Raw genomic sequence first — 133,170 nt, 5'->3', positions numbered from 1 at the left:
TTTGGGATCATTCAACCCAGTATCTCCAAAGAAAAGAGCTGAAGCTGCAGTTAAAGTGTCAAGTATAAATTATTTGGACTCCAGTGTTACAGACTTTGCCAGGATGTTTGTAAAGGGGTGTGTGTGGCAGTAAATACGACACCCCTTCATGACAAAGGATGAAGGGGAATATTCTGATACCCCTCTTCCCCCAAACCTCTGAAAGCAAGAAAATTAAGGTGAAGGTTATAATGAAGGAAACTTGAGCTTCCACTGCACACCAATAATCAGCTTTTATATAGTATCGCTGCTGCCGCCCTATGCAATATAAGGCATATCACAAAGGGATAAACTTTCAGAGATTCATCAATCTACTCCTTTCCTGTGTTGCTGCTTCTAGTTTACCCTACTGGTCCACAGAGAAGTGGCTGGTCACATGATGTTGGCCTACCTCACTGGAGAAAAATAGACCAGATGGAAGTGGGGGAGGAAATGAACGCAAGTAGAGCATATGATGTCATTTCTCACCAACAAGACAAAACTGTTTGCAAAGCAAATAGCCCAAAAACACTGTCTCAGCATTGCTCTGTTGTCTGTGCAGCTGGTGAACTTGTTTCCAGATTCCAGGGGAGCTAATTCATCTGAATGTAATCTCCTGATGAAGCCACAAACCACACTACAGAAAACGGTTGAACTCCGGGATTACCCATTACTAATTTAAATCTCATCCATTAGCTTTAGTTTTGTGCAGCTGAAAAACACAACCTGTAGTAGGTCTAAACTTGACTTCATTCACTTAGGGGAAAAAGTAAGAGAGCTGTGTTTAATTTTTATTCTATCAAAACAAAACATCAGTTACATAGAACTTTAAAGACTAACAAAATAATTTGAGGTGATGAGCTTCCATGGGTCTGTCCCATGGAAGCTCATCACCGAATTATTTTGTTAGCCTTTAAAGAGCTACATGACTGCTGTGTTGTTAAGGGAAAAAGTCAGATTCACGTACTATTGGTTATAAATGGAGACACGTATCTCTCGACTAGCAAGTCAGTCATTTGACTTCCAGCTGAAATTGCCCCTTGTGCTTTTGATCCATAGTTGGGCTTTGCAGACCTCAGCTTTTAAAAAGGTGGGCTTGGGTTAGCAATGGGTTCAGTTGTTAACTACCATTTTGCATCGATTTAAAACAATCTGAACCTACTTCTGATCTCAGGTTTGGCAGTATTTGTTATCCAATCTTTGAAAACCCTTCTCAGGCTGCCATATGCTGATTGGCCTTTTCAGAATGGTATGTTTCAGTCTACTTGAAATGCAGCTTCTGGCTTGACAGTGTTTTTACAATTCCTAAAAACACACTTGGTAGGCTTCCTAAATCGACTGCGTTCTTTCTACGGAACAGTTTGTACTTTGTTACAGACCATAGAGAGACTAATCTTGTTCTGTGTCCCATTCAGGTTGGAATTCTGTGTAAGAAGCAAAACTCTGTGCTGTCAGTAGCCTCTTACAGTTGTAGAATTATCAGAGAATTCAAATTGCCAAAATTCATAATGACTAAATGCCATTGTTTGTTAGCAAGCCTCCAACCCTCAGAAACCATGAAGCTAACAAGAATGTCTTCAACATGATCCTAAATCAATGTACAAGTAAGCACTACTTGTTTTGCTTCAGCCCAAAGCACTGGGAATTTTTAAGGGGAAAGGGTACTAGTTGCAGAGACAGAAGGGCATTTCATATTGAAACTAATTAAATTTGGCATTTTTGAGGCCAAGTTTCTTCCTAGCCTTGGGCAGTCAGTGGTCGGTTTATGTTGTGAAGCCCGAGTACTTAATGAAGCTGTAAGAAGTTAAACTGTTAGAGTGGAGGAAGTTTAAAAAAAAAAAAAGTGCTCTTGGCCTTGCAAATATGGCAGTAAATTCTACAGGTTAGGAACATAAGGAAAGGAAATATCCCTTTTTTTTTTTTTTTTGGTCTACTGTACTTGCTCACCACAGCTTTGCTTCGTGTACCACTGACCTGCTGCCCCACAGCTAGTGGAAAAATAGCAGCCCTCTGGATAATTGCCATGAATAATGGTGCACAAGTGCATGCAGGGAAAAAGTGTCACCAGACATCCTGACTAAATTAGCAGGGTCCAGGTGCAGATGGCCTTTTCTGAAAAGCTATTTCACATGGGATTCACTTACTCCTCCCCCTACCAGGTCCGTATGACAGATGTTCTTGGATTACAGACACCTGGAGCACAGAGGTTCAGGTGTATGTCTAGGGTATCTGTGTTCACCCAGCATGTCAGAGGATCAGTTAAAAATGGTTAAGTCGTCATGCTGACAGCACTGCACTGGCTCAAAGTTGGACCCATACTATTATTGTTTACGCTGAAGTAGTTATTGCAGATGTGGGGACATCTGACCTATATGAGCAGAAAAATCACCACACTTCTGGATGCAGCAGGCCTGCCACTGCTGAGTCAACCTATGGCAAAGGTGGCTAATTTTCAGGTGTGGGTGACATTAGAAATGGAACTGTAGGATGGAAAAAAGGGTCTAGGACTCTCAGCAGGAGTTCTGCTACTGTCCTCCTTGGCAGCACTAGTTTCACATTCACCAGCCTTCAGAAACACAGCCTTCCCTTCTACCAGGATACATATCCTTCCCTCAGCCCAGCTGCCAAGTTTCCTATTGCCATGTTCAGAGCAGAGCTGTATAGAAGAGGCTGTGGCCCACCAGACAGACATGGGAAAAGGCTCTCCAAAGAGCATTAGCATATGGTCTGATGGAAGGGAGGAACAGGGCTAGAATTGGATTTTTTTAACTGTCTTTAGTGCATGTAGAGAAGATGATTTCTCTTAAGTGTTAACGTGACTGTGCCTCAGTGTGCCTCTGCTGTAGCTGTGGAAATCAGCACTTCCTGACAGGTCATACTGTGGAAATTAACCTGAAAGGAAAGGAAAGGAAGTGCTTAACCTTCTGAACCAGCCTTTGCAAAAATTCTCTGGTGGTAGAACACAAACCCAGAGTGGACAGGGCCTGTTACGTTTAATATTGAGTCAGGCAGTGGCAGTTAATCACTGATGTCAATTGCTCATGCTAATCACACCAGTTTTTGGTCTGGTATCTAATGCTGCACTAGTTACCATGACAAGGATTGGACTGAACACACTGTAGCTTGTCTACACTGGGAAGACATTACCACCACCCTTGCACATGCAGGTTTATAAGGGAGCTTAAAAGTTCTTCCTGGCCAGGTCTGGGAAATTAGCTATGTCATTATAACCCAATTCCAGACTCTCACGTACTGTGTCAGCACTAGCTGACTCCACAGCCACAGTTTACTAAGCACCAGCTTCCCCTAATCCGTGGAGGGGCTCTGATGTTTGCCAGCTTGTCCAAGGTTTAGGCAGCCTAGGGCTGAATGCTTGAGTGCTCTCAACCCTACAGCTTGCACTGTTGTAGTGCTGGCTGGAGCAGCACCACAGGTGAATTATGTTAGGGTTGTTCTAGAGTAGGTAGAGCAGCAGTAATAGAAGGTAGTTATGCCGTATGCATTAGAGTGGCTTAATTCTAGCATAAGTTGGAGCGCGCGTGCGCGCACACACACACACACACACACACTTTTAATCCAAATATCTTTCTTTGAACTGATCTAATTGCTCTGCTAGTCTGTCACAGAATTCAGAAGTAGACTCCTCCCTCCACCATTCCCCTTGATAAGGGGTTTAAAGAGGAATGTTTTTTCCACTGTGCTTTCCAGGGATGTGGTAATGAACTGGCTTCATCCAGATTTTCATAATGTTTGCCAAAAGAAAAAGGTAACATAGTAAATCAATTTCAGATCTTAAATACTGCACTGCTAGTGCTCTTAGCAGTCACCTTCATTTATAATCCTTGCTGTCTTGTACATCAGTATCACAACCTAGTCATTACGGTACAATTAGAGCTATAAACAAAATGTTCGGTGATAGATGAAAAATGTAATGAAGCAATTACACATTGCACGTCTTATGCAAAAACTTGGAGTGTCATTCCTCTAAGGTTTTAATCTGAGCAAATGTTTCTTAACAAATCACTGATACCTACTGGCAGGAAAGCTCTCTTTTTGCAAGCATAAGTATAGAATTATGCATGTGGGTTACAGCTTGGCAAGCAGAATCTTTCAACACCCAAATACCAGCACGTGATAGAGACTTCCTGGTTAGCGGATCTCAGACTGTGGTGGCCTGTTGCTTTGTGCAATATTGTAATGGCATCAAGCCACCGCCACAGTGCCTCCTGCAGAGTGCTCAGGGAATTACCTTGTTTTCCAGCACTGCTCCTCTTTCCAGCTGGCACATTGTCTAATGCTGCTCCTTTCATGATCAGTCCGGGACCCGCATCACTCTCCAGCTTGCAGCATCTTCTTCGGGAGACTGCCCTTCCTTCTCCTTTCAGCGGATTCAGAAGTCCTGGTTCATTCCAGGGCACCTACCACTGTGGCCTGCCCACTGCAGCCTTGGTCTAGCCCCTCATATCACAGGCAGACTGCAGTTTATTAGGGACACCTGGAGTGGCTAGCTGCAGTGCAAGAGGAAAGGGGAGGGACTCCAGCCCAGGGTCCCTCTGGCAGCAGCCTTGTCATGCCCTCCTCTTCTCTCCCCACAACTGCCTTGCTCCCCGGGCTACTTCCCCATACACCCCCTTGCACTGTCAGGGCCTCTATTTTGGGGCCAGCAGCCTGGCAAGCATCAGGCCAGAGTGTGTCTCTAACCCCACTTAGCCAACTGAGTCTTGCTCTACTCTGGTACTGCTCTAAGTGGAAGCTGGTCCTACCCCTTCCCTGACTAGGACCTAACTGACTCAGCTATGCTGGAGCAGGTCCTTATATACTAAGTTGCCCCAGAAAGCTGCCCTGTGATTGGCTCTCCTCAGGAGCCCTTCACTCATTGGCTGGGGGAGCTGTGCATGTTCCCTCCAGTCTGCCTTATCTCAGTCTTTGCAATAATGGAAACTCCTGCCCTACAAATATACACAGCTCAGTATTCAGTTTTGGACCCCTCTGCTGGGTTTTCCCTTCCACCTTCATGAATTCCAAGGCCAGACGGCACCATTGTGATTATCTAGTCTGTCCTATGGAATACATACCATAGAACTCCCCCTGGAATATTCCAAGAGCAAATCTTCCAGAGGAATATCCACACTTGATTTTTAAATGTCAGTGGTGGAGAAGCTGCCTGACCCCTAGGTGAATTGTCCCACTGGTTAATTATCCTCTCTATGAAAAAGGTATGCCTCATTTCCCATCTGAATTCATCTAGCCTCAACTTCCAGCCCCTGGACTGTAATATACCTCTCTCTGCTACATTAAATCAAGCATTTGTTCACATGTAAGTACTTACAGACCGGAATCAAGTCACCCCTCAACCCACTCTAATAGATGACACTCCTTGAGTCGCTACAAGCCCTGTCAGAGCAGCAGCTCATAACCCCAAAATCTTTTTCAGAGCTGTGGCTGAAGTGTCGTTGTGCAAGAGCAGCATATGTTCTTTTTATTCCTAGATAAGTTTAAATTTAGTCATATTAAAACATTGCTTGCACCTAGTTGACTAAGCCATTCCCATCACGCTGAATCAGTGACTGCTCATGGTCTTTTACAATCTTCTCAATTTCCATGCACTCTACCACTTTATCAGTGATGATCCAGGTCACTCCTAAAACTGTTAAATAAGCAGAACAACCCCCAGGGGACTCTACTGGAAACCGATTCAGATTCCGTGCTTGCAGTTACATTTGGAAACCAGCACAGCCTTTCCTCAGTTGTGGGATTTGGGGCATCTTGTAAAGTGTTCTGTCTTCAGACATCATTTAACATGCATTTTTCTGATTTAAATTCTTTCTTCTACCTGATTTGGTTCATCACTGTTTCCAACTTTGTGAAATTTGCCCTTTTGAAGCATGAGCTGTGGGTATTACTGATCTGTATCTTACTCTGCTTCTACATTAGAAATGTGATCAAGTCCTGATCACTGCCATAAACTCTTAGTTCTGAGATTAATTCCTCTTTGCCTGTTAGGACAAGGTCTAATAAATTTCCCTGTAATGCTACACTTTGAGTAAGCAAATTTTCAAGTTATATAATATTCAGAATTTCTAAGGGTATGTTTAATACTGGCCTTGTGAGACCTTGAGCTTATTCCTATGTCACTCAATTTGAAATTCCCCCATCATCTCATTTTTCTCTGCACACGACAGATGCTCACTAATACCCCATCACAGTTAGAAGACTGATCCAACAGTATTCGAGATGCTTTCCTTCTGAGTTATCGGTGACTCAGAAACAGCCAATGCCATTTTGCCAAGATATTGATTTTGATAGAATACAGACGAACATGGCCATCTCTCTGTCACCATTTTGACACAGTGTGCCACTCCAGCCTCCCTCTAACCCTTATTAAACAGGTTATCACCATTGGTTTAACATTCCAGTTATGCAGAGCCTCTTTTTAACCCAGGTTTAGCCAATAGCTCCTCCTCCACTAAAGCATATTTTCAGCACTGGGCTGAACCTTATTATCCTACTGCTCTCCCTCCTCCTACTCCTATGGTCACACAGGGAATTTACATACTACTCTACGTTTCCAAAGGGAAGCAGGCAGTTGCATGAGGACCAACTCTGAGCTGATTTCCCCATCTCCCTGTACTATTGCAGCACTGACGTGTTACTCATCAGAACAAGCCATTTTCTGCTACAACCCTAGCTAGATATTCTGGTGGAGGTTGGGGTAAACACCACAAGTTCCTTTCCCTGTTTAATTGAGGTGGCCACAGAGGGAAGAAGTAATGGTTCACTTTTGGCAACACCACTGGATTCCAAGGAGTCATTTTGTAAAGCAAAGTTTGAAAGAGATCTGCTGAGGAGGAACAGCATGCACACACAAAAGACGTTCAATTCAAAACCAAGGCAACTGTACCCTTGCTCCATGATGCACGTGCAACTCCAGTTAATGGGCTATACATGGGCATACAGAGACTACAGCCAAAAGGAGCAGTTTTACAAGGGAGGGGAAAAAAGGTATTTTCAGTCTTGTCATTACAGCACATGACCGCCTAAGCAGCGAGGTACATAAAAATCAAGACTAACGCTGTTAATAGGAATGCTGTACATTTTAAGTTTTGGGGGTGATTGAGGAATACTATGGTTCACAAAAATGTGCAAGTCAGGAAGGACTGGGGTTGTGCATAATAAAACTACTGCATGCAACTTCTCCATGGCAATTCCACAGCCTACATGCTCTAACTTCTAGCAGATTCTCTGAACAGAGATTGTCATATTCTGTAAATTTTTATCACAGTGCATTAAAGCTCCAGCTTTTTTCTTAAACTAAAAAAACTTAGCAAAATACATACACTACCACTATGAATGGCTTCTGAAAGAAAAGGATACGCTATCAAGTAAGTTGCCAACAATGTGCGTAAAACCAGTATGCAATTATAATTAAATGAATTAGGTTCCAAACTGAACTGTTTTGTTTAGGGACACGCAGTTCTTGGGCGGCCAGATAATTACAGCATGTGAAATTTTCCAGTACAACTGTAACAAGTTTCTTCTGTAGGAAGCATGAGCAGACATCACATTAGTTATTTGTTGGTCTTACTACTAGGGCTGTCAAGTGATTAAAAAATTAATCTCAATAAACTTGTGCTGTTAACAAAATATTATTTAAATATTTTGGATGTTTTCTACATTTCAACTACATAAATATAATTAGAAGAGATGACAAAAGGCACAGCGCTCACTTCATATTTTTTATTACAACTACACTGGAAAAATAGTATTTTTAATTCACCAGAAAGTAGTACAGTAGTGTACTCTCTATTGTGAAAGTTGAATTTACAAATGTAAAATTAGGTACCAAAAATAAATTCAAGAATAAGACAGTATAAAACTTTAGCACCTACAAATCCCTTTAGCCCACTTCTTGTTCATCCATTCATTCAGACAAAAAGGTTTGATTACATTTGCAGGAGATAATGGTGTCCACTTCTCATTTACAATATCACTCAAAATTAAGAACTGGAGTTCTCAAGACACTGTTGTAGTTGGCATCATAAGGTATTTACATACCAGATGCGCTAAAGATTCACGTGCCCCTTCATGCTTCAACCACCATTTCAGAGGATGCCTCCATGTCGATGACAAGCTCTGCTCAATAAAGATCCACAGCAGACTGGACTGCTGCGTGCACATTTTCATTATCATTTGAGTAAGATGCTACCAATAGAAAGTTGATTTTTTTTTGGTTGTTTGCTTATTTCCGCATTTGAGCACTGTTCTTTTAGACTTCTGATAACATGCTCCACATCTCATCCCTCTCACATTTTGTACAGAATTTTAGATTCTTAAACCTTCAGTTGAGTGAGGCAGTCATTATTAGAAATCTCACACTGATACCCTAACGGTGTCAATTATCGGAGGGGTAGCTGTGTTAGTCTGGATCTGTAACAACAACGAAGGGTCCTGTGGCACCTTATAGACTAACAGAGAAGTTCTGAGCATGAGCTTTCGTGAGCACAGACTCACTTCATCAGATGCTGGTCTTGGAAATCTGTGGGGTCAGGTATCACCTTGTGTGATGGGGTTCTGGGGTCCCCCAAGCTCTGCACCCCGTCCGCAGGCAGGAGAGTCTCTCACTTAGCAGGAAAACAGCAGGTTTATTAGCCGACAGGACACAACATCGTACAGAGGAGTCAGTACAGCCGGCAGAGACAGCCAGTCCAATCCATGTTGGGGAGAGGAGGCCCCGAGGGGCCCCTAGAGCTGGGGCCTTGCCCCCTCCTTTGTCTCTCTCTCCCTCAGCCCAGACTAACTGCTTCCAACTCCCAGTTCCAATTCAAACCCCTCAGGCTCCACCTCCTCCTTTGTCTGCAGTACAAAGGTGTTACCTGGTTGTCAGGGTTACCCTCAGCAGGAGCCCCACACCCTCTGTGAGCCACACACACACACACACACAGGTATCCCCCACTCCATCACACCTTGCTCTGGCTTATTTATACCTGGCCCTGCAGATTTCCAAGACCAGCATCTGATGAAGTGAGTCTGTACTCACAAAAGCTCATGCTCAAAACTTCTCTGTTAGTCTATAAGGTGCCACAGGACCCTTCGTTGCTGTTACTGATACCCTAAGTTTTGCCAAATGTGCTGTGAAAGTGGTCTTAAAATGAATATGTGCATAGTCATCTGCTGAGATATATGGTGATATATATGCACATAAACACACAACATATGGTGGCGGCATGCGGGTAAAACAGAACAAGAGACATACAATTCTCCCCCCAAGGAGTTCAGTCACAAATTTAACATAATCTGTTTTAATGAGCATAATGGGCATGGAAGCACATCTACTGGAATGGGGGCCAAAGCACAAAGGGGCATATGAATGTTTAACGTATCTGGCACCTGGATGCCATGCAATGCTGGCTTAAAAAGTGCCACATGAACACCTGTTCTCACTTTCAGGTGACTTTGTAAATAAGAAGCAGGCAGCATTAGACCCTGTAAATGTAACCACATTTGTTTGTCTGAGCGATAGGCTGAACAAGTAGTGGGACCTTGTGGATTTACAGACTTTAAAGTTTTGCAGTGTTTTGTTTTGCAGTTATGTAACAAAAAAATTCCTACATTTGTAACTTATATTTTCACCATAGAGTTTGCACTACAGTACTTACAAGGTGAACTTAAAAATAATATTTATCATTTTTAGAGTGCAAATATTTGCAACACAACTTAAAAGTGAGCACTGTACACTTTGTATTCTGTGTTGTAATGGAAATCAATATATTTGAAAAATGTAGAAAAAACATCCAAAATATTTAGTACATTTCACCTAATATTCCATTTAACAGTGCAATTAATTGCTACTGATTTTTTTGACAATCACAACTGTGATCAATCAACAGCCCTACTTACTATCCCAAGCAGAAGGAGAAGGGGCTTCTAGTCCCCCTATCACAATAAATGACAACCTGGTTACAGACCTATCCATTACTAAGGATGCATTTTAGTCATTGGTATTTTTACTGAAAGTCATGGACAGGTAACAAACAATAAACAAAAATTCACAGCTGTGACTTACTAAACACCCCTAGAACTTGGGGATGGGAAGCTACCCAGGAGAATGGATATGGGATGTTTGTGGGGGCAAGTTGGTGGGACTGGGACAGTTTCCCTACTCTGTGCCTGGGAAATGGCAATGTCCACCTTCTAGATCCACATGCTGCCTCTGGGCTGCCCTACCCCAAGCCCCAGTTCTGCAGTTCCCATTGGCTACGAACTGCAGTCAGCGGGCTCTGCAAGGGCAGTGCCTGGGGGGTGTGGGGGCAAAGGCATACAGCTAGGAGTTAAGGGAGGGGAGTTCCTGTTCCCTTCCAGGCAGCCTCCCGGGGTGAGCACTCCCATGCACCTCAACCCCCAGCCCTGAGCATTTCCATACCCAAGTTCCTGCTGCTGAGGTTCAGGGGTGTCCACGACTTCCCCAGCAGCAGGTAATGTGCCTGGCTCAGGGGCTGCCCGAGCTGCTCAGGTGGCCCCTAGGGCAAGTGCACCATCTGCTGTAGAAATCACAGAGGTGATGGAATCCATGACCTCACTGACAAAACGCAGCACCTTATCCATTCAGCACTGTTTTACAGTTTTTTTTACTGATATATAGTGTACATAGAACTCAGTTGGGAAAAGGCCCTAGATGCTGTATGTGGAAATCAAAGTCAATCCATTCACATTTATCTCCTTTAGAAAGATGAAGTTCTGAGCTTCCCTTGATATCTTAATTCTTTACATCTGATACTTAGATCTCGGTGGTGTCAAATATAAGTCGCTTCAGAAACAGAGGTCAGGGTTAAAGCTATGGCTATTTCTGCATGCTTCACAGGACTTTGAGTGTCCATATTTCAAAACTGCTGGATGCATGAGGATACAATTTGGTACGCTGGGCAAGTGCTAAACAGTTAGCCATATTTGAGTTTCCTGCAACTGACAGCATATTCCTTTAATCTTGAACCACAATGCTTCTGTACCTTCCAGTCAAGCGATAAATAAAAAAATAAACAAATGGGTTGCAACTTCATGCATCATTTTCTTGTGGGCTTCAAATAGCACAACTTTGCAACACTTTAAAAGGAACAACAGTCTTTCATGTATGTAATCTCATATCTGAATACACAACCAGGGACATTTTCAGTAGCTGAATATATTGTTGGTTCTACATTATGAACTCTAGCATTCCAAAGGTATTCCGGCTCAATTCTCATGTCTTTAACTACTTGCTTAAGAGCTTTATTTTTCAAATTAAAGTTTATTAAAATGACAAACATAGAACAACTTCCCATATGAAATTAGAGGGCATACATAGTACAGGCCTTTAGTAACAGGTGAATAATGCTTCATCTAAAGCACATAGGCAGCTGCACCATTCATTAATGTACAATCTCAGGTTAAGAAAATCTAAGTACTAATGCAAACATGCTCATACACAGCTACAAAAAGGGGTAACAATTCCCTCCACAAACAAAGAGATGGACCTCCTCCAGCCTCAAGATGGAACAGGATGCAATGGTGCAACTTCATCTGGTATTCACAGGAGGAAACATAAGATGAACCAAAACATTTACTAGTATTTTATTATTTTTAAAAAACTCATTCTGTTGTAAAATAGTCAAACCAGAAGACCTGAAGAGCGCAGTGCAACAGCCCATCTGTGTACAACATTTATTGTTAGAAGAACAGCCACCCAAACAAGGGCTTCTGCAACATAAACTGAAGTAAATGGAGCAAAAAGTCTGTTTTGTTTAATTTGATCAGGTCTAGGACAGATATGTATCTGCTCTGATATCAGTATCATCAGAGAATCCTCAGATCTTTAACTTCAGCACTGCAGCGCTCTGTTCAACATTAAATATTTGATTCATCTGAATTTTCAAAGAAACTAGATAAATGTTAAAACAGAAGAATATACTGAATTTCTTAACCATACAGCTCAATTAACTACTATATAGTGACTAATAATTTCTCATTCTAGCTTAGACCAGTTTAGTCTTGATATTCTGTTCCTTCTACCTACCCTGTGCCACAGAGTCTAAGGAGAGCTCACACTGAGATGTTTTGTTGTTAGAGTCCTCACAGAGCTATGCTCTGCCTCCTAGTGCTTCTTCCAGTTAGTAACTGGAATGAGATATGGACATGCTCACCAGCTGCTTCAGACTCAGCTAGGAAAATCTGTCACCCTATAGTGTGTCTCTGTACTGTCCCAAGGATACTTGCCTCTAAGAGGAGAGTAAACTGGCTGAACAGACATTATTTCTTTAAGGTCACCCATCCATCATCATTCCTTGGATAAATGTTTATAGCAAAAGCCTTGAAGAAAGTTGGATATTCTTCCAATTCCTCCCGCTTTACTTGCACACCTACTTTATAGCTGTTGATTAAATCAATGTATAGCACGAGATTTTACTTTAGGACAAGCTAAACACAAAATACACACTGCAATTCAGTCCAAAATATTAATAATAAAAATTCACCACAGTCATTAAAAATCACAAGGCCATTTGAAACGACTGCCAGCAGCCGTGTCCTTGTGTATGGCTATGCCAATTAAAAAGAGCCAAAGTTCCTGCTAGTGACTCTGTGCTTGTAAAAAAAAAAAAAAAATGTATGAAATCCTGGTTATCTAGCTAAGACTACAGCTAAAGGAGAAGATATTCCAGCACAGATATGTAATCTAAGCTAAGGCATGGCTGACTGCATACATTTGTGCTACATATCAAAGCTACCGTTATAAAGTTTTAGAAAATAAGTAAAAAACAAAACACAACCATGCACCTCTGGAGCCATGCTGAGTACAAAAGAAACGCCCAAGTGCTATCTATTCCCTTTCAGTAGTGTCACCCACAAACGGCATGATTAAGACACATGAAATATATTTCAAAACTGATGGAGAACAAGCTTTATCTGAACAATATCCAACTGAAACTGTGCAACACCAAACCCTGGGCTCACGAAGTTTCCCTCTTCCTCCAATTTTTTCAGCTGTTTAAAAGGTACAGTAATTTCTACCTGAAATTAAAAGGGGACTTGAAAACCATAAAGTTATTATGAATTAGTGAGAAAGCAAAGAAGGCAATTTTTTCCCCTTATTATCTTCTCTAAGTGTACTAAGACTTACATTTTCCAGTGGAATTAATTTTACAGGAATGATGATGTTGGTTACCATGGTTTACTATTATAATCCATATACAGCTTTCTGTGCTATATATTAAGAGAGGTTTACAGGTTTTAGCCCTCTACCAAGTAAAACAGATACCCACTTTGACAAATGAAGTCCATGTGTAAATCAGAGCCTGAAAAGCAGATTCTCTCCATGAACGTCATATATCAAAAAAAAAACAAACCAAACACTTGGCCCCTTCTCATAGCTGCTACCCTGCTAACTCAGTTTGGAATCTGATTTACACCCTCTGTTTTATACCACCATTAGTCAACAATTTAAACAATCAGAATATGTACCTCTGGTGGCTAAGGAACCAGAGGAAACAGAAGCCAGCGTCCTGCACAATTATGTAAGGAGGTAAAAGTGGATTTGTGCAGTGAAATAAGTAAATCTGACTACAGATACTCAGGGAAGAAACCCAGAGCCATTTTTACATAGCACTTTTTCCTATTCAAAACAGCTTCATAACAAGTTCCAGAACAGACCTTTCCATGCAGAAGCCCATATCTGGAGGTGAAGAAGCCAACTTATATCAAACCAATCCACAGTGACAGTCAGACCTATTCTTTTTAAATGGCTTGTGAATACCATATTACTAAAACCGCCCCCCCATCGGTGCATGGATCACAGGCGTTCATAATTACACAAATTCAAATGCACTGCAGAAACCGTCAATGACAAACTTCCAGGACTCTGACTCGAGTGCTGATGCTCCACAAAAGTTCCAGTCAAAGCAGTAGGGGAAGTTTCTTCAGCAGGAGCACAAGTACCATTTGAAGTCTGCAGCAGAATTCTCAGCCCGGAGCACAAATTACAACCTGGGGTTAATCTATCATGTTTGATGGACAGGCATCCTCCACGACATCCTTTAATTTGCTATGAGAAAACGATACTGGCAAGGAATGTCCTGAAGAGCATTTTGAGTGTGAAACTGACAGCACAGTCACTCTCCTGTGTGTATGGACAGAAAGTTGGTGTAACAGAGTAAATCTAGGAGAATCTGTCCAGTATGCATACTAAAGAAAGGCTTCTTTGGTGATGCTTCCACATACAAAATTATTATTTAGTAAACAAATTATTTTGGCCAGTACACAAAGGGAATAAGTATGTAATAAAACCCTCAGTATGTAATAAAACCCTCAGTACATAGACCAGACATATTCAAACATCTGAAGTGCACCTGAAATGGCATCAAAAGCACATTGCCCAGTTATGGTTCTGCAAATGTGCACACAAGTACACACAAGAGCAGTCACATGGAGTTCAATGGAACTACTCACGTATCTAAAAGTTAATCATGTGCATAAGTGCTTGCAGGATTGAGGCCTTATTTATCACAAACAACTGTGACGAAAAGTCTATACTTCCTAGAATCAGACCTAGTTTCGTAATTTTTTTTCTATCAGATTTCCATAGGAAATTCTGAATATGGTAAGGCTTTTTTTGACATTTTGGCACAAACGTGTGTAATATTTATCAGGAACAAAGATAAACAGATGACTGAGTAGCAAAGACTAAGGGTACATCTACATTGAGGGGAAGACTGAACCACTGATGGTCAACCTTCCAAGGTTCAATTCAGCATGACTACTGGGATAGTGCCAAACAGAACTGTCTCACTGCCTGGTGACTGACCAAGGAAATTTACTCTCTCTGGAGAACTCCTTTGAGCTTTGTAGGAGAACTCTCTTTTGTGTGTGTTGCTTTTATTTAACACCTCCGCCCTGTTGTTGGGGTGAGGTGATTCAGAAAGGGCAGACATGCCTGGCAGGCAATCAGAGTAAATCAGAAGCAAGGCTTGGCAGGAATGCTCAATGGTATCTTTTCTCCAGACAATGCTATTATTTTGCAATGAGCTGAAGTTCTACAACATAAATGGAAAACCTCCCCAACCCAGTGAGCTGCACCAGGTGAAAGCAGCTTCCCTGTGCTCGGAGCTGTACACAGCAGAGGCAACATAGGCACAACAATGATTTAAATGTAGAATGTTTGCTTCACTCCATTAAAACAGAAGTGCATGTTCTAAGCATGAAAAAGATCAGTTTCAAATTCTTACTCCAATGGCCCATAATATGTGCTAACAGAGTTTCATAGAAGGGGCTTAAAATGAGCACTTCATTTGAAAACACTCTCATACTTGCAATTCATGTTTTTTCTGATCATGTGAATACTACGGAGAAATTATTTATTATGCTTTTTGCCAAGGATTAACCTGATTCCATCTTCCAGAGTCTTTGTTTCCTTACGATACACTGGAACAACGAATGCTGGGAGAACCCATTTGTGTAAGGACCTTGTCTAGCCATTGCAAAGGACCATTAAGATGCAACTCAATCCAGCAGGGAGTACTGGTTACAGTCTGCCGTCTAGGAGGAAAAAAAAAAGGGGGAGAAACTTTTAAAACTTTACAAATATGAAGAGATTTTACAGCTACTAAAACATTCTTTCCTGCTTAGACAATAATTCTGCATGTTACTCCAAAGGAATGTCTTCCTTCTCTATAACATGTATTGTGCATATGCTGCCAAATTCTTATTTAAAAAAAAAATCAACACCCTATCCCTCCCTCAAACCTTTTTCCTGCTCGATATGCTTTACAATCATGGCAGGAGATAATTGCATTATCATCTATTTAGGGCCTAAGGATTTCTGAAAGAAGGCAACATTTGACCCTCTAGATAAAAAGAAAAGCTACTGCCTAAATGCCTTTCACAGACCTTGTCTGTCATAATTAGGTTGGCTCTAACACTTCAGTGTATGTGTAATTTAAAAATAAAACATCAGGATACTCTCTCAACCAAAGAATTAGGTTTTAGCAGCTGGTTGAAGTTCAGGTATGGGGGAATTTGGGAAAGATTTATGGGAATCTCATCCAGTAACCCTGGTTGACATCCACACCCACTCTGAAGGTATGGCTTGGCCTGCACAGCAGGACCTCTGCAGAGAGCAGTCTGGCAATATGCAGGAGTTCAGACTTATGCAACAGGTCTTACGTTTCCAATACTTCCCCCCATTCAAAGGCTCAGGAGTCTCTGTAGGTGCCATAATTGGTGTGATTATGCTGTTTACAAAGGCATTGTGGGGAGAAGAAAAGTTTGGATGTGACCAATTGAATAAAAGGAGCATCTAAGAAGCAAAACTGGTAAGCACTGTAAAAATTAAATTTATATTATATACACCAGTAGGCATTTCAGAAACACATCACTAACGCATAGGATGCTAGTAACCTAATCTTTACACTGAAAAGAGGAAGCTGGGGACCGGGAGGTGGGGGGAGGAAAGAAAGGCTTAGCTAGAGCTCTTGCCTAGTGGAACTTCTATCTTGTCCTATCTCACCTTCCTCCCTCGATCCTTCACTTGCCCCAAATGGCAACTGGCCTAAGAGGGCAGTGCCTTCAGAAGGCATGAGGGCCATGGACCAGGGAGAGGAAGGCCAAGAGAAAAGGCAGGCCACGGGTAAGGTCATGGGAGTCTCTCTTCTTGCTTGAGAGAAGCAAGCTGGATTAGGGAGTTTCTTCTGGTGCCAGAGTGTGTTGCAGAAAAGAAGGAAGAATAGGGAGAGGCTGGAAAGAAGCACACGATGGACTAGTCTATACTAGGGAAATAAGTAGATTTCAGATAAGCAATTCTAGCTACGGCATTTGCATAGCTAGAATAAACATATCAGAAATCAACTTACCTGACTGTCCTAAGGGAGGTCAACAGGAGCGTTTTCTCCCGTCAACCACCCTTACTCCACGTGACAGCATGGAGTACAGGGATCGACTGCCAACCCCAGAGAGACTGATTTTGCATGTCTTTACCAGAGGCGCAAAAATCAAACTCCGGAAGATCGACGCTTACCGAGTCTTTACCAGAGGCGCAAAATTGAACTCCAGAAGATAGACGCTGACCAGGCTGCTCTTCCCAAACGTACAGACATGCCCTGTAGCCCAGCTTAGAACCCATCCTCAGAGTGTGATGGGTTAATCAATTAAGAGGAGGAAGCCAAAGCCTTAGTGGCCTGGAGGAAAAGCTGCTGCTGAATCAAGACCCTAGCAGGTACAGAGGGGCTGCTATATGCATTATGCAACAGCTATTTGAGGTGTAGATTAATAGCAAGATGACCTCCTCTGAGCTGCCTAGCTAAGTGGGAGCTGCAATGCATTCTATCTATAAATGTGTACCTGCTACCCTCTGATCTAAAATGGATACTCTGCCTGGAAGGCACCACACCCATTCCCAGATCAGACATGGCAGACCAAATTTGGCAGCCTGCTGTATGTTGCCACAAGAGTGGGTGAATTGGCAGAGTCTACCCTGTAGAATGGCCTCAGGGTGAATCTTCTGTAGGAAAGGAGCCACCGCGACAGAAGGATTACAAGGGAGCGTGGAAAAGCTCTCTTACTCACTCCGACATTTCAGTGACGCATACATCCCTTTCATGGCCAACATGACATTAAAACACACTCACTGAACACAGAACATGTGTCCACTTCTCAAACACTGGTTGACAAAGAGCACATCAACAATGGCTCAGCACCATTACATACAAATCTATTCTTTGCATTCTGTTTCCTCCAATCCACAAATATGTTAACTTTATGCTTTATTCTGACATTCTATTAGGACAATCAGACTCCCAGACAGCACATCAGCTTGAAGATGTATTTCAGTATGTTAGCCTAGGGAAGCCTTCTGTTCCTTTTTGGCTTACTTGCTTTAGGCTCTGCTGTCAGAGGAGAGACAGCGTGTCATGAACTTCTTATAAAACAGTCCCCCCGATCACTGGAACACAAAAGAACTCAAACACCCTGCCAACAGATTGCTCAACTGCTTTAGCAGCTAAAGCATAGATGGCTGAAACAATGTGGTGGATGCAGCTTTGAATGAGCTTTTCATATGAATCAGTTCAACAAATAACTGCACTATGACACAGACAATTAGATGTAATTTCTTGTGGCACGGAAGCAAATGTTGGGCTTCACTACAGTAAATGGGAGCGTAGAGTTTCACTGACTAGAGTACTCCAATGAGAGAGCTTACTTCCCGTAAGTCACGCTCATCTGGATTTCATTAAAGACCATGGCCAGGAGCCACAGCTGAAATGGTCTGGCCTGGGTGCAGTAGATTTCAAAACAAAATGGATTCCAAATATCTGGAGAGATGAAGGAAGTGAGAGTGTGGTGAGAGGCCTGGGCTACAGCTGATACTATAGCATCATCCACCCAAACCCCCTCTGATGCAGGAGAATGTAAAGAAGAAAAGTCAGACATGTCTGCAAGTATATCCAGAAACAGCAAGCATCACATAACCTGTAATTAAGACTGTAGATTTAAAGAGACACCATCAAATAATTATTTTTAAAAGCAAATCTTGTTTTAGTCCTTTGTATGTTGTTCTGTCTCAAAACAACCTTTATTTTCTGACCAATTTAGTTTCTTCCATTTGGCATTACCAAATAAAGCCTTTCCAACCTTTGTGACATACGAAGCATGTATAAGCTCTATTTGCGTGATAAAGGCAATACTACTCAGTATAGCAGCGTGAAATCTGGAATAGTTGTTTATTTACCTGTGGTATTTATACTGTCCTGCAGTATTGGGAACTATCACACCATAGGTCCTAATTACACAGTTGTCATTATTAATTTGTCCCCTCAGTGCTCCTTTAGCTACGGAAAGGATGACAAATCAGGTCAGTAATTACAAGGAGATTTAAACAGCTACCACCATGAGGCTGGCACTGAGAATGGGGAAAGAATTCAATTTCACCAGAATTTTTCAACAACCCTAGCCAAAATCCTAAGATCTAAATTTCCAAGACCATCTGCTTTCAATTCAATCTCTCAAGCATCTGATAAAAGAAATGTCAAGGCTAAACCCAATCTACTCATAAATGTGCACAAAGATTCTGCCCATTAGAAACTCCAGGCATCACATTTGAATCTAACTTCAAGAAACAGCTTATACTTTTTCTTACGATGTCCATCTGGATTCACCTACAGTTAAGCTCCATTTAAAGATCCTGTACTGTACAATGCTTAACCAGATGCATATATACCCAGTGAGGAATGATGCAGTTTATATTGTATTGGGTTGATCAGCTTTTTCCTCTCACTTCTCCAGATACGGAAAATATTTAAAACATTTGAAAAACCTCTCTCTAAAAATGTATTACCATCTTCTATAGTAGAACTATGATTCTACGAACTACAACTGGATCAGTTTCCCATTTTAAAAGCCTCATTGAGCACTCTGACTCTCAAAATCAAGTACTGAAGTATGCATGATTGGTGATAAGCAAATGTGCAGTCTATTGAAAGTTGGAAACAAAAGATCTGACCTGTATTCAGCTCCCCAGCCCTTGACAAAGCTCATTCGGATTGTGCACATTCTGGTCAGCTGATACACAGCCTCAAAACCCTGATTCACAGACTGAGCCAAGAGGGCTGCAAATTCCTGGTTGTTAAAAATCTTCAAGTTACACCCTGTCAGGGAAAGAACATGACAACATGGCATTAGTGTAACTAAATTAAGAAATCCCACTTCTTTCTGCCTAAGGAAGGAAACCACGTAACTATATTCTCTCCACCCCCCAAGCAATATCACATTATGGACAGTTTGCATAAGTAACAACTTTCTAAATTAAATTGAGTTATAAAATGCAACATCCCCAAAATTCAAACCCTAAAAAAGCAAGGAAACACCATGTTGTGGGACACAATGCTGAACTCTATTGCTACTGAAGCTATTTTTTGTTGAATAAAACAGTAACACCACACAGCACTTCTACATCTGAAGGATAAATAAGATGCACTACACTCAGCAAATTCACATCCTCTTCATTACAATGCAAACCTCAATTACAGCATCAAACCTTAATATTTGTTAATTTAGCTGAAGAGTAATTAAGGAATTACTAGAAAAATATGCACTAGAAACAAAACAAACCCAAAAAATGATAGAACCAGGTGCCAAAACAGATCTTGCTGTCGAAAGTCAGATGTCAGGACTATACTATATAGTTTGATAGCACGTACTAGAGCGAAGAATGCAGATCTGTTTCAGTTATAACCCTATTTTAACTTATTCATACCATTCTGTAGATTTACCCTTTCCAATTAAATTTTCTATGCTTGGTCCAAGATGAAAGCTAAAGAATCCATTCAGCTGGTTTTGAGTTCTGTAGAGTTGAAAAAAAACGAACTTTTCCAATATAAAAATTTACTGCCTTTTTTTTTTTTTAAACCCAGAAACCTTAAAAATTGCCGAACTTAGAAACCTGGCAGATAACTAGCATTCATCTGAAGAGTAACAGAGTGAAATGAACAAAAATGAAATACAATTGCATCTGCTCTGATCCTACTGACAGAGACCAAAAACTACAGGACCTCTACCAAGCATTTATAAAACTGAATCACCCACCAGGAGAAGAAAAAAAATAAATTGACAGGGCCAGAAGAATACCCAGAAACCAGCTATTTCAAGATAGGCACAAGAAGATCAACAACAGAACATCACTTGTCATCACCTACAGCCCTCAACTCAAACCTCTGCAATGCATCATTAAAAATCTATAACCTATTCTGGATCTGGAAGCTACACTCCAGAAGGCTCTAGGTGACAGGCCTGTCCTTTCCTATAGACAATCTCCTAACCTGAGAAAGATTCTCAGTAGGAATCACAGGTTACACCACAGTAATGCAAATCCTCGAACTTTTCCTTTCAGCAAACCCCACTGCCAACTTTGCCCACACATTTATTCTGCAGATACCATCACTGCACCTAACCATGTTAGTTACAAGATCAAAGGCACATTCTCGTGCACTTCCAGCAACATGATATATGCAATTATGTGCCAACAACGCACTGACACTATGTACATGGGACAGACTGGGCAAAGCCTTCACCAAAGAATAAATGGACACAGAGCAGACATCAAGAAACTCAATACACATAACCGAGTCAGTCCACACTTCAATGGAGTGGGCCATTCTGTTAAAGACATGAGAATTTGTGTCCTGCAACACAGAGAATTTAACAACAGATTAGAGCGAGAGATTTGTGAGGTAGAGTACATATTCAAATTCGACACATTAACACATGGTATGAACAGAAACATCAACTACCTCACACATTACAAAGACTGCTTCTCCTCCTTTGATGCTTGTAATTATCTCAAGCAGGGCAATTAATATCTCCCCACCTCTCACCTCCTTCCTTCAATCCTATTTGATCTGTCAGTTTTTATTGCTATTTTTTTTTCTTTTTGGTCCTCTGTAATTATAAATGTCAGTCTGTATTGAAAATGAAATTGATCTGAAGAATAGTAACAGAGAGGAGGAAGTGGGTCTGTCCCATGAAAGCTCATCACTGAATAAATCATTTTGTTAGTCTTTAAAGTACTACACTTCTGCTGCTTTGTTTTGTTGGAGTACAGACTAACAGGGCTACTTCTCTGTTACTATTCAAGAATGAAACGTGACAAGATAAAAAGTAACAAGATGAAATGTAAGTGTTTAAGAAAAACATCTTAGCATGCTTTGTGAGCCTGACTGGTCATCTGTTTGGGGATCAAACCATTTTTGTTGGGAGCATATCCACACGTAAGGGTCAGAAGACTATAGATCTGGCTACCCATGGGCTGAGTCTAAGAGTTCCCTTGAGAAAAATCAAGGAACAGGTCATGCTAGAACAAATCTTCCTGAGAGATTTATGGAAGTTTATGTTTGGTAAGAGGAGAAGCCTCAAGGAGAGCAGGCCTTTGGGTGGGGGATGCACCATTAAAGAGCAAGAAAAGAATCAGGAAAAGGCCCGTGAGGAATCCAGGGAAAACACGCAGGAAGAGGCCCTGTAAATAAAGATAGGGCAGTCTGCATTATGGACAGATTGCCCAAGTGTTTAGGGTTCATGGACTGGAAACCCATAGCAGGTGTGCGGATGGGTTACCGCTATGCTGCCAGTCTCTGAGGCTAGAACATAGGCACCCTTGTGAAAAAAGGGAAGAAGGCACTGTCTGACATTCTGAAAAGGCTGGATGCTGAGATCAAGAGGAGAGCTAAAGGCTATGGTGCAGAAACACAGACCTTCACAGGAAGGTCTGTGCCAGACACAAGCTTGGGCGGAAGACTGGGTAGTGTTTCTTATGGATTTCAATTAATTTTGGAAGCTAGTGAACTCTTGTGATTTGGCCAGAAGGGTAAGTTATCTTAGCAACCTAAAAGCCATGGCAGCTGCTGGTGAACCATTTGAGAAGGAAAACTGAGTCCATGGATGGGCACAAAGCCACCATAGAAGTGGACTAGCTGATTATTACAAGTACTTATTTACTAAATCCTTTTTGCCATAATTTTGTTTTAAGAGAGGATACTCAATATGCTCACACCTTGATTTAACTAATGCAGCCTACCCAGATAGCTGACAAGTTTTTTAAATGTTTTTATTTTCTAAATAAATCTATTAAACCCCCCCGTAATATTTCTGTATGTTCTAGCTGGATACAAGTAGTAAGACCATGACAGTGAAGTTGCTTCATGTGTGGTTTCCCTACAATCAAGATCAATACACTAAAAAGTTTTAATATAAAACAGAAGTGGAAAAATAATACAGAATAACGTGGATGCTTCTAAATTAAAAGCATTTTCTTTCATTCATTCAACAAACTGTTTATAAAAACCATGTACCACCACTATTGCATTTCTTATTTATATTTGTACAGCAGCAATAGTTTGCAAAGCACATCCATCAAGCCCTATACAGCTACAAATTTATATATACCTGCAAATCTGGGGATATATTATATATATGAAAATATAAAATCTGTATCTGCCCAAGCAGAATGTTCTCTGCGGAACCACAGTGGCGAAAGGAGAAGAACATGGAGCTATTGCTCCCAGGAAATAGTGTCCCAAGCCAATAGCTCCTCTAGTGCAGCTGTACCATCTTCAGTCAGGGCAAAAGGCTCATCAGCTCGCTCTTGGACAGAAGATGCAGACTACTGCATGGAAGAGACAGAGGTCGGGGATGGGGGCAGTACAGTCATGCCAGAGGAGCTGCTGATGTGGGGTGCCGGCTCCTGGGTGCAGCAGGTCCATATTCTGCTCCTTTCACCACTGTGGTTGCCAAGAGAACTCTGTGGTTCTGCAAATACCCATTTATATATACACGTATTCACATCCATGGGTATAAATTCTGAATCCGTACAGGGCTCTACACATTCAGCCTAGGAGCCAATTTGTGTTCTTACTTACACAAATTAGAATTTATTAAAAGGTCCTTTTTGCAGACATGAAGAGAATGAACTACAACATGGTCAAAGACAGACAGAAGAGGAGGACCTTTGTTGCTGCCCTACATGCCAGCGGGCGTAACAGGCTTTAACTAACTTACACATTTACCTTTATGAACTGGGACAGTAGTGGGATACAGTAAAAACACTTGTAACAGTAACATTTTCCTTCATGTTGTCAAGGAAAACTGCTGAAGTTGTGGAGAAGGCAACAAATAAGTTTTTGATTACTGTAAAAATTAGTATTCATCAAATCCAATTCACTTTGTTGAATGCCCCAATTTCTGTATGCAGAGTTCCCATTCTTCACCTGTAAATGTTACGCAGGTTACTGCATACAGCTGAGTGAATACAACCATGCTAGGTTACCTGGTGGAATCTTGCAAACTGTTGCAGGGTGCCAACCATAGCGTTGGTTACAGTTAGGAGACTGGACAAAAATGGCACTGTCACTAAGGCACTCAGCAAATACCTCTCCTCCAATGTAGTACAGCCTTACTCCCCTGCCTAGAAAACACATGACGGAGTTTCAGTTTAGCCAGAAGTCTGCAACAAAGCATGCAAAAAAGCATTTATCTTCAAAACTTCAAACTCTTGGAAGAAAAGTTTTTAGAAATCTGGTTTACTTCTAAATCAAAAAGGCAGGAATCAAGCAAGGTCAATGATGACGGAAAACACAGTAATTTTGTTTTCAATGGATGTTAGGAACAACAAACTTCTGTGAGGACTTCAGACTGAGGGAGGTGAGCAAGATGGGAAAGCATTTATGAAGCCAGAAGCTCATTCTCCAGGCCTCCAGATGTATGAAACTATTTAAAACTGCTTTATAACAAAATTACATAATGCTTCTCAATCATTACATTTAGCATGAGATAACATTTGCTATATCCTTTGATAAAATGCTTAATATATGAATTCCATGGGAAACATAAATTAATACATTAAATACAAACAGAGTTGAAAAGTCATAAGTTTCAGGTATCAGTCTATATAACTCTGACAAACTTCTGCTGTGCTCTTACTCTGCTCGTGTGAAACCTTGCATTCAGTACTGCTTGAAGCACATGGAACCTGCTGAATTTAAGAATTAACTTGAGATTCTTGACATTTCTCACATACGGAACCATTTTAATAATGAAAATATTAAACAGCTGCTAAGTAAAAGAGCCATGGTTTGCTTTTCTAGCAGAAGGCAGGGAAACAAACTTGTATAATTAAGTCACACGCAAGTGTCCTAATACTGCCCTCACTTACACCACTGCTAAACTGGGAAATCTCCACTAACTTTCTCCAGGTTTAACAATGAACAAAGTTGGCCCCTAACTTGCTGTTTAATATTCAGCACTGTCAGGACCTTGCTTTCCATGGTGTATATCAGTAATAGCGCTACTTGAGGAAATTCAATTATACTGGTTTAAAATGTGTATAGGTGATAAATGATCTTATAAAAGTCTACATAGGGGCCAGTGAATCAATGGGGAATCTTTCCTTTAATTGCCAAGGAATTTGCATCAAGCCACTGCTTTCTATTCATGAGAGAACATGCAGGGAAAAGTAAAAAAAAAAAAAAAAAAGATCTCTCATAAAATTTAGAAAAATGTTTCTTACAAGGGGATGCAATTCAATGTGTACTATGCATAATAAATTTATTCTAAAACATCTTTTTATTTTACCATTGTAACAATAGTTTTACTTTAACATTAGGGAATTTTAATATGTTAAAATAATGAAGATACTTAACTAAGTACACAGGTAGCTAGTTTAATTTTCAGCACTCTGTACATGACCTTCTGAAACACCTTCCCATCCCACTCAAGAGATGGTTACAACAAGAAAGCCAGCATTACCAATGTGTCGTCTTGTGAGCTCCACAGCTGCATTTCTGTTCACATTAGATAATAAGCCAAGACAGAAGCGTTCAGAGTTAGAAGGATCAGTGAAGCCGTCCACGGTCATAGAAGGCTGTGAAGCATGAAATGTTTCCCCTACTCGCTGGTTGAGTTCATAATAGGATATAGAGCACCAGAAAGCTGGCTCACAGTAGGTAACAGGCTGCAGATCTGCACAAAGCAAATGGGAAAAGTCAGAGAAGCCCTTCAAAGTAAATGAAACGTTTCAGAATATTATTCAACTCCACTGCCTGTGTTTATTTAATAAATCAAACTTTAATTACTTTACAGATTTTAATTGGCTATAGCAAGAAAATTACATCAACACCAAAGCACTGACCTGTAGAATAATCACAATTAGTCACTACTACCACTTACCTGATTTAGAAAACTGAACACTCAAACTATGAAACATTAAATTTCAGGTAACTACTATGCCTTTAAAAAAAAAAAAAAAAAAAAAGAAAATAGCCTTACCTAAAATCAACGGGTCCATCTGTCCAGCTTCTGAGCAGATGACCCTCATTTTAAACCTGTCTAGCTCCACTATCTTCAGTGGAGACCCTCCTGATTCACACCAAATACAAGACACAGGACAAGGTCACTGGGAATTCTTATTTCTCATCATTCCTTTATCTGAAAAACTGTAAAAGGGAAACCTGCTTTCCTTAAATGGATAACAAGGCTTTGGTTTTAGTTCTGTGGTTGTGGTTTGAGTCAGCCTGCGCTCTCAAGTGAAATTAGTTGCCCCTTCTTACTTCACTGAGTCACTGTAAAGAGAACAGTACTAAATGTGTAAGAAGAGTGTGACTGTAAAAGTGTCTGTCCCCTTACAAAAGCAGCTTCTCTGCCCTGGCTGTTAATATCTGCCCATTAGACTCTAACAAGGGGACACATTCCCCTGTCTGATCTGGCTTGTTTTTTCCTCTTTTGATACATACTACTGATAATGGGCCATTTCCACCTTGCTCAATAGACCTTGTCAGCTGTGGCCCTCCCTTTTACTGGGACCCCACCCTTTAAATACCCCTCTGGAACCCCACCCCCACTCATGCATCTGATGGAGCAGGTCTTTGCCCATGAAAGCTTATGCTCCAAAATATCTGTTAGTCTGTAAGGTGCCACAGGACTTCTTGTTGTTGTAAAAGTAAAGAAACTGAAGTTCATCTGCTCAAGTCAATTCCAGTGACAGTGGATAGTCATTTAATATCATTTCCATTCTAAACAGGTGAAGATCTCTTCAAAACACACAAATTCTGCTCCTTGGTTGGGGAGAAGATTTAAGATGGAGCAACAGAATGCACTATATACCCCCCCGCCCGGTTCACCTTTATGGTACTTCTTCAGCGCTCCCAACACATTTAGATGCCAGATCTGACACTCAAAGGCAGGCCCCACCTCCCCCCCTTGCTAAGAGGAGCAGCCCAAGAAGACAGGTTCAGTGTCATGTGTTATGTAAACATCTGTCGCCAGCATCTCAGCTTTTAAGAACAAACATTTGTCCTGGAAAGTTCAGCCAATTAGAGAAAGGGAAGCTGCTTTCCAGATGTGCCCTCTTCAACTCCACACTAAGCTATGCCCAAAAACGCAGCCTTTACGCTACTGCAGCGTAGTGCATTTATCTCAGCTAGAAAGGCAATGATGTCAACAAGTGTTCTCATACCTCAGTAAGGAGGATACAGACGTGAGTATAGCTGGCCACATACCTCAAACCCTCCCTCTGCCCAGCTCGTCCCCAGCATCCTGTGGAATTGCTCCTGTGCTTAAATCAATGGCAAAATTCTGACTACACTGCAGGCAGGACTGAACCATATTTTATACTCCTTGATAAACAGTGCCCTTACCTGCCTGAACATTTTATATATATCCTATCACTCAGTGGTGTCTCTAATAGCAACAGACTAGTCCTAGAGCTGTCTCTAATAGCAACAGTTCTAGTCCTACGGCTGCCACTGGCCTGCTAGGTGACCTGGGGCAAGTGACTACCCCCTGCTCTGTGCCTCACTTTCCACAGCAGTAAAAATGGGGAGGATACTGACTTCTTTTGTAAAGCTCATAGAGCTGTACTGATGAGACGCACACAGCAAGAGATAACTATTACTACTCTGCTTGTCCTCCATCCCCACTTCCACAGAAGCAACTCCTTGGGGATCAGTCTCTGGGGCCACATCTGACAGTTCTTCCTGATGCGCCAACTATGTGAGGAAAGCCAGCACAAGTTACTGCACATAGCCTGTAATAACTTATCTCCATCATTTTTGGGGTAGGTCTTCTCAGGGCAACTGACAATCAGATGGGCTGTCCAAGAGTCATAGCACCCCAGGAATCCAAGCAGCAACGTGAAGGCAAAGGACCTCTCTCTGAAAGCCCCTGGACCCAGCACAACCCATAAAAATCCATGAATTCTGGAAGGATGGGTGCCCATTCTTATCTTCGAATGAGGAGTAACCTCTGCTCCTATTAGTGAATCAATTAAAGCAAAACTACATCCCAAGTGAAGGCTGGCATGTCTGCTTTCCTATGTGGTGACAACCTGCCTGCAAAAGGGAAAGTGAGGCTCAAAAGAATCAAGAGTGCAATCTTCACAGCATAAGAAAATAACTCCATAGAATGGAGTATTTATTGACTTGCAGTAATTCTGTAACATTCTTGCAAGCAAAAAACTTAGGTGTCTTCAAACTTAAAGAGGCATATGAATGCAAAAAAATCTTGCAATATTTCCTCTCACACATTCACATGTCATCATACAAATCTATCATTCACCCACACATAAGTATATCACATGCTGTTCCTTTTCCATCTCTGCCTCTTTCTGCTATGTTACACATTTAACTGCCGTGCATCAATCATGTTGCTACAATTTTCACTAAAGCTTTGGATTGTGGCACCTTCCTGTGCATGCTGCAACCATTCTGATAAACGCAGCACAAACTGCAATGCTAAATAAGGTAAACTAAATCAGGGTTATTTGCTTTAGAAAACTGAGACAGGAACAAATATATCTAAAAGAGCCCAACTTAATTTTATAACTGCAAAACAAGGTTTTTAGCCCTGCAAGTGGTATTTACAGAGTGATGGTGTCCCAGGTTTGTAGAAGCATCACAACCTGTGGTACTGTATACAGTAAGGTCTCAGAGTACATGAGGGTTCCATTCCATGTACCCTCGTGTAAACCCCGATTTTGCCTAAATAGGGGTCTGGTTTTTTCCCCAGCAGAACACATGTTCTGCAGCCGGGGAATCTGCAGAAAGGTAAGTTCTGGAATGTGGGGGGCAGCTGGGAAGGGTTAAGCCTAGTGGTGGGTTGCGGCCATGGGTGACAGGCGGCGGAGGCTAAGCCTGGGGTGGGTTAGGGCTGCAGGGGGGTGAGGGGTAGAGTTGAGCCAGAGCTGTGCGCAGGTGGTGAGCTGGAGACCTGCTCAGATGGTGAACTGGGCCATGGGGGACAGAGGCTTGAGCTGGAACCAGAGCTGTGCACAGGTGGTGAGCTGGCAGGGGGGGTTGAACCAGAGCCACATGAAACGGGGGGGTGGGGGCCGCGGGCAGCTTGAACAAGAGCCAGGCACAGGTTGTGAGATGGCGGGGTGGGTGGCTTGAACCAGAGCCGGGGAGGGTGGTTTAAACTGGAGCGGGGGGTGAGCTGGAGCCATGCATGAGGGGTGGTAAGCCAGAGCCAGGCATGGGCGCGCGGAGTGAGCCGGAGCTGCGCAAAGGTTGTGGGCCAGCAGGGGGTTTGAACTGGGGCCAGGGAGGTTGTGCCGGAGCCATGCCTGAGGGGATGGTGAGCTAGAGCCACAGATGGGAGTGGGGGGTGAACAGGACCTATGAGCAGGTGGTGAGCGGAGCTGGGGGGGTATGAACAGGAACTATGCGTGGGTGGTGAGCGGAGCTGGGGGGATGACTGAGCTGGGGCCGTGCAGAGCTGAGGGGTTTGAGCCAGGGGAAATCACGGTATAGGGTTTACTACAGGAATCGGGATCAGACGCGTAAGAGCACAGTCACGCACTCTGAGACTTTACTGTATAGTTTTGTGGTGCTATCCTCTAGCAACCACCTCCGTCTGGTATGTGACTCAAGGAGACTATGGGTCCCTGCTTAAGGATACAGGGAAATTTCATTTCCGGCTTAATTTGCTACTTGAGGAAAGGCAGAAACCAGCAAACTCACCACTCATCAATCTTGTTGGATATGCACTAGTCTCTAAGACATGCTGCTGAATGTTTAATAATGCTGGTTCCCCTATGATTATGGTATATGACTTATTTTAAGTTTTAAGCCATCATGGAAAGAGTGAATGACCTCCTGTGTTAGAAGTAGTCTGTATGTATCATTATGATCTTTATGGGTTTGGTGGTAATGTAAGGACTTCTAGTAATGCTAGAGGCAGATAGCACTAATAAAGATTATGCAAACAGTTAAAAAAAGATACATGGAAACGAGGTAAATCCTTTTTCAGTCTTCCACACAGACCTGCCAATCCATCTCAACTGCGAAGCACCAAGTGCTTGCTTTTTCCTGTCCTGAGTCCCTATCATGTAGACTCATGAGGCATGAAAATGTCCCGGGTACTGGGATGACACCCATCCAACTTATTCCCCCTTCAACTCTGAACTAGATCTCTAACAATATTTCTACTGGCTCAGCTGCAGAGGAGAACTACTGCGGTTTCTTTACATCAATCTAGCAAAAATGTACAGTGAACTAATACAACAAATCATTTCATGCTATTCCCAACACTGATGCACAACAAGATTAATTCATTGACCTAGCTGAGACCTCATTCATGAAAATTTAGTGAAGTACTTTGTAAAGAAAAATGGCAAGGGTCTGGTGACTCCTTTCTGAATATTCTTGCATCAAGCAAGAAACAGCAGTTGTAACATGTGAGCAGAAAAGGCAGCATTTGTTATGCTTATAATACACTGTTGGAATCACTCTTCCTCACTCAAATTTTTTGTGGGGAAAAAACGGCCATTTGTAACTTTGGGTCCAAAATTTTACTTTTCCACAGTAAATACTGAAAGCAGTCAAAACAAAAGCTTTCGTTTAATTTCAAAATTATGTTTTCTTTAGCTTCTGAAAAACTAATGTTTTCAGGTTTTTTTTAAATTTTCTTAAAGGTGGGACAAGGTAAAAAAGTCAATATTTTCCTGTTTTTCAGTTGAAAGCTGTATTAAAAAAATCAAAATTGCCACAATTTCTAATAATTTCACTAATTTTCCAGTGAAAAATGGAAATGAGCACCTGAAAATCCAAAAATTGAAAATGGAATGTTTAGTTTTTTAGTTTCCAAAAGATGGATATGAGACAATAGTCTAGACTCAAAAAAATCATTTTTGAAATACTGACTATTAATTTAGAACCTATCAAAATTACCAGTTTCCTGTGGAAAATTTCAGCCAACTCTAACGATATTCAAGAATTACATCACATTACAAAAATACTGGATAAAAAGACCTATACTGCCCAGGTGAGATATTCTTTCAGATCCTAACATTTAGATTAATTAGTCTTGTTCTGTAAAACAACACCACTACTGGATTCTTAGATGTGACAATCTCTACCAGAAGTTCTGTATTTTATTTTTTTTTCTTTTTTCCCCCCAAGTTATGACTGACACATCTCTAACTTCATCCTTAAAGTAAGGCACAGAGAGAACGAGTGACTTCCAGCACTCTCTCTTCATTAGCACTACTGTTATGTAACCACAGTATTTTCAGAAAGGCTTGGAAATACCCACCCCTTCTTTTTGCAGGGGAGATCAGTGTTTCACCACAAAAACCAGATGAGGATTGTATTATTAACTGATCGGACCATATGGTATGTGGTTATTTCACTGACTGTCTGAGGGTAGTTCTACGCTAGGGAACAATGTCGATCTCAGACACACAAGTCTAGCTACACCACTAGAATAGCTAGAATTGATGTGTCAGAATCGACTTTCTGCCCTAGTGTAGTCCAGGGCTCTGCAGGCTCACACCAATGTCTCTTACTCCAGATGACAACATGGAGTACAGAGATCAACAGCCAAGCCCAGAGAAATCAATTTTGATGCATCTTAACACACACAGCAAAATCAAACTCTGGAAGATTGACCAGAGCACATCGATGATCTGGTAAGTACAGATTAGCCCAATGTCAAGCCTCTTGTAGAGCCAACACTGAGAAAGAGGACAATGGATTCCCTATATACCAAATTCCTAGATAACAATATGCACTCTCAATTCTGGCCTTTTACAGTATAAACTCCCTGACCTCAATCATAATTCTCTTTTTGCTCGACAAAAAAAGCACACAATTCACATTTTAATATCAGTAAGGGGTCTCTCTCCTGCCACAGAGCTGAGGCTGGGAAGAAGGTCCATCTCTCCCTACCAACTGCAGCTCTAGAGCTGGAGTAAATCATCTTTCTCTGGCTGCTGCAGCCTTTCAAGTCACTCTGACTCCCCCTTTCCACCCCACTGCCCTCCCCCACCCGCCCTTTATTTCCCCCCAAAAGCCACCAACTCAGCTTACATGTGAGCCATGCTTGCAAGACATGCCTGCAAGCCAACACTTATGTGCTCTTTATTCCCTCGTGCGCAGCCACCCAGGCGCACACCTTAGTGGAAACTATTTGTGAACCACCTGAATGGAGCTCATGGACCCAGTTTGAGAACTTCTGATCTATTCTGCTATTATTAACAATTCTTCACTCTAGGTTGATCACCCAACAGCATGCAGATGGCAGTAAATCTTCCATCACTACTGAAATTCTGGGTGCGCTATCAAGGTAATCTATACCAGGACTGTAAGCATATGCAAGATTTGTGGCTGCAGCATCTTAAACCATAACTTAAAGTGATCTGAAACTACTGGGTTAAGTACCATCTGGAGAATGGATCCTGCAGTACACAGGGATAGAGAGGCTACTCACCGTAGTAACGGTGGTTCTTCGAGATGTGTCCCCGTGGGTGCTCCACATTAGGTGTCGGGCTCGCCCGGCGCCGCAGATCGGATCTTCCAAGCAGTTTCTGCCAGATCGCGCATGCGCCGATGCGCGCCGCTCCCCTGCGCGCTCCTGGCCACATGCGCGATCCGGTCCCCGCCAGTTCCTTGACCAACCGCCTTGGATGCTCCTGCAAAACACTAAACAGAGATCCGAAGCGGGGAGGATGGGCGGGTAGTGGAGCACCCACGGGGACACATCTCGAAGAACCACCGTTACTACGGTGAGTAACCTCTCTTTCTTCATCGAGTGTCCCCGTGGGTGCTCCACATTAGGTGACTACCCAGCAGTAACCCAAGATAGGAGGTGGGTAATCGGATTATGTGCAGCTTGTCCCCGAGAGGACCGCTGCAGAGAGACGGGTATCCTCTTGGAATACCCTGTGAAGGGCGTAATGTTTGGCGAAGGTGTCACAGGATGACCAGGTCGCCGCTCTGCAAATGTCTTTTAGCGCAACGCCCTTGAAAAAGGCTGTTGATGCCGCCACCACCCTAGTGGAATGATCCCTGGGCGTGGCCAGTAAAGGAGTCTTTTTGAGTTCGTAGCACATTTTTATGCAGGATACGATGTGCTTCGAGATTCTCTGCGAAGAGAGACCTTCTCCTTTCGATTTGGGAGCGAGAGAGACTAGGAGTCTATCCGTTTTCCGGAAGGACTTGGTCCTGTCTTTATAGAAGGCTAGCGCCCTCCTCACGTCCAGGAGGTGTAGGCGTGCCTCTTTGTTAGAGTTATGAGGCTTTGAATAAAACGAGGGTAAAACAATAGGTTAATTAATGTGAAACTCAGAAGAAACTTTAGGAACAAAGGCTGGATGCAGCTGTATAGTTACCGCCTCCTTGGAAAAAACAGTGCAGGATTGCGTTGCCATAACTGCCGCAAGCTCGCTCACCCTGCGAGCTGACGTGATTGCGAGAAGAAAGGTCGTCTTTATCGTAAGGAGGCGGACGGAAACCGTGGCCAAAGGCTCGAACGGTGGTCCCGTTAGCACATTAAGCACCAGGTCCAAGTTCCATGAAGGTGGAAGCGGTTTCCGAGGGGGGTATAGGTTTACCAACCCTTTGAGGAACCTGGTAACCATGGGATGGGCGAACACCGTGTGCCCTTCCTCTTCGTGTCTGAACGCCGAAATGGCGGCAAGGTGGACCTTTAACGAGGATAGTGAGAGTCCTCCTCTCTTGAGGTCCAGTAAATATTCTAATATCACAGGTATAGGCACGGAAAGGGGGCTAGCTGTTTGGTGGAACACCATGCCGTGAAGCAAGTCCATTTCTGCTTGTAGGTCTTCCTGGTGGAAGTCCTCCTGCTACTTTCTAGGACTTGTTGCACTTCCTCCGTACATGTGATCTCTAGGGAGCTGAGCCATGGATTAACCATGCTTGTAGTCGCAGGCCTTGGGGGTGCGGATGCACTATGGACCCCTGGGCTTGCGTGAGCAGATCCGGCGCCACCGGAAGGGGCATCGGTGGACGGTCCGACATTCACAGGAGTAGGGGGAACCATTGCTGTCGATCCCACGTTGGGACTATCAGGATCATTCAGGCTCCTTCCCTCCCGGCTTTCTGCAAGACTTTGTGGATCAGCACAGTGGGAGGAAAAGCGTAAAGCAGGAGGCCCCTCCACAAGATCGCGAATGCGTCCCCCAGGGACCCCCGTCCCAGTCCTGCCCTGGAGCAGAATCGTGGGCACTTCTTGTTGTGTTGAGTGGCAAAACAGGTCTATCTGGCGAAAACCCCACGCGTGAAAAATCGGTCGTAGCAGATCGGGACGGATCTGCCACTCGTGCGTGAGTGCAAAACGCCTGCTCAGCTGGTCTGCCTTCACATTGTGAACGTCTGGTAAGTACGAGGCTTTTAAAATTATATTGTTGGCGATGCACCAGTTCCATAACCGGACTGCTTCCACACATAAGGCACGGGACCGAGCTCCTCCTTGCCGATTTATATAAAACATGGTGGAGGTATTGTCTGTACTGATCCCGACTACTTTGCCTTGTATATGGTCTCGAAAGTGTCTGCAGGCGTTGAACACTGCTCTGAGCTCCAGTATATTTATGTGCAGTGACTGCACATGGAGGACCACAGTGACTGCACTGTGGAGGACCACAGCCCTTGAGTCACCTCTTCGCCCATGTGTGCTCCCCACCCTATGAGGGAGGCATCTGTAGTAAGAAAAACCGATATTTGTGGTTGGTGGAAGGGTACCCCTGCTAGCAAGTTCTTGGGGTTTACCCACCATTGCAGGGATTTGCGCACCTCTGCTGTGGGCGACACCACCCCGTGAACGGTGTGTGCTGCCAGTTTGTATATGCTCGCCAGCCAGTGCTGCATGCTGCGCATGTGTAACCTGGCGTTCTGTACTACGAACATCGCCGCTGCCATGTGGCCCAGCAGCTGTAAGCACGTCAGGACCGGCACCGTAGGGCTGAAGGTGATGACCTGCACGAGGGAGCCGATGGCCTGAAAGCGAGTCTCTGGTAGATACACTCTCGCCGTAATAGAATTTATGCGTGCCCCTATGAACTCTATGTCCTGTGTGGGGTTTACCTTTGATTTTGCCAGATTGATAACCAGGCCGAGCGAAGAGAACGTGCCTGCTGTGACGCGTATCATGCGTAGTACCTCCTCCTTCGAGGCCCCTTTGAGTAGGCAGTCGTCCAGATACGGGAATATAAATACCCCCTGTCTGTGCAGGTAGGCTGACACCACTGCCAAGACTCTGGGGGCCGAGGAGAGGCCAAACGGTAGGACCTTGTATTGAAAATGTTCTTTGCCTACCATGAACCGGAGGAATCGTCGGTGAGCTGGATGGATAGTTATGTGAAAATACGCGTCTTGTAAGTCGAGGGCTGCGAACCAATCTCCATCATCCAGTGCCGTAAGGATGGAGGCGATTGTGATCATCCGAAAGCGTTGCTTGCGCAGGTACCGGTTGAGGCCTCGAAGATCTAAGATGGGCCTCCAGCCTCCTGTCTTTTTCTCCGTGAGGAACTACCTCGAGTAGAACCCTTTCCCTTGCAGTTGCTCCGGCACTCTTTCCACTGCCCCTATGAGCATGAGATGGTCTACCTCCTGCTTGAGCCTCGCTACGTGGGAGGCCTCCTGGAGGTGGGGCCTGGGTGGAGGTCGTGGCGGTGGGAGCAACTGGAAGGGGATGGCGTACCCCGTGGCTATGATCTCCAGCACCCATTTGTCTGTGGTGATCCTTTGCCACTGGTCGTAGAATGGTCGGAGGCGATGGTGGAATAACCGCTTCGGATGACCTTGTGCGATGGTAATGACGGCGCAGCCCTGGATCTGTGTGTCAAACTTGTGGCCTTTGGCCCTGCCCCGAGGACGCACGACTCTGTTGGGAACGTCGCCTGGGAGTTCTGTACTGCTGGTGCTGTTGATGTCGCCCTTGCTCGTAACCTCTGTGGTACTGGGGACGCTGTTGCTGGTACTGGTACCGTCTTTGTTGAGGGTAGTACTTTTTCTTTCTGTATGGAGGGGTGTAAATCCCCAGGGTCCTAAGTGTGGCTCTTGAATCTTTACTGGAATGAAGGACCGAGTCAGTTGATTCAGCAAACAGCTTCTGCGAGTCGAAGGGAAGATCGACGATCTTTGCCTGCAGATCCCTCGGTATACCCGAAGTCTGGAGCCAGGACTCCCTTCGCATCACCACTGCCGTAGCTGTGGAGCGTGCTGCTGTGTCCGCAACATCCAGGGCGATCTGAACTCCCGTCCTCGAGGCCGCGTAGCCTTCTTGCACGATGGCCTTGAGCACCGGTTTCTTGTCCTCTGGAAGCGAGTCCATGAGGGAGGTTAACCTAGTGTAGTTGTCGAAATTATGGTTCGCTAAATGCGCTGCGTAATTTGCCATTCGCAACAGTAGAGTGGAGGAGGAGTAGACCTTTCTGCTGAACAGCTCTAGCTTCTTGGCATCTTTGTCTGTTCCCCCTGTCTTGAATTGAGATGTCTTTGATCTTCGTTGCGACGACTCCACCACCAAGGAATTTGGTTGTGGGTGGCTGAACAGGAACTCCATGCCCTTCGCCGGCATGAAGTATTTCTTATCCGCTCTCTTGTGGACAGGCGGAATAGTCGCAGGGGTCTGCCATATCATAGTGGCGGACTCCAAGATTGCTTCATCAAGCGGTATTGCTATTTTGGAGGAGGCCGGAGGTCTCAGATTTTTGAGGAGCTTATGGTGTTTCTCTTGCACCTCTGCTGTCCGGATGCCTTGCGTGAAGGCCACCCTCTTAAACAGCTCTTGAAACTGTTTGAGATCGTCTGGAGGATGGACGTCCCCTGGGGCCATAGCCTCTTCCGGGGAGGAGAGCGAGGAACCACTAGAGTACGCCTCTCTGGACCCTTCCAGTTCCTGTTGGTGATGGTACATCCGCTCGCTGGAAGCTTTCAAGGGAAAATCTCAGGGTTCCATAACCAGCTCCCCCTGAGATACTTGAGTCTCTGTCCCCATTCGCGATTGCCCTCGGGGATACAGGACCGTCCGTGGGGATCTTTCCCTGGTAGACTGCCGGTGGTGTTTATGCCCCGCATGATAGGGGCGACCATGGCAGCATGGGCACTGTTCTTGGGAAGGTGACCTGGACCACTCCCTTGGTGCATACTCTCTGCGTCTGGGGGAGCGAGATCGTCGAGAGACCTGGGACACTGGAGAGAGCGATTTGTGATAGTACTCCAGCGGCTCAAACCCCAGGAAGGGTGAAGGTGGTCCCAGCCAGGGCGAGGCTGGTTGTAAAAATGGAGATGGGGGCTCCGGGTAGGCTAGGCGGGACCCCTGCCTTCTGGTTGGAGTCTGCAGCATAAGCGGAGGGCTGAGAGAAAGCAACTCTGCAGCCCTGTCTGGAGAGGGGCTGCGGTGCCTTGTTTTGTGTGCAGCCTTCCCCCTCCCTTGAGGGGGTAGCTCCACCCCCTGACGTGTAGGGGATCTCGGCCCCGTCCGCGCCGTACTCGGCACGCTCATGGGCGGTGCCGCACGGGCGGTGTCCTCCAGTGCCTGCAGGCTGCGTGCCTGCGCGCTCTGCACCGCCGGTTCCCCGGGGGTCGGTGCCGCTGCTTGCGGTGCCGCTGGTACCGGTGCTTGTTTAGCCGCCGCCCTGCCTGCGGTGCGGGGCGGCTGTTTGATTATCGGAGGCTGAGCCGCCTCCACGTGGCTCTCTCTGCCGCCGCCGATCAGCTGTTGCTGCGGCTGGGGGCTGTGCGCTCCTCCCGTCCCGCTTGCTGTTGCTGCCGGCAGGGATCAGGCTGGGGAGACTTTCCTCCGTTTTTGCGCTGATGGGGTGAGGGAGGCGGCTTTCCTTTTATGGGCCCCGGAGGGTCCCTCCTGCTGCGGCCGCTCCGGCACGTCTGGCTGGAGGGCCTTGTCGAAGAGCAGCATTTTAAGCCGCATCTCCCTGTCCTTCCTTGCTCTGGCTGTTAATTTTGCACAGATGGAGCATTTCTGCGTGACATGGGACTCCCCCAGGCACTTTATGCAGTGACTGTGCCCATCAGACGCTGGCATTGCCTCTCGGCAGGACTCACATTTCTTGAATCCTGAAGAGGACATTGTTGGTGAGTCTTTCAGTTGTTAATGGGGTACTTAGCACCTGCTCTGTGCTGTTTTCCCCCTCTCCGATAGCCTGCCGCAGCAGGAGGGCTAATGGCCCTAGGCTCCTGGCCTCCGGTGCTCCGCTTGTTACTAGGACTGGACTGAATGCCGTCCCGCTTGTTGTTTCCTTTTTTTTTTTTTTTTGAAAATAACAACTGGCTAACTTAACAGTAGCCTAAGAACTTGAAAACTTTAAAGAAAAACAGTTAAAACCATTGAATACGCTAACTTGGCTGTAGCCTAGTCGGATTCCGTCTGCAGCCGACGGCGGTTAAGAGGAACTGGCGGGGACCGGATCGCGCATGTGGCCAGGAGCGCGCGGGGGAGTGGTGCGCACCGGCGCATGCGCGGTCTGGCAGAAACTGCTTGGAAGATCCGATCTGCGGCACCGGGCAAGCCCGACACCTAATGTGGAGCACCCACGGGGACACTCGAAGAAGCAGCAAGGGTTTTGTTTTGTTTTGTTTAAATGAGCATGGCCAGTGAGAGCAATTTCAAATAGGGTGAGCCCAGCAATACTGTTAGATTTGACCCATCTGTCAGGCCACATGAAAATAAAGGACACAGCCAGACATGCACTGAAGAGATAATGCAAGTTCAGAAATATACTCAGGGCTGGTCACAGATTTTGCTGGGCCCTGGGCAAGGTAGGGAAGGAAGGGGCTTGGCTCTGGGCCTACCAGAAGGAGCAGGACCTCGGGTGGAAGGGGACAGGGCTAGGCTAGTCTTCCCCACCCAGCCCTGCCCAGATTGTGACATGTAGGACTCTGGCAGTGATTTAATGAGCATCGGATTCCAACTACTGCTGCTGTCACATTAGTGGTCCACAGCCCCAGGGCCCTTTTAAATCAGTGGGCCCCAAAACAGCTGTTCTTTTCGTCCCTGCCATCAGCAGGCGTGGATATATTTGAAAAACCTACAAGGCTTATCTCAGAGAATTATCCAACCCTGATTTCCACATCTCTGATTTTCCTCTATTATTTTAAATTAAATATCTCTAATTGATAGGGTGAAAATAGAACTGATGTGTTGATGTAATGCTATGGTCTGGACTCATGGAGTCCAACCAGTTCTGAAACAGTAGCCTCTATAGTGGCCACTATAGTAACTACTACTATAGCTAAGTAGCCACATGCAACTTGCCAAACAGCTCCATGTGGCTAGCGTGCTGGACAACACAAGTCTGGACTATACTCTTGGTGCCTATGCATGAGCCCAGGTTTGCAGAGGTCTGCACTGCTGCTTAGGTTCCCAGCATGAATTTGGCTGTTCTGGCTCGTGCAAAAGGCCTGCTTTAAGCCCACTCTTGAATTCAGGTAGGAAGACACATGTGGGAACAGAATGTGTGTGTCGATAACATAATGGTCCTTGACCTCATCTTATGCGCCCCTTGAACAGTCAGTACAATCTGGCCCTAAGCACAGTCCCTGCACTGAAAAGCTATCTGATAGGAATGCGCTGCACCCTTCAGGATCAAATCAACAAAACAACTGATCCAGTGTGTAACACCCAAGAGATCGTCACGAATTGTTTCAAGTATACTGAATTCATCTCTATAATCTACCTCATCTTTTAAGTGCTTCACCACCCCACCCAGGTTTTTACCTACACTGTTTCCTCCTTTCCAGCCTTACTGCACTTCCCAACTTTCTCCACTTTGCCCTGAGCTCTACAAAACTCCATCACCCAATATAACAATGCCAATATCATCCCCTATTCAATTATTTCAATAAACAGGACTTTTAAGGAGGGTTAGGGGATTACTAGCCAGGGATTTTGATTCAGTTCCCTGCTACTCCACACTTCCTATGTGACCGTGGACATGTCATTTAACCTCACTCTGCCCCAGTTCCTCACCTGTTTAATGGGGATAGTCGCACTATACTGCCTCACATGAATGTGGCAGGTATACATACAATTAAAGATCATTAGGCACTCAGATACTAAGATAATGGTGGTCAGATACATACGTGAAATGCATAATAAGTAATTAAAATTATATAGTTGCCTTATAGAAAAATGTGTTTAAAATTTAACACTCATTGCATTTCTGGCAAACCTATTGACTATCAAATCATAGTTTTATTACAACCCCTCACACTCATTTGCTTTGGTTCCTCCCCTTTTTTTTTGGTCTGTCACTGCCTCGTTTTATATTCAACCCCATGTTGTAATCTCAGGTGTCTATATTAAATTTAGCACTACTGTGAATCACTGTTCCCATAATAAATTGAAGTTACCACACAAAAGAATTAAATAATGTCACAATATTAGAAAATAATATCATTAAGATGCCCTCAGTATGCTTATCATAAATAATTACACACAGTTCTGAAGAGAGCACACTTACCCAGATTATTATGTGAGGGAGACATAGGATTTGGAGATAAATTTGGAGAACCTGAAAAATCAAGATAATGATGTAACCTTTAACTGCATAGAAAAAAAAACAGTAATACAGAAATATCAATTCTGACAGGGGCTTTTGGTTCAAAAGATCAAACCAAGGGCACTTTTATTTTTTGACTTGAGAACATTGTGATAGATGCTTCAACCCAGTGGACACAGATGCAATAGACTCATAGGACTGGAAGGGAACTTTACAGGTCATCTAATCCAGTCCCCTGCACTCATGGCAGGACTAAGTATTATCTAGACCACCCCGACAGATGTTTGTCTAACCTGCTCCTAAAAATCTCCAATGATGGTGATTCCACAACCTCCTTAGGCAATTTATTTCAGTGGTTAACCACCTGGAAAATTAGGAAGCTTTTCCTAACACCCAAGCTAAACTTCTCTTGCTGAAATTTAAGCAGATTGCTTCTTGTCCTTGACTCAGAGGTTAAGAAGAACAATTTATCTCCATCCTCCTTGTAACCTGAAAACTGTTATGTCCCCTTCTCAGTCTTCTCTTTTCCAAACTAACCAAAACCATTTTTTTTTTCAATCGTCCATCAAAGGTCATGTTTTCCATAGGTTTACTCAGGTTTTGTTGCTCTTCTTTGGACTTTCCAACCTCTCTATATTTTTTCTTAAATGCAGTGCCCCAAAACTGAGGCCTAATTAGTTGAGGCCTAATCAGCACAGAGTAGAGCAGAAGAATTACTTCTCATGTCTTACTTATACCACTCCTGGAAATACATCCTCGATGGTGAATAGTCACAGAGAGGTAGCTGGGTTTGTGACTATTCACCATGCAACACTGCACTGAGCCGTTTGGAGTGGAAAACCATCAACTACATGAAACTGAAGAAGTGGGTCTGTCCCACAAAAGCTCATCACCTAATAAATTATACTGTTAGTCTTCAAGTGCTACAGGACTGTTTTGTTTTTTTTTGTTTTGTTTTATCCTACATGGCATTCGTCTTTTCTGAAACAGTGTTACACAGCTGACTCATACCTAGCTTGTGCTCCACTATGATCCACAGATACCTTTCCACAGTACTCCAACCTAGGTAGTCATTACCCCTTTTTGTAGGTGTTCACTTGACTGGTCCTTCCTAAGTGGAGTACTTTCCATTTATGTATATTGAATTTCATCGTACAGCAATCCCTCAAGGTATGCGAGGGTTGTGTTCCAGCAACCCTCATGTACCTTGAATTTCGCTCAAGTCCAGGAGGGCTTGGGGGATGGGTTGGGGACCTGGGAGTGGGGCAGGGGGCGCCTGTGGCCGCCACTTCCCCAGGGCTCTGGGGCCAGGAGCAGGGGTAGGCAGCTAGGCAAGCTAAAAGCCTTCCACCTACCTTCCAGAGCGATGCCTAGCACCACTCTGGGAAGTAGGGGGAAAGGGTTCTTAGCCTGTCTGGCTGCCTGCAGTTGCCAGAAGCTAGGCAGACTGACAGCCCAGCAGCTTCACACTGCGAGAAATTCACGTTAATGAGAGTTTTGCGCAACATGAAGCTGCGTAAAATGAGGGTCTACTGTATTTATTTCAGACCATTTCTCTAGTTTGTCCAGATCACTTTGAAATATAATCCTATCCTCAAAAGCACTTTCACTTTCAGTCCCTCCCAGCTTGATATTATCCACAAACTCTCTAAGCATACTGTCTACACCATCATCTACATCACTGATGAAGATACTGAACAGAACTGGATCCAGAACTGATCCCTGCAGGATACCATTCAGTATGCCCTTCCAGCATGACTATGAGCCACTAATAACTGGTGCCTTGAAATATGTGACAGTCTTGGAATTCTTAAACATTTCATGCCCCAGTTGAACTTCATTCTGTGGTTAGGGAAAACAAGACTTGCTTCATAAATGGACAATTATTATTTGTACAGGCTCATAGATATCATTATGATACAACGTGACACTGCTAAGCATCTGCATACCACTCCTTGTCTTCATTTATCACAGATCCAGTGTTCAAAACTGTGAACACAGGCATGTGTGCTTCATTTGCACATGCTGTTACTATGACTGCATGTACCATCATGGCAATTACATACAAAGGTAACTAGTTCAACAACTACAGCTTTGATTTTCTGTTGCCCTGCACCTTATGTATTTACACAAGTGCAAAATTGTTGCAAAGTGAATGTCACTAGCTATTAGATCAGCCCTGTAGCATGCTATGCTCACTTTGCCTTGATGTAAATGATCATGCAGGTAAGGGCCATGGAAAATCAAGTGATTAAAAGTAAATTTGCATGCACAATTTTATCAGCTTTAATTTCCTAATTCTGACCATCTAAACAAAGTGTATTGCCAAAAACAAAATTAAAAACAACAAAAAAGAGGCAATACACGGGAGCTCTGCAAGAAAATATAACAGCTTGGCAGGTATGATGGCATGGCACAGAGAGTTCTGCCTTCTACTGAGCAATGTGAGCTTTTTAAAGATCTGTTCTTATAAAAAGAACAAAATCCATGACATTTGAGGAAGTGGAGGGCCCACAGAGAGAACGGACATAGCAACTGAACATAAATTGGGCATTTATGGTATCTTCTTGGCGAACTCTGTTCCACTATTTTACACAAAAGACCCTATTTTCATTCCGGATGTCAACCACAGTACCAATAATTGCATGCACCAAAATGGATGGTGTCAGTAGACCAACATTTGATATGGGCAAACAAGCCCACGCCTGCTTTCCTCCATCTGTATCATTGTGGAGAAAGAGTGTAAATCTGTCATTCCTCTTTTAGAATCCCACATGCACTCTGAAGTTTACTCTCTCTCTCACACACACACACACACACACACACACACACACATGCAGAGCTGACTGTGGACAGTGGTTGCATTAATTAGGGCCTCCGCTCCTATCTTTCTTTGAATGCAGCCTATATTTGTGTATTTCTCTAGTAAAGCAGTGACCATTTTAAGCAGAGGTGTATCTTTGCTTTTCACCACAGCTTCTACAAACTAAGGGATGGATTCAGCAACTCTTACTCACAAAAATAACTCCAGCTTCAATAGGATGTCTCGGTTACAGACTGCTTATGGGAGTGACAGCTGTAGGTCCTCATGTGTTTAACTACCGAAGTGTACACTTATCTTAGCTCTAATTCCAAGAACAGATCATTTGATACACAGCCTACCAGTATTTCTTCAAATGCCACAGAAAAATTAAGAAAGAGCCTTATGGTTTACTGGAAAGCACTTGCAAAATGCAAAGAATGCAGTCTCAAGCTTTAAATTTTCATAGTCTGATACACCCTTACTTAGCCATTTGCATGGAAATACTTGGTTTTGTCACACCATTGCTATCACTGAATGTGCCAAGAGGGTACACAATTTGTGAACACACAAACAGTCCTAATAATAAGGGTGCAGACTAAATGTTGACATTAGACATGCCTGATCGCAAGGAAAGGTGAGGAGACGGTAGCCAGAGCCCCACTCTTCTGCTTGCTAGTGTCTAGCAGCAGGTACTCTGGAGAACCAGAGTGCTCGGTGAACCTTTTCCCTTTGTTTTAATGCATGTTATATAGTGTAGGTCTTCCTATGGAATCCAAACTACATCTGTCCCGAAGTGTCAAAAAGCATCCAATCACCATCTACTCATCAGGACTTAGAAGGGACGCCTACACGTAAGAATGGCCCCCAAACAAAAATCTCTATATGCTATACCGTAACAAATAAACATGCAATTATAATGACATTTCAAAATATAGGGTCAGATGCCAAGGCCCTTATTCAGGGAACTTGGTGGTGGTGTAACCACTAAACAAGAGTCTCAGGATTTGACCCAGTTACAAAAAATGGCCAAAGATGACCCACCTGCATCCATACTGTGGTTCATCTGGTGGTCACTGGTTTCTCCATCCTCACTGAGATAACCTGGAGGTGGTGTCTCTGGAAATCAAGAATACATTATAGTTGATTGCAGACACTATATATTAGAGATCAGAAAAGTTCAAGATGATAGTCACAGCAGATCAAAGAAATAATTTATCAAAGTGGGGGAGGGCACAAGCAGGTAAGTAGAGGCCAGAGGAACCCTTTTTTATGCAACAGGACAGAAAGTCAGGATCTTAGTTTCAGATAAAATTTCAGAAACTTCACAAGTTTTTCTTCTTTGTGTTTTTCTCTTCTCTGAGTTGCACCTTTCTGGATTGTCTGTAGAGCTGAGGTGTAGGTCTATCATTGGCATACACCCTTAAGCAGATATACAGTAAGATAAGCTGAATGGCTAAATTCACAAAAGCTTATCCAAATATGAAATGGCTATATGTTATCTGAATCAGAACATGGTTTCAGAGTGTTCTCTCAACACAAGACTCTGCAATATATTTTAAACCTGGCCTACTGAAGGGGCAGAACAGATTTTACAGCAAAGCATTTAAACAACAGCATGTGCACTTCTGGATGATAACATTGATTAACATGCCACTGTGTTAAAAATCAGAGATTAAGAATGGGTTCTGTCAGCCTCCAGATTTGAACACAACTGGTTCAGCCAGTTAGGAAGGCCAGGAGTTATAAATAAGGTAAATGAGGAAGATAAAGATGGAATGGAAAAAAAAACAAACAAAGCTCAGCTGGTATATCACATAACCCTTGGTGCCTAATATTAAACCTACAGGGCATATGTACCAATCATTTGCTGGGCAAAATGTCCTTTCTTCGCCCCCTTTGTTTGCTAGATGGAGGCCGTACAGTACCTGGAATGTAGTTGCTTTGTGGTTCAATACCTGCCGGGAAGTTAGTGTTCTCTGGAATGGAATGACTATAATCCTCTATTATCGGGAAATCTGATGGCATCTCTGTGTGCCTTGGTACCAGCACGGGAGGTAAAACTGCACAGATGGAAAGCAAACAGAGCAGAACAGCAACATTAGCTGCAAGTTTATAACATGACATCTCACACTGAAACAATATGAAACATTGGAAAACGAGAAACCCATTCTTTGAAATAACACTCATGCATGTAAAAACGAGAAGTCCTGTGGGATCTTTTAGACTAACAGATTTTTTGGAGTACAAGCTTAAGTGGGCAAAGACCCACTTTGTCAGATGTATAGCAAAAAGTGGGTCTTTGCCCCACGAAAGTTTATGCTGAAAAAAATCTGTCAGTCTATAAGGTGCCATAGGACTTCTTGTTGTTTTTGCAGATACAAACTAACATAGCTACCTCTCTGATACTACTCACAGACATGCAGGTAACTCCAATCAGCATTCAGAACTATGCACATGGCTCTAGGAAAGGCAAATGGTGAAATATTCCTATTAATAAGTGCTGACAAAATTTTTGTTGATGTATGAAACACAATAATGAAGAAAGCTCCTGCCCTGAGATATTAGCAGTCTAAAAGACAACCACAAAGACGACAAGATGCACCAAGAGATAGTAAAGAAAAATGTTAAGTTAGAATGGAGTTACTATTCTAGGTCTCTGTATAGAAATCTGGGACTGTTCTGCTTGACTGACACTGAAACATAGACCAGCTAGGCCAATTCTATATTATAGTTATATCTTATAACTACACACGAGTATGTTTGAGTTTCTCTGAGGCACAAGCAGCTTAGAAACACCTTAGAAACAGCTATGTTCAGCAGCAAGATCTGGCTAGAATTTTAGTATTATTTAAGTAAACAGAGAACACCCCAGGAAGACGGTTAAAGTTTGGACCCTGTCTATCTGTGCGTACGAATAACATCTGGAGTTTGGCAGCAATGCATTCTGCTTAAACTTAGATTTTGTTGACTTTGGTGTGCTGAAATTTCCTTCTCTTCTCCATAAATAAAGATACAGATAGGTGTATTATTTCACCACAAGAAGTGGGAGGGGCAGGGTAGCTAATAATAGAAATCTTTTGGTTTTAAAACACCACTCATGCTATTTCTGTTGTGTCCTGAAACTTTAACAGACTTCTGCCCTTGAATGGAAAAGCTAAAATATTGAGAATGTCCACAATACCTGGTGTCTCCACTCTTTGGTAGTGATAGGGATTGACACAGACTTCATCTTTCTTCATGTTAAAGGCATATTCACACATCTCCATGGCACGCAGCTCATGGTGGCTATGAAGGTCTGGCCACCGCCATAGCCGGCAGTAGATCACATGGGGAAGTCCTTTACGGTGAGATACTTGTAGCCGACCATCCAATGATCTGCATTAAGAAAATAATAGCAATAATGAACCTCTGTGTGTTTTGCTTTTTTTTAAATCTCAGATAGGGGTCAGCAACCAAAATAGCAAGACGACCCATTTTTTCCAATTTGGTAAAAAATTCAATAATTCAAGAGCCACAATGCATGGGAATAAGAGATGGTCCTCAATAAATAACATCAAACCATACTTTTTATAACACCTATTTTAAGAAGAGCACACACACAATGATTTGTAATGAGACACAGTAGACCCCAGACTTACGCCAGGGTTTCGTTCTCGCAACCAGCATGAAAGTCAAATTTCCTGCGTAATGTGGGGGAGCCAGGAAGCTGACCAGAGCACCTGCTGGTGGGAGGGGAACACTGTAAACTGTAAAGGGGAACACTGTTCACTGTAAAGGGGAACACTGTACTGGTCAGTTCCCTGACTCCCCCCTCCATGCGTGGGAGCACTGGGCTGGGCAGTTTAGTAGCTCTTGAAGCCAGTCGCAGTGGAGCTGGGCGAGCAGACAGACAGACACTGCAGTGCAGTTTCTCCCAGCCAAGAAACAGTGCCACAGCAGCTCTCTGCCCACTGGGCTGCCCCAGTTGGGGGAGCTGGACAGCCAGCCATGGTGGTGCAGTTTCTGCACTGCAGCTTTCTGTCTGCATGGCTTCTCCCCCGCTTCCTCTAGCTGGGAGACCTGGGAGGGCGGGCTGGAACGCTTTCGATTTGCACTTCACTCACTTTAATGTGAGTTAAGCGCAAATTGAAATTGTGGATAGTAGTGCACACATTTACTGCAGGACCTTCAGAAACTTTTGGCATGTTCTATTTCTTCACACTTTACATGTGTTGTAACTCTGCCTTCCTGACTTTTACTCTAAAACCTTCTCTCCCCCTGGAGAATGCTAGGGGGAGTTATCCAACATTTCAAGATCACATATCGTTTGCTATTTAGATATGAGTTGTTCATTTTTGGGTTTTTAGAACTTCACTGTTTATCAAAAATAATCAGGAGCGTTGAGTGTTCTTTAACTTTGAAATTGTAGTGCTGGGAGCCACAAACAAGTCCTCAACGAACTGCATGCAGCTCTGTAGATGCAGGTTGCAGGCCCCAACCTCAGAGATACATCAGTTTTCTTTAATACTCCACAAGGCAATAACCACCCTGAAATTAATGTGTATGTAAAAATATATACAGACTGTTGACCAGGCTCTGGCAGGTGTTGTGCAAAGGTATCCAGCAGGAGAATGAAAGTTCTGTTCTGTTCTGGCTCTCCTCAATATCCAGAGGCTTCTCTACTGCAACAAGAGGCGCAAAGAAATATTCTGGGATACAGCCTAGCTATCTAAGTAACTCTGGTTGTCTGAGTGTGTGTCAGTTTCTCTGACTCACAGATGGCTTTATTTATTAACAGCCCTAAGGCACATCACTCATGCTCCTGGCAGGAGCTAAGAAAATGTTGCTGTGGGGGAGGCTGCTGCCTACCAGAATAGTGCACGTAAATGGTGCTGGTAAAAACATGCTTACTTCTCCTGTCCAAGGGACCCTTTGGATAGCTCTAAGAATGTGGCCCTACACATGCAAAGACAATATGTTCTAAATACATATTAATGAAAGGTTGTAACTGTAAAAAAACATAAAACAACATTATAGCCTATGTCTCTGTGATTATCCAGAATACAGACACAGAATAAAATTGATACAGGCCCTCACATTTTTAAACAGCAACAAAAGATTACTGTATGTCAATTTCCCACACTTAAGATACCTAATTAAATAGAGAGGAGTGAATGATACCAGAAAACCTACTGCACAGCATGTACATAAGAATATGAAATTTTTATGGTTAGGGGTTTTTTTTTTTTGTAATTATTTTTCCTACAATCGAGTTCACCCCCAAAAATCTATAAATAGACAGTTTTTTTTTTCCCCACTATGTCCTCTGTTTGGGTTCGGGAACAAGTGATCCCCTGTGCCTCACAGAATTATAAACCAGGCTAAAACCCAGGATGGTCAATGGCAGTCCAACAAGACTCTTCTCAACAGCAAAGTTAGTGGCAGGACTTATAAGTATATTATAACTTACACATTCTTGTAACAAAAAATAGCAATGTCATAAATGGCTGATACTGCCTATAGCTGACAAGTACTTCTTTTAGCAAGGTGGCAAAAGAAACAAGTTGCAAATACATGTATGCAAAATGCATATAGGGAATCTGTACCACCAAGAGGCCTGTTCTCACAGGATACAGAAACACCCAAAACCTGTGATTATGTTACAGCCCTGAAATATATCTTAGAGCTCATGGGGCTCAATATAGTATACACATATTTCTTTATGGTGCTCCTTGGTTATTATTTATGGATCACACATTCTCCATGTACAAAAGTAGAGCAAGGGTGTATTCTACTCTTTAAATTTTTCTGTAAAGGGGAGGTCAAGCACTTGAATATCTGGCATATTTTCCAAATCTCCTCTCAGACTAAGCTTTGCTGCTAACAATCTGCCCCATTCCTGCTGAGGACATTTCCATCTCAAGCAGGAAACAGAATTTTCAGGTGTACGACCCAACAGAAGGCAGCCAAATATTAAAGTCTGAAGTGAAAAAATCTGAGGAAGCAGGAAGGACTTTTCACGTCAGAATAATATATTCTATTCAAAACCAGTGGAGCGGTGACCACGTCTGATATGTGGGCATGCCAGAGAGGCCTGATGAAAGAGAATTATTAGATTCTAGAGCAAAGGTCTCAAACCAGGTGCTCCAGGTAACCTTGGCAAAAGGAGTTGAGCGGAAGGGGAGGTGATGCAATGCAGATGAGCTGATCTTGTATGTTTTACTCATTTCCTGCATGCCATGTGAGAACTCACGCAAACTTTCAGAGTTTCCAAATATCCAACAAGAGCCAACAAAAATCCAGGAAAGCTGTGTCAGTCCTTGCTGCTTCCCCCTGATCATCTGCACTTATGTTCCTATTGTGGCAGGAGAACATGAGGTATACGAGAGGATGAAGATACAGGGAGGAGGTTAATTTTATTTATTTAATTTTTAAATCAAGTCTCATTTACCCAGACATGGGCCGCTGCATTTTATCACATTAACAAGACACATGCTTGTTGTATTCCCTTATGCGCACAGTGACTGATGCCAAAAAACTTACCCTTTGCTATCTGACAAAAAGAGTAAATCTGCCAGATGACACTAAGTAAGGAAATATCTACCCTCTTCACTAAGGTGATCTATCTCCTCGGGGTCAATTTAGCACTAAACTGACTGCTTATTGTGCTCTCGACAACTCCAGTATTCCACTGGAATGAAAAATGCAAAGGAAGCCTAACAAAGAGTTTCCCCCTTTAAACGCCTCCCGCCCGACCCCACCTACCCACACAGTGAAGACCCACAGCAACTCAATCTAAGGCACATTGACTTCAGCTATGATATTCATGCAGCTGGAACTGCATAAATTAGGTTAACGTTGCCCTACCGTACAGAATTTTCTTAAGATGGTTTTGCCCTACTTGGAGTCAGCAATAAGAGACACTAAACTTTTAGCTTGCTTCAATACACCTCTACAGCCATGGTGTCCAAACACTTCTGAACTATGGTGGCTGCTGACTCCTACAGCGAACCAGCCACATTATTCTAAAAATACATTTGTTATTCAAGCCAACTAGCCACACTCAAACAGCCACATATCCGGCTAGTGGCTAGCATGTTGGACACCACTGATCTAGATATTTAAACCATGGTACCCTCAAGCTCTGAACAGCTCCATTGTAATTACATGAAACAATAATCTAAAAACATAATTCACTACGACGTCTTCTGAAGCTCCATGTTTTTGTTAGATATTATGTAAACTGTAGAAAATAGGTTGATATCTGAAGATAACTTGTAGTCCAAGTGTTATATCTGTGATAGAAATGAGGAGACATGGACAAATCAAGGGTCTCATCTAAGGAAAAGCCTTTTGAAACAAAACAAAATATATAAATTTTTTCCAGAACACAGTAATAATGAACAGTAATATAGGGAGAATTAGCATATGCACAAAATACTCCTATGAGTTAATTATATTTTCACTCTTATGAATTCTCTCCTTAGATCTCTCTATAAAAGGACTTGGGATGAAACAGATTCCTGGGTGTCAGGACAGCCTTGTATCTTCTGTTGCTCCATCTAAATTCCCATGCAGTATTTCCTCTGACATGCATGATACCAAAATAGAGGGTTATAAATATGCTACTCAGTAATGTACCGGGATCTACCTGGCACCTCACCAGGTGATACGCTGGAATGACTTAAACAACATTCAATTAAAGAGCTGCTACATTGGTTTAAATTGCTCATGCAAAAGAAATATATTCAATGCATCTTCAGCTTCCATTTTATCAACATCTAGTTTATTATTTTATTGATAATTTCCAGCAGCACCCACAACATTCTAGATGCAATGCAACATAACAGGCATGCTCCCTGCCACAATAGGACAGAGGCAAGTCTTACTACCAAAAGAAGCAGGACTGAGGAGAAGACTACATCCTCCCCACAATGCTTGGATCATACTATAATGCATGGTGAGGAAGCAATTACATTTGTGACCCAAATGGGAGGAGTTAAACATTAGCATTTCTATCTTCTTGTGATATTACAAGCTGTGTGTGAGGCGTCCTCCCATGCTACTCTCATCCCATTCAAACACACCAGGAAAAAAGCTATAATGCATCCTTCAAGCATTTTTCCTAGAAGCTCATTTCTGAAAAAAAAAAAAGCTGGAAGAAATACATGGTGCCAACTAGCAGGAGCAAATGTCAATGACTAGAAAAGAGGCAGTGTCTTTTCTAACAGTAAACCAAAACCTTCTGTTTTTCACCTACTTATTTAACAATGCTTTCCAGAGTAAGTCTGCAGCCTAAAGGCATTCCTGGCTTGTACTATGAGTTCTGCTTGGTTGCCATGGAAGGATATTGGGAGGCTGAAGCACTGAAACTGAAGCAGAATCTGGAACATGGGAACCTCAACAGACATTTACTGACAATCAGAGTAAGCAAATGTATCTCACATGGAGTAGATCTCTCCATTAAGCAGGTGCCAAATTTCTTTTCACTTTTCAAACCATAACCTCAACTCTAAGGCTGAGATCTTCCAAAGGTGATTAAGGCATTTGCACATTCCCTTCCTATAAAAATTAATGGGATTTGTGCAACTCCATCTCAGACACAGTGGTCATTGTCACAGCAAATGCATTTTCAACTGAAGAGAAAACAAAATGTCCACGGTGGGCCTTCTCCTGTTCTCTACTAAATCATTTCCCTCATCTTCCATTTAAACAGACTCTACTGAGCAGCTCTCCACTTTGCAGACTGACTTTATGCCATCTGGGACACTCTTCCACACCCATGGCTACCTCACAGGATCTTCTTTCAGTGCTCAGGCTCCTTAAATGAGGTTATAATACTCTATGATTTTCTCCAACTGCAGCACATTTCCTGTGGCAGGAAATTATGTTTCCTGCCATTGGCTGCAGTAGAACCTTTAAAGTGCCCCAAAACCGTGTGTTGGGGCTAAGCAAAAGAGGATGTGGAAACAGTCTCCTAAGATGCCGACATTTCAAAGTGGATCTTCATGTGGTCTTTCTAGGCTGCTGCTCCAGAAGCAGTGCATTTTGATTTACCCAACGCAGTCAGTGTGTATTCGGAGACAGCAATATAAGAGTAAGTGAAGGCGAGACATATGAATTTCAGAACAAACTGGGATGTTTCTCTGATGGATGATCACAGTCATCTAATAATCAATCGGAAGTGGCAAAATACCAAATGAGGGAAATGAGGTTTAGATGCCAGAATAAAGTTCTAAAATTGTATTCTTGAAAAAGAGCATAAGTTGCAGTCAACACAACTGTCCGCTGCATCAACAGAAGTAATATTTTAGACCACAGAGATTAAAAATGAACCTACAGTTTTTACGTAATGCAGATTTCTTATTGTTACATAACAGGGAGTCTACTGCAAGTGTTAGCTTCAATGTAGTCTGAAATATTTGCTGCCCTTAAAGAGTATGGAGCAGTAATGAGCTTTGGTGGTCAACTGAAGTAAATATTTTTCGTAACCCACCATAGCTCTCTGCTAACTAAGCAGAAAAGTAAGCTTTGAAAAAGGTGAGCACTGAGTATGAGACTGTTGCATTGCAAAATGGGAACTTGGTAAAATGTGGTTGTGCTAATAAACCAGTGGTGGGAAACCTACAGCCCTTCAGGTTCTATGTGTGGTTTGCAAGTCATGTTGTTTACCGTTGCCTATATCCAGGGTTTGCAGATTCTTTTGGTTTCTGTCTGCATGTTTTTTCCTAATGGTATTACTAAAGTGATATGCATGTAAAGCAAGATGTGTGCTGACTACAGACAACATGGACTGAGAGAACCATGTGCTCCCTCTGCAATCATATCACTGCTATGGTTCAGCTGGCACACTGCAGTACAGGTTAAAACTCCCAGCTCCCACATTCTCTTCTCCTGCAACATCTGTCATCCAGCAGGACCACCAATCCTGCAGGACCATAGAGTCTGGGGTTGGGAGGAGGAGGGACCAGCCAGACCAGTGGCAGAAGCCCAGGGAGGGCAGCCACAGCCACAACAAGGGGGGCTGGGAGCAGCAGCAGAAAGTGTTGTCCCAGGTTGGTAAAAGGCCATTTGGGAAGCCATGTCCCGTGGAAGTTACAGCCACATGCAAAGCCCCTGGCTGGGAGCAGCAGCTCATGGTGGCTTATCCCCAGGGTTGGGTGGCAAGCTGCAGCCCCAGAAAGCCACAGCTGGGGCTGCATGCAAAGCTGCAGCTGTAGGTATGTGTGGCTGGGGCTAGGCAGGAAGCTGTGGTCCACAGGGGCTAGGGCTGGGAACCGGTGCCTGGGGAGCCTTCTGGGGGAGAGGGGAAGTGGTGGAAAGACAGGGTTGGGAAGCCACAGCAACAGTGGGGAGGGAGGCCCAGAAGCAGAGTCTGAGGCTGGGGGCAGTATTGACCACCTCAGGTCTGGAAAAATCCCTGGTCCAGGATTGCTCAGGGCCCAAGGTTGCCACATCAGGGAGGTTGAACCTGTACACAAAAGTATAGTTAGCAAAACTTCCCTACTCCAGGAGACAGCCTTGCCTACACAAATCTTGCAGTCCACTGAGATGGAGGAGGGCTACTTGTGTGGCCCAGTCACTAGTCTAGGCTACCCATCACTGTATGAAACTGTTCTCTTTGTTGTGGGATGCTGAATGCCTCTTTACCCCCTGAAGTCAGTGAAAACAGCTTGCTTCCCACCTCCCAGGAGGGCTTAGAACATTCCAGGAGTGGAACCCACTGCCATTTCCACTGTTCCATTTAGCATTTTCAGTGTTTTTTTGTGCATGTGTGAAACAAGATTATTCAGTCCTTTCCATCTACCCTACAATTTGGTCAGGGCAAATTCAATCCCTTTAAAGCAAACACAAGTTGAAGTCAGCAGTTCTTAGTAATACACGTGATGCATAATCATAGTAATATTTCTTGAAGAGCTGGGATGTTCAAAATTTGGCTTACCTTTAGTCCAACCAGCACAACACTGCACCTCTGTGCCACACATACACACGCTCATATGCAAAGTCCATAACATTTTATTTCCATTTCCCTCATCTTCCAAAAGAAGCCAAATGCTTCAATACTCCTTACAACAAATCAATACAAACCGAATCCAATTGCCAAACTGTACAGCAACAAACCAGTTATTTGTAGAGTGGAAGGTGAGTGCGGAAAACAAAAACTAAAGAAAAATTACTCAAGGGATAAAAATTACTTCAAGGGGTTATTATTAAAAACAGCAAGCAGAAGTCTGGTTTTTTAAAAGTGACAAAAGGCTTGCCAGTATGCTTTTAAAATGCACCAAGAATTCTGTCTACAGATTTTGTTTGCTGTTAAACACCAAACATGACAAGTAGCTCCCCATTGACCTCACACCTGGTGTATTCCAGGAAAGTAAGCATTTCTTCACACTGAAAAATCTGGATTTTGTTTGCAGAGAACTATTATATCCATAATGTTTCACAGGAAAGTTGGATAATATCTCAACTTTACCTGAATACTAGTCAAATGAACAATACTGAATTTAAAAAATGACCCATGCAACACATTTGGAATTCAGAAGTTGATACTTTGCCATTTTTTTGCCTCACTTTGCTCAGCATCTCTAAATTTTCTAACATGTGATTCAGATTACTGATATTAATCAACTTCTAGAAAGGGGGTAATATTCTACGATTACAGGGTGCAATGTTGATATACTAATATGTGCATAAGCACATAAGAATCTAATAATAAATTAATACTGCTTCTACTGAGCATTTCTGAATACCTGACAAACACATAATTTGCTCCTTATCACATCTTTGTGGGTACATTATGTATTTGTTACTCCCTTTAACAAATGCAACATTGGCTACGTCTACACGTGAAGCCTACATCGAAGTAGCCTATTTCGATGTGGCAACATCGAAATAGGCTATTTCGATGAATAACGTCTACACATCCTCCAGGGCTGGCAACGTCGATGTTCAACATCGACGTTGCGCAGCACCACATCGAAATAGGCGCAGCGAGGGAACGTCTACATGCCACAGTAGCACACATCGAAATAAGGGTGCCAGGCACAGCTGCAGACAGGGTCACAGGGCAGACTCAACAGCCAGCCGCTCCCTTAAAGGGCCCCTCCCAGACACACTTGCACTAAACACCACAAGATCCACAGAACCGACAACGAGTTGCAGACCCTGTGCATGCAGCATGAATCCCCCGCTGCAGCAGCAGCAGCCAGAAGCCCTGGGCTAAGGGCTGCTGCACACGGTGACCATAGAGCCCCGCACGGGCTGGAGAGACAGCGTCTCTCAACCCCCCAGCTGATGGCTGCCATGGAGGACCCCACAATTTCGACGTTGCGGGACGCGAATCATCTACACGGTCCCTACTTCGACGTTGAACGTCGAAGTAGGGCGCTATTCCCATCCCCTCATGAGGTTAGCGACTTCGACGTCTCGCCGCCTAACGTCGAAGTTAACTTCGAAATAGCGCCCGACGCGTGTAGCCGCGATGGGCGCTATTTCGAAGTTAGTGCCGCTACTTCGAAGTAGCGTGCACGTGTAGACACAGCTATTGACATTATGGAGGTTAAGTGGTTTTCCCAAGGTCAGACATGAATCAGTGTCAGACACAGTATTAGCACACTCATGACTTCCCCCACTCCTATCGCCCCTCTTCTCTTCTGATTTGCTCACCTTGATTACAATGTTTCTGATTTGTCAACCTTGATAAATATATTTGGTTCTCTGTGCCTTAAATATTGAGTCTGTTCTGGCATGGCTATCGTCTGAAGAAGTGGGTCCATCCCACGAAAGCTCACCACCTAATAAATTCTTTTGTTAGTCTTTAAAGTGCTACTGGACCGCTTTTTTGTCCTTCTACTCTGTTTTCCCAAGATCAGAGCTCCCTCTCTAACCTCAGTTATTTCATACTGGTAACCATCTCTTTTATTTGCACCTAAGTATATCTAAAAGCAGGTCTCCATGTGCAGCACTGCAGTAGTGCATCCATACCAATACAGCTGCGCCACTATAGCACATCTGGTGACACTATGCTGACAGGATGGAGCTCTCCAGTTGGCTTAATACAACCACTTCCATCAATGAGAGAAGCTAGGTCCCCAGGCGCTCTCTCACGAACATTGCAGAAGAGTTTACATCAGCATAAGCTGTGTCACTGAGGGTGGTTTATTTACATGCTCAAAGATGTAAATCACGCTGGCAAAAGCTGTAATGTGGACATAGCCGAGGAAATTCCCATTCTTCTTGCTCTTCACCCTGAACACTCCATTCCTCCTGAACCAATCATGTAACACTTCATATATTTCGTATATCTGTTTAAACTTTTTTAGATATACACCCTCTGAGGATTCGCAGCCATTTTAAATTTGCTGCAAAAGGCAGCAGAATCAGCACAGTCAATGGTGTTAGGTGGTGGCAGACAGCAGTGCAGAGCAGTGGTTCTCATCCAGAGTTCTCCCACATGTACCCTGGGGGTACGCAGAACTCTTCAAGAGGGAACATTAACTCAACGTTTCTGAACCTTTTTTATTAATGAAAAAAATGGGACTTACTTTATGTTCATCTATTTTTCTTATTTATCCTTTTTGCACAATCATAAGTACAATGGCAAGTTTATTCTCTATAAGCAATTTCTTCCGCCCAATCAGTTACATTAAGTTGTTTAAACAAATGTCTTGCAATGGTAGAAAAAAAGTTGTGCGTCTGAAAACTGTAGCTAATGGGGATACTTATTTTTTTTTAAAAAGGGGTCATTTACAAAAAAAAAGTCTGAAAAACACTGATCTAGAACTTACACAAGGTTACTGAATGTTCTGGGTGTCATAGTGCAGTTTTCTATGGGTCTTAATTCATATGACTGTAACGAGTCATATGGATAAGCTGGCCATGAGGTTCTGTGAAGATGGTTGTCATACTAGAGGCAAAGGCTTTGATGGGTGGTATTAGACTTCACAGGACTCCCCTACACACATTTTGTTTGCACACCAGTTGCAACATGCTTGATGCTACAGGAATAGTCAAGTTATCCTTCGCATATTTCGTTTCCCAGAATCTTCATTGTCCTTGAAGTGCACTAGTTTTGATCTTAGAATTTGGTTCTTGTTTTTGCTTCTCAATAGCTAAAGAAGTAGAGTACATAAAGTGATATCAGCATGAGTCATTTATTACGCTTTCATTAATGCTAAACTGTGTATCAGGTATCTCAGGACTAGATTTTTCAATGTCCAGTTTCACATTCAGATATCAGTATGTCTGACTGGACAGTTATGGTAAACCATTGTTACTTTGTTATGTTTCCATCACTTCACCTTCTGTTGTGCAGATGTTTGATCGCTGTGCTTCACTTGCTTGTTTTCCATTCTGGCATCCATTAAACAGTGTACTCTTAATTTAAATTTTCTTTAAGGCTGTGGCTGTATTTTGTTCATTTAATTACCTGGTGGTTATACCCTAACAGTTTTTCCTCAGTACTGTTTGTTTATTTATTTATTTATTTTCCGCCACTGTCATACATAATGGCTGTGTCTACACTTGCCCAAAACTTGAAATGGTCATGCAAATAGCCATTCTGAAATTTACTAATGAAGCGCTGAAATACATATGCGGTGCCTTATTAGAATGCCGGCAGCCACGGCACTTCGAAATTGACGTGGCTCGCCACCGCACGGCTCATCCAGACAGGGCTCCTTTTTGAAAGGACCCCGGCAACTTCGAAAACCCCTTATTCCTATCTGCTGTTAGGAATAAGGGGATTTCGAAGTTGCTGGGGACCTTTCGAAAAGGAGCCCCGTCTGGACGAGCCATGCAGTGTCCAGCCTCGTCAATTTTGAAGTGCCGCGGCTGCCGGCATTCTAATGAGGCGCTGAATATGTATTTTAGCACTTCATTAGTAAACTTCAAAAAGGCCATTTGCATGGCCATTTCGAGGTTTTGGGATAGTGTAGACGTAGCCAATGTGCTATACTGAAGCTGTAAGGTGACAGAAATACACAGCGTCCTTTCCTGGAGACAATTACTGACGTATTTTTTTCAAAAATATGGATTATATGTTTACCTATTTCCTACTTTCCTTCACTGCTAGACAGCAATGTTGGTGAGACAATCTAGGTCCAACCCCACCTCTTTGTGGAGCCAGGAATACAGCATCGGGCCAGGATATACTAATTTAGGGCTGATTAACTATGGACACTGGCTTTGAACTTCCCAATTAATAGACCTACATTATTCCCGGGTTGAATTCATTGTCCAGTTAGAGCATATAGCACAGAGAAGATTTTTGCTCTCAAAATATACCATTAACCTTTGGGAGCCTGGAGGACTTATTTCCCAATCAGTGCACAGAGCAGTAGGCACTCATCATCTAATTACTGGAACTCAGACCTATGCAGTTAAGCTAGCACACAGTGCTTTTGAATTTGCCCTTTTTCCCCCACTGTTTTGTAAAGAGCTCTAACTTGGGGCAGCACCACAGTTGCCAGTTATTGGGAATAAAGAAAGTTAACAAACCACAAACATTTTTAACTACAAAAAGAAATTTTAAATTTACTCAGCAAGTGAAGAATTTTAAAATCTACCACATTCTCCATGAATAAGAACTGGCACAGAGTAGCAAATGGTAGTGCAAATTGTGTCTAGAATTGCTTAAAATGTTCCAATTTTTGTAATTTTTTTTTAAAAAGAACCCTAGATTTTAAAATTTATTTTGAATATTAAATAAAGGACACAAAGGAAAGGCAACACAGATTTTTGATCTTCCTCTACTGTCTTATGTGACTGAACTCCCCTCAGGCAAACCTGACATTTTATCAATTTTCTAATATCTCAATCTTTAGATACAATACTTCTGAAGAGTCAGGGTCCTTCTACTGTTTTAACTGTGTTTATTTACCAAGCTCTTCACTAGATTCACTTAAATGTATTTATACTTTGGCTTGATGAGGGACCAAAGACTGGTGGGTCTGCTGAGTGGGGAGAACTAACCATGATGAGCCCAGGCACTCAAACAGGCATACCCTCTCCCATTTTAAAGCACTGTAGTGAAGGAGCAAAAGCTATTCCTTACCTCCTGAAATCATGGGTCTAAATCCAGTCTCACACTCTTGAAAGTATATACTCTCATCCCAGCTGCACCAGCAGCCTTATTCTTTCAAAGGAGACTCCAGACATATTGATTGTTGTGATCGTAGGCCTTGGGGGAGAGTTTCATGCATAGACATCTGCTTTATAATAGATATAACTAAAAATGTACTATGCAACAGCTTCAAATCTTCTTTGGATTAGTTTGAGGCTACTTGCCATTTATTGTTATTTTCTTTATTATATAGGCAAAAAAGGATCACAGCTTCCGTTTCAGATTCAAAAGTAGTTATTTCAAAATCTGATCATCTGAGCCAAACTGTTTTTTTGGGACGGAGTAACAGAGCACAGGTAAAATTTTCAGAAGTGATCACTTACACATTTAGGAGCTTACATCTAACTCAAGAAATTTAGGTTTCTAAATCACTCAGGTGTCTTTGAAAGTTTTACTCAAAATCTCACCTGTTCTACATTATCTTGTTTTTCAAGCAGCTTTAAAAAGCAGTTTTGATACCCAACTATCCACATAATTCACATTAACTAAAATGAATCACAGACATGGGGCCTGATTCCAATAATCATTTATGCATGTACTCAACTTTACTCATGCAAATAATCCCATGCAAATAAGTTGACTTAATGGAACTATTCATGAGTGGAGTTACAAAAGCAACTCCATGATCATTATAATGGCATTAGTATCCTGTTACTATGATCAACAATTTGCTCTTTTTACCACATCAAAAAAAAAATTCAAGTGATTACAGAATCTTTAGTCATATAATTTTAAGCAATTCCCTTCTCTCCCCCTGCCACCCCATCCCAACAAAGCAAGAATCAGACTGGCAATTAATTACCACTTTCTTCTTTTCCAAATGAATTTTCCCATCTTTCAGCTCATTCTGGCATCCACCAAGTTGTTAATGAATCAGTTCTGGATGAATCATTTCCTGTGTGTACACTGCACGCTTCATCACTGAGAAGATTCTCACAGACTTTCCTCTCTGGTCAGATAAACCACTGATAAAGAACTGCCTCTCACTTCCAAAACAAGCCTTGATGTTTCCAAAGAGTTACAAGCAAGTGTCTGCATGTGTGAAAGAACATGAGGTGGGGAGGTGAAAAGGCCAGTTGTGTTAATTTTACAGCTCCAACTTCCTCAATTATGATTCACCATCAGCGCAGGAGAAACCTAGTTTCACAAATAAATGTAAAAAAGTCCAATGAACAAGGAGAATGCGGCAGCTTTCAGATAAATTGTCTTGTTTTGAAGCCACAAAGGTTAAAATTTTGAAGTCTCTTGCCTCTGTAATTACTAGTGAGATGTGAGGCTCAAGATAAGAGAGAAAGAATAAAAAATCTTTTGCACTATTTTCTCTCTTACAGGAAAGCCTTACAGCACACTTCTAAAAGCAGTGTTTTAAAGACTCTAGCAGCTTAAGCACAGCTCAATGTATAGTAATGAGCAAAAGTATTTTTCTTAGAAGGAGGAGCTGGTAAGTATCTAGGAGAAGGAGCAGTACAAAAAGTGCATGTAGGGGAAAGGGTATGGCTTGGGAAAAGCAGAGTTAAGTTTTTCAAATTATGCTTGTACAGGGAAACAGCAAGTTCATGGATGACACTAAACTGGGTGGGGGGGTGTAAAATATCCTGAAGGGTAGAAGGGTACGGATTAGAGTCCAGAACAACCTAGACAAATTGAATAACTGGACCAAAATAAATCTAATGAGATTCAACAAGGACAAGTGCAGAGTCCTGTACTGTAGATGAAAGATTCCCAGGCCACATCTGGAGTACTACATCCAGTTTTGGGGGCCCCACTACAGAACAAAAGTGCACACATTGGGGAGAATCCAGCAGAGGGCAACAAAAATTATTAGGGGTCCAGGGTAAACGACTTATGAGGAGAGCCTGACGGAACTGGGTTTACGTAGTGTGCAGAAGACAAGGGGACGAGGGATTTGACAGAGGCCTTTGGATACTTGAAGGACGTTCCAAAAAAGCACGGTGCTAGGAGGGTGGTGAAGCACTGGCATGGGTTGCCTAGGGACATGACAAAATATCCATCCTTATAAGTTTTTAAGACCAGGATTGACAAAGACCTTGCTGATATAATTTATTTGGGGTTGGTCCTAATTTGAACAGAGGGGTTGGAGTAAGTGACCTCCTGAGATTTCTTCTGACCCTAATCTTCTATGATTCCATGAAACAAGAGTTCCTAAAAAGGAGACTATTCAAAACTTTGGCAATGTTATTTGCAAGAAACAGGTGTGTAAAATTTGAGCTGAAATGGACACATTTTCCAAGGAGAGCTTTACCAACAAATAAAAAGTTCTCTCTGCTTACCTGAAAATTTCCTTTCTTCAAGAGATATGGTCCATAGATAATAGGTACTTCACCCTGCCTACAGTCTGGGGGCAGAACCAGCCCCTCAGTCACGGGCAGCAGGGAAAGGCTGCTTTCCCTTAGTAGAAATAATTATTTTTATTGTAGAAGTTCAATCCTATTTTCTTAAATTAGAGCATATGAAATAGACTAAGATAAAAAAGCACAGTAATTTCTTTCACTGCAGTGTACAAGAAAATACCTCTAACAAAACAAACATATCTTTTCATGTCAATTTCCCTCTCTCTTCAGTTTGTCTCCAGGGCTAACTGAATATCTGGACCAAGTTGAAGAAAGGAAATTTTCAAATATGCACACACAAATTTTCCTATTTTTCATTGTACAAAGGAAGCAGAGATCCATTCAACAGGTTTTTTAAAGCAGTGTGACTCCACCATGTGCATCCAAAATCTTAAAGCTTGAGCTACTGAGTTACGTGAATATAGGAGAATCTCTGACTACATCTGCAGCAGAGTACTTAAAGTAGCCCCATTGTACCAATGCAGCTGCACCATTGTCAGATCTCCCATATAAGTTGTTCTATGCCAAAGGAAGAGAGCCTGCCAGTTGACATAATTAAACCATCGCCAATATGCAGCAGGAGCTATTTCAGCAGCAGAATGTCTCCCACCAGTATACCATTATCTACACTGGCATTTCTATAGGCACACCATTATATATTATATCAACAAAAGTGCTAGTGCAAACACAGTCTCAGCTTTCATTGGTGGGTGGGGAGAAGTCAGTTGCTAGCTCCAATGTCTGGGGAAAAAAATAATGAAAATGTAACCCCAGAGCACCCTAAAGATGCAAACAAGAAAAGATAAATATTAGGTTTATTTTCTTTCATTTTAAACCATTCTCAAATTATGTGGGGTCTGACATCTGATTGGTTAACACTCAGGATGGGCAGTACTATACTTGATCTTTTTGTGAACTCCATGTTGAGAGCAATAGGAGTTCAGCTGTGGATGGATAATATGTAAGCTCCTGGAGGACATTTAGTCAGACCAGAGAGATGCAGTATTATCTTTTATTGGCCCTATTATTCTGTTGGTGTGAGAGAAAGAAGCTTGTAACCCACACCGACCTCTTCAGGTATGAGAAAGGTGCTCCCTGTATCATTGCAAAATGCAAGGTGGAACATATTGTTTAGCTTAAACAGTACACATTTTGAGGGACCACTTAAGGTAGAGTGGCCCACTGAGACTGCTGCATTCATAGAGCAAATAGAAGGCGTTAATGCATTAGAAATTGTTCTATAAGCCATAAATCAAGTGTCTCTGGTCAGTCCATAATTTTTATTGCCAGGAGAGTAATGAAATTCAGCTCCTAGGCTCATTTTTTGAAATTATTATCCAGCTTTCCTCTGAGCATGAGGACCGACTGACCAGGTACAGACTGACTGCTCTGTGGAAAATGTTCTACAATAGGTTGTAAAATGTTTTTGTCTTATTTTCTGGTGAATGTTCATTTGACAGCACTGTGACTGCTTTCATCCACATGGGTTTAACAGGGGCATTTAATGCACTGGTGAGGTATATTCTCTCACCAACAGAAGTTGATCCAGTAAAACATTTTACATCACCTGGCTTGACTCTAATATCCTGAGGGGCAGATGAAAACTAATCAGCTGTGTAGGCCAGAGAGAAATGTTTGGTGGGCCAGATCTGGCTCCCAAGCTGATTTTGCCTACCCCTGCCCTAAGCTCTAGAACCCTGTGGTGGGAGAGGAATCAACAGGACCACATGCTAAAAGTAATAAACAGTACTGAATATGCATTAATGAAATATACAGAAAAACACCACTGGGATAATCCATGCCAGTCTTCATAAGAACATAAGAACATAAGAATGGCCATACTGGGTCAGACCAAAGGTCCATCAAGCCCAGCATCCCATCTGCCGACGGTGGCCAATGCCAGGTGCCCCAGAGAAGGAGAACAGAAGACAAGTGATTTATCTCCTGCCATCCATCTCCTGCCCTTGTTATGAAGGCTAGGGCACCATACTTTATCCCTGGCTAATAGCCATTTATGGACCTGACCTGCAAAAATTTATCAAGCTCTTTTTTAAACCCTAATAGAGTCCTGGCCTTCACAGCCTCCTCCAGCAAGGAGTTCCACAGGTTGACTGTGCGCTGTGTGAAGAAAAATTTCCTTTTATTAGTTTTGAACCTACTACCCATCAATTTCATTTGGTGTCCCCTAGTTCTTGTATTATGGGAAAAGGTAAATAATTTTTCTATATTCACTTTCTCCACACCATTCATGATTTTATATACCTCTATCATATCGCCCCTCAATCGCCTTTTTTCCAAACTGAAAAGTCCCAGTCTCTCTAGCCTCTCCCCATATGGGACCCTTTCCAAGCCCCTAATCATCTTAGTCGCTCTTTTCTGAACCTTTTCTAATGCCAATATATCTTTTTTGAGGTGAGGAGACCACATCTGCACGCAGTACTCGAGATGTGGGCGTACCATAGTTTTATATAGGGGAAGTATGATATCTTTTGTCTTATTATCGATCCCTTTTTTAATAATTCCTAACATCCTATTTGCCTTACTAACTGCCGCTGCACACTGCGTGGATGTCTTCAGAGAACTATCCACTATAACTCCAAGATCCCTTTCCTGATCTGTCGTAGCTAAATTTGACCCCATCATGTAGTACGTGTAATTTGGGTTATTTTTTCCAACATGCATTACCTTACACTTACCCACATTAAATTTCATTTGCCATTTTGCTGCCCAATCACTCAGTTTGCTGAGATCTTTTTGTAGTTCTTCACAATCCCTTTTGCTTTTGACTGTCCTGAACAACTTGGTGTCATCTGCAAACTTTGCCACCTCACTGCTTACCTCATTTTCTAGATCATTGATGAACAAGTTGAACAGGATCGGTCCCAGGACTGAGCCCTGGGGAACACCACTAGTTACCCCCCTCCATTGTGAAAATTTACCATTTATTCCAACCCGATCCATGAAAGGACCTTTCCTCCTATCCCATGACCACCTAATTGTCAGGGACAGGATACAGGATACAGACCAATGGTCCATCCAGACCAGTATCCTGTCCCTAAAACTGACAAGTGACAGAGCTTCACAGGCAGCATACAGAATAGTGCCATTGGAGTGATCTGTCCCATCTGGCACTCAGTGTTTAGGGTCAGCCTTTGCAAGGATTGCATCATTGGCAATCTTGTTTAACAGTCGTTGCAGGATTATTCTCCAAGAATATATCTTCCTCTTTTTTACTCTAGTTATACTTTTGTTCTTGTTCTAGTTATACTTTTGGCCATCACAACATCCCATGACTATGAGTATCACACTTTAAGTATGCATTATGTGAAAAAGTACTTCCTCTTGTTTATATTAAACTGCTCACTATTAAATTCATTTGATAACCCCTAGTTTCTGTATGTGAGAAAGGGTAAATAACACTTCTCTATTCACTTCTTCCTCACCATGCATTATTTTATAGACCCTTTATTTTCTATCCCTTCCCTACTAGTTTCTAAGGTTCCAATAACTACACTTCAAACTCAGATTTCTGGACCTAGACGTAGAGAACCATCCACAGTGATTCTGAGATCTTTTTCTTCAGTGGTAACAGACAGAGCAAAATGCAGAACTTCTCAAAATCAGAGTTCTACAGAAACACTGAGGCTTGGGCATATCATTAACAAATTAAGTTTATCTTTTCTTATAAAGGATTTTGTCTCTCAAATGACAGTGAAGTCAGCTGATATCACATACAATGGATTAAGCAGGAACAAGCAGCCAGCAGAGTTGAGCTTATCAGAAACAAACTCTCTTTTTAATATAAATATAACTAATAATTAAAACCCAGGAAAGAGAGGATTAGAGATCCCCCCGCCGCTACACACACACACACACACACACACACACACACACACAAAACCCCAAACAAACCTTTCTCCTAGTCCTATCACAAAGACCCACTGCCCCCCTCCCGACCCACAAATGCAGACTGTTCCTAAATTAAATGTGTTTTTCCAAACTTCTCCATGAGGCCTTCTGCATCAAAAGTCAGACACACATTTAAAGCAGTCTTCTCACTGTCATCCCTTCCCTATCAGACCAGAGAAATTTTTTTTATTGGACCAATTTCTGTTTGTGTGGCTCAAAAACTTGTGTCTCTCACCAGCAGAAGCTGATCCAATAAAAGATATTACCTCATAGTTTGCCTCTCTAAAATCCTGGGACTGACACAGTTATAACTATACTGCATAAAACTAGAGGAATGTTATTTAATACCTACACTGGGAACCTCAGTGGATGAACGCTTCTAACCAGGACTTCCGAGAGCTTACAGAAAAGGGGAAGCAGACTTATGGTAAATATTGGTTTGTACTGAAAAAGTCAGAGCATGTTTTAAAACTGCTTTTGATTTCTGTGCCAGTTTCACATCATTCCCAGTCAATTTGGCAGGAAGGGGAGACATGGCGGAAAATGAGGGTGCATGGCATAGGGAACAACACTGACTTGGCTTGTCTAGGAAAATGGCAGTCCTATCAGCAGAAGTATAAAACAGTTGTAACAAAATCCTAGAAATCAGGATTTTTCAATCTTGACTTTTTTTTTAAGCCCTTCTCCTTTGATGACCCAGAAACAGCTCTGCTAGAGACCTGGGGTGTGTGCGTGTGTAGGTTATTTTCTTCCTCTGGGTTAAGAATGCTTTTCAAAGCCAGTCACACTCCCGTATGGAATTGTAACTGGATTGCAAGCAGATAGTGCTCTGGAATGCAATTCAGACACTATAGCTATGGCTACTGCTCCAGAACTGGTTGGACATCATTGGAATAGAGGAACAGAGGGTGAATGACTATATCATCACTGCTATAGTGACCTAGCCATATTATTCTGAAAATATATTTATTGTTAAAGCCAACTAGCCACACTCCAGGGCCAAACAGCCACATGTGGCCAGAAGCTGGCATGTTGGATACCATACTGTATTATGACCAACAGCCCATGCAAAGCCCCTCCAACAGGGTCCGATGGAGGTGCAATTCTTGTATTAGCACAGACAACCAACCTTCTGGGCTTTAATGTTGATAAGAGATGCTGGGCTGACTATTTGGGAGACTTATACCTATTTATCCACACAAAAGTACAGCATAGGCTGTAACAATATTGCTCCTCCAGCATGCCTCAACTTGTACCTGACAAACATACTCACAGGGGTAAGGGGATAGTTCAGTCTCTCTCCTTGTTCATTATTTGGCAGTCTCCACACTCACTGCCAATTTTTGCCATTAGTGAGAGTTTCCATGATACGAACCCCTTTCCTCTGGAAACTAGACCCAAGCGAAGATCTTTTCACGAAGAATTACTAACAGAATTTAAACTCCATAACCATTCCACCCCATTGACAACTCATGTTTCAGCCCTCGGGAATCAGAAAATACTTTACACTCTAAACATATATAAAAATCAATTTATTCACCAGTAAAATACAGTCAAGACTGGGATGGAACCTAGAAGCTGTTACACAGCCTACAGCAACACTGTGCAGAAGTTCAGGGCATGAAGTGAGGAACAGAACCACTGAAACTGACTGAAGCTGGAGTGGAAACTTGCCCAAGATGAAATTTAGACAGGACGCCAAGGCACACTGTACCTTCTCCTAAAAGCACCATGGGCTAAATAATGGCAACAAGTTATTAGAGCCTTATTTTTATATCTAAGCACAGTGAACTTGTTAGGTCTCTACTTCAGCAATAACTTAGAGAGAAGAGTACCTCCTACTGAAGAACCGAGACCACTTCCTAGAACAGCATGGATTGAAGAACTCACTATCCACACCTCTCCTAGAGAATGATCAAACTTGTCCGAGCTTAATTTGTAAGATGCAAGGTACATGAGGGAATATTACCTATCCACATTTTTTTTAAATCTCTACTCATTTCTGCATTGTTAAATTAAAAACATTGTATTAACATACACAATTTAAAATACACAGAAACAATGTGGTGGCAGTGACTAGCTTATCCACAAGTATTTGGGCAAAAAAGTCAAGATAGCTTTTCACACCTTCCCCCGTGACTAAGTCTATGGTCCACACTCCCACTCAAGCCTCAAAAGAACTCAATGAAACCAGCTTGCTCACTCTAAAATACACATGGGCAACAACCAGGCACACCTCCTCCTCACAGCACTATTTACTCAGAGTCTGTAAAGACTGTCTGCTTTGCAAAAGAACAGAACTCAACTCTCTCCATTGAGACATTAAATGCTAAAAAGTCTTTCACACCTCCACTGTCTTTACTCTATTCCATAACCTCTAAGTTCATGCACTCAAGAACATGGTTCACACGTAGGAATTTTGGAAACGCTGTCAGCTGCTTCTAGAAACCCAGTCTATAATGGCATCAGAACCCCAGTAGACACGGTGGCTATGTCTACACTAGGAGAAGACTTTGAAATGGCCATGCTAATGGCCAAATCAGAGAATACTAATGTGGTGCTAAAATGAATAATCCGTGACTCATAAGCATGCTGCTGGCCATGGCACTTCAAAAGCTCAGTATTTGGCTTGCATGCAGCTCGTCTACACCGGGGGCCTTCTCGAAAAGGACTCTGCAAGCATGGAAATTCCCTTATTCCTATCAGCTGATTCCTGTGTGTGAACCACCTGATAGGAATAAGGGGATTTCAATGCTTGCAGGGTCCTTCCAAAAAGGACCCCCACGTAGACAAGCTGTGTGCAAGCGAAACACAGCACTTTTGAAGTGCTGTGGCTGGCAGCATGCTAATGAGGCACTGAATATTTATTTCAGCACCTCATTAGAATTCTCCGATTTGCTCATTAGCATGGCCATTTTGACGTTTTCCCCTAGTGTAGACATAGCCAGTATGTTTAAAGTGAACTGCTGCAATCCAAGAAGCAGTGTTGTACTGTGGAGAGCACTCTAGCCAAGAAGTAGGACACACGGTTTCTATTCACAGCTCTACTGGGAGAGCTGCTGTGTGACTTCGAGTAAATCCACTTTTCAATTCTCTCTGTCTTAGCTTCCAACCTAGGAGATGGAAGCAAAAATCCTTATCCAACTTTATAAAGTGCTTTGAGATATCCCATGATAAAAGTTGAACCTCTCTAATCTGGAACTCTCATCTGACAACATCCGTATTCCAGCATGATTTTAGTTATCTGGATGACTACTTATCATGGGTGTGGCCAAGTTTCCCATGGTCCCACAACATTTGTTTCCAGCCACTAGTCCTGGCTTTCAGTGTTCTGTGCTGTCATTTAACTGTAATATACCCCTAAATGTCTTCTAAGAGCCCAGTAAGTAGGGAAAGTGTTGGTAATATAGCTAGACAACACTGACCTTCTGGGGGTCTGACAAATTCTCTCGTCCAGAACTGGTCAGGTCTGGAGGGTGCCAGATTAGAGAGGTTCAACCTGTAACTCTTGAACATTGTTCTGAAAACACTGTTTTAGAAATCTGTCTCCTTAGAGGACAGCCTGTATAGAGCAGTTTTATAATGTAGCTTTCAAGGTAACCAAAAACTTCCTGCCCATCTTAAACTTTTTAATAACAATCTCTTGGCACAGTGACCAGGGAAAACATGCTTATAGTGTGTTAGGGTTTAAACACTGTTTCAAAAAACATGAGTTTGACTCCAGGATGAATAAAGCCATGATATGGCAATCCAGGATACATACCACACTGGAAGCTTTTAAAAATTCCTCCAGAGCAGTGTTTCTTAAACTATGTTCTGCGAAACAGTCATCTCCCATGAACAACTCACCAGGTGCGCCACTAGTGTTTGGAAAAATACACTGATGGTATATAATTTCTGTGATTAAAACTAGATATGTTACTTCTTTATTGATATGATATAGGTTGAACCTCTCTAATCCGGAATTCCATAATCCAGCACAATTTTAGTCAGTCAGATGACCACTTCATAGGTGTAGTCAAGTTTCCCCACGGTTCCATAAAGTTTGTGCATAGCTACCAGTTCTGTCTTTCAGTATTCTGTACTGTTATTTAGCTGTAATTTACCCCCTAAATATCTTCTAAAAGCTCAGTAAGCAGTGGAAGTGTTGGTAATGTGCTAGAAAATATTGACCTCCCATCACCCAGAAAATTCTCTTGTCCAGCACTAGTCAGGTCCTGAGGGTGCCAGACAAGAGCAGTTCAGTCTGTACTTGATTAAATTACTCCACTTTGTTTTTGCTTTTATATCTTGATGGGGGTTTTTTTTCCCCAACAATTTTTTCAAGAAAATTTTCTTAGGTGTTTCACAATCTTAAAAAGTTTAAGAAACGCTGCTCTAGAGAGCTATCAAGGTTTGCAAACATTGTTCACCCCAACTTCTGCAGTTTTCCTGAGGTTTTTCCATTTACTCTCGCCTGTCCACTCAATCGTGCTATCAGGTTTTGATTAAACTTTGATTAATCTTCCAGCACAACAATTTTTTTAAATCTGTTTTTCACAATAGCTAACACATTTATCAGCCCATCTAACTGCCTCCTCCCTGGCACACCAGACTGTTATTTTGCTTCTTTCCACTCGTCAAAAAACACAGTTGTTAAAATAATCTTCCTGACCATTTAAACAAACACCACTTCTCATCCGTCTACCACTGCTATTTTCCCTAAGGCACAAAGTATAAAACTTCCAAAATCCTCATCTTCAAAAACCTGAAGAACTCTGTTGCACACCAAGTCTGAGATCTCATCCCTTTATTGTGATTTCTATCCTCCTTACCTGCTCAGAATACTTATCTTGTTTTTCCTCTTATCTTCCTGGTCATGTCCCTGCCTGTGTGACTTCTTCCACAATACATCAATGCACAGAACACCCTCGTAACTCCAACAACACTTTCCTTCATAAGTTTGTTTCTTTTGGAGTGTGCAACTCAGGTCAAATGCCAGTTCCACCACCAACTCGACACAGGAGAAGAACTTGGGGAAGCGGGAAGAGAGAAGGTAAACACACAAATATATGCTATGGTTGCATCTTCCTGGGTCTCCCAATGGCTTTTGTCTTTTACCATTTTGACTAGAAACCTTAGGGCACACATGATCTACTTCTTGGTGAGGGAGGGAGGGACACACACACAAACACACACGCACCGCTTCCCCTCCCTCTCTGCCCCCCACTGCTGGCAGTTAAACAACAATAAAAAAGCAACTGGAATACAGTTAAGCCTATGCAAAAGGCAAAGACATGTCCTCTTGCAGCCATTTTAAGTCATTACTCCTGCACAGTTCTGTCCAAGAGCTGTATCCACTGAAAGCTCCTGATCTCTCATTCACAACACTAACAATACCTAATCAGAGCTGGATTATTTACATAGTTACATGGCCTCCCAACTGCTGCAATATCTCATCACTAACCAGATATTTCACAACAGAGGAAGAGTTAAGTGTGATTTTTGTTCCTGTTCCTTCTCAGCTGGCAGAGGAAATGGCTTAATTACTTTGTAGGGTTTTACTTACATATATACTGTGTTTGTGAAAATACAAGTGAGGGACAGAATTCTAAAGGTCTTGAATTTAATGGCCCACGTTTCTCTCTCTACTGGTGGCTAGTTCCACAGTTCTGGTTTAGTTCCTATCCAGATCATTGTAGCTCAGGTTTCGGATACAGTACCCCTTGCTGCATCTTCTATTGTACTTCAATGAGGTATAAAAGTGGGGAAGGATTGCAGTTTGGGTGTCTCCCCAACTATAACGAGAATGGTGCAAGTGGTGGGAGGGGTGAATTGATACAGTAACATTTAGCCTATTAACATTTATTATAATTAGCAGCACCATCTACAAATCCCACTGCTTCCAACTGTTATGTGTTATGCTTTTGGCCTGAAGAATTCATCAGCAGTCAGCTTACCACAAACTCAACATGGGTAAGACAGGGCCACAGCTTTATTAAAAGCAGTTGATTACTTGTTTCTATAAATTTTATGGCTATGTCATATAAAATGTAGTGTTAACTGTTGGCTGAACTTCAGATGAACCATTACATGAGGCAAAAGGCTAGATAATCAAAATTTAGTCAAATACATGGTCTCCAAATATTTTACCTTATTAACAATATCCCAAAATGTATATTGTATCAATTCTCTGTATTCATAACATTAACAATAAAGTACTCTGTGCTCATGTAGATCTTCCATAAAGCACAGCATTAATTTTAATCATATGGAAACCCAGTCACATGGAGGGACAGGGGGTGCCTACTGATTTCTGATTATTCACAGCCCTCCTTAGGGCCAAAATGCATGACTGTGGTAGAATCTTTTCGCTGGCCTTTGCCACTACTCCAGACTTAGTCTTGAGAAAACAGATTATTCTCCCTTTGCTGGAACAGAACTGCACGCACTTATGTCTCCAATTCACCATTTAAACAAAAAACAACACAAAAACAAAAATAACCCCACAGTGCTGCCATTTGTCCTTCCTTAAACAAACCAGAACCTGTGGGACCACCACCTTTCTCTCTATTACATAAATGCTATGCATAGGTCCTGAAGGCTGTGTCTACACTAGCCTAAAACTTAGAAATGGCCAAGAACAAGATCAAATAGAAAATAGTTTTGAACATGCGCCTGTGGAGACAATGAGCACTCCGTCTGCAGACATGGGCAGTTGAGAAGAACTGGCTCAAGCCAGGCCACATGTGACCAAAAGGGCATGAAAGTACCAGGAAGTTGCTAACGCATGGACAGTCTGGACAACTACTGCTGTAAAAGTGTCTGAGCTGCGGTGCTGGAGCAAGCCCAGCCCTGATGTGGAGCAGCCACAGGGCCCACTCAAAGAAGAGCCAAAAAGCTCTAGACACTATGACTATTGTTAATTAGTAGTAGCAGTGTAAGTACATAAGAGTGGCACTAAGCCCTTATAATGTTTCTAGATGCACACTTAGAAAAGCAATAAAAAATGGAACATACAAATGACTCAGCCAGCGGTGGCTTATGTGGGTAAGTGGTATGCCTCCATACCACATCAACTTATAACACATTTACTTCCACAAAAACCTCTATGACTTTGTCATACATGGGAAGGACAGGAGTATTGCATGGGGCTGGTTAGGTGGAGACAGCAAGGCCAGTGCCTAAAATACATGGCAGCCCTGCAAACGTACATAATTTATGCAGCAGCAGAAGAAAGAATACTTCTTAGCTAGCAATGAACTGCAACACCCTGGAAGGTGGAGAAAAGGTGCATGGGATTTTCCTGGCCCAAGTCCCACAGGTGTACATAGGAAAAATACTGGAGGAATGGCAAAGTGCATACCATTGGAAGGGTAATCTTCATATGACCAAGACTGCGGATGGTGTGCAGTTCTCACTAGCAGACTAAGGTTCATTCGGTGGCCATGCAGAATGCTGGACTGGTGCTAGTATGCCCTTCATAGTGATTTCTTAATTGTTTTTGGAAGCTATGCCCCCTCTTCCAGAGAGGTTGTGAAGCCAGAACATTATTTGTGGAAGTTTTGCAAAAATTGCCCACATCCTTACTTCCTGTCTATGTCTCTTATGTCCCTCCCTGATTTACACAGAAAGGTATAATTTGGTTCTCAGTGAATAATTCATCAGTACCCACATAGGCACTCTAAGGGCCCATTTCAGCAAAACATTTCAGTATGTGCTTAGCACAAGAATTCTACAACCTTCCAGATCTGATGATCACCACCTAATAAATTAGTTTGTTAGCCTTTAAAGTGCTACATGACTGCTTTTTTGTTTTGTGTAGATATAGGCTAACATGGCTATCTGTCTGTTGACTACTCAGCTTGTGATTCAATCCCATTGACTTAATTTGTCCTTAAGTACTTTCCTGAACAGGGATGGACTAATGTCACGCTCAACTGGGATAACAAGACGCCATGAAATCTTATACAATGCTACTCCACCAGAAAATGTCAAAATTTTTTTTTTTTTAAATTAAAGCAAAAGATCGTCACATTATTTTGTTCTCTCAAACAGCTGGGTTATTTCATTGCCTGAGCTGGTAACATTGTCAAAGCTATCAGGAGGAACCATCAGAGAAATAGGCCATGAACGATTGTTTAGAAGCTAATATTCTTCCTGTCCCCAATTCTCAGAACCCCTTAATAAAAGCCAGCATAATTCATATCTTGCTTCCTGCTGTATGGTTATGGCAACTGCATTTGATTGGTGAAAGACACAGCAGAATATCAAGTGTCACTGCCTTGATACAAGCCAAGAGTATCTGAACAGCAGAGGGCAGGGGGTTACTTGAAAAAAATGAACTTGGGCTTCATGCACCATATAATAAAATGGGGCGGGGGGAACCCAACATTTGCAATAATTTTTAACTGGTCCACATGAATTGAAACCCCTTAAGAACTAATTAATTTGAACATATTTAGTTTTACGTTGTGCCTGATAATAGCAAAACTGTACACATCATCTTGACTACAACAGTAATGCTTCTTAAGTTTCTTTTAGTGGCTGCCTCAGACATGCCTAAGATAATTTTACTGGCCAACTGAGGATGAATACAAGACACATTCTTAGAATAAATGCATTTCCAGAGCTTCAGTCTCAGAAGGTGATCTTACTAATGAGAAATGAGAAGAGCTTGCTCTGAAGTCTTCTTGGAATCAGCTACAGTGGCTTAACTACAAAGCAAATTCTACCACAAAAGGCTTAAGAGAAATCTTACTTCAGACTAGTTTATCTGCAATAATGCAATATTACTACATTAAAAGCAAAACACACTTTCATGAAATATGTACTTTTACTAATTCTGAGTATTTAATTAAAATGGTTAGGGATGATGCTTCATTCCCCACACTTCAATTGTTCTGAGAACACCCAAACTGAACGGAAAAAAAAGGAAACTGTTAACGTTTTCAAAAAACAAAATGATCTGCACACACTAAAGAACAGTTTTGTTACATTTACCAGCAAAGGGACAATGATTGCTTTGCACTACTGGGCTGTGTGCAGCAGTTTTCAGTAAAATCCACTCTGTGCTCCTTTCAAATACGTAAACAGTTCATTCTCCTGTCACTGCAAATTCAGCATGTTGGGCCAAAATCCACAACCTTAACTTTAGTCAAAGCTCATTAGGTCTGATATGCCAATGGTTTGTACAATACAACAGCGGGCCAGACCCTGGTCCCCATACTGATTCTTTATATTGCTCAGCCAGCACATAAACTGTCTTTATAACTTAACAGGTTCAACAGGCTGCAGCACAGATTCGTAAAAGGAACAGCGCCAATGCTGCCAGCTCAATTACACCCTGCTTCCAGCCCCACAGCTTTGGGGATTTAAAAGAAAGGTGGAGCAACTAGAAAGCCCATGCATTTTAACACTGCCCAGATGCTGGAAGAACCAAACTGGCCTAGATGTTGCTCTGGGTCTGCCCCAAATTATGCTGGGGATCTAGCTGATACAGAACAGGCACTGGGGACTGAGGTGTTGCAAGCAGCTCCTTTGTGCACTTTCCTAATTTACAAGAGCACTTAGGGTATGTCTACACAGCAAAGTTATTTCAAAATAACTTTGCAAGCGTGTATACAACACAACCACTCATTTGAAATAATTTCAAAATAGCGGAAGGGTTATTTCCAGTTTGGTAAACCTCATTGTATGAGAAATAGCATCTATTCCAAAATAGATATTTCAGAATAAGGACTGTGTAGACAGGGAATAAGGGGTATTTCAAAATAAACTATTCCGGAATAGCTTATTCTGAAATAATTCTGCTATGTAGATGTAGGATTTTGGATCAGAACCTCTGGAAGCAATGCCTCCAGGGACTCTAATCCAAAATAGGCTCTGCGTGTGTGTAGACACCCTATTTTAGAATAAGTTTTGCTTATTCTGATGCTTCCCCTAGTGTAGGCAAATTATGCTGGAATGTTTTATTTTGGAAAATGACTCCAGAATAAGCCATTTCGGAATAACTTTGCTATGTAGAGATATCCTTACTGTAAACAGCACAGAGACCTGGACCAATTAGGGCAAAAGTTGGTGTGAAATGCTGCCCTTATGCAAGTGAAGCATTCTTATTTCATGGTGTTTCCTAATTAACTGCACGTGTGTAAGTGATGACAGGAAGAGCAAGCAATGAGAATTAGGCCTATTATCTTCAATGGAAGCAGCTGTGTGATTAGTACTTTTGATAACTAGGCCTCTTAGTTGCCTAAACATGGAATTAATTTAATTAAGCACCTATTATAAGAATCTTGACTTTTTTCCTGGGTTCACACAGGTTTAGTTACAGTAATAAGGCCTCAAAGTCTACATCATCCAAAATTCACTAGAGAAGACTGCTCACATGCACATGTTTTTTATAGCATTATTTTTAAAATTATCCATCTAATTTATTTTGGAGGTACACACTAAACCAGGGTACAATCCACACACTACAGAGACTAACTCACAATGGCTACGTCTACACGTGCAGCCAACATCGAAATAGCTTATTTCGATGTTGCGACATCGAAATAGTCTATTTCGATGAATAACGTCTACACGTCCTCCAGGGCCGGCAACGTCGATGTTCAACTTCGACGTTGCTCAGCCCAACATCGAAACAGGCGCAGCGAGGGAACGTCTACACGTCAAAGTAGCACACATCGAAATAGGGATGCCAGGCACAGCTGCAGACAGGGTCACAGGGCGGACTCAACAGCAAGCCGCTCCCTTAAAGGGCCCCTCCCAGACACAGTTGCACTAAACAACACAAGATCCACAGAGCTGACAACTGGTTGCAGACCCTGTGCCTGCAGCATAGATCCCCAGCTGCCGCAGAAGCAGCCAGAAGCCCTGGGCTAAGGGCTGCTGCCCACGGTGACCATAGAGCCCCGCAGGGGCTGGAGAGAGAGCATCTCTCAACCCCTCAGCTGATGGCCGCCATGGAGGACCCAGCAATTTCGACGTTGCGGGACGCGGATCGTCTACACGGTCCCTACTTCGACGTTGAACGTCGAAGTAGGGCGCTATTCCTATCTCCTCATGAGGTTAGCGACTTCGACGTCTCGCCGCCTAACGTCGAAGTTGGTGCCGCTACTTCGAAGTAGCGTGCACGTGTAGACGCAGCCAATATGTCACTTTGGCAATTTCTGTTCATTAACATCAGGCAAACATATTGAAGGAGCCCTGAGACAGTGTATCAGCCCCTACTGGTAGACCAGGAATTAACCCTTCTCTGTTAGGAGAAGATGCCACACCCCCACCCATACCCCCAGCCCCAGGTAGAGCCCTAGTATAAAAGGCCTCAGAATAGCTCACTTGGGGCAGAGTACTGGAGAAGGAGGTGCACTGCTACCACCAGAAAGTGGACCACTTGCATTCCAAGGCTTGGAGGCCAGCCAAATGGGACTGGATCCTGAAATGCAAATGGGGGATGACCCAGCAGCTGCGAAGACCCCCAGATCACAAACACCAAACTTCTGAGACTTGAGCAGAAGTGACCCAGGGAAATTTAGTGGGGAAGCCACATTAAAACTGGATAAGGGCTTGGAGTGTTGCAATTCAATCCTCTGCAAGGAGGGTGGCAAATAAACCCATCACTGACAGGCCCTTGGTCAGGACCAGGTAGACCAGTATGGCTCAGGTTCCCCTATCCTGCCCATCATCCACCATGGATCGGTGGCCCAGTCTGCCAATTATAGCGACTCTGGCCATTGGGCTACACTACCCTAACCACAAGGACTATTCAACTGACTTGGGACAATAGGCCACACTGCCCTTCTACCCAGATGTTGGTGAAGAAGGCGGACAATGAACCACAGCATCCCGAGATGTGGCACCCTTTAAACTTGGCCCTATGGCTGTGATGGATCTCTTCCCCACCCCAAAGGGTCACAGAGTATATCAGCCCCGCGACAATCCCACAGACAATATAAACACCTCATTCTGAGTTATGAAACTTTACAAAGGAACCATGCCAACAAGCAACAGCAGCTCTGTCTTCTATGGAACATTCTAATTGCGTTTTTTGTTTCTCTGGATCAGATTAGGAGATCAGGAATTCTCAAAATGCCTTCTCTGGGTAGCACCATCCTCCCACTAGAGGTATATCAAACATTTTCAAGGAAGAATGGGAGATTTTCAGTCCTCCTCCAAGAAATGCTACGCTGTCCCTTTTCAAGGTGGAGCTATTGGGCTATGTTGCTTAGATACATGCCTTTATCCCTCTCACTTTGCTGGGGTTTCCCTGGTGTTATGCTTACATGGAAGATCTTTTTACATGAAGTTTGAGGCAAATGATATCACCAGCTTTTGGCTCAATGAGTTTAATAGAAACATCTGCTTTCAAAGCTTTTCTAGATATTTTCAAAGACTCTGGAGCACGTTAAAATGAAAGTACACTGAAGCCTATAAAAATCTCATAAAAGCCTCAAGTATAAACATCCAGACACTGATACACACTCACCCACTGCACCACTAACTAACCACAAGCTCATTTCCTTCAGAGCAGATGTTTACTTTAAACGGAAGGCCACTGGACATCTCTCGTTCCAAAACACAGCAGTATCAATGTTTCTTAAAACTGATAGCTGTGTTTAAAGCTTTTCTGAAAAATAGAAATTACCAATGAACCAGTGTCTTGATTCACACAGAACATACAAGGCTTCCCAGGGGGCCAAAGCCTCTAATAAGAAACAAAAACCAAACAATTCTCAGGCTAACACTATCTTTCCTTCCTGTTAGGTACACTAGTGCTCCAACAGAACTCTTTGTACAAATGATTTCATAAATTCTCACAGGAGCTCTAGAAAGTAGGTCAATATTAACCTCATTTTAAAAATGAGGAAACTGAGTCACATAATGAATAAATGATTTATGCAATCCATTGCGTGTATCAGCAGTGGAACTCAGAAGGTCCTGATTCCTAGCTCTGGGTTTGTGCCACTGAATCGAACCTCTCTCTAGATGGGTTTTTCCCAATATGGGGAAGGGAAGGACCAAACTTATGAACAGCAGCAATAGTTTGTGTGCACTGGGAGGGATGGAACAAACTGCCATAATAATGGACTCAAAATTGTTATGGGAATAGTTGTAGAATTCTTGTTCTAAGCCCAATACCCACACTCATTGTAAATATGCCTCTATGGATGTGTGAGAAGATGTCCATACTCTGTGAAACAATGGACAGCTCTGCCTGTCTTTCATCGCTGTTTCTTTTGCATCCCCCTGATGCAGCAAGCTGTGGTTGCAACTGACACACGCAGGAACACAGAATTAGGCAGCAGAAACCCTTTTTGAGAGAGAGAGCGAGAGCATACAGTTAAGTGCGTATCTTGCTGTGGATAGCCATTCGCCAGACATAAGCAATATGAAGCCTTCTAAATAAGGTGACCATAAGTCCCTTCTTGGATGGGACATTCCCCTTTTTAAGCTCCAAAAATCCTTTTTTTTTTTTTTTTTTTTTTTGTGAAAAGCTGGGCATTTATCCCATTTGCTCTTTCCAAATAATCTTCAGTTGGAAAGAATAAACAGGACAAATGCTTGTTTTTGCCAAAAAGTGGGGTATGACCCTTAGCAAGCTGTGGAAGAATGCTGGGTGGTGGTGCGATACCAACTGCCCTGCATAGGTGGGCTCACGTGAGTGGCTTGGGCTGGGCCAGCCTACACATGGAAGTGAGGAAGGAGTGACTAAGGCCACAGGCAGGAGGCAGGGAGGGGGTGCCTCAGGTGGCCCCAAGTGTTCTCTTGGGAATATATGATCATATACTTCTAAGAACAACCATTAACAAATACCAGAGAGGTAGCCGTGTTAGTCTGTATCTTCAAAAACAACATGAAGTTCTGCAGCACCTTATGGACTAAGATATTTTGGAGCATGAGCTTTCATGGGCAAAGACTCGCTTCCTCAGATACAAGAAAACAGAGACTACACAAAGGAAAAGAGACAGGAGGGAAATAAACAGTGGATTGGAAAACATGAATGACACAGCGATTTTATGTAAGCAGGATGCCTGTAAACTGCAGGATGCTCACCCACCACTTCCAAGGTGAGTTCCAGCAAAGAAATAATTAGTAACAAATGAATTAGACTCCCTTGAACAATTCAGAGAAGTCTTCAAACATAAGCTACACATAACACAAGGCATATGATAAAGCTCAGTGACTGTGTATTGCATCCTGTGAAGCTGTGTTTAACAGTAAACAGAAGGGACCCAACAAATCACTGACAGTGCTTATGTACATGAGCAACACACAATACAGGAAGTGAAATATTATATTTGAACCACTGTGGCTACATTGCCAGTTCACGTTATTTTAGAGTTTGAACTTCAAAGTCTTTTTCTGAACTAATTATTCCTTTAAAACAAGCCTTAAAGAATGGTTCAGTAAGGAACTTCTAAAGTCAGTAATAAAAAGTAATTGCACCTGCTTCATAGGCATTTATTAACATGGATGAACGTAAGATATTTTAAGTGAATGAAATGTACAGAGGATGTGGGTTTCAGGCAGAGTCTAAAGCATACTGTATTCTGTGAATTATAGTTCAAAACTCCTAATATTTAAATTAATCTCCTGTTTGAATGGGTAATTTCAGGAGACAGTATAATAGATAATGTATTTGTACCATGCACAGAAACTCTGCCTCTACCAGGATATTATGCAGTACAACCCAATTATACTACCACTTGTGATATGAAGTGCCATTAAAATTTAAAAGCCCCCTGAAGCACACCATAGAGAACATGTCCGCACTTGCACTGTGCACCAGCATCTCCATCTTTCTTTTCTAAGCATACTAGTGATTTTGCCATTGAATACATGCCTGGGCCTGTGCAATAGATTCTGATGCCTTTACTCATGCTGAACAGGTCCTTTCTCCACAAGTGACCCCACTTACTTCAGTGATGCTGATAGAAGTTACTGTTACCTATAGGGAAATAGAATCAGAGTTAAGGCCCTGCGAGTTGGTGCAGCAAAGTCAGAAGAACCCAGTCACTGGATACTGCAGGCACTCAACTCTACCCCTTGCTATTGACATAGGTAGCTCATTTCATACTTCTAAAACCTCCCTTACCGCTCCACGATACCCCCAAACACAACATTTACTCATCTGTAAGTTGGAAAAACAAATCAGAATTCTAATTCCCAAGTTAATGTTTGTAAAGCAGCTGGAGATCTTGGATGAGATGCACTACAGAAGGTCAACATATAACCTTTCATAAATAACATTATGAATCGCACTTTTTTTTTTTACATGTATAGTTTGAAATGCTCCTTGACTGATATTATTTATTAACAATTGCAGCCAGGAATAAGTTTTCACAACTGAGTAGAACGATTCTGGAAATACGGAATGATGAAGTGAAGACCGATAGAGAATGAGCAAAGGTGAAACTTATGAGTAGTGCTATATCAGAAAATTTAAGTGTACATTTTTAATGCAAAATACATACTTAGTAACATTCTAAGACCATAAAAATTTGACAAAAAAAGGTCCTAAAAACAAATGGTTTAATCTCCTCAACCTTGTGCGCAGTACCTAGTCACAGCTGCATTCCCAAAGAGCGTCTTCTTTCACATGTGGTGTTACTAGTAAAACAATGTTACTTTTTCTCTTCTCTACTACCAAATACTGCCCACATTCTGTTTCTGCAATCAAATCACTTCACCCCTAACAGTGATCTAACTGCTGTGTAAGCCAACACATGGGCTTTATACTCTATCCTGCTACACAAGCACAAGGCCACATTTCAAACTGGCAGTGATCCATGTAGCACTTAATGACCTCTCCCAAACCCCACAAGGTATTTTTCAAACTTCCTATTTCTGCTAACAAAGCACAAAGCACGGGCATGTTTCAGCTTTGGATATGGTACACTGTGCAGCTCTTGTGGTTTTGCTGCAAACAGCTTTTGTAAAGCTCTGTCATCTCTTGGTGAAAATCCCTCGGAGGTGGAATCTCAGCTTTTTGTCTTTTGCTACCACAAAATCCATGTTTCTAACAGAATCTTCTGCTGATCAGTCAGGTATGTGATTTTTTAAAAAACTCTAGTGCTCTCAAAAGTTCTAGTGTAAGTGCAGTTATATTTTGCTTGGAGAACTAGCATAATATAACTAGACCAACAGAGCATTAGTTCTAACTAACTATACTGGTAAACTTTTTCCTAGTGAACTATAGGCCTCAGTGTAGTTTTTTGCCCCCCAAATCTTAAGAACTCCATTTTTCTTTGATAGCTATTAATTCTTACATGCAGGTGGATTACCTAAGGTGCACAGAGACAAGTGGTGCTCAGGGTATGCATTCTACTATTGTGTTGTATTGAACAATTCTATTTTCATGAAGCCCATTTTTAGCAAGGGTGAACTAAGAACAACTAAGGCTCACATTCACCAAAATACCAACCCTATCTTGTCCAAATTGACAGCTTTCCTCTCCTGCCAGTTCTCAGCCATCTCTTCCATTTTTCTACCCCATTGTGGGAAGCAAAGGATGAAAAGCAAAGTCTCCTCTTAAACCTCTGACTCTGCAAGGAGAAGCAGCTCTGCCTAACTTCTTCCACCAGTTCCAAGGATTTTCCTCCTCTGTACTATCTAGCAGGAGGCAACTGCGAGATTTTTCATGAAGTACTGTTTGCCAACAGCAGGAAGCACTCACAACCAGCCTTTCAGAAATGCTGCAAGAATTCTGATTGGGGATTCTTCCATACAAACCCTGCCATCTGCAGCCTGGACTCACAATATGCATAGTAGGATTAAGTTAGAAAACTACCTGTAATAGGCATGGCCCAGATTTTCATATACAACAGATGGATGGTCAATATGTTACTGCCCGTACATTCATTCTGATCTGCTGACATTTTCTCAAAAGCAGTAAGTGGTAAGTTATGAGATATGTGTATGGGGTGTTCAGGGAGAGGTAGCACCTCTGGTGTGGGAGGACTTGTGTCTTTTTGGTGGCAGTTTGTGCATGTTTGGTCCCCACCTGGCACTCAGCTCTCACCTGTGGCTCCAAGAAGCTGCAGCACGCGCAGCGGCCACACCCTGATAAACCGCTTTGACAGGTGGGCTAAACCAGGTGAGGGTAGCCAACAGGTCTGAAACCTTCAGTGAGACAGGGGCTTGCCTACCCCAGCATGCAAAGTTGGTTCTGGTAGACTGGACGGATGAGATCAACAGCAAGATCCAACAACCAGGAAGGCACTTCTGCAACGCTCTGTGGAGAGCGAAGGGCATGAGAAGGCACTGAAGACAGCATGGCGATCCACTGCAGTCTAGGAAGTCTCCAGCCATGACAACTTTTTGTACCACTGGAACCAGGCTTCTGAGGCTGAGAGAGTGGAACTGCCTCTGTGCAACGGCTTTTTCACTTTAAAAACATTCTCCTGAACAGTTTTCCTCTCTCAAATCACTCTACTTTATTAATCCACTTTATCCCTTTGCTTCTTCTGTTTACGTCAAAGTGCTGCAGCTATGGGGTAAAAGGTGAAGTGACAGGTGGAGGTAACAACTGGGAGTCCTAGTTCCAAACCTGCACATAGGTGGCCTGTGGACTTTGGTCACTCAACTCTGACCACGGGACAACAGAGGAGTTCAGCAACACCCCAGGCAACTCAGCAGGCCTTTTTAGGAGCAGCACTGCTCACCTTCAAATGAGGGAGGGGACTAGAAAAGGTGTCCCAAAAAGGTGTCCTGAGTGAAACCAGACTTGCAGAGGAAGGATCCATCTGTGAACCAAAAGGAGGTTACAGCTTCTTCTGGAAAGGCAGGCCAGAAAACAAAGAGAAAATGCACCGACTGCTACTTGCCATCAAGACATCAATTCTGCGCCAGCTTCCTGACCTACCAACTTGCATCAGTGAGCGTTTGATCAAACTCCACTTCTTCCTCAACCCCTCTCACCATGTCTCAGTAATCAGTGCTTACACCCCCACTCTGACTAGCAGCGATGAAGCAAAAGAGAGTTTCTATGAGGACCTTGACCGTCTTGCTAAAGCAATTCCTCCTAGTGACAAGCTTCTCCTGTGGGGTGACTTCAACACCAGAGCCAACGAAGACTATAGGAACTGGAAAGGGGTGCTGGGGCATCACGGCTTTGGTAACATGAATGCCAATGGCCTTCTTCTGCTGAGCTTGCGTGCAGAAAATTACCTGACTATTACCAACACTCTTTTCAGGCAGACTGATAAATAAAAGACGACATAGATGCATCCAAGATCAAAACAGTGGCACCTGACTGACTATGTCATCAGTCACAAGTGGGACATTCGTGATGTTATGATCAGCAGGGTCCTGCAGGGAGCTGAGTGCTGGACTGATCATAGACTCATCAGATCTGTCCTTATGCTGCACTTCACATCACTGCACCGCAAGACGCTCAAGGTTGTCAGACCCTCCTTCAACATCGGGAAGCTGTAACATATTGGTCATCGCGAGCAATTCACAGCCCACCATGACGACATGCTGACGTCCCATGGACCTCTGACTGGAGGCTCAACACAAAAGTGGGAACAGTTTAAAACCCTGGTGACGGAGTCAGCCAAGTCAACACTAGGACTAAAAAAAGAGAGTTCACCAAGACTGATTTGATGAAAATGACGAAGCCATCATGAAGATCTTAGAGGAAAAACAGAACGCATTTCTGGCATGGCAAAACAATAAGTCCGCAATCTCTAAACATGACCATTTCAAGTATCTAAAGAGTCAGGCACAGACTGCACTTCACTAAATGCAAGATGAGTGGTGGGAGAGAAAAGCTGATGAAGTCCAATACTACACTGACACCCACAATGACAAGACTGGCTTTGTTCTTTCAAATGGCAAGTCTTCAGATCCATTTGAGATATCCAGTGGTGCGAAGCAAAGGTGTGTGCTGGTCCCAGTGCTATTCAACCTTTTTTTCACACGTGTCCTCACCCATGCAGTTAGGGACCTGGACCATGGAGTCTATATAATAAAGTACAGACCTGATGGGTCACTTGTCGACCTTTGTAGTTTGAACGCTTAAACCAAGATGCTTGAGAGGTTCCTCCTTGAGGCCCTTTTTGCTGATGACTGTGAACTTATGGCACACAAGGAATCTGATCTCCAGCTTATCATCAACAAGTCTGCTGAAGCTAACTGCCTCTTTGGTTTGACCATCAGCCTAGGAAAGACCAAGATACTGTTTCAGCTTGCTTTGGGATCTGCTGCTCTCTTCCCTTCAATCTCTATTGAAGGAACAGAGTTAAAAAAAACCATGGACAAGTTCAAGCACCTCGGCAGCATGATAGCCAATGACGGCTCCCTCGACAAAGAAATCCATGCCAGGATCTGCAAGGCCAGCCAGGAACTAGGGCATCTGAGAGCACGGGTGTTGAATCAACACAATATACAACAGTCTACTAAACTGAAAGTGTACAAGGCTGTGGTCCTGACCAGTCTCCTGTATGGCTGTGAAACCTGAACCTTGTACAGAAAACATGTGAAACTGCTGGAGCGCTTCCACACAAGCAACCTGAGGTCAATACTGCACATTTGATGGCAGGACAGAGTCACGAACCTGCAAGTCCTTGACAGAGCAGGAACCACAAGTACTGAAGCCATGATTATGAAAACCCAGCTTTGCTGGACAGGGCATGTCATACAAATGGAGGAGTCAAGAATCCCAAAGCAACTCTGTATGGTGAGCTCTCCTAGGGCAAAGGCAATCAAGATGGGCCTTGCAAGAGGAATAAAGACTGCGTGAAGGCCAACATTGCTCATGCTGCATTAAAGCCAAAGCAGCTGGAGCAGCATGCAGAAGACCGAACAGACGGGCATGCTCTCATACGACACATGTATGACAACTTTGAAAAAGCAGCGAAGCATACACCTGATTGATACTTGTGAGAGAAGAAAAGTAACAGCAGCAGCCACACCAAGAATTCACTTGCCCCCTACTGTGATGCCCATGCTGTTCAAGGCTTGGACTCCTCTACCACATGCGAGTCAACAACTGATGACCCTGTGCAAGTTCAAGATGTCATCATCGGACACGACAGACTACTAAGAAGATTTAACCAAGGCCCTACTGTACTATACCATATTGGATCAAAATATATGTTACTGAGTTGCACTGAATTATTCAGCAGTGTTAGTTGATAGTCATTCAGCAAGCAGCAGCTCCATAAGAATCATTCTAAAAATACATGTTCAAAAATATAACCAACATATATTATTTGCCTGCTAAATATATTTCAAGTTGAACCTCTAAAATTCATGTACCAGAGGGATAGCCAAGTTAGTTTGTATCTTCAAAAACAAGAAGTCCTGTGGCACCTTATAGACTAACAGATATTTTGGAGCATAAGCTTTCACGGGCAAAGACCCACTTTGTCAGATGCTCCAAAATATCTGTTAGTCTATAAGGTGCCACAGGACTTTTTGTTGTCTCTAAAATTCTTGACTCTGATCCACCAACACCTGTGGTCCATCATGACTACAGGTATTTCTGAACCAGAGAGCCATGGAGCTCTGAGAGTTGTTGAACCAAAGAGCCACAGAGCCCTAAGTTCTGCAGAGGGGATGGCAACATGTGGCCACAGGTCCCTGGCCCCATGGCAGGCCACTGTTCTCCAGCCCCACCTGCCATGAGCTCAGCCTATTGAAGCTCTTAAGTGTGTGACCCTCTCTCTCTAGCATTAGTTGGGCCAGGCTCTTTTCCATCATCTTGATATACATCTGGAGTAATGACATGGAAGCTACTCTGTTCAGTGGAATAACACCATAATTACAGATATGGTGCAAGAGATTAAAAAGTCTGGTGTATATGCATCTGTCTTTGCAATATACAAATACACTGTACTACAATCTTGAATAAAAACCCTGCTGAAGCCAAGAGTTAGCCATCTATTGTTACAGCAACGAAGGGTCCTGTGGCACCTTATAGACTAACAGAAAAGTTTTGAGCATGAGCTTTCGTGAGCACAGACTCCCTTCATCAGATGCTGGTCTTGGAAATCTGCAGAGCCAGATATAAATAAGCCAGAGCAAGGGTGGGGATAACAAGGTTAGCTCAGTCAGCAAGGGTGAGGCTTACTACCAGCAGTTGATCTGGAGGTGTGAACACCAAGGGAGGGGAAGCTGCTTTTGTTGTGCAGAAGGAGCAGCACTGACAAGTGCAGTAAGGTTATTTTGCTGTTACTTACAAATTAGTGGGGCAGTCTTATTCTACATCTTTTTTTTCTTTGTTGAGTCTTATTCTTGAACCAATAAACTAAACAACCACAAAAGCCCAGCCACATACCCCCAACCTCAGGATAAAAGCACCAAGAGAATTCCAAGTTTATCACAGGGCTATTGAGTTAACTAAACAGCAGAAAGGCTAGAAAATAATTACTTTAAGAAACATATACTGTGTTGTATGATTTATAGCTTTAAACTCTTAACAGTTTAGAAGGATAAAAGAAAACTGCATTTTTTTCATATATATCCCGTTTTTTTCCACAGAGAAGTTTAATGTGATTTCTGCTCTTCTGATTGTTTATACATATTTGCTAATAGCTCCCCATTAGACTCTGACAAAGGCTCACATCCCCCTGTCTGATCTGACTTGTTTCTTCCTCTTTTGATAAGTACTGTTGATACTGGGCCATTTCCACCCTGCTGAATAGAACTTGTCAGCTCTGGCCCTCCCTGTTAATGGGACCCCACTCTTTAAACACCCCTCTGAAACCACTCCCCCACTCGTGCATCTGATGAAGCAGGTCTTTGATCACAAAAGCTTATGCTCCAAAAAATCTGTTAGTCTATAAGGTGCCACAAGACTTCTTGTTGTTCTATACACATTTTATAACTTGTCCTGGACAAAGCATACCAAAATATGTTTTAAAATGAATTCCTTCCCTTTCCTTGTATTACAGAATCTGCAAGGAGTAAATAATCTTAGCAGGCAAATATGCTAAATGCCTGGGCATACCAGGGTCAAATAAAGGTCAGTGTTCACTCTCCACTTCCCTGTCTCTGTGGGTTTTGGTGAAATCCTTAGTGTTATTTTAACAATTTTTATATTTTAATTTCCTTTTTGTGATTTTTCATTATTAAAATGATTGATCTTACTGCTGATATGTAGCACCCATTCCATCTCTCACTAAGCCTGGAAGTATTTCGGATTTTTTTCTCACTAATTAAAATCTTGCCTCAGTGACCCTCTTTACTTACCCATCACAAGGCATAATATTACTGAAGCAAACAGAAAAACTCCCACTGACTTTAGAGAAACCAGTCTTTTCAAGAAGTATGCTTCACTTTATATTTAGTAATGTCAAATGGTATTTTTAACTGGGTTACTTTGGGCCTTAATCTTAATGCTTGCACCTTTCACTGTAATTTAGACCTATATATAGTAAATGAAAAGTGCCTATGTCGAAATGCCTAAGGCAGTGTCAAATCAGACTCCTGTGGCCCAAATCTCATCTTACTCCAGTTTTTCCACTAGTGCAATTCTACTAACTTCAGTGAAGTTATTCCCAATTCAGACAGCTGTGAGAATAGAATCAGGTCCTTAAAATGTAACATTTCAAACCTATACAGATGTTTACCACATTAAAAAATTTTCCCAGATTTAAAAAAAAAAGCATACCATGGAAACAGACAAAAACATATTTGCATTCTGGAAAATCTGTAGATCACTTCCCAACACATTCATACACATAAAAATCACAGGTATTGAAAATGAATGAAGTTTGGCAAGTGAGCATAAAATCTGTCTGTGGTCCACTATCCTGGGAAAAAGTTTAGTAATAATATGTATACTTGTACATCGAGAGGTGCATTTTTACATTAAAAAAAAAAAGAAATGAGAAAAAACATAGCTATTATTACAGCTATCCTGGCATTTTCTGACACACACTTAACAATACGAATTCCAAATGTGAACTCGTTTGATGAGGAGCATTTCCTTTGAAGGCTCCAAAGATGCATCAGTTCAATTTCCTTTGGCTTGCAGTAACAGACTTTCATGAATAAAGAAACTGGAAAATGTATTCGGTTTTGGATATTACAATATTTTTAAAACTATGACTCCATAGGGAATACAGACACCAAGTGTAAGATTATTGACCTAAAAACCTCACTTGCTTAAGCTTTGAGCACATGGGTTTTTTGATGCCAAAGAGGGGATGCCATACAGGACAAACTACTTTGGAATGAGAAAAGTTAGGGATATGGGACGATAAATTGCCATTCAGCTTAGAAAAGTACAAGCTAATATATCTGGGCCATGTCTACACTAGCCAAAAACTTCGAAATGGCCACACAAATGGCCATTTCGAAGTTTACTAATGAAGCGCTGAAACACATATTCAGCGCCTCATTAGCATGCGGGCTGCCGCGGCGCTTCAAAATTGACACGGCTTGCCGCCGCACGGCTCGTCCAGACGGGGCTCCTTTTCGAAAGGACCCTGCCCACTTCCAAGTCCCCTTATTCCCATCTGCTCATAGAAATAAGGGGACTTCGAAATTGACGTGGCCCGCAGCCGCGCGGCTCATCTAGACGGGGCTCCTTTTCGAAAAGACCCCAGCTACTTCGAAGTGCCGCAGCCGTCCGCATGCTAATGAGGCGCTGAATATGTATTTCAGCGCTTCATTAGTAAACTTCGAAATGGTCATTTGCGTGGCCATTTCGAAGTTTTTGGCTAATGTAGACATAGCCCTGGAGGGAAATAATGATAGTTATTCATTGGGGAGGAAGAAACACTGGAATGTAACAATGCTGATAAAGAGGCTTTATGGGAAAAATGACCCTTTGTAGGCAATGGTTTCAGATGCAGATTCCCTCTGCGACACCTCCCAAATTGGTGATAATATCAGTTCAACTGCTCGGCTGCGTCTACACTTGCATTCCTCTTTCAAAAGAGGAATTCAAATGAGGGAAATCAAAAATGCAAATGATGGACTGATTTACATATCTTGTGCTTCATTTTCATAATCTTTTTGGAAGAGATTTTTTTGAAAGAAAAAAGGAGTGTAGATGGGGCTCTTTCAAAAATAAACCCCATCTTCAAAAGAGCCCTTCTTCCTGAAAATAGGAAGAGATTGTTGCAAAAAGAGGATATGCAAATGAAGCATGAGATATGTATGTAAATTTGTGCCTCATCTGCATTCCTCTTTTGAAAGAGGAATGCAAGTGTAGACACAGCCCTAGTGTAAAACCATTTTCAGCACCAATAGTAAAAATACATATGGCTGGTCAATTTCCTGAGCCCCGCCAGTGGCAGGGAAACAGGAACCAGGCTGCCCCTCAGTTCTCGGCTCCCCAGTAACCTTGCATGGAAGGAAACTGACCAGCCCGGTGGGGAGGAAAGGCTTGAACAAAAATTTGAGTTACGCATAGATTGCAGGAACACAACCGCTGAACCATATAAACTGCTGAATAGCCACTGAATCATATAGCTGATGAATCACATAAACAACAAGTCCTGTGGCACCTCATAGACTAACAGATATATGTGGAGCATAAGCTGTTATGGACAAAGACCCACTTTGTCAGATTCTGACCCCTTTGCTCATGAAACCTTATGCTCCAATATATGTTAGTCTATTAAAGTGCCACAGGACTTCTAAGTGCTTTTGCCGACACAGATTAACTCGACTACCCCGATACTGAATCAAATAAAACTCTTGAAATTCTACATAGCAAACAAAGCCTGTCACTCATTTTTAGATATCTGCACACCATCAGTTGTACAAGGAATTTAATACAAGAGCTTCAGATAGAGCTCTTGGTAACTAAATACTATATTTGGAATAATAATACTATAAAATTAAAGAGCATGTGCCTCCGCTTTATGCAACTGAGGCACAACTCCAATGCAGTGGAGAAGAAATCTTGGAAACAGGAACAAACTGTTCTGCTAATACGTAACCAATCTTTCTTTGGAGCAACATAACATACAGTATATGCAGCAAGATTCTTACAACTATACCTGTCTTTGGATCTAACATTCACAAAGTGAAAGCTAAGAAAAATAATGGCCAGGATTTATGTAAAAAGGGATGCCCAAAGGAAGGCTTCAAGGTTTTCAAAACTAATAATTAAGGCATCTGAAGTTATCACCTACCCCAATTAATTCTGCATGCTAAATACCTGCCTTCTAAAAATCTCAAACTATATCTAAAGGTGAACACACAGAAATTGTGATAGAAATCAAGATGAAAAATCAAAATGCCATCAGTTTGAAGGAGTGACTGTTTTAAGTTCACGAATGTGTCCACCTCACATGAAAGTTTCTGACTAAAAATTTTTTTGAAATACCAGAAGTTGCCATTGTATGGTAATTCCAGTTTTCGGTCAACTGTATGCCTAAAACATTTGGTTCTTTTGAAAACCCCACCCCAATTCTACATTTAGGCCCATCACTGTCCCAATTTTCAGTACTCAATGGTTCCCCTTGGTGGCAATGGTCACTGCTAAGAGCTCAGGACTTTTGAAAGTCAGGCACTCATTTAAGCTGCTACATAAATTTAGGCATTCACTGTTGAGAATCTTGGTCATAGACACCTACGCTGCACTAACATCTAGCTAGTATTCCATAGGTTTGTCTGCAGTTTATTACAGAAATGCAGTAAGATAAATGACTTACCAGGGATGCTGTGGAGACTTACTCAGTGGCAAAAAGCTTTCAGTTACAAAAGATATTTCCAAATTAAAGATTGTCATTAAGTTAAATGGGCCATAGGCTCACAAATGCATATATGTAGTGCTGTTTGCTTGAACAATGAAATCCTATGACATCCTTTTTTAATATGCCAAATCCATGACAAACACAAGAAACCTTTCTAGCTCTGCTGAGATGCTTATCACTTGTATACAAAGTAGCCATTATTCTAGCAAATGCAAATTCAGCAAGTGCTTTTAAAAATCATACACCCCCTACCAAGAACCACAAACCAAACAAACACCCACACCCAAGCTGGAACATGCCACAGCATTCCAGTGCGGTGAATAACAAGATTCTCTTGAGTCTAAGCTGCTTTTTTCTGACTGCTGCTTGCAACCTTAAGGGAGGAAAACCTCATACTCCAGAACCAGTACTGGACTGATAGCATGTGACATCTTCCCCAGTGAATGCAACTTCTTAAGAGCCTATTATGACTACATGGGCTGTCGCTCATCTATTTCTTTTTTACAAAAAGCCACAAAATTGACAAAACACTTTTAAATAAATTCCAAATAGTTTTAAAATATGCATTCTAGTAGGAATGTTTTAGCTGCAACAGGGAACTTGCATTCTCACTGCAGTTTGACAAATGTGAATATGACAATTTCTTTGTTAAAAGCCAGCTGATAGCACAGAGACAATATAAAAAACAACAATCTTTTACATGACCAAATTCTACCCGCACAAACACACGTACACAACTGAAAGCAAGAAGACTCTGAATAAAACTAATGGCAGGATTTTGGAGAAGGATCACCCACACACACCTTCTTCACATGAAATGTGGCACACAAACAATTCATTGATTATTCTGGCAAGTGACAAACGTAAAAGCTATCAAACAGAACTGCAGATTTCTCTACTCAGATCTCAAGTCCCCATTCAGGAGAAAAGAAATATTGCTCTACAGGCCATGTAAGAATCCACCTGGGAATTATCCCAACTGTGCAGGGAGAGCCATTCCAGGGAAATGTCTGCCTGCTACATCTGGCCTAAACAACCCCTCCCCCAAGTTTCTGCACCAAGAAGCTATACTCAGGGCATGTGGGGCGGGGGGGGGAGAGGCTCCACATTACCTGTGCAATACAGCTCACTCTTTTGTGTTGATTCTCTTCCATTTTCACTTGCCCCCAGTGAAGCCACAAAGCACTGCTGCTAAAGTACCAGGAAGAGGGACAGGCACAGACAGCTGCACAGGGATAAAACCTCCCTGAACAGGGCACAGCCAGTGTGCCATATAGTCTGTAAGGCTCTGAGCCACTAACAGCAAACAGCAGCTGCAGAGGTAATTCTGGGCTGGACAATCATATGTCCCACAGGAGTACCCCTTTTTAGGATAAGTAAGGTTTTACACTCAAGGCAGTCAGGCAACAAATAAATCTTTAATAAAGAAGCTTCTGGCATTTAAATCACTTATTTACAGAACATCAGGGTTAGAGTTGCATCTTGTTAGTCGTTTGCTACTGACTAGCTACATGAGAAATCAAGAGCTCGTTTTTTGGTATGGCTACAACACATTTGATGAGCTGATGCTCCGCCAGGGTGAGGTCTGAAACTTTTTAATGAAGTTTTCACTTACAATATGGTAGTTCACAGACTATTTGTGCTGTGCTTTAGAGATCTGAAATCATTTGTCACAGGAAATGTAACTTTATGGGACTCTGGGAAACAGCTGGACAACCACTTGTCATGGGTATAGCCAACTAAAATCATGCTGGATTACAGATGTTGCCGGACAAGAGAGTGCCTGATTAGAGAGGTTCAATGTACGTTACTTGTGTCAGCGATTGCCAGGACAAATTAGCCCTCGCACTCGTGGCAGGGGAGGAGGTCAGAGGTGAAGGCAGTGGATGAGATCGTAAAATAGATGTTGGTCAAAGAAGGAAATGGGGGCCCTAGGGGAATGCAGTGTCAGAAAGGCATTGGGGCCCAGAGTAATGGGGAGAAAGGCATGGATGTAGGACCAAGAAAGAGGATAGTGAGTGGTATGAGCCCTGCAGCTGTGTGGCTTCAGCTGGGGACAGGAGCGGCACAGCCCAGGAATGGGGGAGGAGGAAGACATCAGTGAGTGCCAATGCCTAGAGCAGGAGCTGCAAAATCGGCCAGGAGCCATGGGGCACTGCCCACCGCCACACAGCCAAAGCCTGGAGATGGGTGCTGAAGCTTAAGACCCAGGAGGGTCAATAACTGCTTCCGCAGGGCTGGGGATCAGCAGCTGGGGTCAGCACCCACTGCCACACATTAGGCCAGGAGTCAGTGCCCAAAGCTGGCATCTGCTGGCATGTGGCTGGGACTACAGATCAGTGCCTGGGATCTGTGAATGCAACCAGGGTTTGGTGCCCAGAGACAGTGTCTGCTGCCAGGGTCAGATGTCCATGCTGGGAGTCAGCAGCTGCTACCAGGGTTGAGGCCTGTGGCTACATGGCTAGAGACTCAGATCAGATCCTTAACTCTCCAGCCAGAGTCAGTTGTTTAAGCCCCAGGTGTTTAAGCTTTGCTCCAGACAGCAGGGCTCCTTAAGTCCTGCTGCTAGCGACCACTTCCCAACTATCCCAGGGCTGAAGCCTGAACCTCATGGCTCACACACAGAACTCACTGTGCTTTTGCAGCATTGTGCCCAGCCTGTCTCTGAGGGATGTGAAGGAATGTGCATCCAAAACCAAACAGGGAGGGAGGTTTGGGGCAGAGGGGGTTGTAAATCAATGCTTCCCCTGTCTCATCCCCAATCACCACTCAAGGAAGGTGTGATGGCTGCATCTGAGAAGCACTCTAGTCTTCAGCTTATTTGGGAAAGAGGTTTGGGAACTTCTTGGACTATTTCTATATCAAATATATACTTGATCCTTTATCTTCACCATCTTGGTGGAACTCTGTTACAGGCATGGAGAAAGTAAAACATTGTAGGTGGGATTTAAAACAGGAGGGATAACCAATAACCCCAATTGGTTACTCATCAATATTGATAAAGCCAAAAATTCCACTTTTAGCTATGGAAGCTAAATTAAGGATACACAATGTTTCACTACTTAAAATAATTAACACAGGAGCCTGAAAGCAGCTCCCCTTCTCTTACCATAGTTTAGGTTGGTGCTTTATGAGGCAAAATATCTAAAACAGCCAGTCAACATTAAAACCCTCTATTGCTAAATCTTGTTTCCCTGCAAATCTGATTCTTCGTCTGGAAAGACTGTTGCAAACAAAGTGGATTTTACTTGCTACAGAACAAAGGCCATACCTAGGTCAACTGAAAGAAGTTGCTCTAGAACAATATACAAAGCTGCCTCACAGATGTGCACGGTCTTCATGATCCTCTCACTTGCAAGCAGTCCAGGAAACGGAGAGAAAGAAAAACAGCCAAATTCACTCCTAATGTAATCCATTGGGGTTATGCCAACAGAAAACTTGGCCCAGGTTTCAACCTTGAAGGCAATATTCTGAATCAAATTTCTTTTCTTTTATTTTAAAATATGTTTTTTGGTGTGAATGTATCCAACTAATGACTAACTGTTAAATTAAAATGTTTAAGTAATTCCTTATTTTCTCTTCCATTGATTGTTTTGATACCATTATTTGGAGTGAGTGTTTGATGCTCAGTCAATCAACTGCACTCCATATAATGTCAGCTGCTAGCTAATTTACACTTGCATAGTTGCCATCTGCCATTTAGTCCATTGTATACACAAGCCATCAGTCCAAGCTCTTTAGCTAGCACAGTTATAACAAGACCATTGAAATGAAATTTTATCCATTGTCTCAATGGGGTAAAGAAATACAATTAATCCAATTATGATTTCTCTGGCCTTGGCTTTAAAAGTTTTGTCCACATCAACCAGGGTATTATGCTACAGTATCTGTTTATTTAAGTGTAGCGATCAGACATGGGTTTCACAAAAATATCAAACATTTATGCAGACATTTCAGACAGATAATTAAAAATAAAATACTTCTTTTGTGTGGTAACTTGATGATCCTTATCCACACAATTACCTAAGTGCTTTCTCCACAATTATAATTTTATTTAGCATGCACAGGGGGAAGTGCTTAAAACTACACTGAAATCAGTTGTCACTGGAGAGATTATTGCTTCTTCTGTACTAGCAAACAGTGGCATTCAAAAATTTTCATACCGTAAAATGGCCATTAGAAATATTTCCACAGTACTTGCATATTACTTCCTTCTGAAACTCTTACTGGGAAAGTCCAGTGCAATGTGTGACAGAAATACGCGGCATGAACCAAATGTTCATACTTAACAACCAAATGCATAGCTAAAATAAGATAGATGATCGTTACTACTTCTGGACAGCTACTTTACAAAAACATGAATGGTTATCAGAGCATAAAAACGTAAAACCCAAATTTAATCAGAGATAAAAATACACAGAAATGTAATATACAACATGACAAATGCTCTCAACAAGAGTTGGTGTAAACTACAAAACCAGTCAGATAGCTGGGGAGTCTATATACTGCACTATGGATCATATTTATAAAGGGAAATATTTGGGACACATGGTAACAATTTCATTTAACTCTTTAAAACTGTCTATTGCTTAAAAATAAAACAAGCCACGTCCATATATCGCTGGCATTAAACACAGAATACTAGAACTGGAAGGAACCTCAAGAGGTCATAAAGTCAAGTCCCCTGTCCTCACAGCAGAATCAAGCACCATCTATATAATCCCTATTAGATATTTATCCAACCTGTTCTTAAATATTTCCAATGATGGAGATTCTACAACAACCCCGGGCAATTTATTCCACTACTTAACCCCTCTGATAGTTAGGAAATTTTTCCTAACATTCGGTCTAAACCTCCCTTGCTGCAACTTCAGCCATTGCTTCTTGTCCTATCACCGGAGGCTGAGGAGAATAATTTTCCTCCCTACTTCTTATAACACACTTTTAGGTACTTGAAAGCTGCTATCATGTCCCCTCTCAGCCTTTTCTTTTTCGAACTAAACAAACCCAATTCTCTTAATCGTCTCTCATAGATCATATTTTCTAGAACTTTCATCATTTTTGTTGCTCTTCTCTTAACACTCTCCAATTTCTCCACACCTTTCCTAAAATGTGGTGCCCAGAACTGGACATAGTACTCCAACCGAGACTCAATCAGTGCAGAGTAGAGAGGAAGAACTACTTGTTATTTCTTGCTTATGACACTCCTGTTAATGCATTCAAGGATGATGTTTGCTTTTTTTAGTGTCGCACTTTGTCCTCCTTGCTTGCTGTTTTTGGTTCTCTGTGCCTTAACTATTGAGTCTGTTCTGGTCTGGCTATGGTCTGAAGAAGTGGGTCTGTCCCACGAAAGCTCACCTAATAAACCATTTTGCTAGTCTTTAAAGTGCTACTTGACTGCTTTTTGATTTGATAGTGTATAGACTAGCACGGCTTCCTCTTTGTTACTATTCAACATGCAATGTCTACTCATGTTTAGCTTGTGGTCCTCCATTACTTCGAGATCTCATTCTACAGTAGTCCTTCCCAGACAGTGATTTCCCATTCTGAATGTGTGAAACTGACTGTTCTTTCCTACGTGGAATACCTTGCATTTGGCTTTATTGAGCTCCATTTTATTCAGCTCAGATCATTTTTCCAGTTTGTCCAGATAATTTTGAAGTATAAAACTCTATCCTCCTAAGCACTTGCAACCCTGTCCCCGCTGGCCATCATATGGAAATTTTGTAAGTATACATTCTATGCCATTACCTAAATCGTTGAAGATATTTGAACAGAACCGGTCCCCAAACTGATCCCTGTGAAACCCCCCCACCTGTTGTGCCCTTCCAGCATGCCTGTGAACCATTACTATCTACTCTCTGAGAACGGTTATCCAATCAGTTGTACACCCACCTTATAGAAGTCCCATCTGCATTGTATTTCCCTAGTTTACTGATAAGAAAGTCATGCAAGACTGTATCATATATTTTACTAAAGTCTAGGTGTACCACATCTACCACTTCACCATTATTCACAAGGCTTTTTATCTTTCCTGGCGCAGAAGTTAAGCTGAGTGGTCTGTAGTTTCCTGGATTTTCTTTATTCACCTTTTCATAGATGGACACTATATCTGCCCTTTTCCAGTATTCTGGAAACTCTCCCGTCTTCCATGACTTTTCAAAGATGATCCTATGCGAACTCCACTTTCTAAGAAACAGGGACAAGAGATGCTTAACACTCACCAGGGGATGTGGGTGTGCCTCATACTCCCATGTGGGAACTGAGGAAGCCGTCTACTACTCCCTGAAATGGTCATAGATTTTGGCTGCCAAGACTTGACTCTCTTTCTTGCTCTTCCATTTGTGCAGTGGAAGCAAACAAGGCTTAGCTGAAAGACTAGCATTAGGAAGGGGCACAAAGTTGCATTCTGGGAGTACTGGTGTCCCTGTTGGACAGAACCCTCTCCTGACCTAGCAGGGGAAGCAGAAGGAGCTCTGTACCCTGGAGCTGCATTGAGAAGTTGGGATCAGGAAAAGACTCTGTCCAGAGGAAGGTTGAGGGTGAGGGGAAAATAAAAAACAAACAAAAAACAAGCAACACTACTTTTACTCCCTGCTTGTCAAATCCTCACTGACTTCTCCAGCAGAGGAGTTTCACTCTTGTTTGGTGGCTGCTGCAGTTATAATATCGGACAATAGGGTTGCCAACCCTCCAGAATTGTCCTGGAACCTCCAGGAATTAATTAGGTCACCACTAAAGGTTATGAAAGCTCCATGAATATAGCCAAACAGAACTGGCAGCCATAGTGGGGGAGCAAGGCAAGCAGGGAGTCTTTCCACCAAGACATACCACACAAGTCCAGTCTGCTTCCCTTGCTGGACAGAGCTCCTGGTGAATTCCTTCAGTACAGCCTTATCAGGGGGTACACACACAACACTTGTATACCTCTGTAGTACATCATCTATTCTGCAGTCAAGGCCTGTTTCCATTAATGGGAATTACACACACACACTAATAGTAGAATAGACAGCAAGTGCCTCATACTGCAAGGATGAAGTGGCAGGACCAGGAATACCGAGGCTCATACAGGCTTACTACAAAGACAGTTGTTAGCTTTTCCCTCAGGTAGGCCACTCCCTAGATCAGACTGCTAAATTCTGATGACTGATTTACACGCACACACACACACTGTAAATGCTTCCAGATTGTGTGCCTCACAGCATACTATTATCATTTGCTGAGATGACAGAGAAAATACATTAGACAGATTACACTGTTCCCACCCTTACAGTCTGAATGCATACAACTGTGTGTTGCACAGCAATGTCTTTTGTTACTGTACTTTTCACAGGTTGTTTTAATTTATCTTTTTCAACAGAATACAAATGATCAAACCATGCAATCGGTCATATCTGCATATTCAGTGACTGTTCATCTCAGAACAGCTAAAAATCAAAGCTGTGACTCAAAGTCTGATTGGACAGCAAAAGGTACAGAAATGACTCAGTTCTCATAAAGATTCACATGCTGCTGATAACTGTATGGATGGGAAGTATTTTCAAATATTAAAAAATGAATCACTAATGACAAATACTAGGCAGCCATTTAACTTCTGGGGCAGGCATCTACAAAAGAGGCATGTCTATACTACTGGCACAGTTGTGCTGCTGAAGAGCATTCACGCTGATGCTTCCTATATCAACCAAAGTTTTGTTTCCATTCATGTAAGTAATTCTTCCTTTAGCGAAAATAAATCCCTTCAATGACGTAGTCACACCTACACCAGGGATTACAGTTGGCTCAGCTATGGTTCTGTACAGGGTAACTAGGTCAAATCTTCATTTTTAAGTGTAGATCATGACTAATATTTTTACTTGGAGATAAATCAGAGCCTACTGGAAATAAGATTATCAGGCAAAGCATGACCGGTTTAAAAAGCAGGGGAGAACACACTTAAGGGCACAAGCAAATGTGTCTGAACCACATCCCACTAACTGCTTGTATTAATACAAAACAAAACAAAACAAAAACAATGCCGCACTGATGTTTTCTTCTTATGCAGATGCTCATTTTTTTTTTTTAAAAAAAAAAGCACAGATTGTATGGTACCAGATAGTAACAATATGGTAAAAATTATACTAGATTCCTGTACAGTAACAACAACAACAACAACAACAAATAGAGGGATGAAAATAAGCAGATTTTCATCAAGTACTCTAAATGTGCAGCACTGCTAGCATCAGATAGTCACAACATATCCAAGGTTCTGGGTTATTCTTGGCTTCTGATCAAGCACAGTGTCGTGATCTAGTTAATATTTCAGTTTGGGGGGAAAAAAAATCCATAAAACGGAACCCTACAGTCACATTCTATGAGCGTATATTCATAAATATGCAGGTAGTGTATGAGGATTGTTGTTTCTTGCAACTAACATGAACATTCGCACGTGACTAGGATAATCTTTATAACAGCTGCTACTTAAACTACGATGGAAACTGCAAAGACTCAACTAATATAGAGGAATTTCTTTAAAATGACTTCTGATTTACACATGTTCCTTAAAGAGGAACTCTGCATAACTCAAGGTCTTTGGAGAAACAGACAGTACACATTTTGCTTGTGCAAAACTGATGTGACTACAATTTATAAAAGAGGTGATAAAAGACAATGAAACATCTCTTGCTTTTTTAAAAAAAAAAAAAAAAAAAAAAAAGGAAAATTTAGTTCTTATGACCGGTAATAGATTGGCAATCAGCAGCCTGCAATACAAAGTTTCTCATTATAGGACAAGAGTAGTAGCAGACTTCCACCATTTTCCCCCCCTTTTTGGTTGGGACACTGAGGGTATGTCTATACTGCAGCACTGGGAGTTAGTTTAAAATAAAGAGCAGTGCAGATGTTGCAGTTTTTGTTCTCAAGCTCATCTGAACCCCTGGATCCGACTTTGAATAACTAGCCCAAGCCTTCCCTGGAGCTACAATATCCACTGCTATTTTTAGTGCATTAGCTCAAGCCAAGCTATACAGTGACTACCTGGGCTCGGAAGCTCACTGCCAGTAGTTGTGTACAGCAGTGTTTCTTAAACTTTTTGAGACTGTGCAAAACCAGACAATGTTTTTCATACAGAACACCTGTGAAAAATTATTTTTAAAAAAAATTGTGAAAATCAAAAACAAAGAGCAACATATACAGCAAAAACGCAATGAATTTAAATCAGGTATCAGAAATGAAGAAGTAACATTGTATCTCGTTTCAATAACAGAAAATATATACCACTAATGTATGATATCAAAAGTGTCAGAGGCTCACCACACATTTGTAAGTTGTTCATGGAACACCAGTCTTCCGCTAAACATAGTTTAAAAAACACTGGTGTAGAGAAACCTCAAGAGATGAAAAGACAATAGAATCTTCATGCCTTGTCATTCACAGGCCACATGGTCCACATACTGACAAGTGTGATGAGGCGTATATATCATTGGGTGCCCATTCGGAAGGATAAATAAAGCCATAACTTGTTTCACATAAAACAGCCATCAAATGGTAATAACTTATAGTCACCATCACTTGGAACCGGGTATAAACATATACTGTAGCAGTTGAAAATTCATCCCAGAGCCAAGCTTTAGGAGTCATTCAATCCATAAGTGTATGTAACATTTCTATACAAGTCATTTGACAAGAACTACACCTGTGTAGGAAGAAACATTAAACATATAAGTAGAGAGTGATAAAAGATATTACTGAAAATACAAAAATATGCCAAAATATACAATTTTGGAATCATATTTTCTTTTAAAATGAACCTGACTCTAAATTTAGATTGGTAGGAAACAGCCATATTTGCTGAAAACCAGACTCTCCCTCCATAAGTGTAACCATATTTAAAAATTCAGACTGCATTTGGGTATTAAGGATTTAATGTGGAATAAGTCATAAATAAAAGCAAATAAATTTAGAAGATGCTACAGGTTGCACCTCCCTGGTCCAGCACGGTTGGGACCTGACACGTCCTGAACAAGAGACTTTGCCCAACCAGGGTAGGTCCAGGGCTTCTGCCAGAGGATACCAGCCTCCTGCTCCCCTAGGATTCTGGCCCCTGGCCCAAACTCCCTGGGGCAGGGAGGAGCTCTAGCCCCCAAGCCCCATCCCCACAGACTCATGGATGTAGGTCCAGTCCCAGCCCCAGGACTCTCAGTATGAGAAAATATCTGATTTAAGAGGTGCATCCTGTAGTGACAATTCACATAAACCTAGTGGAATTTGCCACAGCAATTTGGTTTGAATGTGTCTGTTTCAGAATTAGATGAGTCATTATAGACAATATGCAAGATCGAAATCCTATATCCTTCATTTGTCTAACTGCTACGAAGGACTGAGGAAGAGTGAGGGGCTTTTCCTCTTATCCCATAAGAGGGTGTGTCTACAGCACCCTAAATCAAAAGCTGGAAGGAAAAGCTACCTCATGTAAATCCACACACTATGTTTCCACAGGGATGTTGATCTGCCACATAAAGGGCATATGTGGCTCCCACAGCCTGCCACCAAATATAAACATAGCTGCAATTGCTAGACCAAGGAATACTTTGCTCTTTAATGAGGATCAGATAAGTGCACCTTGCAGTATCATGTCTTAGCTCACTATGAGCAGCCCTGATGTCAACTATCGGAGGGGTAGCCGTGTTAGTCTGGATCTATAACAGCAACGAAGGGTCCTGTGGCACTTGATAGACTAACAGAAAAGTTTTGAGCATGAGCTTTCGTGAGCACGGACTCACTTCATCAGATGCTGGTCATGGAAATCCCTGTGAAATACCCTATGAGCAGCCCCGCAGCAGAAGCAGCACCCGTCTCCAGTTGCTGTTCCTACACTGATCAGCGAATGATGTAACTTATGGTACAGGAGCTGTCAAATATCTGTTAGAAAAAATATGGCTCAAATAACTATTTCAATGTTGTGAAATAATCATTAGAATGTTATTTCAGTCTAAAGGACAGTGGTTTGATTTAGTTAAGAAGTACACATACGTATCTAGCCATGATGGACTAAGCTACTGCCAGTTTTGGCAGCATTCAGCCCCAAAGGTGAATATAGAAAAATACCCAGTCTTGCCAAAGGTAGCATAGCATCTGGAAATAACTTAGAAAGAGGATGGTTTATCCTTGGCTACTGAACCCTAGGTTCTCTTTGATACTTTCCTGAAATAGCCAGTTGTTCCTCACCTGTCCTTCCTCATGTGTGGTCGTTCAACAAGTTCAACCTCCCTCATCTGGCACCCTGTGGGTCTGAGCAGTCCCAGACCAGGAATTTTGCCAGAAAAGGGGTAGTCAATTCTGCCCCCTGCTAGTCTCAGTTCCTGCTCCTGGGCTCCCCATCCATGGCTTTCCAACCTCCTTTCCTCTCGTGCAGACTCCCCAGCCGCAGTTTCCCAGGGCTGTGGCTTCCCATGCAGCCTGGTGACGAACTGCCAGCTTACCAACCCATGCCACTGCACTCTGCTGCTGCTTCTGGCCTGTGCTCCCTGGCTGCTGCTAGCCCCCCACTTGCAGCCAGACCAGCTGTGGCTGCCCTGCCCTGGTCTTGCTGGCCTCTCTTCCTACCAGCCCGGGGACTCTCTGGTCCTGCAAAATCTGTGGTCCTGATGGAGAACAGATGATACCAGATGAGAGAATGATGAATTTGGGAGTTTTAACCTGTAGCAGTTTGAGATTTGTACAAATCTAAATTAGGGCTTTCCAAAAGCAGAAATGCAGCAGCAGCACTACCACCAAAACCTGTGACTCATCTACATGTAACCACTGGGCAAGATTCCCAAATTCTGATGTCAGTTATGTAATTGCTAATCCAGAACAGCTCCACTGAGTTTAAAAAAAAAAAGAAAAGAAAACAACAAAAAAAACCTTCCTTCAGAAATTAAAAAAGCAGAAACTCTGGCAGAATTTGACCCACTGGATTCAAGTGGACACTTCAACACTACTGCCTGAAGTATTTTACCTGTTGCCATTATTAGTAATTTCTCTGGTTAACACGTCTAAAAAGTAAAGAGAAAACATTTGTCTCCCTCCATTCTGAATGGCCAATTTCCTCCATTACTTACAAGTCTCTTCCACAGACAGGAGAGACAAAAACCAAAGGTTTCTTTGGGGCTGTTTTCAAACCATGCAACTCACCCCACTCCCACAAATGTGATTTTAAAGCCACAAAAAAAAACAGCAGCAGCATGGTCAGGAACCGTCCCCAGAACAACCATATAGCAGCTGCATTGGTCCCAGCCCTTAACATCAGTCATTCTCCTAGGCATTGAGAGTATTGGAGAGGACTTTACCCTATGGTCAACATTAGGAGTCTGTTTCCAACCATCTCTTTCTCCTTAGTCCCCTCTAAAAATAAGCTTTTTCATTTTAGTTGAAATTTTAGTAGATTTGTGTCTTTAGCTTTCCAATTAAAACCCAAAATTGTTTGACAAAACTTTTCTGAAAATTTCCATTTAACTGAAACAATTTTCTATTGAAAAAAATATTTCCACAGAATCTTTTCAACTAGCTTCAGTGAATACTCTGATTTATATTATAGTGTAACAAACAATATCCTAAGAATGCAAGTAATACCTCCACCAAATTAGTCCTCCTGCACTTCCAACAAACAAAATCATCAAAGGACTATCAAGCACTGTCAGAGTACCTGTTGGCAGGGATATATTAGGTAAGAAGTACAATTTCCCATTCACTGCCAACTAAAAAGAAAACATAAAAATTTCAAATTTAAAAACAAATGAAACCTGAATTACCATCAGATTCTTAGTTCTGATATCCTTCCCCCTTCTTTAAAAATGCTGTCACAGGCCTGCCACCATAACAGCAAGTTTCAAATGCCATCCTAAAAATAGAAAGGGGGACAGGGAAGACAGCAAAATGGGAACTGAAAAACAATGAGGAAAAAAGCACTGTAATACATAACTGTCTCCGGTAACTAGCCAATAAAAATCTCTACTTCATAGTATTAAAGTTTGTATTTTTGCTCCTCTCTAAAAGCAGTTATGATAGGGCTTTCAGCCAGTTAAGTCTGCCATGCAAAGCCATAACTTACAAGATTCAACTTTCAAGCGATCATTTCTAAGGTCTTTGCTTGTTTATATGGGTTCACATAAGGCTGGCACAACAGAAAAGCTACATTAATTTCAAAGCAGAGAGACCATCAATAAAAATTAAGAATTAAACAAAGAAAGAGGTGGAGAGATTTACTAGAAACATGATTCTTTAGCTCAAAAGATTGTTTGAAGGATGGCAGATGCAGTCATCTCTATGATTATTTACACACACTGTCCCATGTGTCCAATTGCTACACACATTATCCTGAAAATAAGTATTGTGTGCGCCAATCAAGAACAGTGCTAAGTCCAGATATAGGCTTCAATGCACACCACGGCTTTAGGACACTAGCCTTATAATTTGGTGGATGCCCTGAAGTAAACGAAACCTCTAACATAATGGCTATGTCTACACTTGCCCCCTACTTCTAAGGGGGCATGGTAAATCAGCCTGATGGGAGAATACTAATGAAGTGCTGCAATGAATATGCAGCACTTCATGAGGCTAATTCTCTCCATGGCAATTTCAAAGTGGACAACGGCGATATCAGGAGGGATGAAGAGGAGCCCCCATGAGAACCGCAGTCAGAAAACTAACTCAAATATCTCCCTGAGGGTTTGCATTTTCCAACAGACAGCCTACCCTAAATTCTGACTTACTCAGGGGACAATTTCTACTCACCGATATACATGCTTTCCCAATCAACTCTCTGTAAAACTTTCCATGAAAGATGTATGTGCGCAAATATTCAATTCAAATATTTAAATGGCATTGTTAAATTTACACACCTAAATTTGGTTTATTGGAGACTGTGTACATTTAGGTTTCATGCTTGGATTATCTACAGCTAATGGTATTTACAGGGAAGACAGTGATGTTGTACATTGAGATAACTGCCTTAAATTTGACTTCATCATGTAGTGTAGACATACCCTGAATTCTTTGACCTGATTAAGGCCCATTTCTGTAAGCCTTCCTTATGATAGGTACAGCTTGTTCACACAATAACACGATCTAAAGAGGAAGCATGGTTCCATAGCAAGAGTGCTATCCAGGGACTTAGAACCAGGGCTCTACTCCCTGTTTGGCCACACATTTCTGTGTCTTTGGGCTAGTTATTTAGTCTCTGTGTGCCCATCTCTATCTCACAGGGCAGTTGTGAGTATAAACACACATTGCAGTAGAGTAACACAGTAGTTACCTTGAAGTCTGTTCTGTTATATGCATGAATAACGTTAAACATCTGAGTATTTGCAGGATCAGGCCTGTATAATGCCTGAGCAGCTCTTGGGACAAGGGGCCCTGTCTTATCTCCTTATGCAGAGCCCCAGTACCACATCAATGAGAAAAGCAAACAACAAGCAGGCCTGTAAATGAACATCAGATCATCTTGTCTGAGGCCTCATTACTCTGCTTTTGCAATGCCAAAAGGCCTTCAAATATCGTAAAGATGACTCAGGTTAAATGAAAAGAGACTTCAAGCTACCTTTAAAGTAAATCTCTACTTTTAGAAAATCATATTGCTTCTTCCAATAGTTCAACCCGCAAACAAATTTCAGTGCTGTTATGCTGGCATGTAACAAAATGCAAAAATTCACTAAGTTTAGTGAAGTCATCCAAGTAGAACTGGAATACTGGTTTCTGTCCCTACTAGCTGTGATATTCCTCCTCGCATACCTCTTTCCCCTAAGTCCCATCATCTGCCGTCATCATTGCCATTCAACACAAGAAGCTTTGGACAGGATTTAAAAAAGGAAATCAAAAAAGGCATATCAAAGCAGGCTAAAACAAAAGTTAATTAAAGTCATTCATGAGCCTTGTTGAAAGAGACTGCTGCATTTCAATCTTGTGCATTTAATTGCTTGATACAGGAGCACAAAATTAAAATTAAAATAAAAACATAATTTGAGAATGAAATCTAATCGCAATATAATTCAAGAATGGTTTGGACCTATTTCATTAAGTAAATCATGCAGAAAAATTGCATTATTAAGAAAACAGCATTAAAAGTTCCTAATAAATTAACAAGTATAAATTAATGACCGCTCAGTCCATTAAATCTTGTTAATTTTATTTTGATGCAGTAATACAGTGATCACAAGTTTACATTATTAAACCAATATTTATTAGAAGAATTCATTTTAATTGGATCCCTGATGTGATAATCCCATACAGTATATATATTTCCTGGTTTTATCCAATTTTTGCATGTATATCTCATTATATTTAAATGAATGCAATAATCAGGGTCTTCTCCCTAATATTATAAAATTAAGCAACCATTTTAAACTTTACTTCACAACAATTAGATGTTTATTGTTCTATTACACGATATAATCAGACTCTTATGTGCCTTTTAAAAGCTGCTTAAAATGTTTTTATCTTTTTAAAAAAGAAAATGGAAGGAAAAAGAAACAAAGGCATGTTCACACTATACAAAGGATGATCCTGTAAAAAGACATCTGCAGTTGTTTTTAATAAGAACATGAACTGGCCCCCAACTCACAAGAAAGAGTTAAACAACGCTGACAAGCACTGTCTGCTGACAGAGATACTAAACATACAAGTCAGACTATGTCCATTCTATTTAATTTTTGGTTCAATCTACACACAAAATTGAGCTGATTAAATAAAAGGCGTGGCTAAAAATCCATTTCGTTAAACTAGTCTAACTTTGCATAGGGACTCTCTTAAACTGATGTAAACCTAATTAATATTGATTTAGCTTGCCCACAGAAGCAAGGTAAACTCACATAAGCCAGTTTCAAACTGAAGAATATGTGCACACTCAAACATGCACTGACTTAACTAAACAAATCCATGTGTGTGTGTAGATCAAATCTGAGGTCGTTAGAAAAAATTAGTGGCAAGCGAGAACTGAAAGGAAATCATACATTTGCATGCTTACAGATCACATGCACTACCAAGTTGCCCCCAGCGGCTCCATCACTTACTGTATTTAGCATTTCCATACCTGTAATGTTAAGATGATCCTAAACAGAATGTCAAGAATAAATTTTCGTAAGATCTGCAAGATCAGTTGTCAACCCAGAGAACACACACTAACAAGCTGTCCTCAACTGGCTCTACTTCACAGTATATTTAGCATTTCCATGCTTGTAATGTTAAGATGATCCTACACAGAAAGTCAAGAACAAATTCTTGTAAGATCTGCAAGGTAAACTATCAACCCAGAGAACACTCAATCAAGGTTGTCTAACATCTTCTAAAAATCGTCTTAAGACTGATATTATTAAGCAGTATTCCTTTTTAAATGGTTTTTACATCTGTGTAGAGAGGATATGGGGAAAATACTATAAAAGATGTATGCAATCTCTATACTACAAACCGACCTTAATGTAAGCTGCCTTGCAATGATCTAGATGCGCATGTGTCTGCTTAAATCCATCTCTCATCAACTTAAACAGACTCTTATGGAGACGCTTTAATACTGAGGTGGATACACTACAAGTACAGACACTGTTACCTATATCAACCCAATAATCCTCCAACAGTTGTCCCACAATGTCTGACCACTTGGATCATAATTGTGATCTCCACAGCTCAGATAACACAGATACCAAAAGCCGTCCTGTCCCCTCTTTAAAAGGCCTGCAAATTGTTTAAAAAAACATAATTGTCCTGATTGTCCAGCTTGGCGAGAACACCTAGCAGCTCTCCACAATCACATGGAACTGTCCAGCTAAACATGCCAGTTACCCAGTCTAGACACATGCTGGCATGGAGGAGACTCCACATCATCTGGTCAGTTCCACCAGTGGAGCATGGGTCAGCCTAATGCATGGGAAAGAACCTCAGGTGTGTAAATTTCCCATTACAATGATGAACTGATGGCAACTCCAACTTAACAGGACACGACTATCAACTTTTCATTAATTTACTCATCCTAGAAGAAGGAGTACAACGATAACAAGGTGTAGCATTATCACCTGCTTTTCATTCCCCTGCAGACACAAGCACAAAAGATCACGTCAAAGTGTATTTATGTACACAGGGATATTTACCCTGAATCCACCTGAGAAATCTCAATTGAGCTTTTCGCTTAATTCTTCTGAAAGCTTCTACAATTGGCAGCCTTATTTCTTCCCTCGCAGTAAGACAACTTCCCACACCTGTGAGCGATAACTTCAGCAGTCACCATTTCAGGGCACAAACTAGGAGCTCGGGCACCTGCAGAACACGAGCTCACTGTGTCTTTGTCACCCTCAGGAATGGGATGCTAGCTAAAATCACCACACGTGGAAAACAGTATCAGAACTCAATGCCATTGTTCTCTACTCAGAGGTTCATGCAACCAAGCAATTCCCTCCATGAATGTGATCTTTCACATCCAAGAGCTATACAGTCATTTCCCATCATGCCAAATCTGCATTATGAGATACCACCATCCAGTGCTCACTTCTTGGGCCCAGAAACATCAGTCCACCGTGAATACCAGTAAAAACTTCCTAGTCCCACAGCATTGTGTCCTACATGATCATCAGGTTCTCACTGATTCAGTTCTTCTTGCAGTTCTGCAAATAGCAGTGGATCGTGTACCCTATACTTGGAACAGTCATGACAACGGTGGAGAGCTGTACTGGCTCGATGCTTCTTTCAGGGATGCAGACACAAAGGAGGGCCATGATAGTTGCAGGGGTTTTTAAGAAAGGCACAAAATTTATGGCACATAGATAACATTATGGACTGAAGAAAGTTGCATGATGGGAAGTTTCTCCCAGCCTACATGACTCATTTCTGCCCCTTTGTGCATTGCCAAAACTTCCCAAAAGACATCAGGCTACATAGTGGTGAGTTATACAATGGGATCTATGGTGCAAAACACTATGCATTGACACAAGCATTTTGGCAAATAAGCATAAAATAAAGAGTCAAGTATTCATACACGTAAGTAATACACTAACTACAGCAACATTATGTCAATGTAGCATGTGTTATCAAAAGTTTGTAGACATCCCTTTATTTTGTTCCATTTCTTTCCAAAAGAAAATATATCCAGTTTCGAATTCAGTCACTATTCTTTAGCCTTATATCAGGTAAGCTGCATAAGAACCCTCACTCATCCTCTTCACAATCATATCTGAAGTAACAAAACTTAACCGACACCTTTCCTATTTCACCCTCAGAAAAAGGTTCAATAAAAGATACTACCTTACTGACCTTGTCTTGTTAACACTTAAAAGAATTTATTCTTCACATAGAAGAATCTTGGCTGCTGGAAAAAGCAGTTGCAATATTAAATAGAAAGGCTGTAAGTGGCTCATAAACAGGCACAGAGAAAATATATTATCAAAACTGCCACAACACTGGAAAGATCTTATATTTTATCTCATGCATGTAAAACAAATACTCTTGACATAAAAGACATTTATTGTCTGCATTCATACACAAAAATCAATATCTATATTGTGTGACCCCTAGAAACTAAACAGTATCTGCCACACGTTGCAAATTTTCACACTACACTCATATTTAGCAACTTTATGAATTAAATGCTTATAATTCACCCGATCCCCTTTTGTTTTTGCTTAGCGTGTGCACAAGCAATGCAATATCACTAGAGATCACAGGCTGAGAAACAGACTTATGAGCTTACTGCTCTTCTCCCCAAGGATGAAGTTTAAGGTGACACGTTTGTGTTCTGCAGAAAGTATAGGAAAGGTGGTTGCATGTATTCCTGACATTAGATTCTACACTGACACTCTCTGACTTCACATAGCAGTACTTATAGCCATGAAGAATTTTGAAAATGTGATGCCAACTGTTGGCTGGTAGGAAAGACAGATTCAAAACTATATTCAGAACAAAGCAGCAATATCATAAGGATAATCCAGTGGCATCTCTCTTTGAGAAGCTCAAAAGTACGTGAGTGTCCACTCTATCCAAGACATTTGCAAAACCATTATAAGAAACTATCACTAAGTTATGGTCTGCCAAATGGGTACATTTTTCAAATCGTGTCACCTTAATGCAAATAAAAAGACTGCTTAATGCTCATTAAGATAGAGGCTAACATATCTGAAGCCATGTTGGATGGCAGAAAGGGTGAAGAATTTGAGACAGAAAGCCTAGTGTGCATAGGGCCAAAGGCAACTGGTGCCTGCAGGGTGAAGGACAGGGTTCCCTCTAATTTTTTTCCATCCATGGGAGGAATTAATTTTGTTATGCGCACCAAAACATATGAGGATGCACACCACCAGTAGAAATTTTTGCTGCCAGTGATGGGCGCTCTGGTAATCAGCTGGGCAGCACCTAAATCTCTGCTTCAGGGAACACTGGTGGTGGCGGAGGTGCAGGGTGGGGGCATACCACTTAGGAAGTAAAATATTGGCAGGATCACTGGCAGCAGAGCACCTCCATAATGCTACTATGAATCACCTATGCTAAGGGTTAAGTGAACAGAGAATAAAGGAATTCAATGTGTAATCAAAGATTTCCACCTTTGCATGCAGAAGGTCACCCCAATAATACCTTCCCTTTTGCCAGACTGGCTGAAGACCTCTGTGGTTGGGGATTCAAATGCCAGGGAAGATGACCAAGAGCCAGGGAAGTTACATACATTACTCACGAGTAGGCCAAGGAGCCAATGGACCCGTATGCAAGTGGCCTGAGATCAGGTCTTAATAGTATTGAGGCTGAACTGAAGACCTGTTCTACACTCACACTCTCTTTCCCCACTGCAAGGGTCTCTCTCCATCCCTCTTCCTGCTACCATAGGTTCTCTCATCAAACAGACCTGTCAGGTTCCAGGTTATCTTTATATCATGTTAAAGAGCGAGCTCTTAAAAAATAATCCATGACAACGAACAACCAGAAGATAAGCTGTAAAGCAGGCACACAATAACATACGGATGTAGTCTTGTAACCATGTCAGTTCCAAGATAGTGGAGAGGCAAGGTGGATGATATAGTATCTTTTTTTGGACCAGTTTCTGTCAGTGAGAAAGACAAGACTTCTAGCTACACAGAACTCTTACTGAGGATATAGACAAAAAACACAGACAGAATGTAATCTTAAAAAAATAAAATAGTGATGAATTTTGTTTTCTAGCTTTTTGGTATTGTACCCTTGACTTTTTTCCTAAATAACTGCACAGCCACCACAGCCACAGTACTAGGCTAGTATCAACTGGCATCTGAAATTTGCAGTTGATAGTTCATCTGTTCAGAGTTCCCACGAGCGGCATTTCTGAAAGGTCCAAGCATTCTTCAGTCTGGATCTGTCTTTCATATAATGGTAAGGGGACAGCTAATTTGGACTAATCCTTTTCTCACTGAGCCAGATTCATCCTTGTTTTTGCTCTAATGGAACAAGGTTCACTGATGCACTATAAGCATTGCATAGTGTGATCTAACCCTAACAATTGATTGCCATTTTGTTCACAAAATATTTGTTTTTTAAACTGGGGAACTAATATACATATAATTAGTTATAAAGGAAAATACTCAAAGAAGTCAGCTTCTGATGACGAGACACAAATGCCCCATAGTCTGACACAATGGTTATGCTCAGACTGTGGTAGCTATTTTGGGATACAGAGGTATCCCGAAATAGAAACCCCACAGCTTTTCCCCACACTTGAAATAGCACTGCTTTCAGGTTCTGTTACCCCTCATGGTGAGAGGGCTAATGGAACTTTCAGAATACACTCTTCTTTCGAACTTCAGTGCCACTTGGACGGCACCAAGTTTGAAATAAGGTCTTTCGAGATAATTTATGCAATTTGTGTTGTGCAAATTATTGAATGTAGAGATACAAATGCAGTCTAAACATAGCCAATGATAGTTTAAGAACAATCAGCATGGTGCAGTGGACTGGCACTCAGGAGACTTGGATTATAATTCAAGTTCTGACACTGACCTTGTATTCAGAAGTGACACTTTGTTTCCCAGACCTGAAGAAGAGCTCTATGTAAGCCTGAAAGCTTGTGCATCACAACAGAAATTAGTCCAATAAAAAGATAAGACCGTACCTTCTCTCCCTAATATCTTGGGACCAACACAGCTACAATACCACTATTTAATAATCTTCTGTGTAACTTTGGACAGGTAATTTCACTTCTCTATATTGCCATTTGCTCTTCATTCCTTGACTATTTCAGGAATTGTCTCTTATTAGGCATCTGATCAGGTTGGCCTGTGTTGGGCACTGTACAGGTTCTTCTGCAATATGGTTATAATTATTAATTAATAATAATAATATTTAAGCAAATAAAGGAGGAAAGGTTAATCTTTTGTAGGGGATTTCCCTTACAGTTTATGCACTGATGAGTCCTTACTAAAACCAGAAACCCAACACACATTGCAAGTCCCACTAGTAGCAGGACTTTTTTGGGTTAAGGTAAGCAAATACTTCAGAGAAGAGCTTTAGCTGGTTACAGGCTTTTCATGGGCTTAAGGAAAGGTGAATTAGGATTCTGATCCCAGTTTAAACTGAAGTGAGAATCCAGGGTAGTTTCAATGACTTCAGGGAGTCATTCTGAATTTACACTAGACTCTGACCTATTGTCACTTGGCAGGGAAGAGCTGAGCAGGTATTGAACAGTCTTTTAAAAAGCATGTTGGAGGTATTCATCGTAAAAAAGAAAGAGTTCCAATTTTAAAATTATTTGATTTAGCAGTTCATAAAACATATGCATCTTTGTGACTACTAGCTACTACATATTAAATCATTCCAACAATGAGTATATGAGTGCATGCATACATGAAAGAGTATCAACACACAGAAGTCTACAATTTTGTCACTTTCAAAAGTTCTGGATGAAGGTTAGTATTTGTTTGAAAAGCAATGCTGTATTAGTCCATAAAGCAAACTAAAAATTATAGATATCCAAGTGAGCAAACGTAAATCAACAGTGTCAGCGATGAAATGTTCTCACTGATTCGATTTTCTCAAAGATAATCAAAAATACGTAATCCTTTGCATACGTGTCCTTACCTGTGCTTTATGCTGAGTCCTGTATGAAATCATACTGAATCAAACACTAAAATACTGCATAAAGAATTAATGCACATAGGGAAAAACAGTTATTCAACATATATGACTCCTCTCTCAAACAGCAATCCCATATTGCATTCCTTATTTTTTATTTATTTGTTTGTTTGTTTGTTTGTTTATTTATTTATTTGGGAGGGGAAACGGAAGTTTGAAGTCACAACCATCTTCTCTGGAAACAGGCACCCAAGAGCCCTAATAAATCACTTCTTCAGGGGAATGTTGAACAGCACAGATCAAGATACCCAAACAAACAAAAGCGAAGCACAAAAAGGAAAATCAGAGATACTAATTTTAACAGTAATAGAAAACAGAAGTTTTTGACCATGACACAGAGTATCACCAATGAGCATAACCAATCCAGAAAACTTCAATCTTTTTTCATATCTTATCTAAAACCATTCCGCATCTTCATTCTCGTCTAATTTTAGTCTCCCCTATTAAGAGAGCACAGTTTTAAAAAAAAAAAGTCACAAAACTAATTATAAAGAGTTCTGGAATAGTTTATAAGAAAGGCATATAAAACCAAACATCCACTGCAGCTGACTGGAGAGAAAAGCAAACTTACTCTAACACACGTTTAATGTTATGGCTTTTCCAGGAACCCCATATATATGCTTAATATCTATAACAAGCCTAGAACGTTTGTGGGTGCATGCATGTGTCTGTCTGCATCTATTTACTGGTACACGTGTCTCAACCATGCATGTGCCTATGGGTGTATACAGGGTTATTCACATCTCAGAGTAGGGACAGTGAGCTGCGAGAGAGTGTAAAAGAGAACCCGTGTTTATACAGAGGCACCCATGTGGTTATTATGCATGTCTCTGGTGGAGGTCTAGTCCTCACGGTGAATGGTTTTATAGGTATGGAGGAGAGAGAGAGAGAGAGAGAGAGTGTGAGAGTGAGTGAGAGAATCTGGGTGAACTTACATGTATGTGCCCATGCCTGATCTGTGCACACTCCCCTCAGGGGACACAAGAGACTCTGCCTGGGGCCGACGCGTGCCGGACGGTGCCTATTCCCTCCCATTGTGCCCAACTGCCTGTGCCCGTCTCCACGCGGGGCCATGCCCGTCTGCGGGCGCGTCTCCTGGCGGAGGGGGGGGCCGCAAGGCGCGACGTCTGCATGGCATGTCCCCCCGCCCGATGTGATCTCCGTGGAGGTGGCTGGGTGCCGCCGCTCGGCCGGGCGGTCCTGTCCGTGTGCCCCGCTGCCCACGGGGCCCGCTGCCTACCGAGGGATGGTGATGCACTTGGTGTTGAAGCTCTGCGTGGTGATCGCCTTCTCCAGCTCGTCCAGCTGCCCCGTCTTCTTGAGCTTCTTCACCAGGCTCTTCACCGCCTTCTCGCACCACTTCTCCTCCTGCCCGTTCTGCTCCCCCTTCTTCCAGCCCAGGAGCCGCTTGACGATGGGGGGAGTGAACGGCAGGATGGAGGACATGCTGGCACCCCGCTCCGCTAGGCGGCGGCCCCCTGGGCGCCCGCTCGCCCAGCTCGCGGCGCGGCCCCTCCGGACGGCGCGGACAAGGCCTCGGGCAGCGGGGCGGGAGGCTGGCGCCTGGCTTCGCTCGCAGCCCAGCCCCGCGCCACCCTCAGCAGCCCCGGCTGGCGGCGGAAAACTTTGCCCCGACTTCCCCCGCGCGCCCCTCGGCCGGCCCCCGCCCCCACCGCCGGCCCCGCTCTGCGTGCGCCGTGAGGCGGCCGCCCCGGCTCATTCCCAGTCTGCCTCGCATGCAAATCGCCACCCGCTCCCCCGCCCCGGCGCGGCGCGGCGCTCGCCCCCGCCTCCCGCTCGTTCGCCCAAGCGCGCTACTGGCTCGCGCCGCCGCGGGGGGAGGGGAGCAACTGGCGCCCGACCCCGCCCCCGCGCCCCGGAACCGCCCAGAGGCGGGGGGGGGGGCTCCTCTCAGGGCCCCTCCCAGCCTGCGCTCAGCGAGCCCGGGGAAGGGCGGGGGCGTCCCCTGAGGGGCCGCGTCGTCCTACCGGCGCGTGGAGAGGGGCTTCCTTCCAGTGACCCGCCTCACGCACAGCCAGTCCGGAAGAGTTCAGGGGGGCTCCGCTCAAGTGACCCCCCCATAGACACAGTTAGCCTCGGGACCATGGCGGGGTGGCTCCACTCAGTGACCCTTCCATATACCCAAGTCGTGGGAGTACAGGGGGTTCCCCTCAGCCGCATCTCCATATACACGACAAGCCCTGGGAGTACAGGGGGTTCCCCTCAGCGACCCCTCCATATACACAACAAGCCCTTGGAGTACAAGGGGGTTCCCTCACCGACTCCTCCATATACACAACAATCCCTGGGAGTACAGGGGGTTCCCCTCAGCCGCATCTCCATATACACGACAAGCCCTGCGAGTACAGGGGGTTCCCCTCACCCACCCCTCCATATACACAACAATCCCTGGGAGTACAGGGGGCTCCCCTCAGCGACATCCCATATACACAACAAGCCCTTGGAGTACAAGGGGGTTCCCTCACTGACCCCTCCATATACACAACAAGCCCTGCGAGTACAGGGGGCTCCCCTCAGCGACATCCCATATACACAACAAGCCCTTGGAGTATAAGGGGGTTCCCTCACCAACCCCTCCATATACAACAACAAGCCCTGCGAGTACAGGGGGCTCCCCTCAGCGACATCCCATATATACAACAAGCCCTGCGAGTACAGGGGGTTCCCCTCACCCACCCCTCCATATACACAACAAGCCCTGGGAGTACAGGGGGCTCCCCTCAGCTGCATCTCCATATACACAACAATCCCTGGGAGTACAGGGGGTTCCCCTCAGCGACCCTTCCATATACACGACAAGCCCTGGAAGTACAGGGGGTTCCCCTCAGTGACCCCTCCACATACACAACAATCCCTGGGAGTACAGGGGGTTCCCCTCAGCGACCCCTCCATATACACAACAATCCCTTGGAGTACAAGGGGGTTCCCTCACCGACTCCTCCATATACACAACAATCCCTGGGAGTACAGGGGGCTCCTCTCAGCGACATCCCATATACACAACAATCCCTTGGAGTATAAGGGGGTTCCCTCACCAATCCCTCCATATACAACAACAAGCCCTGCGAGTACAGGGGGCTCCCCTCAGCGACATCCCATATATACAACAAGCCCTGCGAGTACAGGGGGTTCCCCTCACCCACCCCTCCATATACACAACAACCCCTGGGAGTACAGGATGCTCCTTTCAGCGACCCCTCCATATACACAACGAGCCCTAGGAGTACAGGAGGGCTCCCCACAGTGACAGCGCCATACATGCAGCAAGTTGAGAAGGGGCTCCCCTCCAGTGACCTGTCTCATACACAACAAGCCCTGGGAGTATAGGGGGGCGCTTCCTTTAATGACCTCCCAATGAGCCTTGAGAATTCAGGGGTGCTCCTCTCAAGTGTCTCATATATACCGCGAGCTCTGGAAGTATGATAGACTCCCCTCCTTTGCTGTAACAAGGGGGTGGCAAGTGACACACTTGCCTTGGGCACATAGCTGAGGGGGCACAGAAAAATAATATAGAAAATTAATGCTTTTAAGACGGCTGCTAAGCTATCTTCGCTCATGCCACATCAGCGCCCCTGCCTGCACTGAGGACAAAAGACCCTACATTATGAATTCCAAATATTTCTGGAGCAGAGTATCTTTGATGACAAAAATTTGCCACAAGAGAAAATGAAAAGATGTTGGAAGAAATGGGAAAATGGCTAGTGAAAAATGCACTGAATGCTGAAAATGCACCAATAGCTGAACCCTCTCACGTCACAATCTCAGTGTCAGTATCTATGGACAATGACAATGATCATACAACGTCAGTACCCATTATTACCATTTACGGACAATTGGAACTTGACGTTACAGCTTCAGCATTGATCTCTGAGATGGACCAAAATGAAAACCTCAGTCTCAGGGTCTCAACTTTGTCACCAATTACAATTGCTGACTTTAACAACTGTGACCATCAACAATACAACTGTAAGACAAATCAATTTTAACGATCCACTGTAGAACTAAAAAGAAAGTATTAGAGAAGAAAGTTTCATAGACTTTATTGAGACCAAGAAAAAAGCAGAAAGTGGATAAGCTGAAGAAATAGTAAAGAAGTTTGAAAAGGATGGAATTGGTCTTCAGAATGCTCAAGGCCAAGAGTATGATAATGGTGCAAATGTGTCAGGCATGTACAAAAGCATCAAAGCTGTCATTCCGCAAAAAAATAAATTTGCAAATTTGTACCATGCTCAACCCCCAGTCTCAATTTGGCTGCAATACATGCAGCTTCTGTAAATCTTCTCTGGTTTCATTCTTGGGCACTGTACAAAAAAATACACATTTTTTTCTAACCCTACCACCCGCTGAAATATTTTAATGGGTAAAGTATCACTAAAAGGTCATGCTGATATTAGATGGGCATCAAAAGCAAATTCAATTTTAGCCTTAACTTTACAGATTTCAGACGTTGCTAAGGCCCTAAAGGATGTTACCGCTTCATCTAAATGTGCTGAAACAGCTTTAAGATCAACTACCCTTCTTAAAAACTTTAGTTTTGAGTTTTTGTGCATGTTATCTATTTGGCATAATATTCTAACTCACATTGCCAGAGTGAATAAAGCATTACAGGCAAAAGGCATTTCTGTTCATCAGGCTTCTTAGATGATCTGTGGATTACGAAATACTTTACAAGAGATGCATGGAAACGAGAGCTATATGGAAGATATTTTTACTGATTATGGAAAAACTGTTGAAAATATAGCAATATCAGCAGAATTTACAGAATGCAGAAAGTGAAATGTTAAAAGACAACAACTTTATGTGTCACAGGACAGAAGTGGTAATTTATTATTTGAAGAATAGTTCAAAATACAAATAAAAGCCCTATCTGACAGCATAATATTTGAGTTAAACTGGAGAAATGATATTCTAAATTAAATATCTTTGGATTTTGATTTTCTTTCCAGCTATTCTTTTGTTAAAATGGATACTGCTAATCTTCGAGAAGGAGCAGTCGATTAAAATTTTAAATATGACAGTGATTTGCATGCCTTGGAAATTTCATCAGAGATTCAGAGTTTTACACATCAGGCATTAGCTCTGTTGCCAAACATTTCATCTGCAACTAATTTGGACTTTCTACAGTTAATTCATGAATATAATCTAGTGGAATTTTATCCAAATTTGGAACTCGCCCTGCAAATATTTCTCTGCTTCCCACTGACTGTGGCTTCTTGCGAAAAAAGTTTTAGTAAACTAAAATTAATTAAGAACTACCTTCGAGCATCCACGGGTCAGGAGAGATTATCAAATATGTCCATCTTATCAACAGAACACGAGGTAGTGAATAATATTAATTTCAGTGCAATTATTGATAAGTTTGCCTCATGAAAAGCATGCAAAGTATAATTATAAACAAATACCTAATACTAGTTACATGGTGATATTTTATAATTATATGTATTAATTTAATATTCAGCTGTTTGCTGAGCTTGGCAATTAAACTGCAAATGTTTCGTTACCATTCCAGGTAACATCGTCAGTGCACAAACAGGATTGCGCACTGACAATGTTACCTCAAATGGTAATGAAACATTTGCAGTTTAATTGCCAAGCTCAGCAAACAGCCGAATATTAAATGGAATCTCTTGAGCTACCAATTTTTATTTCTATATGTATTATATGTATTAATATATATATTATATGTACAGATTATTTTATAATTATATATATTAAGATATCTCTGTATTAATTTATTACTTATGCAAATCTCATGACTATAATAAACAAGCATTGGGTTATTGTTATTATTATTATTATGTATAATAATGTATTTTCCCTTTTTTCTATGAAATAATTATTATGAACATATAAACATGAGAGGACCCAATTTTATATTCTTGTCTCAGCCACAAAATTAGTTATGGCACTGCTCCACTTAGTGACCCCATCCTCCCCATGCACACAGGGAGCCCAGGAACTGAAAGTGTGGGTGTACTTCCTGAATCCCAAAGCCCAGAGATTAGAAGTGGGGAGCTCCACTCAGTGGGTCCCCCCTACCCAGAAGACCACAGTAAACCCAGATGCCTGGAAAGAGCATCTCTTTCCCTCAGCTACACCCCAACACACACACACACACTGTGGGGAGACTTCTCACCTAATCACCCCTCAACTTGAGAGCATATGAAAGGTTGGATGTCCTCTCATCTCTCCTTCACCCTCACTCTAGACTAACAAAACTTCTCCACCAGGAGTAGTAAAAAAACAGATTGACAGGGTCAGATGAATACACAGAAACCAGCTACTTCTAGATAGGACCAAGAAGGTCAATAACAGAACACTACTTGTCATCACCTGTAGCCCCCAACTCAAGCCCCTCTGAGTCCATTATCAACAACCTACGACCTATACCAGAACACAATGCTACGCTCCGAGAGGCTCTGGGTGAGAAACCTGTGCTGTCCTACAGACAACCACCCTAACCACAGGAAAATTTTCACTTGCAACCACTCAACATACCACAGAAATACTAATCCTGGAACTTTTCCTTGCAACAAACCCCGCTGCCAACTTTGTCCACATATTTACTCTGGAGACACCATTGCTGGACCTAACCACATCAGTTACATGATCAGGGGCTCATATTCCTGTGCCTGTGCTAATGTTACATATGCCATCATGTGCAAGCAATGCCCCTCTCCTATGTATATTGGACAGACTGGACAATCACTTTGCTAAAGAATGAATGGACACAAAGCAGCTATTAGGAATATGAATACACATAAACCTGTCAGTGAGCATTTCAATGGAGTAGGCCATAGTATTAAAGACCTGAGAATCTGTGTCCTACAACAAAGAGACTTCAATACCTGATTACAAAGGTAGAGATCTGAACTGGAATTTATTCTCAAATTCCACACTTTGTGCCTTGGTCTTAATAGAGATAGCAGTTATCTTACTCATTATAAAGAGTCTCCCTATCTTTGGTGTGTGTAATGATCTCAGGCAAGTCACTTAACAGACTCTTGCAGTAAGTAATTTTCTACCCCACTACACACTTTGCCTCTCCCTCCTTCTGTCCTATTTAGCTGATTTGTCAGTTTTCATTTCACTTTTTTGTTTTCTATCTCTCTGTTATATATTCATCATGCCAGTTCACTATTTCCAGGTCTGAAGAAGTGAGTCTGCTCCAAGAAAGCTCATCACCTAATACATTATTTTGTTAGTCTTTAAAGTGCTACGTGACTGCTTTTTTGTTTTGTGAAGATACATACTAACAGAGCTACCTCTTTGCGTAGGGTAACACCTGACCTTTCTCTCCTCATCCCCTCGTATATACCCACAGAGTGCAAAGGAGGACGCCCCCCTCTAACCACTTTGTACAGAGAGTACAAGGGGGGAAATCTTCCCAGTAAATGTTCTCCCACATGCATATTCCAGTGCTGAGGCTTGTTCCCCACAGCTGGGGCTTGTCTGAGCGTGGAAGAGTTAAGCAAAACTATGTTTAAAATCTGCACTAAGAATGAGGTGGAGGGTTGAAATGTCACTGAAACTCTCACTGCAAAAAATAAAGCAATGCAAATGACACATTCCCTCATGGCTAAAGGGAGAGAGACATGCACTGGAAGTTATAGGGCAGCATGACAGAATCTAAATAGATAGGCCCCTGATGAAACAGTGCCTCCCTTTAAAAAAAAAAAAACACAGTGGTTTTTTTTTCAAGAAATCCAAGTGGCAACAAGGCAGTGTAATTTTACCTCAATATAGCTAACTAATTTGATATTCCACTAACTCACCTTGCCACGCCCTTTGCTAGTCTCCCATTAATTTTTGCACAGTAGAGACACTACACCAATATGCATCCTTTTGCATTCGTGTGCCTCAATTTTTGGGTATACCTCCAGGCCAACTTTCCAAAAATTGCCCTGATTTTGAGTGGCCCAGACTCTGGCTGACCAGCTTGGGAAACCAGGGTGCTGAGCTCTCACAGGTCTTTGTCCCTTCATGCTTGTCTTCATTTACAGTGCTTGGTATAGCATCATCTCACAGTCTGTAGTGGTTAGCGCTATACTACTTATGGTGACAGAAGCCCTCCTGTTGACATAGCATGTCTACACTGGGAGTGTATTATAACTGCATCACTCAAGGTACAGAGAACAACAGAGTAAGATAGTTGTACTGACCTAAGTTGGAAGCTACAACTATATGGACATATTTGCAGAATGAATGACAAATGAAAAATCAAGACCCTGGTATTCGGCATAAGGGATGGTTCGAATAGGAGAGGCAGACCCCACAGAGAATGGATAGATGATATAGTATATTGGTGCAGAGTTAGTCTACAGAAACTATGCCACTCCACGCTGGACAGGGAAAGATGGAAGGAAATAGTGAGAGAGGCATCAGACACCACCTGGGTGCTGAACCCACGGTTATTTATGATGATGATGATGTTTGTAGTGTAGACCAGGGCTCCATTTGGAGTTGTGCGTTGATTGCTCAATGTCTCTAGAAATGAAAACAGTTTTTCTGTTCGGTCATCTATAATCAAGGCACCCAAAACAGTAGCGGGTAGCCAGTTCTCCTGCTGATTGACGTTTTTCTTAAAACTGCAGCTGCCAAACAATTAACTTAGAATCTAAGATTTCATGGAAAAAAAAAGTGGCTGGGCCTCATGGCTATGAAGAAACACTTGAAAATGTGATCCAAAATGCTTAAAAACTGGAAGGCAAATTGTAAAGGGCCCAAAGTTTATTAATTTTTAATCTCATGATTTTTATTTAATTGCTTGATTTTGGGGGCCCCACTTATGATTTGTGAACACTTGGGGATGGTGATACTGTTGAAAATATAGGCTTGAGTGACCATCTGAAGCCATTCTCAAACTGAAAGAGTGTCTCTGCCTCCAGATGTGAATTTTTGTCCAAAAACATGCTGAGATAGGGAGAAGAGAGAAAGATTGATGACTTCTCTCAAATAAACTTACGTAAAGCCCATCAACATAGTAAAACTCACTGTCTTGAGAAATCTTGTAATCAAACAAAGTTTGATGCAGGTCAAATTATCATTTAAACAAATGAGGCAGACTGGAGCAAAATAAAATAAAAACCCCACATAACTATGTCCTCTTTGGCTCAGGAAATATGCCTAAGCTTTAAGGCATCTTTCCACTGGCCTATTCCAACCCTGGCCCCTTGTGCAATTTAGAACACTTGTGTTTGGAGAGATGATACTGAGCTGTTAAATCAGTTCTGCATCAGGCAGGAATCCCCCTCCACAGTAGGGCTATTTTTACAGTCATAAGAGTTAAAAATAATGCATGAGTCTCATCTCTAAATTAAGAGTTTACCATTTGGACTTAATGATCTTGCACCTTTCAAACAGGACCTCCCCCTTCTGCCCCTCTACTCTCTGATTTGCTCACCTTGATCATTTTTTTCTGATTTGTCCACCTTGATTACTATTATTGGTTCTCTGTGACTTAACTATTGAGTCTGTTCTGGTATGGCTATGGTCTGAAGAAGTGGGTCTGTCCCACGAAAGCTCACCTAATAAATTATTTTGTTCATCTTTAAAATGCTACTTGACTGCTTTTTTGTTTTGATAGGACTCTCTAAGTTCTCTACAAATACTAAATAGGCTAAGATTCACTATGCCTACATGGGATAAATAAACACATGAGCAAACATGTCAAGTTAAATAGTGGTTATTTATCATTTGCATTATGGTAGCACCTATGAGAGACTCCAATCATGGACCAGGACCCCACTATGCTAAATGATTTACTAAAATGGAGTCAAGACAGCTCTTGTCCCAGAGAGCTTATAGTGTACATATAAGACAAGAAATGACAGATAAGTATGGTCATTCTGGGTAAGACCTCTCTTACCTTCTCTGGACAGTAACAGAGAGGTAGCTGTGTTAGTCTGTACTCCAACAAAACAAAGCAGCAGAAATGTAGCACTTTAAATAAATCATTTTGTGAGTCTTTAAAGTGCGACATTTCTGCTGCTTTCCTCTCCAGACAGTATTTCTTTCAGTATTTCAGAGTTTTGGACACTCTCATTTTGTAGAATCTGGGTACTATTTCTGGTTTATAAAAAGTCTGATGTCTTCGAGGCTAACTCTTGGTTGAGGAAGTATAAGTATTTAATAGTAATATAACAATTTCCTTGATGCTTTAAAATATATCATATCTTGTATTCATTGCTCTGTAACACAATAGGGATACAGAGACATCATCCACTAAATTTTGTTCATAGTGACATGTAGAGATATGTAGCCCAGTGTCTTACAGCATGGTAAAAGTTCTAACTGCCCATGATTTATGTATTTGAAAATACCTTGTGTAGTAGGTAGTCCGTTGTGTCCGACGATGACATCTTGAGCTGGCACAGGCTTATCGATTGTGGACTTGCATGTGGCTGAAGAGTCCAAGCTTTGAATGGCCTGGGTGTTCACAGTGGGGGCAAGGGAATTGTTCTGGCTCTGTTAATGCGGCTGCTGCTGTTGCTTTCTTCCTCTCACGAGCATCAATGAGGCATATGCGTTGTTGCTCTTTAAAGTTGTCATACGCGTGTCGTAAGAGAGCACGCCAGCCTGTTCAGTCTTTTGCATGCTGCTCTAGCTGATCTGGTTTTAAACCAGCATGAGCAACATTGGCCTTCATGCCATCTTTATACCTCTTGTGAGGCCGATGTTGATTCCTTTTGCCCTGGGAGAGTTCACCGTAGAGGAGGTGCTTAGGGATTCTTGACTCCTCCATTTGTATGATGTGCCCTGTCCAGCAAAGCTGGGCTTTCAGAATCATGGCTTTGATGCTCATGGTTCCTGCTCAGTCCAGGACTTCCAGGTTCACAACTCTGTCCTGCCATCGAATGTGCAGTGTTGACCTCAGGCTGTGTGTGTGGAAGCCCTCCAGCAGTTTTATATATTTTCTGTACAAGGTCCAGGTTTCACAGCCATACAGGAGACTGGTCAGGACTACAGCCTTGTACACTTTCAGTTTAGTAGACTGTCGGATATTATGCTGATTGAATACTCGTGCTCTCGGATGTCCCAGTGCCCAGCTGGCCTGGCAGATTCTGGCACTGATTTCTTTTTCAAGGGAGCCATCATTGGCTATCATACTGCCAATGTACTTGAACTCCTCTACTATTTCTAACTCTGTTCCTTCAATAAAGATTGAAGCGGGGAGAGCAGCAGATCTTGGAGCAGGTTGAAACAGTACCTTGGTCTTTCCTAGGCTGATGGTCAAACCAAAGAGGAGAGTGGCATCAGCAAAATTGTTGACAATGAGCTGGAGATCAGATTCCTTATGTGCCATAAGTGCACAGTAGTCAGCAAAAAGGGCTTCAAGGATACGCCTCTCAAGTGTCTTGGTTTTAGCATTCAGATGACGAAGGTCGAAAAGTGACCCATTAAGTCTGTATTTTATGTAGACTCCATGGTCCAGGTCCCTAACTGTGTGGCTGAGGACACATGTGAAAAAGAGGTTGAATAACACTGGGGCCAGCATGCACCCTTGCTTCACACAATTGGATATCTCAAATGGATCTGGGGTCTTGCCATTTGAAAGAGAAAAGCCAGTCATGTCATCGTGGAACAGGTGTATGAGGTTAACGAATCTTCTCGAGCAGCCAAGTTTTGACAGGATAATCCACAGTGCTTCTCTGTTGACAGTGTCAAACACCTTGGTCAGGTCTATAAAGACAGTGTACAGATCCAAGTTCTGCTCTATGCACTTTTCCTGGACCTGACGAACAGCAAAGATCATGTTAATGGTGCTGCGGCCTGGGCGAAAACCACAATGTGCCTCTGGTATGTTCTCCTCTGAGATGCTGTTGATCAGACAGTTGAGGATGACTCAAGCCAAGATCTTCCCAGCAGTACAGGGAAGGGAGATGCCCTGGTAATTTCCACAGTCAGCTTTGTTGCCCTTGTTCTTGAAGAGCAAGATGATTGTGGCATCCTAAAAGTCTTTGGGTATGTCTTCTTCTTCCCAGATGCTGATCAAGATGTTTTGAAAGGCTTCAAGTGACACTGGTCCTGCCACTTTGAAAATTTCAGCAGGGATACCGTCCATCCCAGGGGCTTTGCCGGAGCTGGTCTAGCTGATTGCCTTTTTGACCTCATCCATTGCAGGGGGCAGGTCAAGACTGTCTATTGTGGGTTTCTGAGGGATCTGGTCTAGGGCCACAGGGTCGACAATGGAGGGTCTGTTGAGAAGGTTGCTGAAGTGCTCTCTCCACCTATTGTTGATGCTGTTCTTCCTCAGGAGGGTCATGCCATCTGCAGACAGGACAGGTGTAGTACTTGTCTTTGAAGGTCCATACACAGCTTTCATAGCACTGAAGAACATATTGGTGTTCTTGGTGTCAGCGTAGTATTGGACTTCATCAGCTTTACTCTCCCACCACTCACCTTGCATATTGTGAAGTGCCGTTTGCGCCTGGCTCTGAAGGTGTTTGAAATGATCACGTTTAGAGATTGAGGACTTACTGTTTTGCCATAGCAGAAATGCGTTCTGTTTTTCCTCTAAGATCTTCAAGATGGCTTCGTCATTTTCATCAAACCAGTCTTGGTGAACTCTTTTTCAGTCCTAGTGTTGACTTGGCTGACTCTGTCACCAGGGTTTTGAACTGGTCCCACTTTTGTGTTGGGTCTCCAGTCACAGGTCCATGGGACGTCAGCACTTTGTCAAGGCAGGCTGAAAATTTCTCACGATGACCAGTATGTTGCAGCTTTCTGATGTTGAAGGAGGGTCTGACAACCTTGAGCTTCTTGTGGTGCAATGATGTGATGTGCAGCATAAGGACTGAACTGATGAGTCTATGATCAGTCCAGCATTCAGCTCCCCACGTGGCCCTGGTGATCTTAACATCTCAAATGTCCCACCTGTGACTGATGACATAGTCAATCAGGTGTCACTGTTTTGATCTCGGGTGCATCCATGTGGTCTTGTATTTATTGGCTTGCCTGAAAAGAGTGTTGGTAATCGTCAGGTCATTTTCCGCACACAAGCTCAGCAGAAGGCGGCCATTGGCATTCATGTTACCAAAACCATGATGCCCCAGCACCCATTTCCAGGTCCTCCAGTCCTCACTGACCCTGGCGTTGAAGTCACCCAACAGGAGAAGCTTGTCACTAGGAGGAGTTGCTTTCACAAGATGGTCAAGGTCCTCATAGAAACTTTCTTTTGCTTTGTTGCTGCTAGTCAGTGTGGGGGTGTAAGTGCTGATGACTTTAACATGGCGAGAGGTGTTGAGGGGGAAGAGGAGCTTGATCAGACGCTCACTTACGCAAATTGGTTGGTCAGAAAGCTGGTGCAGAAGTGATGTCTTGATGGCAAGTCCCACTCCATGGATTCTGTCTTCATTTTCTGGCCCACCTTTCCAGAAGGCGTAACCTCCTTTTGGTTCACAGATGGATCCTTTTCTGCCAGCCTGGTCTCGCTCAGGGCCGCTATGTCAATGTTATAATGTGCCAGTTCTCTTGCTATGAGGGCCGTAAGCAATAGGACTTAATGTAAGCAATAATATTTTCATGGACAATGTGTGTTTCTTAAATTTCCAATAACAAATAGATAAAATATTGATAATCCTATGACAAATTTTGCATGACTGATTAATTAAGAAGGCCTATTAAATTGATAGGAATGGGGTTTAAATGTTATTTTCTAAAAGTTTCAGATGGGGTTTTGAGCCAGCAACAGTTCAAAATTAGCTGCTAATATAAGAAAAAAATAGTTCCCTCTTCCTCATGTGAACACACACACACACACACACACACACACACACACACACATTCTTCATAGAAAGCCTTTTGGCTGCTTTCAAGGTCCAGGAACAAATTTTCTCTTGCCTTTGTACCACTAAGATAGTGAAAAGGGAGTAGAGGGGAGGGATTTTCCCAGGAACTGAATTTAGAGGATGGGTGTTTGAATTTATAGTGGGGGGTAGTGGTGGTGGAAAACTGGCAACAATACATGTAACAAGTTGACCCTGGGGTAGGAGAGGGCAAATTCAGTGGGGATAGGAAAATCCCTCAGTGTGGGAGTCAAAAGCAGGTACAGAGCTGGGTCAGCTAGTTCCCGTGCACTTTCCCAGCCACGAGGTGCCATGAACACGTCAGGACATGGCAGAAAATGCAGTGCTCTAACTATGCACAGCAGACAGATTGTTCTTTGAGGAACCATAGAAGACAGATACATGTCGGAGCACTGGGGCCGGGGTGGAATCAGGGACTGTTACAGCTTTTAGTATCTCCCTCCCGCTTTCTGATGCACTCAGCTATTGAAACATTGTCTAATTTTCTAGTTATCTTATGCCTATCTAGACAGACAAGGTGGGTGAGGTAATGTTTATTGGACCAACCTCTGGTGGTGAGAGAGACTAGCTTTGTAGCTTACACAGAGCTCTTCCTCAGGTCTGGGAAAGGTACTCAGAGTGTCACAGCTCTAAACACAAGACTGAACAGATAGTTCAACATAAATAATTACCACACCCACTTCGTCTCTCTAGTATCCTGGGACCAATATAGCTACAATAACACTTCCTATAATATCTCGTGACATACATTTTTGCTGCTTAATGGATCAGATGGACACTTAAAAGGGAAGTGGATAACTTTGTGACGTTCACAGACAGTGATGTGGTTAACCAGGATTATGACAGTTTATTGCAATAGATTACCGAAGGTTGTTCTGTCCAGCTAAGTGCAGTCATTGGACATTGGGGATGACATGTTCTCTGTCATGGCTGGATAAATGACAGACTGTATAAAGTGGTAGGACATGACTAAGGAGGATGCACTGGCTAGACCTGTACCATACGGTAATTTTTTTAATGATTTTTAGGGCATTTGTACGGCCACTGGTAATTTTAGGACTGAGCAGTGGAGAGGTAGGAAATCTATCCACCCCTACAATGGTGAGATAAAGAGGTATCTAGTCTCTGGGCAAACGGGGGAACACTGGTGAAAAGCGTGAATTTTGAATGGAAGCTACTGTGCACCATTGGGGAATGATGTTAGTAGAGAGACACAAGGACTGACAGGTGAAGAAAGGCAGATGGTTTGGTAGTATTTCATGGTGCTTTTCAATGGGGCTATATTAGAACGTTAGCTTGTAAACAAGATCTAAGACCCTTAACTTTCAAGCAAAATATTACACACAGGGGAAATCGTTGGAGCTTTCCATGGTTAAAGTAATAGGCAGCACCACATTTATATACATGCAGTACTATCTGAGACACACAAAACAAGCCTACAGGAAAGTAAATTTTGGGGTGAGTCAGACACAAATTGAGAAAAGCAGGTGTAACCCTAGAGGCACTGAGACCACTGACAGGCGAGAATGAAGTCACTGCCCTAGAGCCCAGGCTCAGGGGGAGCTGGCTCTTAGCTCACTTGGTAGAGCACAGAGCTTTGTTCCCTAAGGTCACTGGTTTATTCCCCACTGCCAGCAATCTGCTGTGTCAGCATTACACAAGGATAGTCCAAGTTTGTTATTTCTGCATTATGAAATATACAATTCACAGCATAGACTATCCATTTCAAATTCTAGGGCTATTATTCTTTTCTGCAGATGAGAAACATTTATACGTCCACACAGAAGATGCTTTGCTGGAAGTCAATTGTACTGTGTATTAATATGCACGACTTGATTCAGCAATATATTTAAAGGCACACTATGAGCAAAGAAATCACATCTTTCTTTGAAAATTTTGCTCTCTACTGTTACAACTACAAATACTATACGTGCAAGAGATGAGAGAGGAAAAGTTTGGGTTCCACACTCGCCTGCCCCCAGTCTCTGTGCTATGCGCATTTGCAGCACTTTAGTTAGGTCTAAAATACAGAGATATTTCGAAAGAAGCTCTTCCAGAAGATCTTTTTCAAAAGAACTTCTTTCAAAAGAGAGCGTCCACACAGACCCTGCTCTTTTGAAAGAACAGGCCAGGGACTGAAAAATCAGGCCCGATGAGGACTGCTCTTTCGAAAAAAAGGAGCTGCAGAATGTCTACACACATTTTCTTTCGCAAGAAGCTTTTGAAAGGGGGCGCTCTTCCTAAAACGGAAAAGGAAGAGCAGTTTTGAAAGGAGCACCACATTCTTTTGATTTACTTTTGAAAGAACACTTTTTGTGTGTAGACACTTCATGGGATCTTTCAAAAGAGCCCCCTTCTTTTGAAAAATCTTTCGACAGAACTTGCTAGTGCAGAGACAGCCTTTGTGTATAGACACTTTAACTGCCTCTGCTATGTAGTCCATTAGTCAGTTTCTCTGTCATTTGCATGAGTCTTTCACTCAGTAACACAGTAACAGGGGAAAGACAAATGCAACACACACAAAAGTAATTGTAAAGCCACAGCAATTGGAGGGTACCAGGGTAAAGTGTAGTACCTAAAATACTTTGTATTTTTTAAAAAACAATTGACTGGAGTTCAAAATGGTGATGTTCCTTTAATGTCAGTACACCTACCTCTCTCTGAAACAGACTCACAACTCTGATCATCTACCTGAGCTTTGTTTCCTTGCCAGGTGTCTACCTCAAGCTGAATATTTCTGGAAAATTTTCAGGCAGAATAGCATGATCATGTCAAAGAATGAAACTAAGGGAAAACTTATTATTTGCCCATGTTAAACATTTCTGATTGCTTTGAAAACTTTTAGCATGCCTGCCTCCCTCCAAGGTTCGGAGGCATTTGGATTAGGGAAGAGCCTTTTTGCTATCCCTGTGAAAATCCACCCAAATATGGCCAAGTTGTAAGCTATAGAAAACACGGTTTGCACATCATAGAGAGATTTCAATTTCAGCTGCTCAAATTTCTGAAGATTGTATCCTTGTGGAGGAGTATGATGAAGTTTTTTACTGCTCCTAGTGTTGATAGACTACATATATACCATTCTCTACAGAGAGACTAAGCATAATATGTAAATAGATCCAGTGCCATTAAATAGTGCTGATCTTTAGGATGGTTTCTGGGTTTTGTAGGACCAATAAAACATGTTGTGTATACTGCAAATGGCTTTCTCTGGGACGCTCTTAACAGATGGGTGAGCTTGGTGCATGACAAAGGAGGCCACATGGGGCTGAGCTCTAGCATAAACCACAAATGTCTGGGGAGGACCCAGACCAATCTTTCCAAAAGTGTGAACAATCTCAATGTCATGGGCAATTAATTATCTTTAAGGAAAAACTCTAGTGTAGACATAGCCATGGAATGAGTAACATAGAGATGCATACCATAATGCTGAGATAGCATACTCAGCACATGGGCCCAAGCTAAGGCATCTCTTGCACCTCCTGTAAGCACTTGGAGATGCAGAGGTGCTGAGATATTACACATATGGATGCATGTTGTCATTTTTTGTTAGTACACATATTTCTTTGTTCAAAACCTTGCACGCCACCACCAAGACTATCTGTCTGTCTGTCTTCATAAAGTCCTGTTTCTCTGTTGCATGGAAGTTGCTGCTATGTGACCACATCCAGGGAAAGAGAGAGGTTCTTGTGGGAGGTAGTCCAGCAAAGAAGTTGCATCCACAAAAGGAGTATGTCCAGCCTTGAAAACTCAAAATATGGAGGCTCGCTATAGGTATCTCACAAGCTCTGTCTTCCAGCTTCAAGCATTTTATCTGAAATGGGGATTCTTTCCACATGCTCCATATAGGAGTATCTGTTCCTTACTATTTGTATACTAACCTCCTTGCCAGGACACATCTGTTTAAATCTTCATTTTCTTTTTTGAACTGGGCATTCTATATCCATCTGAACTCTTAAAAAGCTTTTCAACAAGTAAATATTTTTGTCTGTTATGAATCGGGCCCTGTCTTCCTTTTGCAATACCACCTTTTCCACAGCTGGTGGAATATCAGACACTCAGGTACAAGACTACATTTCTTTAAGAAATATTTTATTTTACACAAGGCAGATTCAAAAGGAATATTTTAACTGAAAAAATCACACATTTTTAGAAACGGTGGTATGATCTCAAATATGGGTAATGTGCTTAGACCAAAGTACTGGAACCAAACATGTCTGAATTTTAGGAACATTCAGATCTCAATTAAACCCAAGTCGGCTATGTGCCCATCTGTAATATAAACAATTTGTGCAAGAATTGGGGAAAATGCAAGATCTCTTGCAATATTTATCATGTGTACAAAGGAAAGATTCAGGTCTCAGGCCTGCACCACTGAAGTCAATGGGAGTTTTGTTACTGATTTTAAGGTGCATAGAGTTCAGCTAGTGTTATTCGCTATTTTCTGTAAATGAAAGTAAGCAGTACAAGAAAAATATTTGCAACTTAAGGGTGTATTTAATTAGAAGTTGAAATTTACCTTGCTTTTTAATTTTACTTCTTTTCATCTTAAAAGTTGTTCTGCCCTTGGAGGGGCCCTTTTCTTAATACCAAACAAGGATCCTATTTGTCATAGCAGTTAAAAAGGAGTGGCATGGAATGATTTACCCATGAGTAATATGTCAATATTTATACATAGTTTTCTGAGATAACAGCAACAACTTGAGGATGTGTGGGAGAAATGCGGCTTGGCTAGTCCTTGTGGAGCAACTCTTCCAGCTCTGTGTTGAATCCCAAGTGTTGATTCTGTCTGCTGACAGCTTAATGTGTAACTGAATAAAGTTTCTTCTTTCGGATCAAAAGTTTCGCATTGCCCTCCCTCAGCTCTTCAGTTCTGCTGAGATTCCAGATACAGCATGATGACAGTCACAGAGGGAATGCAGCCATGCTGGCTGTAATTAATATAAGGATCCCCTATGCAAACAGTAGTTCTGAGAGTAGAGGGGGAAACACTGGTTTCCATAATGCTTTCAAGTCAGTCCCCTGAGGGTGTTTTTTATTACAAGATGCAACTTTGGGAGGAGTTGTTCACCCCTTTCCTGTAAGGAAGCCCTGTTTAGGAAAAAAAAGTTGCAGGTGTAGAAATTCAAGTTACACAGAAAGGGATGGAAGTTGTGAAGGAAACACTCCTGCTCTGTGAGGGGGAGGAGAGCTGTTTATTTTTGTTTATTTCTTTGGCGAGAGGCAAGGCCCTTTGTGAGAGGCCCTTTGATGGCATGTCTGACACACTTTCGGGGGTATAACAAAGCACCCCAAGTCTGTCAGACCAGGAAAAATAGTCTCAGAGGAGAAGCCATGTTAGTCTGTAGCTTCACGAAAAAAAACAAACAAAAAAACCCCCACAAGCTGTCCTGTAGCACCTTAAAGACTAACAATTTTATGACTAGGTAATGAGCTCTGCTAACCCTTTTATCCTTCCCTCTCTTGTTTCTCTGGCTACAGTTACACTATTGCGCTCTGTTGGAAGACATTTCCTGACAAAACTTCGGTCAACAGAGTGCGACCACACACAAAAGCTAATCGGAAGAGTGCTCTGCTCTGTTGACAGAGTGGCCGGACTGACAGCTGCTTTCTCAACAAAACAGGCACCCGGAAGCACAGCAGACATTGTTCTGGAAGCTCTGTCTGTCAAGAGAAGCGCCCCCAAAGTGTTCACGCAGCTTTTTTATTGACAGAATCTGTTGACAGCAGAGTTATGCCTCATGGGTGAGAGACAGAACACTGCCAGAGAAGTTCTGAGTTTTATCAACAAACTGTAGTCAAAATGCACTCTGTGCGTGGATGTTCCACCAGTTTTGTTGAAAAAACTGGGGTTTTGCCAGCAAAACTCACCAGTGTAACAGTAGCCCCATTCTCCCTCTTTCTTTTTCTTCTTTCTTCCCCTCTCCCTGCTTCACATGCACAGTTTTGCTCAGTTCTGCTCCAAATCTGAAGAAGAGGGTCTTACCCATGAAAGCTCATTGTCTAATAATAACATTGTTAGGCTTTAACGGGATACAGGACTGTTTGTTTTTTTGTGAGGCCAGGGAACAATCATCAAGACAGACAGCAAGTCAAATTCAGACGGGGATTCTA

General features: G+C 42.4%; 1 protein-coding gene across 3 annotated transcripts; it reads right to left on the bottom strand.

The window, feature by feature from the left end:
* Positions 1-12,586: 12,586 nt before the first annotated feature.
* On the bottom strand, positions 12,587-114,849 carry SMAD3 (SMAD family member 3). Of its 3 annotated transcripts, none has more exons than XM_075006558.1 (9): positions 114,471-114,849; positions 46,321-46,514; positions 45,065-45,199; positions 44,181-44,255; positions 40,298-40,348; positions 25,327-25,539; positions 23,849-23,986; positions 19,535-19,679; positions 12,587-15,576 (listed from the first exon to the last, which is right to left on the bottom strand). In XM_075006558.1, exons 1-9 carry the CDS (start codon positions 114,674-114,676, stop codon positions 15,453-15,455), a joined length of 1,281 nt encoding a protein of 426 aa, XP_074862659.1. In that variant the 5' UTR covers positions 114,677-114,849; the 3' UTR covers positions 12,587-15,452. The 3 variants fall into 3 exon arrangements, with proteins under 3 accessions (XP_074862659.1, XP_074862660.1, XP_074862661.1); XM_075006559.1 differs by having other exon boundaries at positions 45,095-45,199; XM_075006560.1 differs by lacking the exon at positions 19,535-19,679.
* Between the last annotated feature and the right edge of the window lie 18,321 nt (positions 114,850-133,170).

The sequence above is a fragment of the Carettochelys insculpta genome, chromosome 12 (assembly GCF_033958435.1).
Source record: "Carettochelys insculpta isolate YL-2023 chromosome 12, ASM3395843v1, whole genome shotgun sequence".
In the NCBI taxonomy this organism is placed as follows: domain Eukaryota; kingdom Metazoa; phylum Chordata; order Testudines; family Carettochelyidae; genus Carettochelys; species Carettochelys insculpta.
This window is presented reverse-complemented; position numbering and strand designations above follow the sequence as displayed.

What these genes read in the sequence shown, in the direction of transcription:
- SMAD3 (XM_075006558.1), bottom strand. Translation starts at nt 114,676, where the DNA reads ATGTCCTCCATCCTGCCGTTCACTCCCCCCATCGTCAAGCGGCTCCTG. An exon ending in CCAAAGAGTGGAGACACCAG is followed by an intron (nt 45,200 to 46,320) that starts GTATTGTGGACA and finishes CCATCTGTGCAG; the next exon opens with TTTTACCTCCCGTGCTGGTA. An exon ending in GGCTGGGGAGCTGAATACAG is followed by an intron (nt 15,577 to 19,534) that starts GTCAGATCTTTT and finishes TTTTCCTCCTAG; the next exon opens with ACGGCAGACTGTAACCAGTA.